Source organism: Scyliorhinus canicula, chromosome 1, assembly GCF_902713615.1.
Source record: "Scyliorhinus canicula chromosome 1, sScyCan1.1, whole genome shotgun sequence".
In the NCBI taxonomy this organism is placed as follows: Eukaryota; Metazoa; Chordata; class Chondrichthyes; order Carcharhiniformes; family Scyliorhinidae; genus Scyliorhinus; species Scyliorhinus canicula.
The window spans coordinates 48831896-48976074 of NC_052146.1; the positions used below are offsets into that span (position 1 = coordinate 48831896).

At 46.9% G+C, this 144179-nt stretch overlaps 1 protein-coding gene across 2 annotated transcripts; it reads right to left on the minus strand.

Moving 5' to 3' along the window:
• Nucleotides 1-319: 319 nt before the first annotated feature.
• LOC119962558 (calcium-binding protein 7) lies at nucleotides 320-96987 on the minus strand. Of its 2 annotated transcripts, none has more exons than XM_038790456.1 (5): nucleotides 96661-96987; nucleotides 95473-95616; nucleotides 27939-28051; nucleotides 4200-4353; nucleotides 320-1255 (listed from the first exon to the last, which is right to left on the minus strand). In XM_038790456.1, the coding sequence occupies exons 1-5, from the start codon at nucleotides 96767-96769 to the stop codon at nucleotides 1128-1130; spliced, it is 648 nt and encodes a 215-aa protein (XP_038646384.1). In that variant the 5' UTR covers nucleotides 96770-96987; the 3' UTR covers nucleotides 320-1127. The 2 variants fall into 2 exon arrangements, with proteins under 2 accessions (XP_038646384.1, XP_038646385.1); XM_038790457.1 differs by lacking the exon at nucleotides 96661-96987 and adding an exon at nucleotides 96015-96228.
• Nucleotides 96988-144179: the final 47192 nt, after the last annotated feature.

A 144179-nucleotide genomic window follows, 5' to 3' on the forward strand; every position in this document is an offset into this window, starting at 1 on the left:
AATAACCCCTCCTAACCTTTTTGGTCACTAAGGGCAATTTGTCATGGCCAATCCACCTAACCTGCACATCTTTGGACTGTGGGAGGAAACCGGAGCACCCGGAGGAAACCCATGCAGACACGGGGAGAACGTGCGGACTCCGCACAGTCACCCAGCGAGGAATTGAACCTGGGACTCTGGCGCTGTGAAGCCACAGTGCTATCCACTTGTGCTACCGTGCTGCCCTGAAACACTTGGAAAATCTGTAATATTGCTGTAAAAACCATTGTATTTGATGCTGATATCCAGTAGTTGGTGCAAGAGTTCTTTCTAGATTTAATTTTGAGAGTAAGTATGGGATAATTACAAAGGTTACACTGATTCCATTTAAAACTCAAATCTGTACAGTTTTGGTTTCCACCTGAAACTGGCCACATTACCCTACATTAGCAATTACATTTTAACAGTGATGTTTGTGCAATGCCAAAATATTAACCACTGTACTTTTATAGTTTGTAGTATCAAATCGTGATATGTTAAGTTGTGTAATGCAAATTAAAGTGCAGAACTTAACTTTTCAACGAACAAAATAGTAACTGTTGACTTTTTGTTGAAAAACAGCCTCGAAATGGGTGGTTATCCATTTGCTTGGTGTCTATGGAAAGTTCAGATTCTGGCCGAAAACAAAAAGACAGCTGGCACCATAACTGCTTTTCTCCGGAGGAAATGAGAATACAATATGCAGAACCCTTCCACTCACCGGTCATTATTTCTCCCCCCCTCTCTTTACACAAACATGTTTGGATTCACTCTGCCAAAATAGGAGCTCCTCCAGTCTTCACATTGTGTCTATGCCTCTGAAAAAGTGTCTGGCATACTGTAGATTTCATCTGCCAGTGGCGCACTTAGTGACATCCTTATGGGTGCTGTTCATCAACATTGGAAAAGTTTCATAAAATGAAAGTGGTCACATTACCGTGCATTTTGAAAATCCATGCATCATCATGCATCTAATTCCATGTATTCTTGTGCAGGCTGGATGTTCCTTCAGGGACTCCAAAATCAATAGGACTACCATGCATTTGGGCTGCTGTCTATCAGTTTCTCGGAATTGTCCAGGTGGAGGCTGATTTGAGGCTGCTGCGCTCTTATTTCATCCCACTTCTCAGCACCTGATTGGCTGCTATGAGCATTACACTGATGATGAAAGCTATAGCGAATGCACAGATGAGACTCTTTCTCACACACGTCTGCTTGATCTGCTGTGTTGAGCATGCTGGAGATAAAAACAAAAAAATTGTTTATTCTCTCAATTCACTTCAAAACAGCCCCCCATCATTTTGCTCGGGGCTATATCTAGTGACCCAGCTGGGGAGTGAATGAAACCTGTCCAGCGGGAGCAAATCAGTTCAATTGTCGGTTGAAAATTGTGACTTTCTGCTTGGAACTCAAAGTGTGTGACAATGTTAGAAATGCAGGTCCCTTTAAGAGTAAACTAGGACTAGCTTCAGAGTGAATTGAGAATAGGGTGACAGTCATCGAAGTTAGTACACAAGAGCTGGGTTGTTCTCCACTAGGGAAGTTGGACAGTGAGAAGATCCAGAAGGGGAGAGTGGAAACCAGTGTGTGTACTGATCTATTGTTTCACAGTAAAACAGTTATGAATCATCATGGGCGGCACGGTAGCACAGTGGTTAGCACTGTTGCTTCATGGCGCCATGGTCCCGGGTTCGATTCCCAGCTTGGGTCACTGTCTGTACGGAGTTTCCTTGTGACTGCGTGGGTTTCCTCCGGGTGCTCCGGTTTCCTCCCACAAGTCCTGAAAGATGTGCTTGTTAGGTGAATTGGAGATTCTGAATCCTCCCTGTGTACCTGAACGGGTGCCAGAGTGTGGCAACTAGGGGCATTTCACAGTAACTTCATTGCAGTGTTAACGTGAACCTAGTTTTGACACTAATAAAGATTATTATTAGAATGTCTTCTGCTGCCTACTTCAGTAAATGGAGATTCACCTGTTTAACAGTATGTTTTAAATGTCTGTTACATGCAAGGACAAATATGTATAGATGTTAACTAATGTATAACGGTACACACAAATTAGCAATTCATATGCAAAAAAATTCAAATGTACTTAAAAGGTTTTAAATTTCAAGTGAAAGGGTAATTCTAGAGTCACTAGTACCCTATCTCCTGAGGGATTATCTCTTGTCCTGGAAACAATAAATGCACCTTCCATACCACAAACTCCACAGAAAAAAAAAAGTAGTGTTTAATTGAAAAAAATCCCATGTAAATCTGTATTACAAATAAAATCTAAGACAGTGAAAAGTTGATCTCTCAGACGTTGAGGATTTGTACCATTAAAAACTGCTCAGGGATAATTTTCAATTTTGTTTTTAGTGTTATAGCGACTCTGTATTCCCTCTTCCCACCATCTTAATGAACCACTTATTTTGATGAATGTAGAAAATTACATTTAATTATGATACCTAGCAAGTTTGAAATTGTTTCAGAAAGTTATTTATGAACCAACTTGCCAAAATTAACAAGCTTGCAAGTATAATTGGATTTAATATTTAAGTGAGAGCAAATGTAACTCAATTCATCCGTTAAATCCACTAATTTTTCTTGATATTCGAAAGGAGACGTCAAGCATTCTGTTAACTTCACTCACATTGTTCTTGGGGGATTCAAAAGAAGTTTCTACTGTCCATTTAGCATCAGTGGAAAATATGGAAAAGATTTCTGCCAATTCCAACCCACAATTAAGAATTCCTATGGTGATCACATTCCCCCCTTGTCTGCATGGGTCTCACCCCCACAACCCAAAAGATGTGCTGGAGGGGGGGGGGGGGGGGGGGGGGGGGGGGGGTGGATTGGCCACGCTAAATTGCCCCTTAATTGGAAAAAAATAATTGGACATTCTAAATTTATTTTGAAAAAAGAAGAATTCCTATGGTGATGGTTCCTACTGTTACTTTTCAAGAACAATCTATTGTTGGGACATGATATTTAATCTTAAAGCTTACTTATTCAGAACGGTGTGGTAATGCAACATCTCAATGCTGTCAACACTGTGCTATAGGCTGGTAAGGAGTGGGCAGAGCCTTGTAGTACTTCACATGCTGACCTCAAATCATGCCTGAGGGTGTGGTGGTAAGCAGGGTGAGACTGTTCATGTTGGGGGAGGACAAATCAGAGTGGGAGTCATTACACTTGTACTCCTGTACAGTTCCTAGCTCCGCTAAGGCAGAGGGGATGTCTATTAGTTAATTATTCCCCTCAACTCCCACTCAACTGGGGGTGGCACGGTAGCACAGCGGTTAGCACTGCTGCTTCACAGCGTCAGGGTCCCGGGTTTGATTCCCGTCTTGGGTCACTGTCTCTGCGGAGTCTGCACGTTCTTCCTGTGTCTGTGTGGGTTTCCTCCGGGTGCTCCGGTTTCATCCCAAAAGTCCCCAAAGACGTGCTGTTAGGTAATTTGGACATTCTGAATTCTCAGGTGCCGGAGTGTGGATTTTCACAATAACTTCATTGCAGTGTTGATGTCAGCTTACTTGTGACAATAAAGATTATCCTTATTATTATAGTGTAGACGACACATACAGGAACCAAGGAAACACAATTTTAAAATGCAGGCAAGGTAGGACTTCTTATTTTCTGTTCTTTATGGAGCAAGTGCTCAATCCAATGGCTTTAATTGATACTCAGAAACATTTGGAAAATATTGCAAATGCTGGAATTTGAAATGAAAGTAAAAAATGCTGCAGATACTTAACAGATCAGGCTGAATCAATGGACAGAGAAGTGGAATTATTGTTTCAGGTTGCTGACCTATTGGCAGAACACATGGTGAAGTGAAAACTCCACTGTGTGCGGGGAACTCTAACTGCTGGGCGTCCCACACCCTACTGACCCCCCCCCCCCCCCCCCCCCCCCCCAGACCCTACTGACCCCCCTCCCCCCCCACACCCTACTGACACCCCTTCCCACTCCTGGTGGGTCAGGTGTTAAAATCTAGACCATTAACTTTGTTTCACGCTCTGCTTCCAGACCTGCTGAGTATTTCAAAAAGAGAAAATGCTGGAGAAATATTCAAACATTTATCATATCTTATCAGAAAGTGTGACATCCATTCAGTTGCACTTGGTGGATTTATGTCTGTTGTAGCGATTTACTGGAAGCCAGAAACAGATTGTGCAGTATTACACTGGACTTACTGTCAATGTCAACAGGACATTCATCTGGGTTTACAACATGGCCTGCTTCTTCTGTCATGATTATATTTTCTATATCCTTCATTGACAAATGTTCACAGAATGCCTCGTAAAGGAGTCTCTTCAGCTCTTCTACTGTCATTCTCTGCATATCGCACTGTGGGACAAACCACATATATAAAGTTGAGAACCCCAGAAATAGTTTAATTACACCTATTAAATTGATAGCAACAACAATTGTAATTTATCTTTTCCAATGGCACCCTGTGGTTTGTTGATTGGCACTTAATTGTAACTTGAATTGCAACCTTTGTTGAGTGTCTTGCCTTTTTCTGCACATCTGGACATTCTGGCCACTGTAATGCTTCTACAATAATCAATAGTATCTGATGGTTAAACTGAATTCATGGGCTGGATTGCCTGTTTCTGAGGCTAAGTGCTGGCGCCAACGGAGAATCTGTGGTGTTCCACGATGAGAAAATCGGCGCGAATCCCTCACCGATTACGGTAAAGGTGAGGGGCTAGCACCGGCGCCGCGATGAACGCGTGGAGAATCGCTGGGTCCCGGGACACACATGTGCAGGGCTGACAAGTTGCAGCAGCGCATGCCCACACCCTCACTGGTCGCACAGGGAAACATTGCGTCGGCCGAGCTGGACCATATACACGTCCACCCCAACTGCACAGCCCACCCCCAGACCACCCCCTATAACTCCCCCCAGCACCAGCAGAAGCCCCCGGGCAGCGGCACGGATCTCAGTCAAGTGTGTCATGGCTGGATACTATCTGCAGCCGGCACGCCAGGCTCACAACCGCTGGGATCACACGTGGCCCGCGCTGTCGGGAACTCGGCCCATCGGAGGCAGAGCATCGCGGGTGGGCCAACTGATGCTGCATCAATGGTGTTGCGGCTGCACGTGGTGCGCATCATGTTGATGCCGATTTGGAGTGGGCGGAGCATTACGAACTGGCGTCAAACTGGCCATTCTCCGCCCAATCGCCGCTCTGGATTTCGACGTCCGGCTACGGAGAATCAGAATCCATATTTTCATTACAGAAGGAACTTTCTTATATCAAAGACCATTATGGTAGGGATCATTATAGCCGTAAAGCACTGTAGCACAAGTGGATAGCACTGTGGCTTCACAGCGCCAGGGTCCCAGGTTCGATTCCCTGCTGGGTCACTGTCTGTGCGGAGTCTGCACATCCTCCCTGTGTCTGCGTGGGCTTCCTCCGGGTGCTCCGGTTTCCTCCCACATTCCAAAGACTTGCAGCTTAGGTGGATTGGCCATGATAAATTGCCCTTAGTGACCAAAAAAAGGTTGGGCGGGATTATTGGGTTGCGGGGATGGGGTGGAAGTGAGGGCTTGGGTGGTGTGGTAAACCACCGTTGCACCTGTATTAGGTGACGTACGGTAGGACCTGGACTACAGGTTCGCCGGTAGTCTCTGCCTGCTGTATAAATATGCGTGTCCTCCAGCTAGCAGCCATTTCGCCAGCTGCTGTGGGAGGCCACACATCTTATAGCAATAAAGCAGGGGTGGGCAAACTTTTCCGTGCAAGGGCCACATTCAGAAATTCACCATTTTAAAGGGCCGCATAGTGTATTAAGTAAAATAATTAATATTTAAAATAGCCAAAATAAAAGGTTTTTAAAGAAAAAAAAGCAATTAATTTTTATTAATTAATATTTTAAAGTAGAAACTTCACATGAAACACATGTTGTGCCGAGCAATGATCACCCTACTCAAGTCAACGTATCCACCCTATACCAGTAACCCAACAGCCCCCCGCCATTAACCTTAAAATTAAAAAAAAAATTTTTAATGACTTGATCTTGGTGGGCCGCATAAAGACCTTCGGCGGGCCGCATGCGGCCCGTGGGCCGTAGTTTGCCCACCCCTGCAATAAAGCCTCTGTTGGATTCAACTATCGTCTTTGTCCAATTGATCGTGCCTCAGCTGGGTCAGTGCAGACTCGATGGGCCCAATGGCCTCCTTCTGCACTGTATGTCCTATGTTCTAAGGCAAGGTTCATACTTTTCATCTGGACAAAACAGTAACTATGATTGGATTAATGTTATTCTTGAACATTGTGCTACATATCTAGAAGTATTTTTTTAGCACCAGAAACAAACACTTGCCCAAATAAGCATCGGAATAATAGGATGTGATATGTTCCATGACTCCTTATATGATGGTTTGATCTCAGCTGAGGGCTGACAGTGAATGAAGATAAAGATCAGTTAAATTCAACACGCCCTTTCCCTCCCTCCCCCACAATTTATGACTGGAGATTGGATTGCTGTGTGCCTTCTAGAGGCTCATTACAGAATAACAGTGGCAGAGAGCTGGCTGCAGTTTGGGAGAGAGAATACTCCAAGGGCAGAACCTTCCCAGGCCATCGGAAGTGTGTTTGAGGGTAAGCGGGCTGAGATAGTCCCTTTTCATAGGGCAGCATTGTCGGCGAGTGGGGAACGCAGTTCATCTGTCAGGTAAGTAATGACAAGCTTGTTAAGAAGCCAATTCTGAGTCCTTTATCCCTCAATTCTGGATTTCCCAGCCAAGGAACCTGTTCCTCAACCTGTCAGTAACTTACCAGAGCTACTAGTGTGAGTGCACAGTGAGAGGAGCTTCTTCAGTGAAATGAATTGTTCCTGGCGTGGCAATTGGCAGGCAGCTGTTTGAAGCACCTCTTCACTCACAGAGGTCAATCACTACTTAACAAATCGTTGCCAACTTCTTGGAAAGTACTTCACTTGTCTAATACCTTCAGCTGCACTGCCCTGCTGCCAGCCTTCAGTACAGCATAGAAGCTGCTCACAATGCTTACCTGTCCACCGCTGCTGGGGGTCAGAAACAGAGGCCATGACACCTCCAGCTCCTCCAGCTGCAGGAACAACACAAACAGCAGCTTCAGCTACCTGCTCCTCAGCCACATGCCCCTCCACTGGACACCACGATCCAGCTGGATGGCGGCGAGACACTCAAAGGATTGTCTCTCTCAACAAGTCTCAGCACCAGCACCTCAGGAGGTTCAGGCTCTCACTGCAGATCATTGTTGACATCTGCAGCCTCCTGGAACAAGACCTCCTTCCCAATGGAGAAGCTGGGAATGCATTGCAGGGACCACCAACAAGATGCCTGTCACTGGAAGGCCAGACCCCCAATCTGGTTTGGTTGTCTGCCTTGTGCCAGGTTGTGCAGTTTATTTTCGGCAAAGAGGAAAAGCAGAGAGGTAGGAGTGTTGGTAATGGCTTGTGCGGAGAGGAAGCAAGAACACCATTTGTGAAGGATGACTGTGAGGTACGGGTGTGAGAGGCTTAAAGGCTGAGGGTCATTGTGAGTATTGGCTCTTCAGATAGGGTTGTGAGTTGCCTGGAGAGACAGAAAGGAGTGCAGTTGCAAGGCTAGTTTATTTGAAAAGTGCTATGCTGGCGAGTCAGAGTGCTATGCTGTGCATCCAGAACTGTTATGACATGCACCCTTCATGCCCTCCAAAGATTCCGAATCCTCCTGGTGTAGACTCCTGTTGGAGGACCACACTCCTGTTGCTATCAGTCACGTCCATCCATGTCTGCTTGGTTGGCATGATTGTCCTCTTCCTCTTGTCCTTAGGGGAACTCATCTCACTGCAGTCCCTCAAATCCAACCACATGACTTCCTGGTAAGACTGACAGAGATGGGTCCGCTGTCTTGCCAAGTCTCCTTTTCATTCTTGTGGTTGCCCCAGCCTCAAAGATCCAAGTGCTGGTGAGCTTTCCTGAAACTTGCTGTGCTCCTTTAAGTAGAAGTCCCCCCTTTAACAGATTAACAGAATGGGCAAACTATTCCACTCACCCCCCCAACCCCCCCCGGCCACCGGGAGCCTGGAGTCACTGTTGGGTGGCCTGTGCTGCTGTGCAGAGATGTGGCTAACAATCCTGAAAAATGGTCGCATAGTTGTGCCTGGGTCTAGGTTGGTAAGATTCTGCTTCCACTCATTCGATCACACTTACACACTTAAACAAGGTCTATTGTTGAATAAACACAAGAGAAATGTGTGTAAAATTTGTTCCAAATATAGCAGGATCAGCTTGTGAGGGTGGAGTGCATGGCCCACTATTGCACATAAAGGTAAACAATGAAACAAAATCTTCATCCGTTCTTTGGCATGCTCTGCCCAGTTTTTTGCCAAAATTAGCACCGGGCCCGATAACAGGCATTATACTTCTGATTAGCACCAATAGAACATCTACTGTTAGCAACCTGGAAGTAGGAAGACAGCAAGTAGGAAAATTATTTCTGCAGCTCTGTCTCCGATTGTCTTTAGATGGGATGCGATCGCTGCTCAGTTTGGCATACATATCTGTGTGGGTGGGTGGGTGGATGGGGGAGATCGCCCATCCAAATTCATCCCCAAAACATTTTGCCTCAAAATCAGGGATAGCCGTGTTCAATTCCTATTCCACTGTGGCATTATTCTTTCCCAAGTATGCAAATCTAGTCTTGTAATGACGTGTATTACTCACATTGGTCAAGATGGGTGTAAGTAGCTGACTGTGAAATTCAAATAAATGAAATATGTTGTGGCAGTCCTTTTTGCTTTGGGCGCAATCATGCCCAGAATATGCTCAAAATTGTGCCGATTAGCCTTGAGTTCAAATTCCTGATGAATTCATTTAGACAATTACAAATGTAAGATCTTCAATGAACAAGTGCAATTGAGCAGTGGAACAGAAAGCAATGGTTTCCTTTTTTTCATGAACAAGTACCTATTGATGTACCCATTGATGTACCCATTGATGTACCCATTGATGTACCCATTGATGTACCCATTGATGTATTGAAGACTGATGACCTAGTGCAGTTTTATCAATCCAGCTTAAAATGGGTTCAGCACCAAAAATAATTTTTTTAACAAGTGCACAAGCCCTACGTCAGTGAATAACCTGATTGTAAAATCACTGGATCGGGCGGCACGGTGGCGCAGTGGTTAGCACTGCAGCCTCACGGCGCCGAGGTCCCATGTTCGATTCCAGCTCTGGGTCACTGTCCGCGTGGAGCTTACACATTCTCCCTGTGTCTGCGTGGGTCTCACCCCCACAACCCAACGCTGTGCAAAATAGCTGGACTGGCCACACTAATTGCCCCTTAATTGAAAAAAAAAATTGGGTACTCTAAATCTATAAAAAAGAAATCACGGGAAAAGACCGCAAAAAGCTACATTGAACCATTTATTAGTTTCATTGGCGTACACTGATCAGCTCCTTGATAAATTAAATATTTTTGATTGAAAACCTTTCAAAGCATGCCAACTAGTGCCCTTGTGCCTAAAATAATTCTGACGTTGAAGGCAGTTGCTGAAATCTGAATTGAATAAAAATCTGGATTTAAAAGTCTAAGCGATGACCATGAAACCATTGCCGATTATTGTAAAGACTAATCTGGTTCACTAATGTCCTTCAGGGAAGGAAATCTGCCGTCCTTACCCGGTCTGGCCTACATGTGACTCCAGACCCACAGAGCGATGTAGTAACTGCCCCCCTCTGAAATGGCCGAACAAGCCACTCAGTTCAAGGGCAATTAGGGATGGGTAACAAATGATGACCCAGCCAGTAACGCCCACATCACAAGAACAAATAACGGATAAAAAAAATGGTTGAGTTTTATGTCCAACAGTTAGAAAGCAGGAACAAATCTGACCTTTTTTGCGAGGCTGTACCCTGAGTACCAAGAATATGTGAAAACCAGTATGACATGGCCTCGGGCAATTTTCAGATGTTTACAGCAACAACCTAAACCAGTTGTTAAACCCCTCTCCATGCTAATAGGAAACATAACAACTTGTGCTGCACCCATTGGTAAACACGCCACAAAATGCACCCAAAAGCGGACTTTAACATCATGCCCACTATTTCTGATAGTTTTTTTTACATTTCCCTAATGTAATGTTGAATATCAGAACGCTACTAATTGTATTATCTTAAATGTGTTAGTCAAGAAATTTTGGTACATGTTTTTCTTGCTGAACCTTTGACTGTCGAAAGAGGCTAATTCATTCATTCTTTGGTGCATTGGCCATCTGTAACATAAAGTAGACTGTAAGATAGTTCAAGTGTGCTAACTTCAGGCACTCAATAACCTGCTACATGTTGGTGACAAATTCCCAGAAGGATCTTTGATAAGAAGTCAGGGTAAAGAGTTTAACGATTGATGTGGTCCTGCTTTAGGCAACATGGGTTGTCAAGTTTATGGGTTTACCGACGACAACATTCCTCCTGTTGATCACAAAATCTTTATCAGAGGTTTTCTGATGAATCACCCAAGATCATAATGGTCACATGACTTGTCACACACTGAATAACTCTCCAGACCTACTTTCATTTGAAACATCCCTTGTTCTTGGGTTTTGACATTTCTATTCCCCGGCAGCTTCATTGATGTTTGTTTAACTTGTGCAAATTGTAAAGAACCCTGAAGAGTTCTACCACTTGGATCATCAAGGGTATTCATTCTCAAGTGGCGCATTGACTGTCGCATTGCAAATGTAGCTGAAGCTTTCTTGTTGTTTATCCTTGTCCTAGCTAAGTACTGCAATTATCCCTGGGTGCTTATTTATTTCAGTTGCTTTGCTGGTGATTACTCAAGTTTTCAGTTTCAGTTTAGTTTCTTGTCTCATTCTCATACTATTGACCCATTTACCAGGAGCAGCTGCGGGGGTGCCTGCGGCTGGTGGTGGGGGAGGGGGGGGGGGGGGGGGGGGGGAAGGGGGTGTGGGAGGGGGTGGGGGGCTTCAAAATGTGTTGCTTAATCGTTGGCGACTTTCAATTAATCACATGCAGTGAACAATCATAGAAGCGCTTACAGGCCAGAGGAATTTACAAGGTGATCTCTGTCCTGGATGAAAGGATACAATCCATATTAATTCAGTGGCCATGGCATGTGTTGTTGACTGTGCAAAGGGTAATTGACCTCAGGCGCATTATTGAAACACACATGGACTGGTGAAAAATAATAAGGAAGTCATTTCCTGGTTGACCTACTCCAGCAGTTTTTCAGTTGCCCGGGATCCATTTTTAGTCTGGTGCCAGTGGCAGAGGCCGTGAGCGCCACCAGTAACACGGAATCAGCCGGCAGTGCCATAAAAAAACTCAGGACGGCCAGGGTGAGTAGGCAGCATTGCGCCCCGGCACCAACCCCCATCCACACGCCCATGACTGCCCCCCCCCCCCCCCCCCGCTCCACCATATGCTGGCACCCATACTGACCGCCATGGGTGGGTGTCCTGGCCACCTACTACCCAGCCCTGGGCTGTCTAACACTCTTGTTTCCTGGGCAGGATTCTCCGGTCACCAAAATTGCATTCAGCAATCAGCCGGTGAATCCCCGTTTCCAACGAAATCGGGGGCGGCGCCGCTTTCGCGATGCTCCAAGGCGGCGTTCTCCAGGAGTACTCACCTCGGTTGGACACTTTAGTGAAGAGGCCCCTAGGACACCCTCTAATGTGGACCACACATCTGCTCCGGTACATTAGATGGAGATCGGAACTCCCGAGGAGGCAGGCGTTGGAGGGTGGGCAGATGCAGTCACAGAGCCAAGGACTACATGAGGGGTTATCGGCGAGCATCCAGCACCTGCAGATGCAGTTGGAGGAGACAAACCGCGTTCTGGCGCAGGAGATGGTACCAACCATGTGTGACATCCAGGCCAACACCGCATGTGTGCATCCATGGTGGAGGCCTTGAAGGCGAGGGTTTCGGACATGGATGAGCATGTTCAAGGCCTGGGGCACTCTGAGAAGGCACTGGCCTAGTCCCAGGACAAGGCTGCCCTCTCACAGGCAGCCATATGCCAGAGCCACCTGGACATTACAGTGGCACTCCTCAGTCTGGCCCAGTCAGAGCAGGCCATGGCTGAGAACATTGGCAACATTGCCCAGGCGCTGGCCGACGTGACGCAGATGTAGAGGGAGATGGCCCAGTCCCAGTTGGAGATGGAGCAGTCACTGGCTGATGTGGCACAGACCCAGAGGTGATGGCACAGTTGCAGCGTGATGTGGCGCAGTCCCAGATGGAGATGGTCCACTTCCTGTGCTCGATGGTCCCGAGGCATGCAGACCCTGGTCGAGACCAGAGCGGGCCTCCAGAAATGGCAGTGTCAGGTGGCTGGAGTGCCTCAAGGGATAGTTCATCTCGCACCCCTGCCCCAGTGAGTAGCCCGAGAGCCATCAGGCACGCAGAGGGAGGGCGAGGTGATGGGGCCTGTGCCGGTGACTCCAATAGGCGAGGTGCTGGAACACGTAGCAGCTCGGATTCCCCAACCCTCTCCCATCCCTGGTGCATCTGTTGGGCACTGGGCAAAACAGGGTGGCACCACCACCAACTGGGACACCCGAACAGCAGCCGGGCCCATCGAGGCCCAATCTGGAGACCCACCGCGACATAGTGTTAGGGCCCGTAAGGCCAGAATGTTAGACACCAGTTGGTGCAGGGCTCAGTGTGCTGGTCTGGGCTGGCCACAGAGCACTGCCACCCCAGGGATTTGATGCCACCGTGTGATAGAATGGCCAGCTCGCATGCAGGGATCACCCAGGTGGACGGTTGGAAGTGCTACTGTGGGCAGGAGTCAGATGTTGTCAAATGATGTGGAACACCAGAACTCATCGCAGAGTGGGTTGTCACCATCCTCCATTCCATGGACCAGACATATTGTTACTGTCAACCCAGGTCTCCCACCCCCGTAGTGCAGCAGATATGTATCAGGGAGTGAGCTCGAGGGGGGAGGTATGTAGGAGGGATGTGTTACCCGTGCCACTGGCCAGTACCTCCCCCAATTGGTGAATTCTGGAGGCATTCGCACCTATTTTCGCGGGGCCATCAGAGCTCACACCAGCATTGCTGGCAGCTACAAAATGGAGGAATCTCTCTTGCGCCAAGGGCATGTGACCTACTCTCTGCTGCCGCCTCTGGAGAGAAGACTCCACCGATTTTTAAAAAGAATCTGCTCCTGGGTCAGTGCGCTGATGTCAGGAGGAGGCCGTCTGCTTCGCTGGGCCTGCGTTCTACTGAGGGTGACACGTGTGTGACGGCCGGCATTCTGAAAGCTGGTCGCGGCCATTGGGCACTTCTTCCCGCGATTGGGAACGCCACGACTGATGGCCCCGTGACAATAACAGGTGAGCATGCCACTTTGATACACTGCAAGGATGCATATTGCTTGGATTCCTGTAAACGTGAAACTCAGATTTTCAATGAAGCAGAATTCTGCTTCCTCAGCCCGTCTCGGATCCGTATGTAGTAAAATAATTGTGTTCGGGCAACCCCTGAAAAATCATTTGCTCGCAGGTGAGAGCTTTGTTGTTGAAAAGGAAATTTAAAAAAAATATTTTTTGTTCCGGGCAAACTTGAGGCTGAATTTTAGTCGGTGCTTAACTGACTGAAATCGGCATGTCTCATCAAAACTGGATGGCAGACTAACTCACAGGAGAATTCAATTTATCTGAAGAGCCGTAAAAAAAGATATATCTGTACCTCCAATCTATTTCTTGTATCCATACTTTCTGCTGTAAACTACTGGTTATGTGCAGCCATTGGAGACATAATGTAGCTGGTGTCGTGTGGCAAACTTGAACTGCTCTCCACATATTACTGTATCCATACATTACTCACCATAGGCTACAATGGCAGCATGACTGGCAGTAGTACCTAACACGCTTGCCCTCGTCATAACGTCATGTAGTGTTTCATTTGTGGGCACAGTGTTTGGACAAACTTTCCATTTGTCTTTGTTCAAGTGAAAATTGAGGACTTAATTCAGGCAACCCTTGCACCTTTAGGTTGTTCCGTGTGTTAGGAGGTTGTTGTAAATACCTGCCATATTTTCAGCAATAAGGCGCTGCAAACCATTCAAAGAATTAAGCGTTAATAAAGAGATGTTAGTTCAAGATTCAGTTGCCTAAATTCTTCAACAGTTTGACAAGATGAGATTAAATCAGTCACCCAGCAGGGTGCTGGCTGGAACCCAACAATTGCCTGGACTTGGCTTGGCAAATCTTCAAAATGGCTCTTTGGTGGGGAGTTGAAATAAATGGATTAAGGATTTATTTTGAGTAATGCGTCTTCTGGGTTTACCAATCAAAGTGTCAGAGTGGGTAGCAAATCTCTTTGTCAAATAGGTGTGACTCCAGCGAATGACTTCCGGTTGCGGCTATGACCAGCTAAGTTGCACATTTGGCAGCTCCTGCGACAAAGGTGTTTAAGGGCCATTTGGAGGGCCCCGACGGTACTGTAAAGACGAATCCCGGTGGGGGAAGGCTCCCTGAGGAGAGTGAGACCAACTTTATGGTCGGTACTCGGAGTGGGGCGACAAAAAAAGCGGCAGCAGCTCCCCGAAAAAAGCGGGGGAAGAGGACCAAAATGGCGGCCGGTGGCGCACTAGAAGATTGGAGAAAATGGGCGGAGGAGCAGCAGGCCGCTCTCCTCCGGTGTTTTACGGAGCTGAAAGTGGAACTCTTAGAGTCTATGAACGCGACGACCACAAGGCTGATGGGGGCCCAGGCGACCCAAGAGGCGTCGATAAGAGAGCTGCAGCAGGAGATGACTGCAAGGGAGGAGGAGGCCACGGTCCTCGTGGGAAAGGTGGAGGTGCACGAGGCACTCCACCTGAAATGGCAGAGCCGCTTTGAGGAGCTGGACACTCGAATGAGGCGGAAGAACTTGAGGATCCTGGGCCTAGCAGAAGGCCTGGAGGGGCCTGATCTCCCGAAATATGTAGCGGAGATGCTGAGCTCCCTGATGGGAGAGGGGGCCGGTCCATCGCCCCTGGAGCTGGAAGAAGCATATCGGGTCATGGCTAGGCGGCCTAGGGCGAACGAGCCCCCGAGGGCGGTGCTGGTGCGATTCCAGCGTTTCTGTGATCGGGAGAAAGTGCTGAGGTGGGCCAAGAGGGAGAAAAGCAGCAAATGGGAGAATTCGACGGTGCGGATATATCAGGACTGGAGTGCGGAGGTGGCAAAGCGGCGGGCCCGGTTTAACCGGACGAAGGCGGTGCTGCACGCAAAGAGGATCAAGTTCGGAATGCTGCAGCCAGCGCGCTTGTGGGTCACCTACAAGGACCAGCACCATTACTTTGAGACCCCAGAGGAGGCATGGACTTTTGTTCGGGAGGAAAAGCTGGACCTGAACTAGAACTTGGGAACGCCGGCGGTCGAGGCCGCCCGAGTACCCTTGACTGATCAAGTGGCCCATGTCTTTCTTAGGCCAGGTCGGAACTTGGTTAAAGTTGATGGATCGTTTGGTTTCTTTGAAACTTGTGTTATGGGGGGTTTCTTTGTTCCTTTTTGTGTGTCTCTTCCCGTTGCCAACTTCCCTTAATTATTGTTGTTGTAGGGGGGGCTTTTTTACTGTTTTTTGATCTGTTCTTTAAGGGTTATGGTTACTGTTCTGTTCGATGGAGGGTGATGGTTAAATGCGTTATTATTGGGTAGTTATTTAGTTATGCAGGCATAGTTATGTATTTATGTATTTATTTGAGATTTGTTATTTATATTGTTATATTGTTAAGTTGGGGAGGCGGGACGGGGGGGGTGCAAGTTGGTTATGCGTGTTTTCTTTTTCTCTTTTTTCTTCCTCTCGTTTTAAGGGGGCTTTTTTATGGGCTTGGATGGGGACGGGGGTGGAATTGAAGATGGCGGGGTAGGGTGTGGCCGGGCGAAAGCGCGGGCTTTCCCCTGTTTCCCGCGCGCGGGATGGAGGAAGGGGGAGGAGAGAAGAGTGGGGTGTGGCCAGCAATGGCGGCTTTTCCCGCGCTGAAGCGGGGTCAGAGAGGGATGGCAAGGGGGGGGGGAGGCCCCTCCCCCCCCACATCGGGAGGAGTCGGAGTGTGGCAGGGGCAGCCGGGTCAGCGAAAACCAGCTGACTCTCGGGAGTACGATGGTGGATACACCGCGGCTAGGAGGGGTCCTAGCCAGGGGGGGGGGGGGGGGGGGGGGGGGAAGGGGGGTTAGGGGGGGATACCGGGTGGCTGCTGGAAAGGCCGAGGACGGGAAGGGAAGAACGGGAGGAGAGAGGGGGAGGGGCCATCGCCATGGGGAACGGGTCAGAAGGGGAGGGTCGACCCGGGGCGAACAGGGGACAGGACATGGCTAATAGACAGGGGAAAGGGACGGGTCGCTCCGCGACCCGGTTGATTACTTGGAACGTGAGGGGGCTGAATGGGCCGGTCAAGAGATCAAGGGTTTTTTCACACCTAAAGGGACTGCAGGCGGATGTGGCAATGTTGCAGGAGACTCACTTGAGAGTAGTAGACCAGGTACGCCTGAGAAGGGGGTGGGTGGGACAGGTGTTCCACTCAGGCTTGGACGCAAAGAACCGGGGGGTGGCGATTTTGGTGGGAAAGAGGGTGTCGTTCGTGGCGGCGCAGGTGGTAGCAGATAAGGAGGGTAGGTACGTGATGGTGAAGGGTAGGCTGCAGGGAGAGAATGTGGTGCTGGTGAATGTGTATGCCCCGAATTGGGATGACGCGGGTTTTATGAGGCGCCTGTTGGGCCTCATTCCGGGTCTGGAGGCAGGGGGCCTGATCATGGGGGGGGACTTCAATACAGTGCTCGACCCTGGGCTGGACAGATCGAGTTCCAGGACGAATAGGAGGCCGGCAGCGGCAGAGGTGCTAAGGGGGTTCATGGGGCAGATGGGGGGGGTAGACCCTTGGAGATTTGGCAGGCCAAGGGCGAGGGAGTATTCTTTTTTCTCCCACGTCCACAGGGTGTACTCCAGAATAGACTTTTTTGTACTGAGCAGGGGGCTGATTTCGAGAGTGCAGGACACGGAGTACTCGGCCATTGCGTTTTCGGACCATGCACCACACTGGGTAGAGGTAGAACTGGGGGAAGCACGGGACCAGCGCCCGTTGTGGCGCCTGGATGTGGGGCTGCTGGCGGACGATGAGGTGTGCGGAAGGGTCCGGAAGGGCATTGAGAGATATCTGGGCACGAACGACACGGGCGAGGTGAAGGTGGGGGTAGTCTGGGAGGCCCTGAAAGCAGTGATCAGAGGAGAGCTGATCTCCATAAGGGCACACAGAGAAAGGAAGGAGAGGCAGGAGAGGGAGAGGCTGGTGGGGGAACTTATAGAAGTGGACAGGAGATATGCGGAGACACCAGAGGAGGGGCTGTTGAGGGGGCGGCGCAGTTTACAGGCCCAGTTTGACCTACTGACCACTAGGAAGGCGGAGACGCAATGGAGAAGGGCACAGGGCGCGGTCTATGAGTACGGGGAAAAGGCGAGCAGGATGCTAGCACACCAGCTGCGCAAGCGAGATGCAGCCAGAGAGATTGGGGGAGTGAGAGAGAAGGGAGGGAACGTAGTGCAGAAGGGGCAAGAGGTGAACGGGGTCTTCAGGGATTTCTACAGGGAATTGTACCGGTCTGAGCCGCCCAGGAGGAGGGGGGAAATGGAGAACTTCCTCGATAGATTGAGGTTCCCAAAGGTCCAGGAGGAACGGGTGGAGGGGCTGGGGGCGCCGATAGAGCTGCAGGAGCTAGTTAAAGGGATAGGCCAGATGCAGGCGGGGAAGGCGCCGGGGCCGGATGGGTTCCCGGTGGAATTTTATAAGAAGTATGTGGACTTGGTGGGTCCAGTGCTGGTGCGAGCCTTCAATGAGGCGCGAGAGGGGGGGGTTCTGCCCCCGACAATGTCACAGGCCCTGATCTCCTTGATCCTGAAGCGGGACAAAGACCCTGTACAGTGCGGGTCCTACAGGCCTATCTCCCTCTTGAATGTAGATGCCAAACTGTTGGCAAAGGTCCTGGCAACCAGAATAGAGGATTGTGTGCCAGGGGTAATCCATGAGGACCAGACGGGGTTCGTAAAGGGACGACAACTTAACACAAATGTCCGGAGACTGTTGAATGTGATTATGATGCCAGCAGTGGAGGGGGAGGCTGAGATTGTGGTAGCACTGGATGCGGAGAAGGTATTCGATAGGGTGGAGTGGGAATACCTGTGGGAGACGCTGGAACGGTTTGGGTTTGGGGAGGGATTTATCAAGTGGGTGAAGCTGCTGTATTCGGCCCCGATGGCGAGTGTGGTTACAAACGGGAGGAGGTCAGAGTATTTTGGGCTCCATCGAGGTACCAGGCAGAGATGCCCCCTATCCCCCTTACTATTTGCATTAGCGATCGAACCGTTGGCGATGGCACTGAGGGGTTCAGGGGGGTGGAGAGGACTGACAAGGGGAGGGGAGGAACATCGGGTATCACTCTATGCGGATGATTTGTTGTTATATGTGGCGGACCCGGAAGGGGGAATGCCGGAGGTAATGGAAATACTAGCGGAGTTTGGGGACTTTTCGGGATATAAATTAAATGTGGGTAAAAGTGAGGTCTTTGTGATACACCCGGGAGATCAGGGGGAGGGAATTGGGCGGCTCCCCTTTAAGAGAGCAGTAAAGAGCTTCAGGTACTTGGGGGTGCAGGTGGCAAGGAACTGGGGGACCCTCCACAAGCTGAACTTTTCAAGGCTGGTGGAGCAGATGGAGGAGGAGTTCAAGAGGTGGGACATGGTACCGCTGTCGCTAGCAGGGAGGGTGCAGTCAGTCAAAATGACGGTCCTCCCGAGGTTCTTGTTTCTGTTCCAGTGCTTGCCCATCTTTCTCCCCAGGGCCTTCTTCAAGAAGGTAACTAGCAGCATTATGGGCTATGTGTGGGCACATGGAACCCCTAGAGTGAGAAGGATTTTCTTGGAACGGAGTAGGGACAGTGGAGGATTAGCGCTACCCAATCTTTCCGGATACTACTGGGCGGCGAACGCATCGATGGTGCGCAAGTGGGTGATGGAGGGGGAGGGGGCAGCTTGGAAACGTATGGAGAGGGCGTCCTGCGGCAATACAAGCCTGGGGGCGCTAGTAACGGCACCATGGCCGCTCCCTCCCACAAGGTATACCACGAGTCCGGTAGTGGCGGCCACCCTTAAAATCTGGGGGCAGTGGAGGCGACACAGGGGGGAAGTGGGGGGTCTGATGGCGGCGCCACTGAGAGGGAACCACAGATTTGTCCCGGGGAACACTGGCGGGGGATTCCAGAGCTGGCACAGGGCGGGCATCAGGCAACTGAGGGACATGTTCATAGAGGGGAGGTTTGCGAGCCTGGGAGAGCTGGAGGAGAAATTTGAGCTCCCCCCGGGGAACACGTTTAGATACCTGCAGGTGAAGGCATTTGCCAGACGACAGGTGGAAGGATTTCCCTTGCTTCCCGATAGAGGGGTGAGTGATAGGGTGCTGTCAGGGGTCTGGGTCGGAGAAGGGAAGGTCTCGGACATCTACAAAATAATGCAGGAGGTGGAGGAGGTATCGATAGAGGAGCTGAAAGACAAGTGGGAAGCGGAGCTGGGAGAGCAGATAGAAGATGGGACATGGGCGGATGCCTTAGAGAGGGTCAATTCGTCGTCGTCGTGCGCAAGGTTGGGCCTCATCCAATTTAAGGTGCTGCACAGAGCCCATATGACGGGGACTAGGATGAGTCGGTTCTTCGGGGGTGAGGACAGGTGTGTTAGGTGTTCGGGAAGCCCTGCGAACCATGTACATATGTTCTGGATGTGCCCGGCACTGGAAGAGTTCTGGGAGGGGGTGGCGGGGACGGTATCGAGAGTGGTGGGAACCAGGGTCAAACCAGGGTGGGGGCTAGCGATTTTTGGGGTTGGGGTGGAGCCAGGAGTACAGGAGGCAGGGGAGGCCGGAATATTGGCCTTTGCGTCCTTGGTAGCTCGGAGAAGGATCTTGATTCAGTGGAGGGACACAAGGCCACCAAGTGTTAACACCTGGTTAAACGACATGGCAAGCTTCATCCAATTGGAAAGAATCAAATTCGCCCTGAGAGGGTCGGTACAGGGGTTCTTCCGGCGGTGGCAGCCCTTCCTTGACTTTCTGGATCAGAGATAGGAACTGGAGGCCGAAACAGCAGCAACCCGGGGAGAAAGGGGGGGGGGGGGGGGGAAGGGAGGGGGGGGGGATAGCAACGAAGGGAGCACGTCAGCGGGGGGTCGCGGGCAATGACTGCCCGAGGCCATCGGCAGAAAGGGAAAAACGGTTTAGTTGCTAGACTGGTAGCGCGGGGGGGGGGGGGGGGGGGGGGGAGGGTGGGGGGGTGCGCGCGGGGGAGGGCGTGGGGAGGATTTTCCAGGGGGGATTTGTTGTGTTATAATTTAAAATGTAGTAGGGGTAAATGTTTGTATCGAAAAATTTCAATAAAAATTATTAAAAAAAAAAAAAAGGTGTGACTCCAGCCACCGGAACACAAAGGTTCAGGCTGACAATCCAGTGCAATTTGGCCCAGATTCCATGACACTATTTCCAAACAAGAGCTGCAGGTTCTCCCCGGTGTTCCGGCCAATATCATTAAAACACCTTAGTTAGCCCACTAATGATGGTGGGACCTTGTTATACTCACTTCGCCTGCTGCATCTCAACAGAAATGATCATCCCGCTTCCATTCAGCGGTCAGTAATTAGTATCTTGAGGATGCCTCACACCATAATGTTGCTAGACTGAGAGGAATTGCTGATTATAAATACCGAATAGGCTACTAGAATGCATACTCTGTAGGAATTGTTTGTTGCTTTCCCTCTCCCAGCACACTCAAAGATACGTATGAGACAGATATTTGGTAAGTCCATTTGTACCATTTTCATTGCATTTCAGAAAAAAAGGACGCGATTTAATGGAAACATTAACACGAGCTTTTCACCATTACTAAATGTTTCGCCGTTTGATTCGGCGGACACGCGCCGAAGCATCTTGCCGCTAACAAGGGGGCTTCTTTTAAATGCTCCCTGCCAGTCAACACACAAGCATGGTAGACCGCAGACCTGCTCCTCGCTTTGGCGATACTGACTTGGCCAGGCTTTTCAAATCCGTCGATGTGAGACAGGGGTTGGAGGACCAGCAGTAGGGTCAGCAATGCTGCCTGGGAGGCAGTGACAGCAGCTGTCAGTGTGAGCAGCATGACCAGGAGGACCGCTGTCTAATGTTGGAAGAAGACCCAATGACGTCCACTGAGCTGCAAGGGTAAGTTACCACCTCTCTCCTGGCATCAGTTCCGCTTGCCACCCCTCAAATTGCCCCCCCTCCCCCCCACAAATCACTGGCTGACACGTTGCACTCTCCCCACATCCTATCCACGTGCTTGTTCCTCAGAACCCCCTGGCACCCACCAGCACAACCCCTTCGTGTCCAGGTGCAGTGCCCACACATGCCACCTGCTATAGACCCCCTGACTCATCAAGCTCACAATGTCCCCTCTTTGTCCCTGCCGGAGAAGATAGCCCATAATAAGAGGGAAAGGGCCAAGATTGTGGGGTGGAGTCCCAGAGATCCAGGTGCTCCCACCCGCTATGTGGAACGGACCCCCAATGCAGACCCTATTCAGAGGATGGGTGTGAGCATGTTGTCAGCAGTAAGGCAGGATTCAGACTTTGGCATAAACTGAGCAGGAGCAGAGCTTTCCTCACAGTGAGGTATCATCACTCTCCTGCCTTGTATATTGAGCCGCTTGCTGACAGTGCTGATGCAGGCCCATCACCCTGGGGTGATGTTACTCAGTTCATTGGAGGGTGGAACAGGGTGGGTGGGAGGGGTGGCGGTGTGGACAGGGGCGAGGAATGGGAGGGGAGAGGGGAATGAGGAAAATGGGGGGAATGAGGGAAATGGGGGGGGGGAAGGTGGAATGGGGGAGGTGGAGGGAGGAGGAGGGGAGATTGGCAGAAAGCAGTGAAATGGGGGTGGGGGATTGGGGAAAGGAGGGAAACAGGGGGCTGGAGGGGGTGATATGGAGATGGGGGGATTGGAGGGAGAAGAAGGGAATGGGAGAGGGAGGAAAATTGAGGTGTGTGAGAAGTCGGATACAGATTTGTCCTATGAGAATATAATGAGAAGGAGGACCTCCCTGGTCCTCCAGGCGGGTCGGATCCTTGTCACCCCCCATCCTCCAGCTCCTCCTGAGGCTCCTCTCCAGGCTTGGCAACCAGCCCCTCCTGGTCTTCCTCTCCCTCAGACAAGGCCGCATGTCCCTCCTCCTCCAGCATGTCGTCCCGCTGCTGTGCCAGGTTTTGAAGGGCACAGCAGGCCAAAGCAAAGTGAGAGACCCACTGGAGGGTGTACTGTAGTGCACTACCAGAGTGGTCCAGGCATTGGACACGTATTTTGAGCAGTCGAATGCACCACTCAATGACAGCACGAGTGACAGCATGGGTCTCATTGAATCAGGTCTCTGCACCAGTCTCACGCCTCCGCACCGGTGTCATCAGACAGGACCTCAGCGGGAACACCTGTTCCCCAAGAGCCAATCCTTCATCCTAGGGTGGTCCTTGAAGATGCTGGGGATCTCCGGGTACCCGAGGGTGTAACTGTCATGCATGCTCCCTGGGTAGCGGGCACACACATGCACACACAGAGACGGTGGTGGCACACCATCTGAACATTCAGTGAGTGGAACCCCCACCCTGTTAATAAAGAACACTCCCTGATGCTCGACGGTGACATGCCTGCCGTCGCTGGCCTCCTGGACCTAGGGCATCCTGGCGATGGTAAAAAATCCTGCAGCCCAGGCATTTTGGTGGGCCTAGTCCAGCTGAAAGGTGATATAGTTGGATGCCCAGTTATACAGGGCATCTGTGACCTCCCGGATGAACCTGTGGGCTGTAACTTGTGAAATGCTGCACAGGGCCTCGCTTGAACCCTGGAATGAGCCGGTTGCATAAAGGTTCATGCCCACGCTGAACTTTACGGACATCACAAACAGGTGTCCTCCTCCTCCATGGGGAGAACATTGCACAGATGCTGCACTACCTTGTTGTTGAGACGGAGTCTCCTGTGGTACATGCTGTCTGTCACCTCATCGCAAGACGCACGACCTGTACACCCTGGGCCGTTGCTGGCCTCCCCCTCTGGGTTCCTCCTCGGCCTGATGGTCAACCAGGTCTTCAGAGAGTGCAACGGCCCCCTGCACAATGGCTATCACGTCCAGCCTGCGTCATCACTCTGCCTTCTCCAGCAACACGATGGCAGCTGCTTCGGCACCGACACTGCCATCCATTTTCGTACGTGTAAGGAACTGGAGAAGGAGATGGACTGACAATCAGTTGGGGCTTCCATCTCAGGACCTCTGGACCCTCAAATCCCCTAAGCCTCCCCCACCCTTACCTGTCTGTCCTTCTCTCAGAGAGCCATTCAGCGAGCCAGTTGTGTTGGCAAACCTTGCTCTGCACACTCACACTTGCCACATCAGGAATGCCTGGACCCCAGGCCCCTGCCGGGAATATTAAGGAGACCATGCCCCGCTGTCCTTCCCTGATCCGCACACTTACCCTTTAGTCATGAGGAGATCCCCAGTTCAGCCTTCAAAGTTTGATTGAAATGCTGTGCACTAATCATCCTCTGATACATGGCACATGTGCCTTGAGAAGCCACAACTAACAAGGCCAATTTCTCATTTGCCTTCAGCTGTGAAGCTAGAGGCTGCTTAATGTCAAAGGGAGTTAAAGTGACTTTCAGCATGGAACCAAGAGTAGAGGGCGCAATTCTCCGCGCTCACGAAAATTCGGAGAATAGCGGGTGGCGTAAATTTTTACGGATACGCTGGTCCGACGCCCTCCCGCTATTTCCCTCCCCCCCACGGCCGCCCCCCGACATGAATCGCTGCTCGCCGTTTTTTTACGGCGAGCAGCTATTCACCCCTGGCCGATGGGCCGATTTCCAAGGCCTTTACGGCCGTTTTTATGAACGTAAAACACACCTGGTCTGACCGTTCGTAAAAACGGCCGTAAAGTCCCGATCTGGGGAACCATGGCACCAATTGGCACGGCAGTACCACGGCCGTGCCAAGGGTGCCATGGGCCCACGATCGGTGGGCACCGATCGCGGGCAGCGGGTACTTAACCCGCGCACTCTTTCTCCCTCCGTCGCCCCGCTGGATCCATTCGCGGGGCGGCTGAGGGGCATACCAGCCCGCGCATGCGCGGGTTTCACGCATATGCGTGATGACGTCATCCGCGCATACGCAGGTTGCAGTCGTCCAATCCGCGCATGTGCGGCTGACGTCATCTGACACGTCAGCCGTCGCTAACTCTGGCTAGCGGACATAACGAAAATCGTTAAGCCCGCGATGCCGGAGTTCACGGCCGCGCGATGCTAGCCCCGACCGGGGAGCTGAATCGGTTCCCGGTCGGGGGGGGGCGGAGGCTGGCGTCAAACGCGCCCGTTTTTGATGCCAGCTTCCCGAGTTTTCGTAACTCAGGAGAATCACGCCCAGAGTTCTGACCTGGAAGTGTTTGGTAGGACAGAAGGCTGCAGCTGTGATTGCCCCTGTTATGGTTCTCCACAAAATTTAAAGATGGCTTGAAGGCCTCCGATACAAAGCCCCTCACCCACCCAGCCCAGGGATGACCCCCATTTTGGTAGGTCTAACATAGAGGGGAAATATACCGTAAATGGCAAAACCCTTAGGAAAGTCAGAGAGATCAGGGTGTGCAGGCCCTGAAGGTGGCAACACAAGTAGACAAGGTAGTCAAACAGCATACGGAATGCTTGCATTCATTGGATGGGGCATCGAGTATAAAAACTGGCAAGTCATGCTCCAGGTGTATTGAACCTTGATAAGGCCGCACTTGAAATATTGCGCTCAGTTCTGGTCGCCACTCTACAAAATTATGAAAGGCATGGATAGAGTGGATGGGCAGACACACTTTCCCAGGATGGAGGGGTCAGTCACCAGGGAGTCTAGGTATAAGGTCTGTGGGGCAACGTTTAGAGGAGATGTGCTAGGCAGGTTTTTACGCAGAGGGTGGTGAGTGCCAGGGGGGGTTGTAGAAGCAGATACATTAGCGGCGTTCAAAAGGCATCTTGACAAACGCATGAATAGGATGGTTAGAGAAGGATACAGCACAAGGAAGTGCTGAGGCTTTTGGCAAAGGTTGTACCATGACCGGTACAGACTTGGAGGGTTGAAGGACCTGTTCTTGTGCTGTATTGTTCTTTTTTCTTAGAATGTTTCAGCTACCTCCCCCCGACCAAGCCCAAACCCCCTGAACACAGGGGCAGCAGCTCCAATGCCCTTGAACTGCATGCCGGTAAAAGGAAATGGCTACTCACCTCCTCACTTCCCCTGAGTTGCCATTGTGCCAGCTTCACATTTAAAAAAAGGAGTACTAAACGTCACCTGCGTGATTTCTCACTGAGCAGTTGGATAATTCCCGGGAGGCCACTACTTCAATCCTGCTAATGAGATGGAAATGAACGGAAATGAGGGTTAATAATATGCTCGCTATTTTTGGGCGAGATCCAGAACTTGTCATCGGGAGCGGGCCGGGTAAATTGCAAACTGGTTCGTGCGTGCGCTCAAATCTTGATTTTGGCCTTTGTCGCTAGTTACCCGGTGCGCCCAGATCCGCATCAGGAGCAACGTGGTGGTTAAATCGCGCCCAAAAAGTAACTCAGCATTTTATTGTGATGTAGTTGCTCACCTGTAAGCTACCAGATGTAAACAACATTGCGACATTAACACTCAGATGCATTTTTTTCCACCCATAAGCAGAGAGCACACATTATTTAAAAGTCGACAATGACTTGTACCTTAAGTGTCTAACCTAGGTCAATCTGAGCATTCAGCAACTTTAACCTGAACTGGACCAATTTTGCTTCAGGATTCATTGTCAAGGGATTTAATTTTCTGTATATGGTGCAAGTGGCTACCTGTTCTTTGTGCTCTCGTCATTTTGTCCATTGACTTTAATGGAAAGGATGCCAATTTCTCCCCATGTATCCAAGATTGCTCCTGGAACTACATCCTTCGAATGTCAGTGCCTTTTCTGATCACTTACTGTTTGTTAAGCAGCAAACGTTACTCATGACTTATATTATTCTCACTTCATTTCTCCCATTTAAATCTGGAGTTGGAGAAGTAGAGGCACTAAGGTTATCCACATGTGGAGTTCTTTTTCCCCGGTAACTGTACAGCTGAATAAAGGAGCCTATCTCTCTGTGCTGAGTGTGATGGAGGAGGAAGGGGAACAGAAATAGCTCAAGGACCTTTGAAGCGATAGGAGATTTTTCAGGATTTGTTACTACCCAATGCATAGCACCAACTATTGAAGGACAGCATGCAAAGTAGCTACATTGTGACAGATATGTGATCTGAGAGCTGTCTCAGCGTGGAGCTACTGTATCGTCCACACTACTGCGGCTTCTGAGCAACAACAAGAGACATCACTTGGAGTAGCAAATATATAATTCACCACTGCTTTACTGCGATAACAGATATCCTCTTCACTTTGTGTCATCATAGATCGAGGTCATCAGTGATGTGCAGCCTTGATTTTACCAGGCACAAGGCACTTCCTCAGTACAATGTGGCATTGATTGCACCGATATTGCTAGCATATTTCTATCGGCACAGCAATCTGTCCTATCAATAGAAAGCACTATTGTTCACTCAATGTTCAGGTGATAGACTCATTTTCTCAGGGTCTCTCTTGACCCACACACCTTGAAGGAATCTATGCTTTGAATTGTGGGGTGTTGTGAGGAGGTGGGAAAAGTTAGAACGCAAAGTTGGACCTTGCGAGAAAGGGGTCAGATTTTTCTGTTTCTCTTGGGAGTGGATTAGCAGGTGGTGACAGTTGATTTTGTGACATGGTGGGGGGAGGGAGAGGGGGGGCCACGTAAAATCTGTTGCCTACCAGATGTTAAGTAGGATGCTCTTTCCAAGGGGCAGCCCAGATTCGATGGGCCAAATGGCCGCCTTCTGCACTGTAAATTCTATGATTCTATGATCCTCCCACATGTGGCCAGAAGCCATGTACACCGGGGTGATAACTGCCTGATGAATTTGAAATCCGGGTGCCAGTTCCCAGCCTGGCGCAAGCGGCCTTAGACACAGGCTGGGGCTACCGCCCCCACAAAATAAAACCCCAACTTGTTCAAAACATGTTAATGACATCTCTGTGGGAATGGTCAAATATGACAAGAAACATCTTGTGATGATTAATGAAGCAGATTAACATTAGCAGATTCCTAAAACAATGATCGCAATATCTACATTGGGGGTGGTGGGTGGGGTGGGATTGGTCTTGTTGTCTGATCTAGAGCAAGTTGGCAGAATCACTGCAGAATCTTGCACGGTGCATGACACTGCCATCGACAGAGGTTAGCTCAGTTGGCTGGGCGGCTGGTTTGCAATGCAGAGCAACGCCAACAGCGCAGGTTTAATTATTGTATCAGCTGAGGCTCTCAACCTTGTCCCTCGCCTGAGGTGTGGTGACAAGCAGGTTAAATCACCACTCGTCATCTCTCTCTCTCAAAAGTGGAGAGCAGCCTCGGGGACTATGGTCTTTCACTTGTGCTCAGGAAAGACAAGTTGCCACAAGGCAGTCCGAGAGAAAAGGTTGAGGGGAAACATAAATCCTCTGTACAACAGCAGCTGAAGTGACATAGATGCAATAACCACTCAAATAATTTCTTCATCTGAGACTTTCATGCTTACTGAGAATGCAGACATCGGTGAATGTTTTCAGTGCAAAAGTTGTTTTATTGCCACAAATGCATGTGCTAAAATATCAGAGGATTGAATTTTGCACAACAGTGCAAGCTCAGGCCAACCGTAGGAAAAAACACATCACAACTCATGGCTTTAAGAACCAATTAAATGCTTGGGCATTTTTCCCAGTTGCACAAAGTTGCTGATATTTATGTTAACATTATTCCCCTAATGCCTTACCTTCCAAAAAACGTTATCAAATTCGGTCCCATGGAACTTTTCTGGAATTGCAGCTGATGACAGTTTGGGTCCTAGTAACGTCACAAACTCTTCAAAGTCCACCTGTCCATCACCTGAAGTCATAATACAAAGTTAGTTTGAATATTCTAACCTGTCTTAACAGCAGCTAATGATAACATAACTTGATTCTCATTACATACTTAAGTACATACACGCCTTCTTCCCATGTTTGCGTAGGTTTTGCTCCCACAACCCAAAGATGTGCATGGTAGGTACATTGGCCACGCTAAATTGCCCCTTAATTGGAAAAAATTAATTGGATACTCTAAATTTATAAAAAGAAACTTAAGTACACAGGAATTAGGAGCAATACTTAGCCATTCGGCCCCTTGAGCCTGCTCCGCCACTCAATAATATCATGGTTGATCTGCACATTCTGCCAATCCCCTGATAACCTTAAAAGGCAGCACAGTAGCAACGTGGTTAGCACAGTTGCTTCACTGCTCCAGGGTCCCAGGTTCGATTCCCGGTTTGGGTCACTGTCTGCATGGGTTTCCTCCGGGTGCTCCCGTTTCCTCCCACAGTCCAAAGATATGCAGGTTAGGTGGATTGGCCATGATAACAAAATTGCCCTTTGTGTCCAAAAAAAGGTTAGATGGGGTTCCGGGGATGGGGTGGAGGCATGGGCTTGAGTGGGGTGCTCTTTCCAAGGGCCGGTGCAGACTCGATAGGCCGAGTGGCCTTCTTCAGCACCGTAAATTCTATGATTCTTTCACTCCCTTGTTAGTCAAGAATCTATGGCTTAAAAATATTCAATGACCCTGCTTCCCCCGCTCTCTGGGGAAGAGAGTTCAAGGGACTCTCAACCAAGAGAGAAAAATAATTCTAATCATCTTTGGATGGAATCCAACGGTCATGTTATGGCCCCCAACTGCACTCCCTTTGGGCAGGGTGGTGCCCTGACGCTGCTGGTGGTACCTGGGTACCCTGGTAGTGTTAGCCCAATATCTTGGCAGTGCCACCTGGATGCCAGTATGGCATTGCCAAGCTGGCATTTTTTGAGTGACGGGGATCGGGCCTGGGGGTACCTAATGCGGGTGTAGGTGGTAAGGGGAGGGCTGGGGACCACCTTATAGGTGAGTTGGGGCTTTGGGGTGTTCAGGGGACAAGTCCTGATCTCTCCCTACACTGAGGAGTTCCGGGGGGCGGAGTTCTTCAGTGCAGAAAGGGGACTAAGTGCGACCTCAGCCACGCAGTCCCCGCTGAGGTCCTCGATCTACCCGAATGGCTGTTCGATAGCGTGGTGAATCACCCAACTAATTGCACTATGGGATTATGTTCCCATTTGGGTAGATCGTGCCCAGCGAGTTTGAAATTTTGAGACAGTGTAAGTAATGTGTTATTAGAATTGATACATGTTTTTTTCTGCTTTCTTACTCTCCTGTAGGACACAGTCAGCACGGTAGCATTGGGCAGCACGGTAGCATTGTGGATAGCACAATTGCTTCACAGCTCCAGGGTCCCAGGTTCGATTCCGGTTTGGGTCACTGTCTGTGCTGAGTCTGCACGTTCTCCCCATGTGTACGTTGGTTTCCTCCGGATGCTCTGGTTTCCTCCCACAGTCCAAAGATGTGCAGGTTAGGTGGATTGGCCATGATAAATTGACCTTAGTGTCCAAAATTGCCCTTCGTGCTGTGTGGGGTTACTGGGTTATGGGGATAGGGTGGAAGTGTTGACCTTGGGTAGGGTGCTCTTTCCAGGAGCTGATGCAGACTCGATGGGCCGAATGGCCTCCTTCTGCACTGTAAATTCTATGGTAAATTCTATGATAAACAGTCAGGCCACGTTCGTTATTTATAATTTTCCACATGTTACTGTTGACACCCTTAAGTTGTGGGAAGATTGTAAATGCCATGGCAGAAAGCGACATGACTGAGGTGGGGAGGACAGCCCTGCAGCACATGGTGCAGAAGGAGACAATCCGACACCACAGGGTGGAAATACACATGGTGCAAAACATGACGCTGGAAAATGTGCTCGCAGAGTCGGGTAACTTCTCTCCCTTCCCAATCTCCCAAAACATCATTGCGTGGGAGAATGGTACTAATGATTTTCCTGTATTGCAGTTTGAAAGGCAGCATCCAAAGGTGCAGCAACAGCAAGGCCAAGCCATCCCCGAAACATTTCTGTAATCCGAAGACAGTCACAGACCTTTATATCCCAAATTATGGCAAAGTAATTCATATGAAACTATTCTCAACATCTGGGGCTTAACTCTGTGTGTAATAACAACACTAACTGCAATGTGAACCTTAAAGGTGTGTAATACCTCTCTACCCTTATTTCACTTACATGTTTAATTGTGACATGGGGTTGAGAACCTGGAACAGCTGTCTGGGTTTTGCATTGTTTAATTTCTGGTTTTTTTTTGCCATTTAAAGTTTAAAATCAATTACTGGCTCCCTAATGTTCTTGATCAACGGTGTAGTCACAATTCCACACAGCTACCCACTTTAAAGACTAAATTCATGTGGGTGGGCCTTCTGGGAGATGAGGAATTCTTTGAGCACAAGAGGACAAATCAGTAATCAACCAACTATTAAGTAGATGACCTCTTTAAAGAGCACTGTTGTTGGCTCTTGTTAATTGTTAGAGCCTCTGGGACAATTTTCTTATGAAGGCCAGGAAACAAGCAGAGGATCCTCATTTTAATATTTCATTGAAGGTTTTTTAAATACATCCAGCGTGCGCTCAGATTCACCCAATCCAATTTGGTAAGTGCCGTCTGAGCAGGCAGACAAATGCACTCTCCATATCGTTCCCGTTGGCACCTATTTTACGCCGGTAAAATAAGCACAGTTACAGACAGGAAGGAGAGAGAAACTGAAATGCCCAAGCCCCCAATTCCCTTCCCTTACTTTGCAGCTATCAGTGGGATTGTTTTAGAGAGGTAGATATCTGTACTTCTAGTTGCATTCTGAGACAGCAGTTGTATGGAGATCCAGCACCTGGCAAAAACGAAACCAAGGTCTGCCATGCAAACGCTACAAAGACACGGTTCAGGGAAATCTGAAGTGGTGCAGCATCAAGCCGAATGAGCTGGAAGGATCAAAGGAAGAAGGAACTCGCTGGAGAGCCCTGACCCGTAGATCTGCTGTCACTTTCAACAAGAGTCCGTGTCAGTGTCTCATTGCTGCCTGTGAGGTGTCATAGAGCAGCATCCATCCATGTCGCAACACAGGAGTTCCAATGCCCCAGCTGTTTCCAGCTCTGTGTCTCCAGACTGGGACTACATAACCATCGGCGTGTTCACGAGTCTGCACATCCATCTTCTTCTTCATACTCAAAGGACAGCCATCATCAATCAATTCAAAGAAACAGTGGCAGACTTTCATGGGTTTAAAAAGAAAGCCGATTACTTATTCACGCACTCGCCCCGGACAAAATAAATGTTATGTAATCACACACCAAATAATGATGCAATTGAAGAATATCGTGCACTTCTACAAGTGTTGAATCAAGAGAATAATTAATGTTCACATGTTTGGCTTCGTTTATTGTAGGAGAACAATCAGCACAGGCCTGGTAAAGAGGAGCCTTTTTCCACTCTTGAATTGTATGTCCAATGGTCCAAAATGGCTGATGCCAGATATTTGGATTGTTGCAGAATTCCCTCAAATACATTAATTATTCTCTTGATTACACCCCTTCAATTTACTGCTGTCCATGTGCTTGTCGCCTAAATGTCCCTAATGACTCTGACTCCACCACCTCTGCTGGCAGTGCAATCCACACACCCACCACTCTCTGTGTAAAGAACCTACCTCTGACATCTCCCCTATACCTTCCTCCAATCACCTTAAACATATGTCCCCTCGTGACAGCCATTTCCACCCTGGGGAAAAGTCTCTGGCTATCCACTCTATCCATGCCTCTCATCACCTTGTACACCTCTATCAAGTCACCTCTCTGACTTCTTCGCTCTAGTGATAAAAGCCCTAGCTCCCTCAACCTTTCTTCATAAAACATGCCCTCCAGTCCAGGCAGCATCCTGGTAAATCTCCTCTGTACCCTCTCCAAAGCATTCACATCCTTCCTATAATGAGGCGACCAGAACTGGACACAATATTCCAAGTGTGGTCTAACTAGGGTTTTATAAAGCTGCAGCAAAACCTCGTGGCTCTTAAACTCAATCCCCCAGTTAATGAAAGCCAACACACCATGTGCTTTCTTAACAACCCCATCAACCTGGGTGGCAACTTTGAGGGACCTATGTACGTGGACCCCAAGATCCCTCTGTTCCTCCACACTTCCAAGAATCCTGCCTTTAACCCTGTATTCAGCATTCAAATTCGACCTTCCAAAATGAATCACTTCACATTTATCAAGGTTGAACTCAATCTGACACTTCCCAGCCCAGCTCTGCATCCTGTCAATGTCCTGTTGTAACCTGCAACAACCCTCAACACTATCTACAACTCCCCCAACGTTCATGTCATCAGCAAACTTACTAACCCACTCTTCCACTTCCTCATCCAAGTCATTTATTAAAACCACAAAGAGCAGAAGCCCCAGAACAGATCCTTGCAGGACACCACTGGCAGACCTCCAGGCGGTATACTTTCCATCCACTACCACTTGCTGTCTTCTTTCGACCAGTCAATTCTGTATGCAGACAGCCAAATTTCCCTGTATCCCATGCCCCCTAACTTTCTGAATGAGCCTACCATGGGCAACCTTATCAAATGCCTTACTGAAATCCATATACACCACATCCACTGCCTGACCTTCATCAATATGTCTCATCACATCCTCAAAGAATTCAATGAGGCTTGTGAGGCATGACCTGCCCCTCACAAAGCCATGCTGACTATCTTTAATCAAGATATGTTTTTCAAAATAATCATAAATCCTATCTCTCATAATCCTTTCCAATATTTTGCTCACCATAGATGTAAGACTGATGGGCCTGTAATTCCCAGGGATTTCCCTATTCCCTTTCTTGAATAGGGGAACAACATTCGCCTCCCTCCAATCATCCGGTACTACTCCAGTGGAGAGTGAGGACGCAAAGATCATCGCCAACGGCTCAGCAATCTCCTCCCTCGCTTCCCATAGTAACCTTGGACATGTCCCGTCAGGCCCAGGGGACTTATCTATCCTGATGCTTTTCAAAATTTCCAGCACATCCTTTCTTAATATCAATCTGTTCGAGTCTATCAACCTGGTTCACACTGTACTCATGAGCAACAAGGTCCTTCTCTCTAGTGAATACTGAAGCAAAATATTCATTTAGGACCTCCCCTACTTCCTCAAGCTCGAGGCACAAGTTCCCTCCATTATCCCTGATCGACCCTACTCTCACTCTGATCATCCTCTTATTTCTCACAGTGTAAGTGTAGAACATAGAACATAGAACAGTACAGCACAGAACAGGCCCTTCGGCCCTCGATGTTGTGCCGAGCAATGATCACCCTACTTAAACCCACGTAACCCGTATACCCGTAACCCAACAATCCCCCCATTAACCTTACACTACGGTCAATTTAGCATGGCCAATCCACCTAACCCGCACATCTTTGGACTGTGGGAGGAAACCGGAGCACCCGGAGGAAACCCACGCACACACGGGGAGGACGTGCAGACTCCACACAGACAGTGACCCAGCCGGGAATCGAACCTGGGACCCTGGAGCTGTGAAGCATTGATGCTAACCACCATGCTACCGTGAGGCCCCTAAACCCTAAAGGAGAACGCCTTGGGGTTTTCCCTAATCCTTACTGTCAGGGCTTTTTCATGCCCCCTTCTAGCTTTCCTCAGTCCATTTTTGAGTTCCTTCCTGGCTACTTTGTAACCCTCTAGAGCCGTGCCAGATCCTTGCTTCCTCAACCTTATGTAAGCTTCCTTCTTCCTCTTTACTAGAAGCTATACTTCTCTTGTCATCCAAGGCTCCTTCACCTTACCATTCCTCCCTTGTCTCAGTGGGACAAAACTATCCAATACTCGCGGCACGTGCTCCTTAAACAACCCCCACATTACTGTCGTGCATTTCCCCAAGAACAATTGTTCCCACTTTATGCTCATGTCTAATGGCAGTATAATTTCCCTTCCCCCAATTAAATACCTTCCATACTGTCTGTTCCTATCCCTCTTCATGACAATGGTAAAGGTCAAGGAGTTGTGGTCACTGTCACTGTCACCAAGAAGGCAAATGGAATTTTGTCCTTCATTGCTGGAGGGATGGAGTTTAAGACTAGGGAGGTTATGCTGCAATTGTATAAGGTGTTAGTGAGGCCACACCTGGAGTATTGTGTTCAGTTTTGGTCTCCTTACTTGAGAAAGGACATACTGGCACTGGAGGGTGTGCAGAGGAGATTCACTAGGTTAATCCCAGAGCTGAAGGGGTTGGATTACGAGGAGAGGTTGAGTAGACTGGGACTGTACTCGTTGGAATTTAGAAGGATGAGGGGGGATCTTATAGAAACATTTAAAATTACGAAGGGAATAGATAGGATAGGTGCGGGCAGGTTGTTTCCACTGGCGGGTGAAAGCAGAACTAGGGGACATAGCCTCAAAATAAGGGGAAGTAGATTTAGGACTGAGTTTAGGAGGAACTTCTTCACCCAAAGGGTTGTGAATCTATGGAATTCCTTGCCCAGTGAAGCAGTTGAGGCTCCTTCATTAAATGTTTTTAAGGTAAAGATAGATAATTTTTTTTAAAGAAAAAAGGGATTAAGGGTTATGGTGTTCTGGCCGGAAAGTGGAGCTGAGGCCACAAAAGATCAGCCATGATCTCATTGAATGACGGAGCAGGCTCAAGGGGCCAGATGGCCTACTCCTGCTCCTAGTTCTTATGTTCTTATTGCCGAGCACCAAGTCCAATATGACCTCCCCCCAGTCAGCCTATCTACATATTGAGTCAGGAATCCTTCCGGTACACACCTGACAAAATCTGCTCCATCCAATCCATTTGCACGAAGGAGGTTCCAGTCAATATTAGGGAAGTTGAAGTCACCCATGACAACAACTCTGTTACTTCTGCACTTTTCCAAGATCTGCCGCTCAATCTGTTCCTCCATCTCTCTGCTGCTATTGGGGTATCGATAGAAAACTCCCAATATAGGGACTGCTCCTTTCTGGTTCCTAGATTCCACCCACACTGACTCAGTAGACAAACCCTCCTCAACTATCTCATTTTCTGCAGCTGCTTGCACTCCCTAATTAACAGTGCCACCCCCCCCCCCCGCCCCTCTTTTACCTCCCTCCCTATTCCTCTGAAAACATCTAAGCCCTGGAACATCTAACAACCATTCCTGCCCCTGTGAAATCCATGTCTCCGTAATGGCCACAAACATCGTAGTTCCAAGTACTGATCCATGTTCTAAGTTCATCTCCCTTATTCCTGACACTCCTTGCATTGAAACAGATGCACTTTAACCCATTCCACTGAGTGCAACTTTGCCCTATCAACTGTCATTCCTTCCTCACAGACTCGCTACATACTATTTCTGCCTGTTCAACAGCTACCCTATCCTCTGATCCATAGCTCTGGTTCCCATCCCCCTACCAAACTAGTTTAAACCCTTCCAAAGAGCTCTAGCAAACCTTCCACCCAGGACATTGGTGCCCCTCCAGTTTTTGTGCAATCTGTCCTTCATGTACGGGTCCCACCTTCCCCAAAAGATGTCCCAATGATCCAAATATCTGAAGCCTTTCCTCCTGCACCAGCCCTGTAGCCGCGTGTTCAGCTGCACTCGCTCTCTGTTCCTTGCCTCACTTGCACGTGGCACTGTTAACAATCCTGAGATCACTACTCTGCTTGTTCTGCTCTTTAGCTTCCAACCTAACTCCCTAAAATCACTTTTTAGATCCTCATTCCTTTTCTTAGCTATGTTATTTGTACCTAAGTGCACCACGACTTCTGGTTGCTCCCCCTCCCCCTTAAGAATCTGTAGACTCGATCCAATACATCCCTGGCCCTGGCACCCAGAAGGCAAGATACCTTCCGGGAGTCTCGTTCACGACCACAGAATCTCCTATCCATTCCCCTAACCATTGAGTCTCCTATCACTATTGCTTTTCTATTCTTCCCCCTTCTCTTCTGAATCACACAGCCAGGCCCAGTGCCAGAGACCTGGCCGCTAGGGCCTTCCCCTGGTAGGCCATCACCCCAACAGCATCCAAAACGGTATACTTGTTTTGAAGGGGAACGGCCATGAGGGATCACTGCACTGCCGGCCCCTTCATTTTCTTTCCCCTTACTGTAAACCAGCTACTCTTTTCCTGCACCTTGTGTGTGGCTACCTCCCTGTAACTCTTCTCTATCACCCCCTCTGCCCCCCGGATGATCCGAAGTTCATCCAGCTCCAGCTCCAGTTCCCTAACGCGGTCTCTGAGGAGCTGGAGTTGGTGCACTTCCCACAGGTGTAGTCAGCGGGGACAACAGTGGTATCCTTCACCACCCACATCTTACAGAAGGAGCATGCAACTGCCCTAGCCTCCATCCCCCCTGATCTTACAGAATATAGCTGCGCTGCGAACCAACCTGCGCTTGGAGGTAGGGATGCTACAACTGCGCCGCAAGACCTCCTATGAGAGATAACAGTGTTAAATGAGAAATATGCCAAAAATTGCAGTGACCAGATTGAAGAAAATAACAGAAATGACAAAGGAGGAATTAAATTTTTAAATGTGAATGTCCGTTGGGCAACTAATAAAGTGAGCAGCAAAAACAAATTGCTACATGGAATTATGGTTAAATTGGATGAGTAAAGACATGACGGAATGCGACCTGAAAAGGAATGAAGCCCTTAAGTGGGGCAATAAATTGCCCCACGTAAACCTCAATTAGCTGCTTGGTGGGAAGGCCTTTCTTTGGCCATGGGGGAGGGTATTAAATTTTGTCCAAGGTCGCTGAAAGAAGCAATGATGAAAATAGCCAGGGCATTAATGCCCATTTTCCAATCCTCATTAGATACCAGAGTAATGCTAGAGAACTGGAGGGTTGGCAACGCTATATGATTATTTTGGAAAGGAACGAGGGGTAAACCAGGAAACTGATGGGGGGGGGGGGGGGGGGGCGGGGGTCCGTCACTGGGGGGGCCTTCAGGATGGCCAGGCTTGCGATCGGGAGCCAACAATCGGCGGGCGCATGGAGGGGGGCCTATATTGTTGGGGCCGGTCCACTGTGTGGGTCCGCCATGTTGTACAGGGCCGCCGCCGCAGGTGGCCGTTGTGTGCATGCGCAGACCCGCGGCCGGAAGTGCAGGGCCCCGTTTCGGCAGCCAGAGTTGCGTGGAGTTGTGGACCAAGGGCAATGTGTCCAAGTTTGCAGATGACACTAAGATGAGCGGTAAAGCGAAAAGTGCAGAGGATACTGGAAGTCTGCAGAGGGATTTGGGTAGGTTAAGTGAATGGGCTAGGGTCTGGCAGATGGAATACAATGTTGACAAATGTGAGGTTATCCATTTTGGTCGGAATAACAGCAAACGGGATTATTATTTAAACAATAAAATATTAAAGCATGCTGCTGTGCAGAGAGACCTGGGTGTGCTAGTGCATGAGTCACAGAAAGTTGGTTTACAGGTGCAACAGGTGATTAAGGCGGCAAATGGAATTTTGTCCTTCATTGCTAGAGGGATGGAGTTTAAGACTAGGGAGGTTATGCTGCAATTGTATAAGGTGTTAGTGAGGCCACATCTGGAGTATTGTGTTCAGTTTTGGTCTCCTTACTTGAGAAAGGATGTACTGGCACTGGAGGGTGTGCAGAGGAGATTCACTCGGTTAATCCCAGAGCTGAAGGGGTTGGATTACGAGGAGAGGTTGAGTAGACTGGGACTGTACTCATTGGAATTTAGAAGGATGGGGGGAGGGGGGGGGGGGGATCTTATAGAAACGTTCAAAATTATGAAGGGAATAGATAGGATAGATGCAGGCAGGTTGTTTCCACTGGCGGGTGAAAGCAGAACTAGGGGGCATAGCCTGAAAATAAGGGGAAGTAGATTTAGGACTGAGTTTAGGAGGAACTTCTTCACCCAAAGGGTTGTGAATCTATGGAATTCCTTGCCCAGTGAAGCAGTTGAGGCTCCTTCATTAAATGTTTTTAAGGTAAAGATAGATAGTTTTTTGAAGAAAAAAGGGATTAAGGGTTATGGTGTTCGGGAAGGAAAGTGGAGCTGAGTCCACAAAAGATCAGCAATGATCTCATTGAATGGCGGAGCAGGCTCGAGGGGGCAGATGGCCTACTCCTGCTCCTAGTTCTTATGTTCTTATGTTCTTATTAACAATGGAGAATCACCCCGGACTTTCTAGGAAAAAGTCCGGAGTGATTCGCACCCGTTTTCTCGCGGGCATGGGAATATAGCCCCATTATTGGAGAATCCCGCCCATGGACTTTTGGAAGACATAATAATAATAATCTTTATTATTGTCACAAGTAGGCTTACATTAACACTTCAATGAAGTTGCTGTGAAAAGCCCCCAGTCGCCACACTCCAGCGCCTGTTCGGGTACACAGAGGGAGAATTCTGAATGTCCAATTCACCTAACAAACACGCCATCGGGGACTTGTGGGAGGAAACCGGAGCACCCGGAGGAAACCCACGCAGACACAGGGAGAATGTGCAGACTCCGCACAGACAGTGACCCAAGCCGGGAATCGAACCTGGGACCCGGGCGCTAACCACTGTGCTGCCATGCCGCCCATATTTAACAAAGACTGAACACTAATAATGAAAATGTAAGCTCAAGTAATTGAGAGAAAAGTTGCAGTATGGATTTTAAAAATTGGCTCAGTGACAGGGGTTTGACAGAAAGGCTGGTGATGATTTGGTGTTCAGACTGTGAGATGGTTTGCAGTGCTGTTCTCCTAAAGGTCAATTTTGGGTCCATTACTCCTTTCAATTTTTTTATAAGCGACCTAGATTTGAGCACAGGGAGTAACATTATAAAGTTCTCAGATGAAATGAAACTTATAAGTGGTAGATAGTGATGGGCACAGTTATAGGATTCAGGTTGTCTGGCAAGATGATAAAATAGACAGATGCATGACAGATGGAACTCAAAGTGGAGAAGTGTGAAGTGATGCATTTTGGGATGATGAATATGAAAAGGCAGCTAGTACACCATAAACTAGCATGATTTGATAAGTGTAAATGAGTCGGAAACTTGGATGTCCATATGCATAAATCATTAAAAAGGCATAACGGCAAATGAATAAGGGGGTTAAAAAATCATATTGGAGTTGTTTAGTGGCTACTGAGGAGCCCAAAATGAGGGGCATAAAAAAACTTATTTTATTGCAAAGCAAAACTATATACGCGATACACTCCAAGTCCCAGCCGGGACTACTCTGCTCGGCTCTCACCTTGGCTGACTTTTATGCTAGAGTCCATTACTCCACTGATGGGTGACATGGTGGCACAGTGCATAGCGCCAGGGACCAGGGTTAAATTCCAACCTTGGGTGACTGTGTACAGTTCACACATTCTTCCCGTGTCTGCGTGGGTTTCCTCTGAGTGCTCCAGCTTCCTCCAACTGTCCAAAGATGTGCAGGTTAGATGGATTAACCATGCTAAATTGTCCGTAAGTGCCTGAAGATAAGGTTGGAGTATGAGGATAGGGGTGGGTTTTGGGCCTAGGTGGGGTGCTCTTTCGGAGGGCCAGTGCAAACTCGATGGGCCGAAAGGCCTCCTTCTGTACTGCAGGGATTCTATAAAATCTGATGGGATCCCGTCCCTCAGTGGGGAAGCTTGTATTCCACGAGGCTCATAGGGAGGCTAATTGGTCCACCCGCATAGGCCTCGTGCGGGTTATAACAGGTTGTAAGTAGAGGCTTAGTATTTAAAGCAAAGGGGTCATTCTGGAACTTTAAAAATCACTAGTTAGGCCTCAGCTGGAGTATTGTGGGCAATGTAAACACCATAGAAAAGGTACATCGGAGTTTACCAAAACTTTCCCAGGGATGACGAACTTCAGTTACAGGGAGAAAGTTTGTAAAATGTTTATGAAAAGGTTAGGATGTTTCTCCTTGGTGCAGAGAAGATTAAGTGGTGATGTAATGGATATTTTCAAGTTGGTGAGTGATCTCAGAGAGAGAAAAACTATTCCCTCTGGCAAGTGGGTTAATAACCATATGTTCAAAATCAGCAGCAAAAGATTTAGAAGGGGAAGAGGAGACTTTGTTTGATGCTCAAGACAGATGTCAGCACCTGGAACACTACCTGAAAATTTGGACAAAGCTGATTCCATAAGGGACTCAAACAGAGGCTTGAGGAGCTTACAAGGTTATGGACAAAAAGTGAAGATGTAGGACTGAGCACAACTAATCTTCAAGGAGCCAGCAGGCACAATGAGCTGAATAGTCTCCTTCTATGCTGTAATATTCTATGCTGAGAAAAGAAGCATTGCAAAGTTAAAAAAGGAATCTTTGCTTTTGTCTATCTTCATGTAAGTTTAAAATCAACCTTCTTTGCAGCGTTTCAGTCCAAATTTCTGGGGTGGGATTCTCCGTTGCCCGACGCCGACTTCGTAATCGGCAATCGGGCGGAGAATCCACTCTGATGCCCAAATCGGGGCTTGCGCCGGTTTGACATCGATCAGCCATGCTCTGTCCCTTCCGAAATGGTATCATTGCATCGCGCGCCACACGCCGTTGCAACAGCGTTGGCACCTCATCGGCAGGCCCTCCATGATGCCCCTCCCCCGATGGGCTGAGTTCCCGACCGCGCGTAACACATGTGGTCTCAGCAGTCAGGAGCCCGGCGTGGCACCTGTGGACTGTGTCCTGCGCCACCACACTCAGCCGGGATCCGTGCCGCTGGCCGAGAGGTCTTCCACGAGGGCTGGGGGGACAGGTGGGGGGTGGCCAGGGGTGGTCTCTGGGGTCACAAATTGAGGGTCGGGCCGCGCATGGCCGGTGCCATGCTGTACGGCGCAACCAGGGTCTCGGCCGTTTTCAGCACGGGAGCCAGGAGTTTCACCCAGCACTCCTGCTAGCCCCTTACCTGTCCCACAATCGGTGAGGAGTTGGCGGCAATTTTTCCGTCGTGGAACTCCCATGGATTCTCCATTCCAGCCGGTACTTAACCTCTGAAACCAGCCCCTGGTATTTCTGGCTTGGTAAACAGCTCTTAACATCCTGATGGCTATATATTCCAGAGAAATTTGATTAATCTATGTTTGCATGTCATTGTTTTTAGAACACAAAATTGTGCATTGATCTCAGACATGTCTGTAAAAGCCAACAGGCGATGGGGTGCTACATGCTCCCCAAGGTTTGAATGTCTGATCATTTTCAACCCACTTGGTGGAATGCAAGTTTGTACATTGTGGTTGCCTGACAGTTGTCCATTGTGTTAATTGGAGTACAGTTCACAGTTTAAAAATAAAACAGCCACAAAAATAAATATTGGGCGGGATTTTTTGGCCATTCACGCTGGTGGGATCTTCTGGAACGTTCTATAGAAAACCCCATTGACAATGGTGGGACCAGAATATCCTATGCCGGCCACTGGTGTGCCACCCTTTGCTGCTCCAGCATACATCGTGGAGGGGGAGGAAAACCCTGCCCTATATCTTATTTGTTAAAAACAAAAGCACATCCTTGTAACAAGATAAAAAGAGCCAAAATGCTTTGGTCGAAGAGGGTCGAAAGAGGGATTTCTGCCCCCAGCTGATGACAGATTTGGGGTGGATCTTGGTTCTCTTGGATTACTACCCTGTTGAAGTTATATCCTACAGTCTAGGTACAGGGGAAGCTTTTAGCTTGGTTCATCCCCCCTACCGTATTAAAACAACAAAGTCATGAGGATTCCAGAAATTACTTCTGAATGGGCACAGCTGAGATTTCTCATAGTACGAATATACAACAAGTGGGCCTACTCAAGTAATAGGTTAAATTGAAATTTTGATTCCACCAGCAAATATGACTACCACCATGTTAAATTTACATTAGAATTTGAGAGCAAATGTCAATAGCCTCTCCCCTAATGCTTTTACTATAGCATTTACTGTGTGCTGTTAAGTCATCATAGAAACCTATCACAAGTTTGCAACTGCATCTTGTTATGACACCCTGGGCTGGTGTGTGGTCAATTCCAGCTCCAAGTGCCCTGGAGTCACACACAAGTGAATTAACCAATAATTCTTTTTAAAACACCTGACGTCTTTGGCCCTTGGCTGCCCAATAATCAGTTACTAGGTTTATAAATGTAAACACAATTACAGTTTATTTATAACAAAAGCTACAATGTAATATGCAGCAAATACAACTCGTTAACTATTAGCTAATACCTAATTCCCACCTCAACTTGCCCCACGCTCGATACACACTCACGCAAGACAGACAAATACAGAGGGGTGGAAAGGGGTAAAAAATATATAAGCGGAGGGAAGAAAGAGTCTTTGTTTCAGATGATGGTCTTTAGCACACTTTTCTTCACAGCCAGCTGACAGATTAATGTCTTTGGTTTGCAGCCTGTAATGATCTTCTCTATAGATTCATTCATTCAGGTTTTCTGTAGTTTAGAAATACATTGCTCACAGCTTTTTCTGGAGTGGCACTTTATTTCTGTTCAGACTTTGCTTTCAGTCTGAGGTTTGTCTTCAGGCCTCTGTAGGTTGAAGAATACAGCGCCCACAGGCTTTCTGGAGAGTCATCCCTCACAGTAGCCTTCTGGAGAGAGTTAGCTGGATACCTTCACCGTGGTGCTAGAGTCAAAACTGAAACCTCGGGCTCTAAAAACATCCCAGTGGAATAGGATTCAATCACCTCCTGTTACCGGGCAGAGCACAGCCCTTTGTGCCAATTCATTGGCCACCAGCCAAATCAATAAAACCTAGTCCCAACCCAAGTCTCTCCTTGGAGCCGGCAGGTGCAGCTTCTCTTTAAATGAGCACAGCCTTCCGGATTCTTTCTGCTTGAATTAAAGATACAAGCTTCTTGCTTTAAAGACAGATGTCCATTAATCATCCAGGGATCAAAAATGCAATGGCAAAAATAAAAGAAAGAGGGCAATCAGGGAATAAACATGGAATGAACAAGAAGGACCCTTACATTCTTAAAACGGCTGACACATCTGCAGTACATATAACAACCATCTTTGGAAATGTGAAGAAGAGTACAAATCTGAATTGCTAATGTACCATTGAGCCTAATAGTAAACGTTCATTACATTAGCTTTCTGTGCAGATAGTTATCAATTTTATTTTAGATGCAAATTGTAAAAAGTAATCATGCAGCTAGTGAATATCGGGATTGGGCCACAGTAACTGACTAATGAGCAATTTACAGAAGTGGGTGGCAACAGAAGTAATTACTGGATACAATTACTCGTGGCCCATTAAAGTAACAGCAAAAGAGCACATGCATACACTCTTCAGGAAGTACAGGTTCAAGTTTAAAGGTTATCTTGAAAGTGATCAAATCCCTGCCAGCTCAATTAAGATGATTTTAATGAATTCTTGATAAATCTATCCAGCAATCTTTGAATATTGTATGTCATTAGGAGGAAGCAACTTCCACGTAACTGTGCGTATTATGAATGAGGCAAACATGACAATCCAAAATGGTCTAAATTGGCCTCTTTCTGAATTGTGCCTATTTTGTTTTCGGTGTTTCAGCTTTACAAATGTGGTGAAATGACCACACCATGGACAAAATGACCTTGAGCATGAGAGGCATGCTGTGGTTTTGTGTCAACTCCTTGATGGTCTAGTGACAGTTACAGTCACTCATGGATTCTTTCCTCTGTCGAACAGCTGCAGTGTATTATTAAAACTTCAGATCACCATTGGGAAGGATTCAGAATGTACCTGAACCTGGATCCCTAGTGTATTATGCAATTAATGAGAACGATGAACAGATGTGAGCAGCAAAAATGCTCTTTGTCGGAACACACACCCCATTGTGGTCGTCTCATTTCTGTTTAAAAATGGAACATGTATTAAACTTTCGTCAGGTGGTATCAGAGTATGATAAACCATGGGCGCAAATCCCATAATGGCAACTAAATCACACCTCTCCCACACCAGTGATAGAATAGGGTGTGAACCTGACTTTTAATACATTTAAATGTTATTACTGGGCTTGACACCATAGTGCCCACGCACAGTACGTTTCCACCTCAGTCGTGATGACCACACTAGGGGTGCGAAGGTGCCTGGAGGCCCCAGGGGTTGAGGGACTGAGGGACAAAGCTCGGCATTGCACCCTGGCAGTGCCCCTAGTAGAGCACCCTGTAATGCCAAGGGAAATGCCAAGGGGCAGTACCAAGGGTGCAGTTCTAAATAGGCTCTGGCAGGGGGGGTTTACCCTACTTCATTGACGTGAGTTACGCATAATTGTGATAGGAGAGGGCATGGAGAGCCCGGATGCCTGTGAGGGTAGCGATGTCCAGATGTTGCAGATATGATGGGGGGAGGGGTGGGTGCCCTGATGCTTGGAAGGGGGGGGGGGGGGGGGGAGTCCGGATCTGCATGGCAAGGGTCCCGAACTCTGAAAGGGGGGCTTAAATTTAACACGGAGATCGGGTAGAATCCCAGCGTTGCTGGTGCGTTTAGGCCCCACCCCTCCAGCTGGTTGTGTGATCTTCGCCAGCACTTTGAAATTGCACTGAGTGCTGTTGAATCAGGTGAGAAAAGGTGTCTGTGAAGCCAGCAAGTTTCACGCAGCTTTTCCCACCTGATTCAACACTCAGCAATTTGGGGAAAATTACACCCAAATAGTCTTTGTTCAGAAAAACCCAGTTGTTAAGATCGTCCAGTAAGAATTGCTCCATTTACTGGTTATTACATGTTCAGTATTCATATAGATTTCCTCTACTAGTAAGATTGTTTCTGCATTCCTGAAGGACAGGTTTATGATTTTGCTGTCCGCCCCCTAAATGCACCTTAACCTGAGCCTGAGGAGTTATAGTACCACTGGAAATGTTTTCAATTTCAGTATCAACTTCTTCTATCCTTCTAATCTTCTAGTTCCTCGCAGCGAGTTTACCAATTCACGTGTTTTTTTAAACCAAGCTCCAGGTACTTGATCCAAAGCCGGGATCAGACGTTGGATTCATGCAGGATGCTCAAACATGGCAAACTGTGGAAATTTTCATGACGTGAAAGTGGGCTGGATTGTAAAGTAGTTGTGTAAAAAGGTAGCTTTCCTTTCAGTCCCCTGTCCATTAATACTGCTTGAGAAAGAAGAAACAGATCGTGTTTCACAAGTATTGCTGGACTGCAAGCAAAGCTGAAGCTTTCACTCGGTTTCAAAGCCACCATACTTGGAGTAACAAATGATTATTAGCTATTAGCTGTTAAGCAACCAAGGAATAGTAGGTGCAAAGGTTGTGACATTCAGTCTTGACCTCCAAGCAGAATCAGACTACATAATGCAACTTCAGAGTCCAAGATTAATCACCAGAAATCTTCGGGGGCGGCACGCCGACATGGTGGTTCGTACTGCTGCCTCACAGTGCCAGTGGCACGGGTTTGATTCCGAACCTCGAAAGACGGTGTGGAGTTTGCACAATCTCCCTGTGTCTGTGTGGGTTTCTTCCGGGTGCTACAATTTGCTTCCACAGTTCAAAGATGTGCAGGTTAGGTGGATTGGCATGTTAAATTCCCCTAGGTGTCCAAAGGGTAGGTGGGGTTAGACCATAAGACATAGGAGCAGAATTAGGCCACTCGGCCCATCGGGTCTGCTCCGTCATTCAATCATGGCTGATATTTTTCTTATCCCCATTCTCCTGCCTTCTCCCCATAAGCCCTGATCCCCTTATTAATCAAGAACCTATCTATCTCTGTCTTAAAGATACTCAGTGGTTTGGCCTCCACAGCCTCCTGTGGCAAAGAGTTCCACAGATTCACCGCCCTCTGGCTCAAGTAATTCCTCCTCATCTCTGTTTTAAAGGATCGTCCCTTTAGTCTGAGTTTGTGTCCTCTGCTTCTAGTTTTTCCTACAAGTGGAAACATCATCTCCATGTCCACTCTATCCAGGCCTCGCAGTATCCTATAAGTTTCAATAAGATCCCCCTTCATCCTTCTAAACTCCAATGATTAGAGACCCAGAGTCCTCATCCGTTCCTCGTATGACAAGCTGTACATACGACAAGATGTCCCAGGAATCATTCTTGTGAACCTTCTCTGGACCCTTTCCAAGGCCAGCACATCCTTCCTTAGATATGGGGCCCAAAACTGTTCACAGTTTCCAAATGGGGTCTGACCAGAGCCTTACATAGCTTCAGAAGTACATCCCTGGTCTTGTATTCTAGCTCTCTCGACATGAATGCTAACATTACATTTGACTTCCTAACTGCCGACTGAACCTGCATGATAACCTTCAGAGAATCATGAACAAGGACTCCCAAGTCCCTTTGTGCTTCTGATTTCCGAAGCATCTCCCCATTTAGAAAATAATCTATTCCTCCATTTCTTCTTCCAAAGTGCGTAACCTCACACTTTTCCACATAGAATTGCCACTCCTTTGCCTACTCTCCTAGCTTGTCCAAGTCCTTCTGCAGCCCACCTGCTTCCTCAATACTGTCCCTCTACAGATCTTTGAATCATCTGCAAACTTAGCAACAGTGCCTTCATTTCCTTCTGCCAGATCATTAATGTACATCGTGAAAAGTTGTGGTCCCAGCACAGACCCCTGAGGCACAGCACTAGTCACCGGCTTCCACCCTGAAAAAGACCCCTTTATCCCCACTCTCTGCCTTCTGCCAGTCAGCCAATCCTCTATCCATGCCAGGATCTTACCCTGAATACCATGGGCTCTTAACTTATTTAACAGTCTCCTATGCGGCACCTTCTCAAAGGTCTTCTGGAAATCTCAATAAATCATGTCCACTGGTTCTCCTTTGTCTAACTTCCTTGTTACTTCCTCAAAGAACTCTAACAGGTTTGTCAGACATGACCCCCCTTGACAAAGCCGTGCTGACTCAGTCCTATTTTATCATGCATTCCAAGTACTCCGCGATTTCATCTCTTTAATAATGGACTCTAAAATCTTACCAATGACCGAAGTCAGGCTAGCCGGCCTATAATTTCCCATCTTCTGCTCCCTCCCTTCTTAAACAGTTGTGTTACCCATTAGCCACCTTCCATCCACTGGGACCCTTCCTGCCTCCAGTGATTCATGAAAGATCACCACCAATGCCTCCACAATTTCCTCAGCTATCTCTTTTAGAACCCTGGAGTGTAGTCCATCTGGTCCTGGTTATTTATCCACCTTCAGACCTTTCAGTTTCCCCAGAACCTTCTTAGTGATGACCACTGCACTCACATCTGCTCCTTAATTCTCCTGGAGCTCTGGCATCGCACAGCTGTCTTCCACCGTGAAGACTGATGCAAAGTAACTATTCACTTCATCTGCTATTTCTTTGTTTCCTATTATTACTTCTCAATCCACATTTTCCAGTAGTCCAATGTCTATTTTTGCCTCTCTCTTACCTTTTATATATTGAAAAAAAAACTCTTCCTATCTTCCTTTATATTACTAGCTAGCTCGCACTCATATTTCATCTTCTCCCCCCTTACTGATTTTTTAGTTGTCCTCTGCTCACTTTTAAAGGCTTCCCAATCCTCTGGCTTCCCACTAATCCTAAACACTTTGTAAGCTTTTTCTTTTGTTTTTATGCTGTCCTTGACTTCCCTCGTCAACCATGGATGCCTTGTCCTCCCCTTAGCATGTTTCCTCCTCCTTGGGATGAATTTCTGTTGTGCCTCCTGAATAACTCTCAAAAACTCCTGCCATTGCTGTTCCACTGTCTTCCCTGCTAGGCTCCCTTTTTCAATCAACTCTGGCCAGCTCCGCCCTCATGTCTTTGTAGTTACCCTTATTTAATTGTAATACCGTTACATCTGATTGCAGTTTTTTCCTCCCAAACTGCAGGGTAAATTTTATCATATTGTGGTCACTGTTCCCTACGGGTTCCTTCAACTTAAATTCCCTAATCAAGTCTGCCTCATTACACATCACCAAATTCAGAATTGCCTCTTCCCCATTATGGTTGTGGGGCTAGCGCGGGAATTGAACCTAGGTAGGGTGCTGTTTCGGAGAGTCAGTGTAGACTTGATGGGCCAAATGGCCTCCTTCTGCACTGTAGTGATTCTATGATTCTAAATACTATTCTTTGTTATTGGATCGCTGCTAATATGCAAAATAAATTAAATGGTGGCTTTGAATATGGTTAAGTAAGCAAATTCATAATTATGATTGCCCACAGTTAAAAAGTCCTATATTACTATAGCATCTTTCATGACCATCCCAAAATGCTTCCTAAGCAATAGAGTACTTTGGAAGTGTACTCACTGTTGTAAAATAGAAAACATGGCAGCCTGTTTGAGCACAGCGACCTCCCACAAACAGCAAAGTGATAATGCTTAGATAATCTGCTTTTGTGATGTCAGCTGAGGTATAAATGTTGGTCAGCGCACCAGATCAATTCGCTTGTTATTCTTCAAAATAGTGCCAAAGGCTATTTTCTCCTGATTTGGTACAGCATATAGGTCCTCAGTTTAACATCTGAAAGATGGCACCTCCAACAGTACAGCACTCCTGCAGTATTGCGCTGGAGTGTCAGCCTTGATTTTTGCACTCAGGTCCTCGAGTAAAATTGATCAAACCTTTTGCTAGTTTGATAAAACACCACACTAGAAGTTAATGGAATTTTGGCAGTACACAGTTATAAACAGCAATGAAACAGAACACCCGGAGGCATTGTTCATCGTGGCCGGGGACTTCAACAAGGCCAACCTCAAGAGTGTACTGCCAAAATTCCACCAGCACATCTCTTGTCCGACAAGGGGGACAACACTCTTGACCTCAGCTATTCAAAAATCAAGGGCGCCTACCTTTCAAACCCTGACCGCATTTTGGAAGATCAGACCATACGATGGTGCTCCTTCTCCCGGCATGCAAGCAGAAACTCAAGTGGGAGAATCCAGCTAAGAAGGTCGTGCAGTGTTGGTCTGAGGAAACAGAAGAGCTCCTATTGGAGACAGTGGACTGGTCCATATTTAAAAACTCAGCGACCAACTTAAATGAGTATGCCACCACCGTCACAGACCTCATCAGCAAATGTGTGGATGCATGCGTGCCAAGGAAAGCAGTACGTACGTTCCCCAATTGGAAACCATGGCTAAATCGAGGGATTGGCTCCCTACTGAAGGACAGGTCCGAGCGTTCAAGTCAGGCGACCCTGACCTATACAAGAAATCCAGGTACGACCTCCGAAAAGCCATCGGGGATGCCAAGAGAGAATATCAGACCAAGCTAGAGTCACAGACTAACGTTACGACTCTTGGCGGTTGTGGCAAGGCCTAAACAACATAATGGGCTACAAAGCGAAGTCGAACAGTATCTCCAGCAGTAGTGCACCCCTCCCCGATGAACTCAATGCATTCTATGCTCGGTTCGAGCAGGAAACCAACCATCCGCTGTCGAGTGCCCCAGCAGCCCATAAACACACCCATACCCACGATCACAGCTTCCGAAGTAAGATCGGCCTTCCTGAAAGTGAACCCTCAGAAAGCGATGGGTCTGGACAGGATCCCTGGTCGTGCACTCAGAGCCTGCGCGGACCAGCTGGCAGATGTGTTCGCGGACATCTTTAACCTGCCCCAACTCCACTCCCAGGTCCCCACCTGCTTCAAGAAGACCACCATCATACTGGTGCCAAAGAAGAACTAGGCAGCGTACTTCAATCACTACTGTCCAGTGGACTACTGTCACTCTGCAACTGGATCCTCAACTTTCTGACCCACAGACTGTAGTGATTGCTGTATATGTTAATACATGATTAGTTAATGTACAGTCAGTACAGGCAGATGATCATTAGATGGCAACACTAATAGGAACTATATAAGGAGATTCCCATTCTTTCTGTAGGTTAGTGTGTGTGTAGTGCAGCTAGAGTAAAGACGTGACAGATCAGAGTGTAGTGTATTTAGTGTAGTCAAAGTATTAAAGTGAAAGAACTCACAAGTATATTATTTTGTTACTCAATAAATAATTTGTCATCAACTGGAAGAATCCACTGTTTATCATCAAGTTAAATACAACTCGGCAAGACAAATGAGTGATATTTATATTACATTTCTGTAATATAACACAGACCACAATCAGTAAGAATAAACAACAACACCTCCTCCCCAATTGTCCTCAATCCCGGGGCCCCGAAGATGCGTACTTAGCCCCCTACTATACTCCCTGTACATACACGATTGCGTGGCAAAATTTGATTCCAACTCCATCTACAAATTTGCTGATGACACAACCATAGTGGGTCTGATCTCAAATAACGATGAGTCAAAATACAGGAGGGAGACAGAGAACCTAGTGGAGTGGTGTAACAACAACAATCTATCCCTCAATGCCAGCAAAACTAAAGGGCTGGTCATTGACTTCAGAAAGCAAATTATTGTACACACCCCTGTCTGCATCAACGGTGCCGAGGTGGCGATGGTTGACAGCTTCAAATTCCATGGGGTGCACATCACCAAAAATCTGTCCTGGTCCACTCATGTTGACGCTACCACCAAGAAAGCACAACAGCACCTTTACTTCCTCAGGAAACTAAGGAAATTCTGCATGTTCACATTAACTCTTACCAATTTTAACAGATGCACTATAGAAAGCATCCTATCGGGCTGCATCACAGCCTGGTATGGCAATTGCTCAGCCCAAGACCGCAAGAAACTTCAGAGAGACGTGAACACAGCCCAGTCCATCACACAAACCTGCCTTCCATCTATTGACTCCATCTGCAGCTCCCGCTGCCTGGGGAAAGCGGGCAGCATAATCAAAGACTCCTCCCACCCGGCTTACTCACTCTTCCAACTTCTTCCATCGAGCAGGAGATACAAAAGCCTGAGAACACGCACGAACAGACTCAAAAACAGCTTCTTCCCCACTGTCACCAGACTCTTAAATGACCCTCTTATAGAACATAGAACAGTACAGCACAGAACAGGCCCTTCGGCCCTCGATGTTGTGCCGAGCAATGATCACCCTACTTAAACCCACGTAACCTGTATACCCGTAACCCAACAATCCCCCCATTAACCTTACACTACGGGCAATTTAGCATGGCCAATCCACCTAACCCGCACATCTTTGGACTGTGGGAGGAAACCGGAGCACCCGGAGGAAACCCACGCACATACAGGGAGGACGTGCAGACTCCACACAGACAGTGACCCAGCCGGGAATCGAACCTGGGACCCTGGAGCTGTGAAGCATTGATGCTAACCACCATGCTACCGTGAGGCCCCCATGGACTGACCTCAGTAATTCTTTCACTTTAATACTTTGACTACACTAAATACACCTCTGTATGCTTCACCGATGCCAGTGTCTATGTATTTACATTGTTGCCCTATTGTGTATTTAAAAATTTTTTTATTTTCATGTACTTAATGATCTGATGGAGCTGCTTGCAGAAAAATATTTTTCACTGTACCTCGGTATACGTGACAATAAACAAATCCAATCTAATCATACCTATAAAGCTGGTCATATGCCATGAGTAAATTCATCGGCATTTTAACCTTCTGCCAATTGCCTCAATTGCCTTTGAAGGAGGCTTCTCTTCAAATGGAACTGGTTCTCTTAAGTGCAAGGGTGCTAACAGACAAGTTTAAAAACTACTTTTCTCCCATTTTTTACGAAACTGACCACTGTCCATCTATATAATTAACATATTGTTCGGTGTAGATTTTTAAAATGCAGTTTCAGTTATAAAATTGTTACGACTCTTGGCGGTTGTGACAAGGCCTAAACAACATAACGGGCTACAAAGCGAAGCCGAGCAATATCTCCAGCAGTAGCGCACCCCTCCCCGATGAACTCAATGCATTCTATGCTCGGTTTGAGCAGGAAACCAACCATCCGCTGTTGAGTGCCCCAGCAACCCAAAACACACCATACCCACCATCACAGCTTCCGAAGTCAGATCGACCTTCCAATAATTCAAATATACAATTGCGGAGTCTGCACATTCTCCCCATGTGTGCGTGGGTTTCCTCCGGGTGCTCTGGTTTCCTCCCACAGACATGGATTTTATTTATTTTTTGTGATAAATGCATTCTCAGGTATTAATAAAACTGCACCAATTTACCTCAACATCAAAGGATACTTTTTAAAGCAAAATTCTGCTATAAAGCACTGAGTTGGATTATGGCAGTTTTTACATTCAGTGATATGTAAACAGGTTTGAGCAGAAACCTGTATTAAAAAAATTCTCAAAACCAGTGCAATTTCAGGCGAAACCTGTATCTGGATCACCAATCACAAAGCAGAAGCATCTATATTGAAAGTAAAATGCATTCTATAAAATAGAGCAAAGTAAATCATTTCATCTTTGCATGACGATAGCAGTTTATAGAGGTGAGGAAATTCTGGGAGTGAAGTTTAAAAACAATTGACTTGATTACCCTCAAAACGGCTTGCTTTTAAAAACATATTCACCCATGGAGTTTGGGCATCACTGGCTACACCAGCATTTATTACTCATCCTTAACTTCAAAGACGTGCGAGTTAGGTGTATTGGTCATGATAAATTGGTCTCAGTGTCCAGGGATGTGTAGGTAAGGTTATGGGATGCAGGGATAGGGCAGGGTTGACGGGGGAGTGGACATGGACATGGGTAGAGTGCTTATTCGAAGGTTCTCCCTCTGCACTGTAGGCATTCTATGATCAAGTTGCACTCGAGAACGTGGAAGTGAGCTACCTTCTGAACCGCTGTGCTGTTAGGGTGAGAGTTCTAGTATTTTGACCCAGTGGGCAGCACGTTAGCATAGTGGTTAGCACAATTGCTTCATAGCTCCAGGGTCCCAGGTTCGATTCCCGGCTTGGGTCACTGTCTGTGCGGAGTCTGCACATTCTCCCCATGTGTGCGTGGGTTTCCTCCGGGTGCTCTGGTTTCCTCCCACAGTCCAAAGATGTGCAGGTTAGGTGGACTGGCCATGCTAAATTGCCCTTAGTGTCCAAAATTGCCCTTAGTGTTGGATGGGTTCCTGGGTTATGGGGATAGGGTGGAGGTGTGGGCTTGGTTAGGATGCTCTTTCCAAGAGCCGGTGCAGACTCGATGGGCCGAATGGCCTCCTTCTGCACTGTAAATTCTATGATTCTATGATTCTAGACAGTGGTGAAATAGCGATGTATTTCCAAATCAGGATACTTTGTATAATGGAGGGATGGTGTTGGTGTTCCCCTGCATTTGTTGCCCTTCTCCTTCTAGATGGTAGCCAACATGGGTTTGGAAGGTGCTGTTTAAGGAGCCTTGATGAGTTCCTGTAGTGCGTCTTGTAGATGGTACACACTGCTGGTACTATGCGCAGTAGCGGCGGGAGTGAATGTTTGTGGAAGGGGTGCCAATCAGACAGGCTGCTTTGTCCTGGATGGTGTTGAGCTTTTTGAGTGTTGTTGGAGCTGCACTCATCCAGGCAAGTGGACCATAGTCCATCTAATTTCTGCTGTGTAGACGGTGGACAGCCTTGGGGAGGTAGGAGGTGAGTTATTTTCAGCAGGATTCCTAGTCTCTGACCTGCTTTTGAAGCCATAGTATTTAAATAATAATTATTATATCCAATAATTCATGACAAACTTTAATAGAGAAATGGATATATATTTGAAAAAGAAAAATTCAAAAGGAAAGTGCAGGGAAGAAGGAGTAAGTGGATAGCTCTTTCAGAGATTTGGATTGGAATGCTGGGCTAAATAGCCTTTAGTACAGTGATCCACTATCCGTTCTACTAACTGGAAGTAAGTGACAGTAAACATTTCAGGATTGTATTGCAATATAGAATCTTGAATATTAAAGCACTGAAGAAGGTTTTCAAATAATCAAGTCTGCTCTGATCTTTCAAAACCCAACCAACTAGTTCTACTGAGTGGCCCTTTGGTCCTGCAATTTTTAAATTTTTAGGTATTTATCCAATTGGTTTTGAAAGCTACTATTCAAATTTTCTTGCACCCACCCTGTTGGTTAGGTGGATTGGCCATCCTAAATTGCCCCTTAGTGTCCAGAGATATGCAGGTGAGGTAATGGGGCTACAGGGATAGAGTGGGACTGGAGGGGTAGAGTGCTCTTTCAGAGTGTCGGTGCAGACTCGATGGGATGAATGGCCTCCTTCTGCATTCTAGGGATTCTGTGGGAAAACCAAGTACATATAATGTAAAAGTCTTTTCTCGTGTGACCTCTTGTTCTTTTGCCAATCATCTTAAATCTGTGTCCTTTATTGACCCTTCAGCCATTAGAAACAGTTTTCCTATACCTACTCTTATTTAAATTTTTAATTATTTTAAACAACATGATCAAACTTCCTCTTATCCTTTTCCTCTCTATCCGGGTAACTGTATTCCTGGGACCATTCTAGTAAACCCCTTCAGTACCCGCTCCAAATTCTCGATATTTTTCTTAACATGTGGTGCCCAGGAATGGACAGAAAACCCCAGCTGGTTGGGTCCCCACCAGCATTTTATATATGTATTAACACATCTTTTCGACTTTTGTACTCTATGCTCCTATTTATAAATTCCAGGATCCCAAATGCTTTATTAAGTGCTCTGTTAACCTGTCCTGCCACCTTCAGAGATTGGGGCACAAACACCCCAGGTGTCTCTGATCTTGCAGTCCTTTAAAATTATGCCATTCAGCTCATCTTGTCTTCCCTCATTCTTCCAACCAGATTGCATCACCTCACATTTTTCTACTTCAAATTTCACCCACCAGGTGAAACAAATGATGTGGTTCTTTATCAATTGCACCTTGAAAGTCCATATACACAACGTCAACTGTATTGATCCCATTCATCCTCTCCGGTTACTCACCAAAAATACTCAAATAACTCAAACAGGATTTGCCCTGATAAAAATGGTGCCATCTCTCCTTTATTTGTCCATGCTTGTCTGAGTGGTTGTAATTTTTTTCTCGGATAATTAATTCCAAAACTTCCTCATGCCTGATGCCTCATGCCTATAGTTGGTTTTATCTTTCCTACGTTTTTTTTGAAAAGAGTGCAACATTTTTCAATCTGCCAAACCCTGGTACCACTCCTGTACTTGAGGCGAGGATTGAAAGATTGTCACCAGCGCATCCCCATCCTAAGATGCATCCCACCTGGAATGAGTAACTTATCCACTTTAAGTACAGCCAGCCCTTCTAGTACCTCCTCTTTATCTATTTTTGAATCAGATCCAGTCCCCAACAGCCTCTTTGTTTACTATAGCTTTGGTAAAGTCCATTTCTTTGCTAAACAGTAATATTACTGCGGGTGATTTTCTTAAATTAGACCAAGGATAACCTTTTGGACATGATTAATGTTTCCTCATAATAATGATATTTAGATTTTTAACAGAAAGTCTGTTTTGTCATTAAGCAAACATAAAATATAGACTAGTTCTCATTGGAACTGAAAAAAATGAATAAAGCCCAATGATAGCAGTTGCCAGTCCAGTTAACAAGGCAACTGTTGTCCATATCCTGGTCTCAGATTTCTGCTGGGTTCCTGGTCTGTTCAAAATAAATCAACTCAATACTTAATTGTAATATAACCAACTACTTCAAAGGGTTTTGTACTCTGTATGTAACCCAATTATATCTGTTCAACTGCAAATAAACTTTAATTACTTCGACAGTATGTGTTGAAATCCATAGTTCGTAAGCTATTGTCAGCATTGACTGTGTTTTCAAAGTTTGTATTTTTTTGAGACCGACTATAATTGGAGGTGAAATGGAAACTTCAGCTAGCTGAAAAGGGAGTTTTCCGGGAAAGCTAAAAGGGAAATAGGAATTGACACGTTTGAAACCAGATAAAAAAGAAACATAGCCGTTGGAGCTCAGATCCCAGTGGCGCAAGCAGGCAGGTTGATGATGGAGACTGGATCCAGAAGTTGTTTCTGTTACTTGGAGTTAACATTGGTGGATGGATGCCATTGAGATGATTGTGTGCAGAGTTGAGGAATCTCTACCAATGTGTGCCATTTTTCTGGAGATCATGCTCACGGAACTAAAGCTGGTGAGTGGTGGTGTCGGCTGGGGATTGTGGTGAAATGTCTGTGAATAAGACTGTATGCAGTTAACAGTGCGACCTCCAACCAGCTGGTGGTGTCAGACCATGGTCACGTGATGTGGCAGACTCACCAGTTGGTAGTCAGGAGTACACAAGGACAGTCACACATTGGATAGTGCCAGAGCAACCTAGTGTGTATAGAATTCTGCATGTTATTCTTCCACATGTTAACTAATAACACATCATTCTAGGTAAGTAATCAGCAGTTCTGTGGGCATCATTGCAACAGCAAGACAACAGAACATAACACGGTACCAGGAGTGTTGAACATTTCAGGAAACAGCAGAAAAGAGAAAGAAAAACCGGCCAAAGAAAGAAACAGAACAAGGAAGTGCTGATTACTTAGTTAGAATGATGAGTTATTAATTAACATGTGGAAGAATAACATGCAGGTCAATAAGAAACATGGTCTCAGTGCGGGCAGCCATTTTAAACGGCCGACCGGTTGCCAGAAATGTGGCAACCGACATGGCCCACGGCAATGTCCAGCATATGGAAAAGTATGCGCCAGGTGCAGCCGAACGAACCACTTTGCAAAATAATGTTTTTCGCGTCCCTCAATGGACCAAATTAGAGCAGTAAATGCAATGGAGGAGATGACTCTGGAAGATCAGTTCGTTATTGAACTAATTTCAGAAAAGGGCCAGAGTGGTCCAACCAAAACGAGTGAAGAAATCCTTCTGAATAGTCATGAGCGCTGTTTGGGCCACACAGCGAGTGGCCAGGCGGTTACTGCGACTTGCAACGAGATGTGCTGGTACACTCACTCGATGAGAAACAAGTGAAAGTCCAGGCGAAAGACGACAAATCCAATGAGGTGCTGGAAGAGCCAAAGGGAATTCCAGGCTTCTGGTTAACAGGCTTCAAGAAGGTGTATAGACTCAGTGGCATGATACAGGATCATGATGAGCCCATATTAAAGCATTTACAAGATGTGAACGTTAAATGTTCAGAGCGTACACAGCCAATAAGCTTCACTCTGGAGTTGACGTTTGAGCCAAATGAGTATTCCACAAAAGAGGTAATTACGAAAGCATACCAGCTGGAGTCGCGGCCTGACGAGTGGGAATTCTCTTTGTGATGAGCCAGAAATCACAGATGCACAGGATGCCAGATCGACTGGAGGAAAGGAACAAATGGCACATTGAAGACCAGTAAAATGAAGCCGAAGCATAACGGTCGGAGCACTCGCAAAACGGTTAAGAAAAATGTACCAAATGACTCATTCTTTAATTTCTTCAGTCCTCCAGAAGCTCCACAGCATGGAATGTTAAATAAATGTTTTGCAGCAAGACTTGTTGCTGACTTTGAAATTGGTCGAATCATGCGTGAACACATAATTCCATGTGCAATGTCGTACTTTACAGGAGAAGTCTTTGCTGATGTCACAGACCTCGAAGATGAGTACCTTGATGAATCCTATGAAGACTATGAAGACAATGAAGTAAACAAAGGTCTGGATGATGAGCCGGAGCTGGACCAATATGAAACGCTAGTAAAGCTGTTTTACGGGAGCCTGTGCAGCGCTACATCGGTGGTCTGGCGGGAATGATGAGTTGATCACAAGGTAAGCAAAACCTGTGTTGGACACCGAGCAGTGCAAAAGCTCTAAGATGGCGCGCGTAGAAATGGAGAGCAAGATAGGAACAGCAGACACCTCAGACGAAACTGATACAGCTCCGAACCAACTGAAAACAGAGAGCCTTATACCAATTCTGGAGTAACTAGCTCCAGGGGAAGCATCGAAGCCTGATGAAGAAGTTCCAATCGTGGACTCCCCGAGACTTGAGGTTATTCCACCGTAGGAGGAGTTCAAATAGCAAATGGCGGCAACCTTTGCAGTTCCACGGCGAGGGATGATACTTATATAATAATCCATGACAAGGATGAACCATGGCCTGCATCCGAAAGCAGCACCACAATGACAGTTGATACTGAATCTGGATGCTGTTCCATGGTGTTGGATGACATGTACATGTCACTATCACACGATGAGGATGAGTCCCCACCTGGGTTATCTGCAAAAGAAGAGGGGTGTATAATAATAATAGTGATCTCGAGTGATGAGGAGCCATTACCTGGGGCTCAAACACAAGATAAAGGGACAGCACCCAACGCTGAGGATGCTAATCCTCACCAGAATGTGAGGCCATCCAGACACCAGAGGGTAATCCATCCCAGATACCAGTGGATGAGGCTCTGCAGCTGGTCATTGAAGGTGTTTTTTTTTTTAATTTAAATTTTAGCGTACCCAATTATTTTTTCCAATTAAGGAGCAATTTAGTGTGGCCAATCCACCTATCCTGCACATCTTTTGGGTTGTGGGGGCGAAATCCACGCAAACACGGGGAGAATGTGCAAACTCCACACGGACAGTGACCCGGGGCCGGGATTCGAACCCGGGTCCTCAGCGCCGTAGGCAACAATGCTAACCACTGTGCCACCGTGCTGCCCGGTCATTAAAGGGGTTGACTTAACTACCACAACACAGTCCATTCAGATGTCTCTGAAGATGAGTGCTACCAGTGTCAACTGAAAGACGGAAAGATGGCGTCAGACCTTGGTCACATGATGGGGCAGACTCATCAGTTGGTAGTAAGGCGTACACAAGGACAGTCGCACATCAGGTACTTGCAGAGCAACGTGGTGTGTGTAGCATTCTGCATATTATCCATCCACGTGTTAACCATTAAATTATCATTCTAAGTAAGTCATCAGCAATTCTCTGAGCATCATTGCAACAGCAAGACAACAGAGCACAACAGGGTCAGAATAAATCTGGGGTTACGGGGAAAGGGCAGGGGAGTGAGCCTAGATAGAGTGCTCTATCAGAGGCTGGAATTCTACTGGAGGAAGTTCAGAGCTTTGAAGGACTTTGTGGCTGAAATTAGTGCCACATATGCTGGATGGACTGCCTATATTTGAGACTTAACTTTGTTTTATCAGCTGTTTAATTTGTAATTTACCGTTTCTATTGAATACTATTGACTTGTTACTTCGTGCTTAATCTATGTTCATTTTGGTTTGATTTTTTGCACTGAAAGTGTTCAAAAGGGAAATCTTCGTCATTGGGTTTTTCCACTGGGGTTGTTTGGGAAGTTCAATTCTCACATTGTTGCTCCCCACAGCGGTTTTGTAACAAAGACACTTGAAACATTTTTTACCTTACTTCATGAAACCATCATTCCCAGTCAGCAGGGACTCTTCGATGTTCTGATGTTGAAACCATAGAGTGAAATACATATCTCTAGCCTTAGCCCTTGAATGATTAGCAAGTGAAAAAGTTGGTGGAACATAATGAATTGATATATCCTGACATGAATGACCCAGAATTTGCTGTAGAAGGGCATTTAGAACCATAGAATTCTTACAGTACAGAAGAAGGCCATTTGGCCCATCGAGTCTGCACCGACCCTCAAAACGAACACCCCATTGATTTCCATGGTGGCCATGAGCTAATAGGTCACACACAAGGTGGCTCCCGCTTGGAGGAGTTAGTTTTGGCCCTCTCTACCTAGTTAGTGGGTGTTTTTTGTGCAAAAAGTGCGAAGTGAGTGGAGGGTGTTGGTTTCTGTCATAATATACACACAAGTATATGATGGTGCACAGACAGGCATTGGTTGACACACAAGATGACCAATGAATACACAGAACACAGCAGCCAATCACCAGACAGGACATGACCACTATAAAGCCAGAGGGCACTAGTTTTCCCGCTCTCTTGGAATCCAGCCTCTGAGACAGTCAGAGCCCGTGAGCAACAACTAGAACATACACCATGTGGTAGTAAGATAGTCTGGTCAGGCTAGCCTCAGGTCTCCAGTCAACTCAGCATTGTGTCAACCCACAGTTAAAGTATGTATGGTAGTTAAGAGTTCAATAAAATAGAGTTGCATTTCTTCAAGTGTTGGAAGCCTTTCTCTCTCACTGCTGCAGTAAACACAGTCCTCGCAGACCCAGCTTACCCAACACATCAGTTTCTTCCCCAGATTGGAATATTGGCGGGTTGTCGCACCCGACAAAAGCCCTATGTCAGAATTTGGAGGACACGCGGCACCAATGGAGAAAATGGCGGAGGAGGAAGAGTCATTGTCGTCTGCCACACTGCCTGTGGAGCAGTTGATGGACTTTATCAAGGCGGACTTTCAGCAACAGCAAAAAGAGAAGCAAGGGATTGAGGGAGCGGTGGCCTCTCTTCGTGGGAGGTCTGTGATGCTTCCAGCACTCCGGTCGACTATGTCTGTAGGAACCAGTGGCAGCTTCTCACAGACCGCGTAGTTCGGTTGGAGCAGCAGTTGGATGCACTTAGGAGCATGCAGGTAGCGTAAAGCATCATAGATAGGAGTTATAGAGATGTGGTCACACCCAAGGTGCAGTCAAACAGATGGTGACTGCTAGGAAGGGCAGGGCAGTCCCCTCTCTAACAAGTATACTGTTTTGGATACTGTTTGGGGGGGATAGCCTATCAGGGGGAAACAGCAGCCAGAAAAGTGGCAACACTACTGGCTCTGTTGCTCAGCAGAGGAGGGCAAAGTGCAGGAGAGCCATAGTTATAGGGGACTTTATAGTAAGGGGCATAAATAGGCACTTCTGTGGACATGAAAGAGACTCCAGTATGATGCCTCCCTGCTTCCAAGGCAAGGATGCCTCTGAACTAACACAGGACATCCTGAAGGGGGAGGGTGAAGAGCCAGAGGACGTAGTACACATAGGTACTAATGACATAGACAGGAAGAGCGATGAGGTCCTGCAGAAGGAGTTCAGGGAGTTAGGCGATAAGCTAAAAAGCAGACCCTCGAGGGTTGTAATCTCAGGATTACTCCCTGTGCTACGTGCCTGTGAGGCTAGAAATAGGAGGATAGTGCAGCTAAATACTTGGCTAAATGGGTGGTGTAGGAGCGAGGGTTTCAGATTTCTGGACCACTGGGATTTATTCCAGGGCAGGTGTGACCTGTACAAGAAGGAGGGGTTGCATCTAAACTGGAGAGTCTCCAATATCCTGACTGGCAGGTTTGCTAGAGTCACTCGGGAGGATTTGAACTTGTATGGCAGGGGAGTGGGAACCAGAGCGTTAGCTTAGAAGGTGTAGAAACTGAAGGGGAAATGGGGAACAAATATAAGAGAACAACATCACCCTGTCTGCTCAAACATAGTGGTTTGAAGTGTATTTGTTTCAACGCCAGAAGTATTGCGTATAAGGCAGATGAATTTAGGGCACTTATTAGTACTTGGAACTGTGAAGTTGTGGCTGTCACAGAAACATGGTTAAAGGAAGGGCAGTATGACAGCAGAATATTGGAGGATATAGATGCTTCAGGAGAGATAGAGGGGGATGTAAAAGGGGTGGGGAAGTAGCATTACTGGTTAAGGAGAATATTACAGCCGTACTGCAGGAGGACACCTCGGAGGGCTCATACAATGAGACAATCTGGGTAGAGCTCGGAAACAAGAAGGGACAATCACAATTTACAGGCCCCCCAACTGCCAGCGAGAGATAGAGGAGCAGATAGGTAGAGAGGTTTTGGATAGGAGCAAAATTAACAGGGTTGTTGTGGTCGGGGATTTTAATTTCCTCTATACTGACTGAGACTCATTGAATACTAGGGGCTTGGAAGGGGCAGAGTTTGTAAGGTGTATCCAGGAAGGCTTCTTGATGCAATATGTAGATAGTCCATCTCGAAAAGGGGCAGTACTGGGTCTGGTATTGGGGAATCAGCCTGAACAGGTGGTTGATGTTTCAGTTGGGGAACATTTTGGAAGTAGTGACCACAATTCCGTAAGTTTTAGGGTACTTTTGGATAGGGATGAGGGTAACGCACGTTAAGGTGCTAAACTGGGGAAAGGCAAATTACGATAACATTAGACAGGAATTTGGATTGGATGCGGCTGTTGGAGGGTAAATCAGCATCGAACATGTGGGAGTCTTTCATGCGACAGTTGATTAGGATTCAGAAGGTCATGAAAGAGAATGAAGGATAAATATGGGAAGTTTAGGGAGCCTTGGATAACGAGGGATATTGTGAACCTCGTCAGAAAAAAAAAAGGAGGCTTTTGTACGGTCTAGAAGTCTGGAGACAGTCGAAACCCTTGAGGAGTAAAAAGAAAGTAGGAAGGTACTTCAGCGGGAAATTAGGAGGGCTAGGAGTGGTCATGAAAAGTCCTTGGCAAGTAGGATTAAGGTGAATCCCAAAGCGTTTTATTCATACGTAAAAAGCAAAAGGGTGGCCATGGAAAGGATTGGACCACTTAAGGGCAGTGGAGGAATCTATGTGTTGAGCCAGAGGAAATGGGCAAGGTACTAAATGAATACTTTGCATCAGTGTTCACCAAAGAGAAGGAATTGGTGGAAGATGATTCTTGGGTAGGGTGTGTGGACAGTCTGGCTCACGTTGACATCGAAAAAGAGGAGGTATTGGGTCTTTTAAAAGACATTAAAGCAGATAAGACTCCTGGACCGGATGGGATTTACCCCAGAATGCTGAGGGAAGCAAGGGAGGAAATCTCTGGCACCTTGACTGACATCTTTGTATCTTCAACGGCTACAGGTGAGATCCCAGAGGACTGGAGAATAGCTAATGTGGTACCGCTGTTTAAGAAAGGTAGCATGGATAAGCCAGGAAACAATAGGCCTCACGTTGGTAGTAGGTAAATTATTGGAGAGAATGCTCAGGGACAGGATTTATACCCATTTGGAAACAGATGGACTCATTAGGGCAGCACGGTAGCACAGTGGTTAGCACAGTTACAGCTCCAGGGTCCGAGGTTCGATTCCCGGCTTGGGTCACTCTCTGTGCGGAGACTGCACGTTCTCCCCGTGTCTGCGTGGGTTTTCTCCGGGTGCTCTGGTTTCCTCCCACAGTCCAAAGATATGCCGGTTTGGCGGATTGGTCATTCTAAATTGCACTTAGTGTTCAAAAAGGATGGGTGGGGTTACTGGATTACGGGGATAGGTTGGAGGTATGAGCTTGGGTAGCGTCCTCTTTCCAAGGGCCGATGCAGACTCAATGGGCCGAATGGCCTCTTTTTACATTGTAAATTCTATGATCTATTGGTTGCCAGCGGGTTAGGGGTGGGGTTCTTGGGGTAGTTATGGGGAGAAAAAGGGGAAAAGCGACAAAGTATTTTAAACGTGTTTATATTTGGTTGTTAGTTGTGTATGATTTTGATTGTGTTGGGAATAAAATAGATTTTTAAAAAAGAGCACATGACTTATCCCCACTTCCCCGCCCTATCTCCACAACCCTATATCCCTACCTAACCTGCCCATCCCTGGTCACTAAGGACATTTTAGCATGGCCAATCCACCTAACCTGCGCACCTTTGGACTATGGGAGGAAAGCGCATCACCCGGAGGAAACACATGCAGACACGGGGAGAACATGCAAACTCCATACAGTAATCTGACACTGGAATTGAACCCTGGTTCCTGGCGCTGTGAGGCAGCAGTGCTAACCATTGTGCCACCCTTGTGGGATACTCCATTCTAGTTACACTTTATCTGTCATCCTGAAAATGTGAGTTGCTAATGGTGCAGTGAGGGTAACAATTCAACAAATTGAGAACGAGATCCCATAGTGAGCACGTTTAGCTGCGTGTTCCCCGGTGCTCACAGCGTCCAGAAACACAAGGCTATACAATGAGACTTGCAATTTGGGCCGCACATAGTCCCGTTTTGTACACTGAGAAGCTCTGCTCACCGGAACTTCCCAGTGTAGCGAGAGATCGGGAAACCATTGTTCAATTTTGTCCCAATCTCCACAGCTCCCAAAGCAACCCCTGACCCCCCACAGCCCAAAAACACTGGGAGGGTCCTCAGCCCTCCCTCCCACTACCCCTCCACCTGCACACACAACAAATGTTAGTCTGGCCCCCTTCAATGCCCATGCCAGCTGGCAGTGCCACCTGGGCACCTTACCAGTTCCAGACTGACACCCTGGTGCCAGGATCAGGGTCTCCAGGCGGCACCAGAAATACCAGGGCACCACACCAATTCTCCCCACAAGTGCAGTTTGTGGAGACCAGTACCAGACAGCACTTCTTGCCCAAGGTCTCCGAGATGAAGGGGATAGATCCCAATACCTCAGCTTCCTTGGGAATCTGCACTTTAAAGTGAGGCTAGCTGACTCGCTTTAATATACAGATTTGCCAAAAGGTGACCCCCTTTGGATTTACATCGTAATGTCTCGCGAGATTGCATTGGAGCGGGGTTCCTGGCTTTTATCAGCCGTGCTGCGCTGCGGCAAGCTGACGTTCAGGCGAAGGGTATCCATTGGATTGTGCCCAGGGTTTCTTGGATCTGAGTGAACAATGCACTGAACTATCTCTCTCCTTAATCAATGACATTTAAATAGAGGAGGCTGGATTAGAGTCCAGTTAGAGAAACATAAATAAAGAGAAAGAAAGAAAGATTAGATTAAAGGTGGGAGAGAAAGGGAAACTGAATAAAAATAAAAATTTAAAAGACTCCAGGAACAATTTTCCACCTGCAGGAATGAGACGCTATAGTTAGTAGCATTACGCAGGAACATATAACTCGTCATTCTAAATATCTTTACATTATTTAGAATCACACCTAACATTTAGTGGTGAGTTTAATTTTCAATTAATGTGCCACCCAGCAATGTGGAAAGTTGGCCAGGAATGTCCTGCCCACAAAAAGCAGCACAAATCCTAGCCAGCCAATTACCGACCCATCAATCAACCATCAGCAAAACGACAGAAGAGGCAGGATTGAGTGTACTATAACAAGTGGCACTCACTCAGCAATAATCTGCTCACTGATACTCAGTTCAGGTTCACTGTCACTGGGTCAAAATCTTGGAAATTCCCTCCTGACAGAACTGTAGGTGGCACAGTGGTTAGCACGGTTCACAGCGCCAGGGTCGCAGGTTCGATTCCCGGCTTGGGTCACTGTCTGTGCGGAGTCTGCACCTTCTCCCAGTGTGTGCGTGGGTTTCCGCCAGGTGCTCAATTTCCTCCCAAAAGTCCAGAAAGATGTGCTGTTAGGTAATTTGGTCATTCTGAATTCTTCCTCTGTGTACCCGAACGGAATGTGGCGCACAGGGGCTTTTCACGGTAACTTCATTGCAGTGCTAATGTAACCCTACTTGTGACAATAATAAAGATTATTATTATTAGGTGTATCTACACTGTATGCACTGGCATGGTTCAAGGTGGTGGCTCACTATCACCGTCAAAGACATTAGTGTTGGGCAATAAGTATAGGCCTACTGGCGAAGCTCACATTCTGTGATTGAATACAAATGCAGCAATTTCTTGAAAATCAAAGGATGGTTGAGGCAAGCTGCTGTTTTTGTGAATTTGAAGGTGGAGAGGCACAAATTAGCTAAATTTTCCGGCTGTTGCAATTCCCTGCTCCCGCCGGCAGTGCACACCCGCCCGTGGGTTTCCTGGTGGCATGGAGTGGCTTCAATGGGAAATCCCGTTGACAAGTGGCAGGAGTATAGAATCCCGTCGCCAGCGAACGGCGCACCGCCGAGTGACATGAGGCTGGGGAACCGGAGAACCCAACTCATTGTCTCGGATATGTGATGATTCACAACTCGCAGGCTCTCTTTTCCTCGATAATATTGGTGCGAATATTAAACTTGCCATTGAATTAGCAGAAATTTCTGGCCCAAACGATGAGGATATCGTTGTACAGTACTTAATGTAGTTATAAAAGAGATAGAAGAAAGAAATCCTGCTATCTTTCCTTCTCAAAATTTCTCAGGTAGAAATCTACTTGTTTGACTGCGGAAGACAAGGTACATCAGCCAGGCGAGCTTTGTCCGTCCTCAGCTAGGTTATAAGATAGAACATAATGTGATAATGAGATTTCCCACCTTGAAGGGAATAAGAAAACCATACAGTTGGCCTACTTAAACAGTGCCTTCTGACAGCTAATCGTGAAGCAGCATTGATTTGTGGAGAATACCGTGCTGCTTAATGCAAATATATGATAGTAAGTGGTCCAAACCATTTAATAGTTGAAAGAGATGGAAGTCTAAAATGACCATGCACAGGATCAAGTGACATGCAGTGGAAGTTAAGCAGAACCATATTGATAAATGGGGAAATGCAGAGCCTGCATTTAATACTAACACGCTTTAACACCAGAAGGTGTAGCTTGAAATACCTATTTCTGTCTAATTGTGCTCCTGGGCAAGGTTATAGACTGTGAAATCATTTTTTAAATTATATATCTTGGTGTTATTCCTTAATGAGAATAAGAATTTGTGAGCATCCTTGCTTACTGAGAATGAACTACGATAATTCTTTTTTAAAAATAAATTTAGAGTACCCAGTTCTTTTTTTTCCAACTAAGGGGCAATTTAGCATGGTCAATCCACCTAGCCTGCACATCTTTGGGATGTGGGGGTGAGACCCACGTGAGTGAAGAGGTGGGTTCCACAAACACATATGTAGACAAAGTCAATGATGCAAGATGATACTTTGAATGCAAGTTTTTGCAGGCAATTAAGTCTTTATAGGTCCAGATGGTGCGACTGGAGAGAGGGATAATCACAGGTTAAAGAGGTGTGAACTTTCATGAGCCAGGACAGTTGGTAGGATTTTGCAAGCCCAGATGGTGGGGGGGGGGGTGAATGTAGTGGGCCGAGTGCTGGGAAGCTCATGGCAGTTTCCACTTGCTACCACACTTAGAAACCTTTCTGGACAATCGCGCCCAGAGTCATATTTTGGGTCAATTGCGCCTATTATGTTTAATCAAGAGGGTGAACTGGGAATAAACTTTCATTGGTAGGCATGTATTATTGGAGCTACTTTGATTTTGGCTCCAAAGAAATGGAGCACAATTCAGCAGACCAAAGTTAAAGTCCGGTTTTGGGTGCGTTTGACACAGAGTTTCGCGATGGTCACATTGGGAAAGTCACGGTCCTTATTCAACGGCACTTAGTGCCAGAAACGAGCCGCCATGAGATGTTCAACACTGATTCACCCAACCCGTGCCTCAGCTGCTCGCCGTTCACAAGGGGGAGCTGCTTTTAAACGCTTCCTCACCACACACTCCCAGTCAACACACAAGCATTTCAGCACGCAGACCTGCTCCTCGCTTTGGGGATGGTGACCTGGCCAGGCTTCTCGACGCTGTGGTTGAGAGGCGGCGAACCCTGTTCCCCCAAGGGGTTTGGAGCACCAGTGGCAGGGAGCGCAATGCCTCCTGGGAGGCAGTGGCAGGGCTGTCAGTGTGGGCAGCATGACAAGGAGGACTGCAATTTTAAAAAAAAACGTTCATTTATAGTCAGAGGCTTTTTCCCCAGGGTAGAGGGGTCAATTACTAGGGGGCCTAGGTTTAAGGTGTGAAGGGCAAGGTTTAGAGGAGATGTGCGAGGCAAGTTTTTTACACAGAGGATAGTGGGTGCCTGGAACTCGCTGCTGGAGGAGGTGGTGGAAGGGCGGACGATAGTGACATTTAAGGGGCAACTTTACAAATACATGAATAGGATGGGAATAGAGGGATACGAACCCTGGAAGTGTGGAAGATTTTAGTTCAGACGGGCAGCATGGTCGTCGCAGGCTTGGAGGGCCGAAGGGCCTGTTCCTGTGCTGTACTTTTCTTTGTTCTTAGTTCTATTACAACTTGTATCAAAGCAGGTTACAGCAAGTAAACACCCCGGGAAACATACTTCCCAACAATCAACAGTACGGTCTGTACAGATTTTTCTCCTTTTTCAACACCCCCCCCCCCCCCCCCCCCCCCGCGACAAATGGCTCCTCAAACACGGTCACAAACATCCCCACCTTTTCTCAAACTCCCCTGCTGAGCCCCTTAACTCATACTTTATCTTGTCTAACCGCAGGAAGTCGTATAGGTAATCCAACCAAGGTGCTACCCCCGGTGGCAATGCCGACCGCCACTCCAGCAAAATTAGTTGCCATGCAATCAGAGAGGCGAAGGCCAAGACATCGGCCTTCCTCCTCTCCATGAGCTCCGGCTTCTCTGAAACCCCAAATATCGCCACCAAAGGATCCACCTCCTCCTCCACTATCCTGGCTAAGACCGCGAACACTCCCGCCCAGAACCTTCCCAATTTTTCGCAACCCCAAAACATGTGCGCGTGATTCGCTGGCCCTCAGCCACACCTCTCACATTCATCTGCTACCCCCTGAAAGAGCCCACTCATTCTCGCCCGAGTCATATGCACCCTGTGCACCACCTTAAACTGTATCAGGCTCATCCTTGCACAAGAGGAGGTCCCGTTTACCCTTCGCAGTGCCTCACTCCGTACTCCCCGATTGATCTCCATTCCCAACTCTGCTTCCCATTTCTCCTTGATCTTCATCACCCGCTCACCTCCCTGCTCCCCCAGCCACTTATATATATCCCCAATTTATCCCTCCCCTTCCACATCCGGAAGCAGCAGTCACTCCAGCAGGGTTTATCCCAGCAACCTAAGGAACCCCTTCCAGACCTTTTATGCAAAGTCCCTAACCTGCAGATACCTGTACTCTCTCCCCCTCGGCAGCTCTACCCTGTCCCTTAGCTCCTCCAGACTGGTGAACCCTTCCTCCAAATACAAATCCCTTACCTTGACCAGCCCCACTTCCCTCCACCTCCTGTATACACTATCCATCACCCTGGCTCAAACCCATGATTCTCACACAGCAGCGTTAGCACCGACATCCCTTCCACTCTAAAATGCCTCCTCAGCTGATTCCATATCTTCACTGTGGACTGCACCACTGGGCTCCCTCGAATACCTACTCAGAGCCATTGGCAATGCTGCCGTCACCATCGCCCTCAAACTAGACCCCTTACAAGCTTCCTCCTCCATCCTAACCCAGTCTACCCCTTCTCCTTCCCACCACCACCGCACCTTGTCCACATTCGCCCCCCAATAATAATGAAGCAAGTTCGGCTCCGCCAACCCTCCCTGCTGCCTCTGCCTCTGTAGCAGGGTCCTCCCCACCCTCGGTACCTTCTCCACCCATAGAAAGTCCGAGATGATCATGTCCACTTTCCGAAAAAAGACCTTTGGTATAAAGATCGGGAGAGCCTGAAAGATACACAAGAACCACGACAGAATATTCATTTTCGCCTCTTGGACCCTCCCCGCCAACGTTAAGTGCAGTGTATCCCACCTTCTGGCCGCATCCACCAGCTTCGTTAAGTTCCACTTAAGGAATGAAATGAAATGAAAATCGCTTATTGTCACAAGTAGGCTTCAATGAAGTTACTGTGAAAAGCCCCTAGTCGCCACATTCCGGCGCCTGTTCGGCGAGGCTGGTACGGGAATTGAACCGTGCTGCTGGCCTGCTTTAAAAGCCAGCTCTTTAGCCCAGTGTGCTAAACCAGCCCCAGAGCCCCGTCCATTCCCTCGCTACCTGAATCCCCAAATACAAACCTATCCCTCACTACCGTAAATGGCATCCCCCCTAAATTATCCCGCTGTGCCAGCTCATTCACCGGGAATATCTCGCTTTTCCCTACATTCAACTTGTACCCCGAGAACCCTCCAAACCTCCCCAACAGGCCCATAATCCATCACATACCCTCCAACGGATCCGAAACATACAGCAAGAGGTCATCGACATAGAGCGACACCCGATGCTCCGTCTGTCCCCTCATTATCCTCTGCCACTCTACCAACCCCCTGAGAGCCATCGGCAATGGCTCTATGGCCAGCACAAACAGCAGCGGCGACAGCGGGCACCCCTGCCTCGTACCCCTGTGTAAGTCAAAGCTCTGTGAGCTCATATCATTCATCCTCATCCTTTCTCTTGGCGCCACATGCAGCAACCGGATCCATGCCACAAATCTCGGCCCAAACCGTGGGGCAGCACGGTAGCATGGTGGTTAGCATAATTGCTTCACAGCTCCAGGGTCCCAGGTTCGATTCCCGGCTGGGTCACTGTCTGTGTGGAGTCTGCACGTCCTCCCCGTGTGTGCGTGGGTTTCCTCTGGGTGCTCCGGTTTCCTCCCACAGTCCAAAGATGTGAGGGTTAGGTGGATTGGCCATGCTACATTGCCCGTAGTGTCCTAAAAAGTAAGGTTGGGGGGGGGGGGGGTTGTTGGGTTAAGGGTATAGGGTGGATACGTGGGTTTGAGTAGGGTGATCATTGCTCGGCACAACATCGAGGGCCGAAGGGCCTGTTCTGTGCTGTACTGTTCTATGTCTATGTCTATAAACCCAAACCTTCCCAAAACCTCGAATAAGTACCGCCACTCCACCTGATCAAATGCTTTCTCCACGTCCATGGACACCACCACCTCCGATACCAGAGCCCCTGATGGATTCATCACCACACTCAACAGCTGTCGTGTATTACTCGTGAGCTGCCTGCTCTTCACGAAGCCTGTTTCACCTTCTGCAACCACCCCCGGGACTCAGTCCCTCATCCTCCCCGCCAACAACTTAGCCAATACTTTCACATCCATGTTCAATAGTAATATGGGTTTATATGACCCACATTCCACTCGATCCTTCCCTTTTTTGGGGATTAGTGTGATTACTGCCTGTGTCATCATCTCCGGCAACTCCCACTACTCCAGTGCTTCATTAAACACCCCAACAGATGTGGTGCCAGGTCCACTGCAAATTCCTTATAAAGTTCCGCCGGGTACCCATCCGGCCCAGGGGCCTTCCCCGACTTCATACCCCTGATACTATCCAGCACCTCCCTCAGTCCCAGGGGCTCCTCCAATGCCTGCCTCTTTGCTTCCTCCACCTGGGGAAATTCCAGCTCATCCAGAAACCACCCCATGTCCCCCTCCTCTCCTCCTGGGTCTGCCTCATAAAGTCCCTGGTAATACTCGCTAAATGCCTCATTTATCTTCCCTGGCTCTGACACCACATCCCCAGCCCCAGTCCGTATCTTCAATATTTCTCTGGATGCAACCTGCGTCCGCAGGTGGTGCGCCAACATGCGGCTCGCCTTCTCCCCATACTCGTATTGCACCCCTCTTGCCCGACGCAGTTGCCCTACCGCCCTCCCCGTTGTCAGCCTGTCAAATTGCCCCTGCAACTTTTTCCTCCTCGCCAATCCCTCCACGGTGGGCATCCTCGAATATTCCCTGCCACCTCCACTATCTCGCTCACTAGCCGGTCATGTTTCCCCGCCTTTCCTTATTCGCACGAACCGTAAATGAAATAATTTCTCCCCGAACCACTCCCTTCAGTGCTTCCCACAAAATGGCCGCCGACACCTCCCCTTTCTGATTCAACTCCACATACTCCTTAATCGCCGCCCGCACCTTATCACAAAAACCTCCATCCGCCAACAACCCTGAGACAAACCTGCACGCCGACCTCTGCTCTCGTCCCGTTCTAAACCGAATATCTAGCCAGTAGGGTGCATGGTCTAAGATAACTACCTCCGCATACTCTGCCCCCTCCACCCCAACCAAAATCTCCCAATTCACTACAAAGTAATCAATCCTCAAATACATCTTATCGACATGTGAAAAGAAGGAATACTCCCTTCCCGCTGGGTTCTGAAAACCCATAGGTCCATCATACCCATCCTCTCCATAACCCCCCCAGCTCCCTTGCCATTCGTACCCTACCCATCGACCTGGGGCTCAACCTATCCACCCTCGGCTCCAGGACACAGTTAAAATCTCCTCCCATGATCAACTGGCACGTGGCCAAATCCGGGATTGCTGCCAGCAACCCCCTCATAAAATCCACATCATCCCAATTTGGGGCATACACATTTACCAACACTACCCCACTCACAATCACATATCTCCCACCCGGATCCCTCACCTCCTTCGCACTCACAAATCCCATTTTTTTGCTCATTAAAATCGCCACACCCCTCGATTTCAAATCAAACCCTGAGTGAAAAACCTGCCCGACCCACCCCTTCCTTAACCTAACCTGGTCCTTCACACGGAGGTGCGTCTCCTGCAGAAAGACAACCCCTGATTTCAAGCTCCTCAGGTGCGCGAACACCCGTGACCATTTCACTGGCCCATTCAGTCCCCGGACGTTCCACGTTACCAACCTTACCGGGGGCTTGCGCCTCCAGTCCCCTCTACCATCTGCCATCTTCCCCACTTAACTCCTGCCCCTTTAATTCCACTCTGTACTTAGCCCATCCCAGATGGCCCCTTTCTCCACCCTTGACCATGTCTTCTCTCACCGTCTGCTACATCGCAGAAATCTCCTCCCTCCTTTTCCCCTTCCCCTTCTTCCCCCCAACTTCCCCTTTCCCCCCCTTCCCCCGGCCACCCTTCTTGGCCTTCTCCCCACCACCTTACTTCCATTGACCAGCATAACCTGCTAGCGTGGCTGCCCATGCTCAAAGGTACCTCCTAATGACCTCCCCCTCCCTTCGCCCCCCCACACTCCTCAGCTCAAGGAAGAAGGCTTCCTGCTGACCTTACCCACTCCCCCACCCAAACATGGACTTCTCCTGAACCCCAGGCAGCCTTCTCCAAAAGCAAGCAAACAAATGTTAAACAGAAACAGGAGGGGGGATAGGAACATCCATCCCCACATAAACTTTTAACCCCGACAACTCCTTACAATCTCAACATTGGACAGCAAACCCCCCCCCCCCCCCAAAAAAAAGGCGAAAATCCCCCAATCCCTACCCCCACTTCAAAAATGCTTCCGACCATTACAAAGTGCCAGCACCCTAGTTCCCAAGCATTGTCCGCTCAGTAGTCCCCCAGTTTATGCTCCTTAATGAAGTCTTTGGCCGCTTCTGGGGTCTCTGGGGTCTCAAAATAATCCTCCCGGTCTCCGAACATCACCCATAATTTTGCCGGGTAGAGCACTCCAAACCTGATCTGCCACCGGTACAGCACCACCTTGGCCTTATTGAAACCTGCCCGCCGCTTTGCCAACTTGGCTCCGATGTCCTGATAAATTCGGACGTTATTTTCCTCCCAGTCACAGATACGCTTCTCCCTGGCCCACGGTAGAAGTTTCTCTTTCTCTATAAATTTATGGAGTCTCACGATCACCGCCCACGGCGGCTCCCCAGCTCTAGGCTTCTGTGTCAGGGATCTCTGTGCTCGGTCCACCTCAGGCACCTTATCTAGCACCTCTTCTGCCACCAGCCCCCCCCCCCACCCCCCCCAGCATCTTCGAGACGTACCTCATGGCACTCACACCTTCCACTCCTTTGGGCAGGCCCACTATTCGCAGGTTCTGCCTTCGCGAGATATTCTGCTGCTCCTCCACCTTTGCCTTCAACACTTTACAGAGGTCTCTTAGGAGCCCCACCTCCACCTCCAGAGCCACCACATGATCACTGTGGTCCGAGATCACTCCTTCAATCTCCCGAATCTGTGACCCCTGCACCTCCAAACACCTCTCCACCATTCCAGAGAACTCTTCAGGGGTGCAACAGCTTCTGCAATGGCCTTTGCATGATCCTCATGCATTTCTTTCCTCTGTTTATGGAATTCCTCCTTGATAAAAACCATCAGTTCCTGCATCTGGGGCTTTCCAGCTTGCCCCTCCCCCGCCTGTCTGTGCAGCACAAGATTGTTTCAACTTTCCAACCAAATCTCTCACTGTTTTCTGCCGGGTCTGGTGAGAAGAAGACATACCACTCCAGGGGTAAACTACTCCTCTAACATTCACCTCCGCCTTTTCATCAAAATTCAACCCAGTTCTGTGTAAAATGAGCTCTTTTCTGTGACTTTAAGCAGAAGCAGCCCTGTATGTGACCATTCACGCCATGGTCACAACGGGAAGTGTCAAGGAGGACTGCAATGTTGGCAGAAGACCAATGACCTCCAACAAGCTGCAAGTTACCACCTCTCTCCTGGCATCAGTCTTGTCTGTGCCCATACATGCTGCCTGCTCTAGAACCCCCCACCTATCAAGTGTGTGGCTCACAATGCCCTCTCTTTGTCCCCGTGGGAGAAGATTACCCGTAATAAGCAGGAAAAGGCCATGAGGGGGCGGCGGAGTCCCAGAGATTTGAGTCCTCACCCCTGATGGGGAACCGGCCTTGGAGATCGCGGGGTTGCCCGAGCAGAGAGCTGTCACCAACAGCAAGGTTAGCCTGCATTAGCGAGTTGAGGACCCACTGTCCCTTCACCCAGATGACCTGTCTCAGGCGAGATGTGCCTTTCAGACAAAATGATCCTTCCCTCTCACTGTCCACATTTCCATTGTCTTGCAGGATCACCTTTGATAAGGCCGGGCTATCCAGAGTCATTCATTGCCCCCTTATCTCCCATGAGAACACCCGGGGGGGAGAGCTCCGAGGAGATCACCGGCAATGGGTCACAGCACCCGCACCTTCCACCACCACAGAGACACAGACCTCGAGGTGACTTTAGTGACAGGCTGCTGAGGCACAATCTGGTGAGCACCACACAGTTGCTGATACACATCGAGAGGAGGCAGGAACATCCAGGAGAGTCAGCAGTCAGCGGTCTTCTGGATCCCAGGGCACAGCTGGGTTCCAGTCAGATGTCTCTGGACAAGGTTTTCCCAGAGCTGATGCAGATGATAGGACACTGTGTGAGATTCAGGAGGGGGTGTCAGTGACACTCCAATGACTGCAAGACAGATTGGAGGGGTCCCAAAGGCAGCAGATGGTGCTGCCAATGCGTGCGCACCAAGGCCAACAATGTGAGGGTGGCGACCGCAGTGGAAAACCTGGAGCACAACGTTTGCATCTTGAGTGGCGGTGTCCAAGTGGTGGTTGGCTCAGACTGTGTGGACCATGGCTGAGGACCTCAACATCATATTCCATTTGGTGAGGGTTGAGTCCCAGATGCAGGTGGACATTGCTGAAGCACTCCACAGCATGGCACTGAGGACCATCACTGAGGCTGCCAACATCATGGTGTAGACAATGGGGAGCCTCTAGGACTGGCAGTGCCAGATGCTTCATAGGCCTCTCGAGCTCACTCCATCAGTCCCTCCATCCTGTGGCGTCCCCCAGGTCCCTACAGGCACCATCAGGGAGGAGGAAGCGCTAGAGGCCAACCTGAGCTCATCCTCCAATACCTCCTGGTTCGCCTCATCTTTCTCCTCAGACGAGGCCGCGAACATGCCCATCCTCCCACCTCCTCCTGCTCCTCCACCTTCTCTACCAGCATGTTGCCCCGCTGCTGTGCCAGATTGTGAAGGTGGTCCCCTGCGAGGACTGCCCACGCATACTCACCTGTCATGCGTGAGGTGAGTAATTCATGCCGGGGGGACTGGCCAAAGATGGACGGCCACTCGGCCCATCGTGTTAATGACCGGCGTGGCGGGAGTCCCGCCGCCACTTGAAAAAGGTCGCCGGGGAATACGGCAGCCGGTGGCGGGATTCGCGCCTCCCCCCCGCCACCACCCCCCCTCCCGGGATTCTCTGACCCGACGGGGGGTCGGAGAATCCCGGCCATGATTGCCCCTGTTATTGGTCTCCACTATATTTAAAGATGGCTTGAAGGCCTGACAGATGCAAAGCCCCTCACCCCCCTCTGGCCCAGTGGGGACCCCTGACCTGGAAGGCTTCAGCCCCTGACCCAGACCCCCCCCCCCCCCCCCCCCCCCCCACCTTCAACCACTGGGGCAGTAGTTCCAATGACCAAGAGCGGCATGCTGGAAAATGGAAATGGCTACTCACCTCCTCACTTCCCCTCAGACGCCCTTGTGCCAGCTTTACGTTTTAGAAAATGAGTTCTAAACGATGACTGCATGACTTCCCATTGGGGAGTCAGGTAATTCCCAGGAGGTCGCTGCATTCGACCTCAATCTTTTTTTTGAAATTTAAAGTGCCCAATTCTTGTTTTCCTAATTAAGGGGCAATTTAGTGTGGCCAATCCACCTACCCTGCACATCTCTAAGTTGTGACACAGACACGGGGAGAATGTGCAAACTCCACATGGACAGTGACCCGGGGCCAGGATCGAACCAGGGTCCTTGGCGCCATGAGGCAGCAGTGCTAACCACTGAGCCATCGTGCCACCTGACTTCAATCTTAATGAGATTGAAATGAATGCAAATTAGCGTCAATAATATCCTCACCATTATTTGGACGAGATCTGGAACTCGCCATCGGGAGTGAGCCAGGTGAATTGTAAAATGGTTTGCTGTCAGCAGGAATCTCTCCTCCTATTCACCCGGGCCCCTTGGATCCACGCTTGGACACAACGCGGTCGCTGAATCACATGCATGGTGTTTCTTTCCCATTGGAAAACTGACAAGTACAATTCAGCATAATATCTGTGAATGCATCACCCTTCTCAAAACAGTTTGGGTATACACCATATCCTATTTTAAAATCTGTCTACTGCTTGGTGAACTTCAGGAGCATCTGCTTGATTCTTTGCAATGAAATCACAATGTTCACTGAGCCTTAAATAGATGAATGTGCTCTCAAACCACTCTCCAGGTGACAACTTTCGGCAGCTTTTGTCTCAAGTCTCCGAGTTTCCTTACTTATTTCAAAGTTCTTGTGGGACATACAAAAGAGGGTGTCGAGAGGGCAAATTTAGAATAAAGGGCCATATTTATTCATCAGCAACAACTTTATCTGGATCGTTATTGATGGGCTTAGAAAAGAGGCACACCTGGCTTGAGAATGACTCTCCTTCCAGCTGCAGCCCCCTCTCCTGGTTGTCACATGCCCTTTTTGCTCAAAACCGACCTCGCAACATGTCTGATCCATGGCATTGAGGAAATCCTCATGCCTTGGAGTTCTGTACAATGAAGGTGAACTTTTCAGAACAAGGACCTGTAGTAAACAGTTGTTCCAAAGTGGGAATTGATGAAACAAGCCATCAGATGATAGAAATGTTTACTTCCTAAAGTCGAACAACATTCTTTGAATTTTATCTTTAGCTGTTTGGGCGAGGCCATATCTGGGATGTGTGCAGTTTTGGTTTCCATATTTAAGAAACAATATACTTGCATTGGAGGTGGTACAGAGAAGTACAGGATCCTGGGATGAGCGGGTTGTCCTATGATGAAAGGCCAAATAAATTGCCCTTATATTCTCCAGTGTTTAGAAGAATAAAAGATGATCACATTGAAACCTACAAAGTTTTGAGGGGTAAATGAAAGCAAAACATCGCAGATGCTGGAAATTTGAAATAAAGACAGAAAATGCTGGAAAGACTCTACGGGTCTAGCAACATCCATGGAGAAAGAATCAGAGTTAGCGCTTTGAGTCAATATGACTTCTGTAGAACTGAAGAGGGATAGAAATGTGATGAGCTGTATAGTCGGAGGGGGGTGATGGGGCAGAATAGAAGATCAGGGATAGGTCGGAGCTAAGGAGAGATGGATAAAGATGTCACAGACATAAGACAAAGGGGGTGATAAAGGTGGCATTAAGGACTGAAGAAGTGCTAATAGTGACATAAAAGGAAGGTAGCAGAATGTGTCAATAGGAGAATAAAGTCAATGCTCAATGGAAGCAAAACTGAAAAACAAGGGACAGATGGCCATGTAGGGGAGGACTGGGGTTATACTGGGACAAACCAAGGAAACTGAAATCAAAAGGGGGTTACAATGGAGGGGAAAGTTCACAGTCCAAAGTTGTTGACACAAAGTTTTTGAACTCAATATTGAGACCAGAAGGCGTAAAGTGCCTGATTGGAAGTTGAGGAGTTGTTCTTCCAGTTCACGTTGGGCACCAATGGAGCATTGTAGCAGGAGAAGGATGTAGGCATGAGAGCAAGATGCTGAGTTGAAATGGTATACGACCCTAAAGTTTAGGGTCATGCTTATGAATAGAGCAATGGTGTTCCACAAAGCGGTCATCCAGTCCGCGTTTAGTCTCCCCAATGTCGAGGAGACCACGTTGGGAGCAGCAAATACAATACATTTCTGAGGGGGCTAGATACAGTAGACACAGATTGTTTCTGCACATTGAGGAACTTAAAACACAGGGGCACAGTCTCCGGATCAGTGGCCAATCATTTAGGACTGCGATGAGGAGGAATTACTTTGCTCAAAGGGTGGTGAATCTTTGGAATTCTCTACCCCGGAGGGTTGAGGAACACCCACCATTGAATACATTTAAGGCTGGGATAGACAGATCTTTGGTCGCGCAGGGAGTTTAGGGATATGGGGAGCAGGCAGGAAAATGGAGCTGAAGTCCACGATGAGTCCTGATCATATTGAATGGGCTTGATGGGCCATGAGGTACGATGCAGAAATATGGGTCTGGATTTTCCGGTCATGCTCGCCCAGGAACCGGAAATTCCTGTTCAAGCTCAATGGATCTTTAAGTGGTCCGTCAGATTTTCAGTCCCACCTGCAATGATTCCAGTTGGGGTTGGGACCGAAACATTTATCCCATGAAATTGAAGGGGTAATAACTTTACTGAAAATATCAGAACGAGTACAAACAACAACACTTTTTTGTGTAAAATTTTAATTATAATCATAATTTAATTTTAATTATTAAAGTTTTTAAAAATTAAAAGCTATTTGAGGATATGCCAGATACATCAAATGTATTGAAGAAATAACATCAACTTAAATACAATGCTGGGTAATGAAATTTCAGCATTCAGTAACTGAGCTGGAAGGGTTCATTTGCTCAAAGTTGGTGAAAATAATAATTGTTTTCACAACCAGAAATGAAGTTAGGAAAAGATCAATTAAAACAGAGAGAAAGCTAATGCTTGTTCCATTAATTTAGGAAGATGGTTGTGGTGGTTGGAGGTCAATCGTCTCAGCTCCAGGACATCACTTTAGGGGTTCCTTAGGGTAGTGTCCGAGGCCCAACCATCTTCAGCTGCTTCAATAACGACCTCCCATCATAAGGTCAGAAGTGGGGATGTTTGCGGATGACTCCACAATGTTGAGCATCATTCTCAACTCCTCAGATAATGAAGCAGTCCATGTCCAAATGCAGCAAGACCGGGACAATATCCAGGCTTGGGCTGACAAGTGGCAAGTTACATTTGTGCCACACAAGTGCCAGGCAATGACCATCTTCTACAAGGAGGATCTAATCACCACCCCTTGACATTCAATGGCAGTACCATCGCTGAATCCCCTACAATCCACATCCTAGGTGTTACCATTGATCAGAAACTGAACTAGACTAGCCAAATTAATACCGTGGCTACCAGGGCAGGTAAAAAGCTAGGAATCTTCCTGCGAGTAACTAATCTCCTGACTCTCCAAAGCCTGTCCACCATTTACAAGGCACAAGTCAGGAGAGTAATGGAATACTCTCCACTTGCCTGGATGAGTGCAGCTTCAATAACACTCAAGGAGCTCGACACCATCCAGGACAAAGCAGTCCGCTTGATTGTTCCCCCTTCCAGAAACATTCAAACCCTCTACCACCGATGAACAGTAGCAGCCGTGTGTACCATCTACAAGGTTCACTGTAGTAACTCACCAAGGTTCCTTCGACAATATCTTCCAAACCCACGACTATTACCATCTAGGACAAGAGCAGCAGATACCTGGGAACCCCACCATTTGGAGGTGCCTCTCCAAGTCACTCATCACCCTGACTTAGAAATATATCGCCGTTCCTTCACTGTGGCTGGGGTAAATTGCTGAAACTCCCTCCCTAACACCACAGTGGGTGTACCTATACCTCAAGGACTGCAGCAGTTCAAGAAAGCAACTCCCCACCACCTTCTGAAGGGCAACTAGGGATGCCCACAACCCATAAAATGAATTAAAAAAATTCCATTCCCTTTTTTAATAAATAAAAAGCTCTCTGATCATTCCAATCGGCTAACCTTAACTGATTCACGTAGAAGGTCCTTGCAAACAAAATTTACCATTATTTGAACTCATTTAAATCATTGTTGTTTATTGTTGTAAAATATTTCAGCATGACAAAAGATCCTGACCTGACCTTTCTCAATGCATCACAATCAACTGTAAAGTTTTAATAGTTCTCAATAGGCAAACATTCCCAACAATAATTTCCTGAACACATTTTCACATATAGGAAGGTTCAGGGTAAATGGTTAAAAAGATAGAAAAACAAGTTTATTATTGCTTTCCATCAATCCTGTTCACCTTGTCTACTCAATCTGTTTTTTCTCTTTAAAGCAAACACAAACGTATCGGATGAAAATGTAGCTATTTGATCCAAATTAATTGAATTGTGAGCTTAGTTACATTAGGATAATACTGCATAATCTTACCAATCTGTGAATGATTCATCATTAACCTTTGAAGCATTTTCTCATCAAGCTATCATATTTTGCCATCCACTCTTTCATTGACAAATCGGATTAAATGCCTGCAAAACTAACACTAAAACACATTAAGATTTGAACAGATTTTTAAAAAAGTTAAATCAACAGATGGGCTGATGGAGTCCTTTATAATTCGGCAATTGCTTTACAATGTTAAATACGTGGAAATGAATGTAAAGGATTAATTTGGCTTCCTGTAATAATGAAATTAAATGAAAATCATTTATTGTCACAAGTAGGCTTCAAATGAAGTTGCTGGGAAAAGCCCCTAGTCATCACATTCCGGCGCCTGTTCAGGGAGGCTGGTACGGGAATTGAACCGTGCTGCTGGCCTGCCTTGGAAAGCTTTCAAAGCCAGCAATTTAGCCCTGTGCTAAACCAGCCCCTGAGTGATTTGTCTGGCAGATCCTAAAAATTGTACACGTTGAAAACACTGGAGCACTGGTTTTGCTAAGGTCACTTCGGTCCTGACCTCATTCCAACCTTGGTTCAAACATGGACAAAAGATCTGAATGGCAGAGGCGAGGTGAAAGTGGCTGCCCTTGACGGCAAGGCAACATTTTCCAAAGTGTGGCATCAACGAGCCCAAGCAAAGCCAGAGTCAATGGGAATCAGGGGGGAAACTCTGTTGGTTGGAGCTGTACTCAGAGGGTTGGTTAGCTCCATTTGCTGGACGGCTAGCTCGTGAACAGTACAGGTTCAATTCCCATACCAGCTGAGGTAATCACCACCAGTCAGCTCTCTCTCAAAAGGTGAGAGCAGCCTATGGTCCTAAGGGACTATGGTGACTTGAACTTTTCACCGACTACAAAGGAATATCGTTGTGGCTGTTGGAGGTCAATCATCCCAGTTCCAGGACATCATTGCAGGAGTGCCCTATATCCAGTCATTTTTAGCTGATTCATTGACCTCTTTTATCCTATTGTTAAACTTTTTCTGGGACTTTTAATTCCATTTATCCCCATAAAAAGTTGCTTCGAGTTGCAACGTTATGGATAGATCACCTCTGCCAGATTGCTGGTCATAATGTACATTATATTATATTTTACATACACCACGCTTTTTCCTCTCTATATGCCTGTTTAGCTCACTTTACTAGACAGCTGGTTCATGATGCAGAGCAAGGCCAGCAGCGTGGGTTCAATTCTTCCATTAGCTGAGGTTAATCAAGAAGGCTCGCACCATCTCAACCTTGCCGCTTGCCTGAGGTGTGATGATCCTCAGATTAGATCACCTCTAGTCAGCTCTCCCCCTCAAAGGGGAAAGCAGCCTCTGGTCATCTGGGATTATTTTTAAAAAAGCACACTCTGCTAAACTGCCTCATACGGCTTCACAACCTTTTCATAGTCATAAACTATTCCACTCCCACTGTTTCAGCAGGACCAGTTTGCATAGTATTTTTGATTCTTTATAAAAATAAATTTAGAGTACCCAATTATTTTTTCCAATTAAGGGGCAATTTAGCATGGCCAATCCACCTACTCTGCACATTTTTGGGTTGTGGGGGCGAGGCCCACGCAGACACGGGGAGAATGTGCAAACTCCACACAGACAGTGACCCAAAGCCGGGATCAAACCCGGGACCTCAGCGCCGCGAGGAAGCTGTGCTAACCACTAGGCCACCGTGCTGCCCTCAGTTCGCATAGTAGAGCAACAAGAACAACTGCCATGTTACAAATTCTCACTCTAACGGAAGGCACCACTACCAATCCCATTGGGTTGAGCACATTGATTGGGAGATTGTAAAGCTAAAGGTCAGCACAGCATATAAGACTATTTTTCCTTCCTTTACATCCACATGCACCACACATCATGGCATCGTTGAGCTTTATTGGGCTCTACTCAACTCTGGTGCTTAAAAATGCCACTGTGTCCAAACTGTAGTCGCTCTGCCAATTTTTCTCGGTCCTCTAATGATTTGGTGTCTGCAGTTGCTCAGCTGGAGACAGGGGAATCTCACTCCTGAAGATGCACTCTCTTTCTCTTCTTCCTTCCTAAGCTCCTGTATGTAGATTGCCCCCCCCCCCCCCCCCCCACACACATGGTCTAAATTGAGAGTTACAGGGACCTTCACAGGATGATTTACTCAGCACAAGCGAGGATGGACAGATGCAACTGAAAAACAATTGCCTAGTTGAAAGGATGGTGCAAGGTATGGTGATCCAGCTAGGAAGCATGCAACGGACGTAGACCATGGCCATGAAGAAAATCCCAGTTTACTGATCAAGCTTGGAGAATTCTAGTATGGGGTTTTGCAATTGTCCTTTTTTGGTATGGGGGAGATTGACTCCCAAGTATGAAAATGAGGTGACATGCACGAGGGCATATATCAGACATGGTGCAATCAGTTACAAGTGTCAGGAAGACCCCATGAAAGTGAGAACAAAATCGTAAGCCTTAAATTACAGCACAATCGGGCAGCACGGTGGCACAGTGGTTAGCATTGCTGCCTACGGCGCTGAGGACCTGAGTTCGAATCCTGGCCCTGGGTCACTGTCCGTGTGGAGTTTGCACATTCTCCCCGTGTCTGCGTGGGTTTCACCCCCACAACCCAAAGATGTGCAGTGTAGGCGGATTGGCCATGTTAAATTGCCCCTTAATTGGAAAAAATAATTGGGTACTCTAAATTTATTTTAAAAAAATAAAAAATTACAGCACAAGTACTATGTGAACAGAGGAGCAACGCATGATATCTAAACACACAGTGGAAATCTGAGGTCGTTAGAAGTATGCAAAAGTTGCTGCAATGCCATTGAGAAATATTTATTGGGGTCAACGTGGAACAGATGTTGGAATCCTAGACAATGAGGCAGTTTGAGTGACCCACTGTTAATCTCTTTGATTGGATAACCTTGAAGGTACAGCACCTGTGAATATTGGAAGATAGCACAGAAGCCTTGGCAGTTAATTATTCAGCTACTGAATTATCAGTACAAATCACACCAATCTCTCCCAATATCACATCAGTCTCTGGCAATAAATAATTGTGCTGAAACAGGTGACAGAGCACCAGGAAGAAGTGTGCTTATTTACTCATCAGGCATCGTTTACAGTCATCGCTCAGCTAAATCAGAGAAATACTGTTCACCATAAAAAATACTATTCGTCATCCTAACCTGAGGTAATTACCAATGCAGCATTCAGTAGTAGCTATGAAAAAGCAGAGGGTGAGGCATCAAGTACTTGTGAGGAATGGTGCTGAATGTTATTTAGCTGTCCAGTATAGGGCAGAAGTTTAGGATGTTTAATGTTCCTCCCGAGTTGTGTGAATAGCTTCAAATAAACACTGCTGTCGGACCATGAGGGTATATGGAGGAGTCACCTTGTTCCTTGTTCATGGAGTTAGTCTGTAGAGCATGGAGTTAATTTACAGATAGGCATTGCCAACTCCCATGAGGGACTTCAGGTAAATTTGCATTCAGTCTGCCGTGAGGCTTCTGCGGTGGAGATCCAAGATCCAAGGAGATCCATAGTAGAAACTGTTCCCATAAATGTTCCCATTGTTGATGATAATCTTTGGGGATTGTAATCCATGGGTAGAAATTTCCCGATCTGCTTCAGAACACCATCAGGCTCAAGTGTGTCCACAATGTGTGGGGCAACATTATTCATTGTCATTTTCCTGGGGGCAGCTGATTAAAGGCCAGAGGATGGGCCCACCACCCAATTAAGGATGTTGGGCAGGTTCTTTAAAAAAAAAAATTTAGAGTACCCAATTTTGTTTCTCCAATTAAGGGGCAATTTAGCGTGGCCAATCCACCTAACCTGCACACCTTTGGGTTGTGGGGGTGAAACCCATGCAGACATGGGGAGAATGTGCAAACTCCACACGTACAGTGACCTAGGGCCGGGATTTGAACCTGGGACCTCGGAGCTGCAGTCCCAGTGCTAACCAGTTGGGCAGGTTCTTAAAGCTAGAGGGCCAGAGGCCTGCCTACGTCAAAGGTGCATCCGGCTACATTCAAAAGTGAGGGAGAAGATGTTTCAAAATGGAGACACCCTCTCACCAACTTTATTTAAACTTTAACCTAAAAAGAAAAATGGATTTTGAATGGGCCACCACTGTTAAGTGGGCACACCTTCTACAAGGCAGCCTGTGGCTGCTGTTGCACCATGCATGGTAGGGAAGACCTCTGGGCCTCCCTGGAGCACTGGTCTCCTCTGGTACATCACTGGAAGGCTGCGTCTAGGCACCTAATCAGGCTCTTGTTGCCTGTAGATCCTGGAGGCCGATGCCTACATTAATTGGCTCTTAATGAGCCGGAATAGGCTACTGTCTGCAGATAGCCGTATTGTTGGATATAGTTAAAAGATCTCATAAGGAGATCTCATTGCCTGCTGGTCTATGCTCAGAGAGAGAAGAAAGCTTTCCTGGTTGTAGCAAGTTGATCTTCATGCCAGAAACAGTCCTGTGCCATCAGGTAACAGTGAAAAGAATATAGGGGTCTCTGTAAACAGTAAACTCACAACCTCAGCATAGGAGATCCCCAATACAGATATAGGTGCTTCAGGGTTAGTCACAATTGGGAAAAAGAGTAGCAAATTGGATTAAAATCTGGTCAGAAGGGAGGGAACAGAGAGGTGTAGTTACATGCTGTTTCTCAGAGTAGGTGTAATTGTTTGCTGCTGTCTCACTGGGTTCAGCTCTGGGATGGCACGGTGTAATCAATCATTTTGATACCAGGCGGGAGGGAATGGTGTCTAACGTTGAAGGCACAATAACTAATTTGGAGGACCAAAGAAAGCCGAATGTGGATGCGGATACATTGGTGAAATGGGCAAAAAAAATGGCTGACTAAATTTAATCCCAGTAAGTGTATATCATCACAAAAAATTTTGAATATGGGAAAGCCAGGTGATATGGAAGTGCAGAGATTTTATGGTTCATCTTCAGTAGACACTATTGAATTACTTCCAGTGGATAAGGCTGTAAAATAGTTAATAGAATACTGGGTTTTAGGGCAAGAGCTATGGAAATGGAAATGTCAAGATGTAATGATCTGTATAAAACGGTAAGACGATACTGCGTACAGCACTGGGCTCCATACTGTAAGAAAGATGTTGACAGCATAAAGAGAACAGAACACAAATTAACCAGGATGCTGTCTGGACATAAGAATGCAGTACACCAATGAACCTTCTCCATAAGATCATAGCTGAACTTCTACATCGCCATTTTCCTGACCCATCCCATATTCCTCGATTCCCAAGTTCTGTCAATATAGGTTTTGAATATACTCGGAGCATTCACAGTCCTCTGGGATAGCGAATCCAAAGGATTCACAACCCTCGCTTCCCCACCCATCATTTCTCCTTATTTCAGTCCTGAATAACCAACCCCTCATCCTGATGCTATGACCCCAGGGACTGGAATTTACTCTCCCCACTGAAGGACTTGATGGGAGTGGGCTTATTAAATCCACTGCCTACATTCACATCCCTGGCCCCATTGCAGTTGTACCAATGGACCAACTGCGGTCTTTGCAATTAATGTCCATTTAAGGACCTAATCCCATTGCTGCCAGTTTAACTGATGGCAGAAGAGGTCCACGACAAAAGACCGGCTTGGTAGGTTTCCCTGTGTGGGCTGGTGGTGGATAGGCAGATCCTTTCTTAATCTGCCCCATGAGCCCATTGACAAGCCGCTTCCAAAGTTGTTATTCCTCCCCAGGTTGATGATCTCCCATATTCTCTAAAACCCAGGTTCCCTGCCCCCCCTTATTTGGACCTGTCAGCTTGGCAGCTGGTGAGAGCCCAGAATACCTCAAATAGTGATCCAATGCTGCAAGCCTTTTTCTAGACATGCTGGAGAGCTCATGGCCTCCAATTGACCTGCAGCTCTCATGAGGCAGGATCTCCTGAATGCAACTGTCGTGACCCATGTATTAATGGTAAATTGACCATTATATGGCTGTGAGGTAAATCGGCGTTGGTCTCAGAAGGCTGCCCCCCCCCCCCCCCCCCCCCCCCACCCCACCCCAACCCGGATCTTTCAGCTGGGATGGGGTGCAGAGTGGAGGGAGGCAGTGCTGAAAGAGGCACCTGGTATATTTTGGGTGCTGGTATCTCTCATTCTTCTAAACTACAGAGACACACTCTACACAGAATTTCCTCATAGGACAGCCCTTTCTTCTCAGAAATTAATTTAGTTGCCCACCTTCGACGGTAAGTATACCCTTTCTTAGCTAAGGAGACAAATTTATGCACAGTATCACGGATGTGGCCTCACCAATGCCCTTTGTAATTACAGCAGGACTTCCTTATTCTTGTACTCTGTCTCCTTTGTAATAAAGACTGACATTCCGATGGGAGGCACGGTGACACAGTAGTTAGCATTGCTGCCTTACAGCAGGGACCTGGGTTCATTTCCGACCTTGGGTGACTGTGTGGCATTTGCACTTTTCCTCCAGGTGCTCCAGTTCCTTCCCAAAATCCAAAGATGTGCCAGTTAGGGTGGATTAGCTATGCTAAATTGTCCCTGAATGTCCAAAAATGTGCAGGTTTGGTGGATTGGTCATGCTAAATATCTCCTAGATGGCCAAAGATGTGCAGGTTAGGTGGGGATAGGGTGGGGAAGTGGGCTTAGGTAGGGTGCTGTACCAGAGGGTCGGTGCAGACTTGATAGGCCAAATGGCCTCCTACTGCACTGCAGGAATTCTATTTGCCTTCCTAATTGCTTGCTGTACCTCTTTGCGAGCTATCAGTGATTTGTATGGAAGGGCACTAAGCTCCCTCTAAATAGCAACATTTACCAAACTTTCATTTTTTGAAAATACTCTTCTTTTATATTCCTCCTACTAAAATGGATAATTTCACACCTCTCTTTAATCCAGTTCCCTAAAAACCCTACAGTGCAGAAGGAGGCATTCGGCCCATTGAGTCTGCAGTGACCCTCCAAAAGAGCACTCTACCTCGTCCCACTCTCCCGCTCTATCCCTGTAACTCCTCCATCTAACCTTCACATCTTTGGACTGTAAGGGGCAATTTAGCACGGCCAATCCACCTAACCTGTACATCTTTGGTCTGTGGAAGGAAACCGGAGCACCCGGAGGAAACCCATGCAGAGAAATTTCAAACTCCACACAGTCACCCAAGGTCAGAATCGAACCTGGGTCCTTGTCACTGTGAGGCAGCAGTGCTAACCACTGTGCCATTCTTTCTCAATTACTTAAACAGTCTATATCCCGATCATGGTCTTTGTGTCTTCCTCACACCTTACTCTCCCAATTAGCATTGCATCATCAGTGAATTTCAAAATATTACACTTGGTTCCTTCATCAAAGTCATTGGTTCAGATTGCAAATAGCTTAGGTCCAAGCATGAATCCTTGCAGCACTTCACTGGATAAATCTGACCATTTTTTAAATGACCTATTTATTCCTACTCTGTTTCTGTCCATTAATCAATCATTGATACATACTAATATATATTACCGTGAGTCCCATGAACCCTCATGTTGTCTTACATCCTCTTGTGTGACACTTTCTGGAAATTTAAATATATTGCATCTACTGGCTCTCCCTTAGTTGCTCTGCTAATTATACTCTCAAAACCTCAAGCAGATTTATCAAACATTTCCCTTTCATGAATCTGTGTTGATTCTGTCCAACCATATTACAATTTTCCAAGCGTTCGGTACCGCTTCTGTAATAATGGATTCTAGCATTTTCCCTATTGCTGACTGTAGTTCCTGTTTTCCCTTTCCTTCATTTATTGAACAGTGGATCTAGTTTGAGAAAATCCAAATCATAGAATCATAAATTTGTACAGAAGAACGATCCAGTTTGTCCACATTCCAGCTCTTTCCCAGGCCACTGTAATTAATTGTCCTTTAAGTATTTATCCATTTCCCTTGGAATACTGCGTGCAGTTCTGGCCGCCACATTACCAGAAGGATGTGGATGCTTTAGAGAGGGTGCAGAGGAGGTTCACCAGGATGTTGCCTGGTATGGAGGGTGCTAGCTATGGAGAAAGGTTGAGTAGATTAGGATTGTTTTCATTGGAAAGACGGAGGTTGAGGGGAAACCTGATTGAGGTCTACAAAATTATGAAAGGTATGGACAGGGTGGATAGCAACAAGCTTTTTCCAAGAGTGGGGGTGTCAATTACAAGGGGTCACGATTTCAAGGTGAGAGAGGAAAAGTTTAAGGGAGATGTGCGTGGAAAGTTTTTTACGCAGAGGGTGGTGGGTGCCTGGAATGCTTTGCCAGCGGAGGTGATAGAGGCGGGTACGATAGCATCATTTAAGATGCATCTGGACAGACATATGAACGGATGGGGAACAGAGAGAAGTAGACCTTGGAAAATAGGCAACAGGTTTAGATAAAGGATCTGGATTGGCGCAGGCTGGGAGGGCCGAAGGGCCTGTTCCTGTGCTGTAATTTTCTTTGTTCTTTGTTATTTTGAAGGCTCCAATTAAACATGTATCCAATATCCCTAAGGGATAGACATTCCATATCTAACTCATGCATTATGAAACATGGTTTTCATGTCACCTGGCTCTTTTTCCAATTTCGTTAAATCTGTGTCCTTCGGTTATAAAGGCTTTACTCATTAGAATACGTTTATCTTAATTTACTTTCTCACTATTTACCCTTAATGATTTTAAACACCTCTATCAAATTTATTCTTCACTTTTTGCCCTATTAGTCCAGACCAGTTTCTCCAGTCGATCAATGTGACTGTAATCCCTGATGCCCGGACCCATTCTAGTAAATGGCCGGAATTCGCCGCACGTTGGTTGGTGGGGGAATTCTCTGGTCAGTGCATCCCTTTTTATTCATATAAGTACAGTTTTGATAAATTGCTGAAGAAAAAATTGAATAATGGAAAATGGGAACATGGTGGACATATTGGATTCGGACAGTTGCTCATGTGAAGGAGAAACACCAACATAAGAACATTAGAACTAGGAGCAGGAGTGGGCAATTTAACCCCTGAGCCCTGCTCCGCCATTCAATATGATCATAGATGATCAGCTCTTGGCTTCAACTCCACGTTCCTGCCCATTCTCCATTACCCTTCAACCCATTACTAATTAAAAATCTGTCTGTTTCCTCCTTAAATTTACTCGATGTCACAGCATCCACCGCACTCTAGGGTAGTGAATCCCACAGATTTATGACCTTTGAGAGAAGCGGACTTGCCAGGTGAAAATGGTCTGTTTCCACATCAATGTAATTCACTGTAAATATTCCAGAAAGACACATTACGCTCATACAGCACAATCAAGGCACAACTCAGTAATGTTAACTCAGTCTGAGGTTTCTGCCTTTCACTAAAATAAAAATATTAGCTCTCCTAATTGCTCAGAGCATCACATTTGAGGACAATTCATTGACATTCGTGATAATTTACTGCAGATGGTGGCTATCTCTCCAGATCATTTTAAACATTTCTGAGTCCCAGCCGCTCTAAAGAATATGAGACCACAGATGTACAACATCTCTATGTCGATGTAAATGGCTCAGCTGTGGTATCGGTAACTGACTTAGCTATTATCTGCTTGCTTCATCTACGGAATCTTTTAGGGACTAATTGTAACCTTAATTGCCTAGTGTAAAATGGACAGGATGGGGTAGGCTGTCTGTTCTACATCCCATCTGATTTTATAGTCTATTACTATGAATCAGGCAGTTGGCTCAATTCCGTCAGTTCCAAAAACTTGACCACAAAAATTAAGGTTGAACAACCAACGCAATACTGAACAAGTGCTACACTGTTGGAGGTGCTGTACTTTGGATCAGATGTCCCATCTGCTCTTGAAGGGGAACATAAAATATCTCAAGGCACTATTTTGAAGATGAGCAGGGAAGTTATCCATGGTGTCCTGGCCAAGATTTATTCATCAAGTCAACATCACAAATGATCACATTACTGTTGTGGGAACTTGCTGTGCATTAATTGATGATTATGTTTCCTACATTATTAAAAATTTGTTCTTGGGATGTGGGCGTCGCTGGCTGGGCCAGGATTTGTTACCCATCCCTAATTGTCCTCGGACTGAATGGCTTGCAAGGCTATTTCAGTGGGTGGCAGTTAAGAATCAACCAATTGCTGTGTGGGTCCCGAGTTACATGTAGGCCAGCCCGGGTAAGGATGGCAGATTTCCTCCCATAAAGGACATTAGTGAATTAGATGGGGTTTTACGACAATTGGCAATGGTTTCATGTCCATCATTTGACTTTTAATTTCAGAGTTTTATTGAATTCAGGTTTCACCATCTGCTGTGGTGTGATTCGGACTCAGGACCCGATAGCCCTGGGTCTGACAATATCACTACGACACTGCCTCCACAAAAATGACTACACTTCAAAAGTACTTCCTTTGCTGTAAAGCACTTTGTGACATGCTGAAGTTCTGAAAAGCATTATATAAATTCAAGTCTCTCTTTTCCACTGAGCAGGTTAGGTTAAAATTGTCCCTGATGTTTTTGGGCTGTAATATTATCCACCAATCACAGCCAAATTTATTGCTGATGGAAAAAAACTCTTGTCGGCTATTTATTTCTGCCACAAACTTGTTGACATTTCAAAATGTTCCTATTTGTTAAACTTATTAATACCAGGTCTGACTGATTAAAATGTCTTATTTTTGATTTAATTATGACCTTTGGCAAGTCTATACCAAGCAAAACTAAAAGCAAAAATGGCTATAATCGTTAATTGAATTTTGAAGAAGCAACCCTCCTCAATGCAGCAGCTCACACAGACCAATCTCCTCCTGTCATTTTCTACCTACATTCACATCTATCTTTTACCTAAAATGAGTAAAGTTAAGCATGCCATCCCTTGCCTACACTGTTCACTCACATAAGTATACAATACCAGGTAGATGAAGCATTGTAAAGAAAAAGACTTATATTTTATATAATATGCCCCGAGGTTTATTTGTAATTCATACGTGCGAGTGGGGCAAAAAGAACAATGTAGGCACACTTTACATATGCACAATACCTTTGAATATGGACCTTCTTGATCAATTGAAATTCAAACAATGCTGGCTATTTTAAAGGTCAAATCATTGATCGATTTCAGGCATTATGTTCAAATCATGCTTAAGACAAATTACCTTCCAGAAGGACTCAATTTTCAAGACTGAAATACCTTTAAAAAAAGCACACTGAAAATGTTGGACAAACTCAGCAGGTCTGCCAACACCTGTGGAGAGAGAAACAGACCTGTAGAAAGGTCATTGAATCGTAGAATCCCTGTAGTGCAGAAGGGGGTCATTCGGCCCACTGAGTCTGCACTGACCCTCCGAAAGAGCACACTACCTCGGCCCAATTCTCCGCCCTATCCCCATAACCCACCAAACCTTTGGACACTAAGGAGCAATAATAGCATTGCCAATCCACCTAACCTACAGACATATTTGGCCTGTGGGAGGAAACCGGAGCACCTGGAGGAAACCCACGCTAACACGGGGAGAACACAGGGGCTGGTTTAACTCACCGGGCTAAATCGCTGGCTTTTAAAGCAGACCAAGCAGGCCAGCAGCACGGTTCGATTCCCGTACCAGCCTCCCCAGACAGGCGCCGGAATGTGGCGACTAGGGAATTTTCACAGTAACTTCATTGAAGCCTACTCGTGACAATAAGCGATTTTCATTTCATTTTCATTTTCACATGCAAACTCCACACAGACGGTGACCCAAGGCTGGAATTGAACCCGGGTCTGGCTGTGAGGCAGCAGTGCTAACTACTCTGCCTGTTTTTATTTCCATCATCCACAGTATTATGCTTTTTTTGAAAAAAAAAGTAGTGGGTACAATTTGGTATTTTTTTTACAGCGACTTGCCAATAGCAGACCAGATGTTAAGACTACTTTGAGCAGCTGTAAGATCATTTAACAAATTCCATTGCAGTTGCCCAGCAGGACATCTTTCAACCAATTACAAGGAGCAGGTGTTGCGCTTGCTATTAAATGTAGCCACTTAATAAATCAATGCGGTATCAGTGCTGGAGGTGGTGGGTTAGAGCCAGTGTCTGAAATGTAAACTCCATCCTGATGTTTCCATGTCTGCCTTTTATGAAGTTGAGAGAGGCTGGGAGTTACGTCTTCGCATCTGGTGAAATGCTCGTAGTATCGCTGGTTGCTCGGTACATTAAGTAGATTATTGTTCAGTCATCAGCGACGTGAATCTCCCGATTTCTTAAATAGACGAAGCAATTTTCATTTAATTGATTCATGATAAATGTGCGTTTTAGGAAGCCTGTCTGGTAAGTTGGAGCAAGTCGCATTTTTAATGTGATGCCATCAAATTTCTAGAATGGAGGTTAAAATAATTTGGGATTGTGCATTTCGCTGAATGATATGAACCGAGCTTCTACATGGCAATTCAGAGTGGATGCTCAATCACTCAATGTATCAGCTTGGCGCCGTGCCAGCACTGTGCATCTGAGTCATGAATGTTCAAGCCTCCGGCCAGGCAGGACTGGAACAAGCTTTGGTGGAGGGAGTGCGATGCAGTTTTGGATAGATTTGTTTAACCGGGAGGCCCCGTGCTGACTATTTGGGTGGGAGTAAAAGATCCGATGACATTCCCCATAGGGTAGAGTTGTATCAGTGTGCAGACAGCACTCATCCCTGCCCTAACCTAACTCCAGCAAGAGCGGGTCAACTAATCATTTCTCTCTTTGGAGGAGTTGGCAGTGTACATTGTGCCCTTACGTAGGCAAATATATTTCACAAATCATTCATTAGCCGAACATCACTTTGGGACATTGTGGGTGTAAAAAGGGTAGCACGGTGGTTGGCACTGCTGCCTCACAGCGACAGGGTCCTGGGTTCAATTCTGGCCATGGGTGACTGTGTGGAGTTTCCTCTGGGTGCTCCAGTTTCCTCCCAGTCGAAAGATGTGCAGATAGGTGGGAATAGGGCGAGGATGTGAGCCTAGGGGGAGTGAGGGTCAGTGAAAACTTGATGGGCTGATTGGCCTCTGCACTGTAGGCATTCTATGAAAAAAGATGCTTTAAATGAAAATGAACTGAAAATTGCTTATTGTCACAAATAGGCTTCAAATGAAGTTACTGTGAACAGCCCCAGTCCTCACATTCCGGCGCCTGTTTGGGGAGGCTGGTATGGGAACGGGTTATCCTATTTAAACATTTAAATCTTCTGAGGGAAACCATTTATATTCAAATGTGGATTTGGTTAAGTTTCTGGATTTGTGACTACCACTATCTCAGTTTGAAAAGGTGCTGTGGATTTCCCCCTCATTGTAGGAGGAACTTCCCTTTTTGTTCCTGTTTTAGATTGGCACAACCTCTTCCTGGCAGTACCCACTCCCAATCCAACTGTTTGATCTCTCCTTCAGTTTGTATATTCCCATTACCCCAGGCAGTGACACTGTGACTCATCAATCACTAATTCTGACTCCAGTTTGATTTCCCCCTCCTCTTTCTGAGGAATGTTCTGGGCTAATTAAAGAACCGCTCGAATCAGTGAATATTACTGTCCTATCACGCCAGCAACCAGTTACCTTGATTTCAAGTTTCGTTTTGAACAATAACCAGAGTTTTTCCCTCCCATACCTCCAGTGGTATGTACCCTTGCCATTTGCAGTAATCTGCCCTGCGATACACACACAGCAGTTTGATGTTGTCCTATCAATCAGTTTGATATAACAGTTAGTTAAATCAATTTTCTTTTAAAACACTAAATAAATACACCAAGTGTCTGAAAAAGACAACGCATTAAAAAAAAAGCAAGTATTTAGTGAAGCACGCAAGAGATGGATTATCCTTTTGAGGAAGAAATTGAGGGTAACATGTCACTTTTGAGGTTCAGAGTTTATTAAGAAATGGCCCAACAGAAGGCTTCCTCGATCAGCAGGACACCGAGATTGATTCACTCCCCAGTAGTCAAAGTCACATCTTCCTATCCAACGCTAATATCCTTGAATTCCCGTCAAACTTGCTTTGACGGGATCCTAATAAACGCTACAATTAATAAGTGTGCGGCGCGGTTGGGCAATTGCCCTGGAACATGATGCGATCCCATCGGGACAATTCCCACTGCTCGAGGCTGTTACATCTCCAGCATTCCCACACTCGGCCCTCCAGAACCTCCTGGATACTCTTGGCTGCAGGAAAGGCGGCGATCAAAAGGGTTGTTCAGCTGGGGCGGGGTTGGGGGGGGGGGGGGGGGGGGTCACACCATCGACACCAGCTCAACACCGGGCGTAGGGAAGCAGTCGCTGGCATCTTAAATTGCAAACAGACTCCGTCTATATTTATATAAAAGCAGCCAATCTTATCGGAACCTACCAGACAACACCATGGATTTAAAGTGACAGTGTGGTGCATTATGTCCCTCCTGAATTACTGTGCAGTTTATTTACTTTGCTAAACACCAAAGTCTTCTGCAGCACTTGAAATTTCAGTTTTTATTTAGTTTTATTTATTTGATAGATGATTATGTGAAATCTGTTGCTTTCACAAGCCCATTCTATTTCTATACATATTCAGGAGCCTTCCCAATATTATATATATATATATATATATTTATAAAATATATACACAGGCATATATATATAATTATGAACATTCCCAAGCCTACACATACATATTTAATATATATATATATATGAACCTTCCCAAGCCCATTCTCTCTCTCTCTCTCTCTCTCTATATATACACATACCTATTTAATATATATATATGAACCTTCCCAAGCCCATTCTCTCTCTCTCTCTATATATATATATATATATATAAATACATATTTAATATATATATATGAACCTTCCAAGCCCATTCTATTTCATACACATATAATATATAGGAATCTTCCCAAGCCCATTGTATATATACACACACACACATATATATATATATCATTGTATAATTATGAACCTTCCCAAGCCCGTTGTGTATATATATATATATACACACACATACATACACACATATACATATAATATATATATGAACCTTCCCAAGCCCATTCTATTTATATATATATATCCTTCCCTAACCCATTCTATTTATATATATCTTTCCCAAGCTCATTCTATACATGTGTATATATATATATATATATGAATGAATCTTTCCAGGCACCCCCTTGGCTCCATATTATGGAATCTCATGTTGAGATGAGTCCAAGGTTTAAGAGGGAGAAACAAAATAAACGACTATGCAATTCAGCAAACAATCCCCCAATGGCTGAAGGTAACAAAGAAGCAGATCCTGGACAAATGATTTCTCCTGAAGTTGATCAACAAAACCACACTAAGCGAATTCTCGAATTTGAAAAAAATCATGGCGCCGATTGGAATATGTTTAGTGAACCACCGTTTATTATCATCCTTGGGAAGAATGTGCTGGGGTGCAAGAAGTTGCACTCTGCCTCCTACCGTCCATATCCAGTCTCTGGATGATCACCTCCAGTTCCACCTCGTTTGGCATATAGCCCAGTGATCGCATTGCCATTCCCAGTTCCTGCTTCGAGATGAACCCGTTCCCATCGCGGTCAAAGACTTTAAACGCCTCCCGGATCTCTGTTGGGAGAAGCGAGGTGGAATGACATTCCGCATTTGAGGTGAATGTATAAATCCGTAGGAACACGGGAGCTCATTAATAACATTGGGGTCCTCTGGAAGTTAAGTCGAACATACAGATCGCCAAATAGCGCCCCTCCTTTTGCATATGATCTGGGATTGACTTGGGAGACTTTATAAAAAAAAACAAGATTCAGGATCAAATCTGCAGCTCTCTAAATCCAGGGGACGGACCGTGACAACATTGTCAAAGAAGCAAGCGATTTCGCGCGCGAATGTAGCCAAATGCCCGTGTATATATCAGCAGCAGACTGTTAATGGGGCTGCTGAAGTGTGACATCGCACCGTTTAAACCTCTTTAAACCCATGAGAAATATTCAATTACTCTTTAAAGTTACCCAGCGTGCAGAAGAGGTGAGGCAGGAATCCAGCAACACGTTCGCACATTGGCACAAGAGATGTTCCTGTTTCAATCTCTGTAGATTATTTGAGAGGGTGATTCATGGCTGAGGTGGGAGAGACGCTGAGTCTTTTAGTGCCACCTCTCCAGCTCAGCCCTGAAGGTAAGACAATAGACGCCCCAACAATAAAAGCAATTACATTGACATGGACAAGGGGAACATTGGCCTCCCACCATTGCCAAGTGAAAACTCCCCCAGCAGACGCGTGCTGAATGTCAATGCTCCAGATCCCAAGCAAACACTACCCCCCTCCTCTTTTCCTTCGCTTTTCCTTCCATCCATCTGTGGATTTGTGGCAATATTGATGGCGTTTATCTGCCCCTATCTAATGCACTCGCCCCATCACTCAGCTGTCTCGAAATGCTTCCGTGTTTCACGCAAGCAAACATTTTCCCCAGTCAGAAATCTCTGCCTCAACTACAAGGGAAGAGACACGGTCTCGCTCAGCAACAGTTTTATTTTTGTCAGGATGTGGCAACGCCGTTAAACGCTGGTTGCTGGTGGAGCACAAAACAAACATGTCACACACGCTCCTGGCAGAGGTAACACGGCCACGGCGTGTATGTAACAAGATAGCACTAACCTTCCAATTCATCCTCAGGTATGTCTACAGGGTCCTGGTTGGTCAGGATATCGGGGATGGTGTAAATTCCCCTGTACATTAAAGTCGCAGTCACCGGGTGCATTGGCATCTTTAATCCCCAGATCAGAACGATTCTTCATGCGGCGAGTTTGAAGGAACCTTGCCTCCCTGTCACTTCCAGTGCTTCAGCGCACGGGAGCCAAGCGAAAGACATGATGGTGTGGCATTTATCTCCGCCAAAGGAGATCCAGCTGCAATCATTCACCCTGCAATCCGAGCAGCTCCGAGCTCCATGCACCCCCTGTCTGACTTGTCCCCCACCCCCCACACTCTCTGACACGTGGCTTCATTCAGATAAATGCTCTCCCACTGCAAGGGGACCGGGCGAGCTGCTTGCAAATCAAATCAGCTCGCAATCGGCATCTCTGCTGCTGTGTCTGACTCTTACTTAATGTATAGTGAGATCCCCGAATTGTGATCCTTACTCTGAGCCCTCATTATCCGCAGCCCTACCCCCCCCCCCCCCCCCCCCCGCCACTTCTCACCAATACCCCAGGATTTCCTAATCATGAATGATTAATTTTCAAGCCCAATTTATTGATGTTCAGATTCATGTCAATCGGATCCCGCGCAAGCACCAAGTCACTGGTGCAATTCAGTGGCTGATGGACATAAAGTCCCTCTGTGTATGGTTTAGGTACAGATCTAATTCTGGCAGAGGAACCCGGTCCCCCTAGACCGAGGAGGAGATGTATCACAGAGACGCCAGGAGGATCAGTTGAAATGTTCTTTCAGCTGAGGCGGAGGCAGAATATTATCAAGAACTGAAGGTACAGGCATTTAACCCCCCCCCCCCCCCCATCTCAAATCAGCCGAACTCGAAGAGGGGCAGTTAATTCTCCCTCCATCCAAATGGGAAGAGATGTTTCGACATGGGAGGCGAGGGACCGACGGAGAAAATTGCTTCCAGCTGGAATGTAAATGTGAGAAACTAGCAACAAAGTGCCGCCCAAGAAAACCGTACTTTTAGACGATTTTTCTTTTAAATTCATTCCCAGTGCTAACTTTTATTTGAGACAACTTCCTGCACTCAATCCTGAAAATGCTTCCCTCCTCTTATGATTCCCCCCCAAAGAACCATAAAATACATTTAAATTTCCAGTTAGCAATTTGAATGAATTGTCCAAGACTTCAAGTTCTAAGACTTTTACTGTAATAAACTAACGATAACATGGAATAAACACTCATACACAATACATACTCTGAACTACAGAAAATACATTTTAATGCTTTAATACAACCAGAAATCTCCCTCCACAGTTACACGTTACCCCATCCCATAAATAGACACTCTTCTCCTGGAAACAGTGTAAAGTGATTCTTTGGTCCTCCCTTTCATAGAACATAGAACATAGAACAGTACAGCACAGAACAGGCCCTTCGGCCCTCAATGTTGTGCCGAGCCATGATCACCCTACTCAAACCCACGTGTCCACCCTATACCCGTAACCCAACAACCCCCCCATTAACCTTACTTTTTTTAGGACACTACGGGCAATTTAGCATGGCCAATCCACCTAACCCGCACATCTTTGGACTGTGGGAGGAAACCGGAGCACCCGGAGGAAACCCACGCACACAGAGGGAGGACGTGCAGACTCCACACAGACAGTGACCCAGCCGGGAATCGAACCTGGGACCCTGGAGCTGTGAAGCATTTATGCTAACCACCATGCTACCCTGCTGCCCCTAAATATGATTTTCCTTTTCCTTTTCCTTTTTCCTTTTCAATTCAGATAATTTCTAATCCCCAAACTGTCGTTCACAGTGAAGGTTACTCTCAAGCTTCCTCCCTCTAGCCAAAGCTAGGTAAATCTTCCAGTCTTGTTTAAATCCTCACAAACTTCATCCTTCAAACCAAGTGTGAGTTTGCACACATATCCTTGAGTGCTAAACCACAGAGACTACAGTCTCTCTCTCTCTGCTCTCTCTTTTAGATTCTTGTAGACTGAACATGTATATGAAGTTCAGTGCTTTTATTTTAGGAAAACCTGTAATTCAATCCTACAATGGCTTCCTACGGATGCTTCCCCTCTCAAAGCCCATATCCAGGGCAATGTGAATCATATGAACTGTGTGTCCAGATAGAAATGCTAATTAGCTATGCTTAAAACATCCAACTATTCTATCTTGAATTTAAAATAGATAGTTTAACGTACAACCATTCACAAAACAGGACATTCCTATCACCTCCCTGGGATTTAGAGACTAACTGTCTATTTACCATGAACATGGCGACCCTGATTCTTGTTTATTGGTGTGTATAGGTTGCAGCTTTTTCTGAGTAAATCAACCTGAGCTCCCCTTTAACAACAAAGCCACTCAGGTTTGCTGTCGGCAGAATTCAGACCAAGTCAAATGGCTCTTGTATAGTCCCAATGGCTCTTGTATAGTCCCAAAACATAGCAACATTTAACTCTTCAGGTTTGTAATAGTTCTCAGATCTTTGAATGATCATCTCCCAATCCCATTATCGCTATGCTGTTTGACACACTTGAAGAGATGGCCTGCCTTTATGTTTTCAGTTTGTAGTTACAGTTCATCCGATGAAAAAAAATCACTTAATCCCTACTCTGGTATCCATGATGTGGTGATGCTGGTTTTGGACTTGGGTGGGTACATTAAGATGTCTTACAACACCAGGTTAAAGTCCAACGGGTTTATTTGGAATCACTAGCTTTTGGAGCGTTGCTCCTTCTTCACTACTCTCCGAAAGCTAGTGATTCCAAATAAACCTGTTGGACTTTAACCTGGTGTTGTAAGATGTAAGATGGTATAATATTCAATTTCTATTGCACTGTGTTTGGAAGCAAAACGCTGTACTAAATGCACCTGCATAATGCTTGATGATAAGCCCAGTCAAAAGGTCCTATTTCAGTGGCCATCTTTAAATTATGAGCCTATATTTTAACAAGAATAGCAATACTTGATTCATACAATTTAATTGGACTGTGATACTTCTACAATTAAATTGTTCCCTAAAGTATTCTAATGAATTCCTGAGAGACTGATCTGTAAAATTGTACTGGTGATTCTTCAACATTGATGGGAACATCGAAGGAACATGGTGTTTTATTTTTAAACAGTTCTATTAGAAAGGGAAAAAAATCACATGGGAAACAAATATAAATTACAAGATAGATAAAGTGTCACTTCAAATTCAAGTTCAAATCAGATAGCCCGATTTCCTGTACAAACAAGGGAGCATAAACGTAGACTTAAACCAGAGATGCTGGACTGAAAAAGAATGGAAATAACCGTAGGAACTTGGAGTAAAATAATAAGGTATTGAGCCATGATTATGAGAATTAAATGAGTGACCAACTCAATTTAAAATTACACTTCTGTCTTCAAATTACAGGGATTGTGGATAGATTTTCAGTTCAGTTCTGCATATATTCTGAACAAAATATTGAGGCACTTTTCAAACTATTTTTAGTCTGACAAACATTTTCTGCAAATTTATTATCAACCACATTTTTAATAGGAAACTATGCCTCTTATCATTATTTGGTTGAATATTTTTAAGTAATCATTGTCAAAGCTGTCACACGTGTCATAATGTTCACTTGCTGAAGAATTACGATGGCAAAACTGTACAAGGAGGGAAGAATAAAGACACATGGGGTTTCAAATACAAAACCTTCAAAATTCAGAGGACAAATTGGTAACGTTGTTTAAGAAAACCAAACAGCATCAAACCATACTGCTAGGTTTAACAAAATGGGCATCAGGTACAAAGGGAAAGTGGTAATGCTAAACCTAAATACACCATTGATGAGAATATGATGTGCCATTTTGGGTAACCTCCCTAAGGAAGAATGTTAAGGCCATGGAGTTGGAGCAGAATCATAATATCACAGCATGGATTTGTTAAAGGAAGGTCTTGCCTCACAAATTTGATCAAATTCTTTGAGGAAGTGGCATGAAGGGTTGATGAAGGGACTGCAGTGGATGTGGTGTACATGGATTTTAGTAAGGCGTTTGACAAAATCCCACATGGCAGATTGGCCAAGAAATTGAAAGTCCATGGGATACAGGGCAATGTGGCAAACTGGATAAAAAGTTGGCTCAGTAACAGGAAACAAAGGTTACTGGTCGAAGGGTGCCCTTTCAGTTGGAGAGTTGTTTCAAGTGGTATTCCACTGGGCTCAGTGTTGGGACTCTTACTGTTTGTGCTATATATTAACGATTTGGACGTGAACGTGGGGAGCACGATTGGGAAATTTGCACAAAAATTAGCCGAGTGGATAAAATTGTTTCTCTTGGTAGATAATTCTAGAACCATGGGACATAGATTTAAGATAAGTGGCAAAAGGTGTAGAGAGGACATGAAGAAGAACTTTTTTATGCAGAGAGTAGTGGGTGTCTGGAATTTACTGCCCAAGTTGGTGGTGGAGGCAGAGACCCTAAACTTGTTTAAGAAGTACGTGGATCTGCACCTTAAGTGCTGTAAGCTTCTAGGTGCAGGAAGATTGGATTAGAAAGGGCACCTGGGTGTCTTTGGACTGGAGTGGACAAGGTGGGCCAAATGGCCTCCTTCTGCTCTATAACTTTTCTATGACTTTATGATTCTAGTCATGAGCCAAGATTATACAGCCCCTTCTGCCCAGCTGGATATTACAGTCCCGTCGAAGTAAACAGGAATTTAAACGGTCTGCCGTATTTGCTTGGTGGTGGGGGGGGGGGGGGGGGGGGGGGGTAGAAGACACACTGTGGCAGGGCTGTAAAACCTTAGCCAGAGAATGACATGGCACAAAATATGCCATTCAGCCCACTGCATGGTGGGTGCCAAGGTAGCACAGTGGTTAGCACTGTTACTTCACAGTGGCAGAGTCCCTGGTTCAATTCCTGGCTTGGGTCACTGTCTGCGTGTCTGCATGGGTTTCCTCCCATTGCTCCGGTTTCCTCCCACAAGTCCTGAAAGATGTGCTGTTCTCCCTCTATGAATTCTCCCTCTGCGTACCCGAACAGACGTCGGAATGTGGCGACTAGGGGCTCTTCACAGTAACTTCATTGCAGCGTTAATGTAAGCCTACTTGTGACAATAAAGATTTAAAAAAAGGTGTGGACATAAGTAGGGTGCTCTTTACAGGGGCCGGTGCAGACCCAATGGGCCGAATGGCCTCCGTCTGCACTGTAAATTCTATGATCTGTGCTTGTTCTTTTTTTTAAAATATTTTTATTCTCCTCCCTTTTCACATTTTCTCCCGAATGTACACCACCAATATCCAACTACTCCCACTCCCCACTCGTTCTGTATACTCCTGCAATTGGGTTCCCTTGCAAGCATTTACCCAATCCTCTTTTGAAAGTTATCAATGAATCTGCGATCACCGCCTTTTCAGGCAATTAGTAACAGCTCACAAAACACTGCATAATAAAAATCCCAAGGTGTCTCTAGTTCTTTCATCAAGCACATTAAGCCAGTGTTTTCCAGTTATCTACCCATCTGTCTTTGGAAAACATTTTCTTATTTATGCTGTCAAAATCATTCATGATTTTGAAAACCCCCATCAAATCTTTTTTCCACATAGTTGAAATCCCTCATCCCGAGTTCCATTTTAGTAAATCTCTCCCATTCAATTTTTTCAGACTTCACATCCTTCCTCAAGTTTGATGCCCAGAATTGAACACAATACTCCAGATGAGACCCAATCATTGTTTTATAAATGTTTATCATAACTTTCTTGCTTTCGTACTCCATGCCTCTATTAATGGAACAATGGATTTCACATGCTTTTTTAACAACCTTCTCAAGTTGTTCTGCCGCATTCAAAGATTTGCATTCATTTGCCATCAGGCCTCTCAGTTCCCACATGCACGTTGAGATTGTATTCATTAGTTTATATTGCCTCTCTTCTCTTCCTGTTAGAATGTATCACTTCATATTTCACTGAAATAAATGTAATCTGCCATGGATTTTCCCATTTCATGGGTTTGCATTTGTGAAATGTGTTACTATCTTTCACTTTGTTTACTACATTTCTGAATTTTATATCACCTGCAGACCATTGAATTAATTCCCTGTGTATCCAAGGTCCAGGTCTTTAATATATGTTATCAAAAAGAGCCCGACGCATCTCTGCCCTACCAGACAACCTTCTGAGGCTGAACCAGATAATTCGCAACCATGGTGTTGCATTTGACCTGGGGATGTGCTTCCAGTCAGCACATTAACACCAAGACCACCTCCTTCTACCTCTGTGTAATTTCCCGACTCTGTCTCAACTCAGTTGCTGCTGAAGCCCTCATCCACACATTTTTACCATCAAGCTTGTCAACTCTCATGCTCTCCTGACTGTCCACCCACCCTCCATCTTCCATAAACCACAGCTCATCCAAATCTTTGCTGCAGGGAATCTTTTTGAATCTTTGCACCAAATCCTATTTGCTGACCATTCCAGTACGCGCTGACCAATATATTTTGAAATGGAATTTCTAGCTTTGTGGAAATATTTTTGTGCATTTTTGCTAAGAATTTAAACTGCTGTTGGAGATGCTTTCCTTATTGTAAAATAATCTGCTGGATTTGTAACTATGGGTGTCATGATTTATTTCTAATTTATAGAATCATAGAATTCCTATAGTGCAGAAGGAGGTAATTCAGCCCATCAAGTCTACACCAACTCTCTAAAAGAGCACCCTACCTAGGTCCACTCCCTGCCCTACCCCAGCAACTCCATAGCCCCCACATAACCTGCACATCTTTGGACACCAAGAAGAAATTTATCATGGCCAATTCACCTAACCCTCACATCTTTGGACTGTGGGAGGAAACCAAAGCACCCAGAGGAAACTCACACAGACACCGGGAGAAAGTGGAAACTCCACACAGACAGTCACCCAAGGCTCGAATTGAATCCGGGTCCTGGTGCTATGAGGCAGCAGTGCTAACCACTGTCCCGCTCCTAATTGAGTTCATTTAATTTGATGAGTAAAACTAGAAGAAGGTAAGCAGCTAACTTTACTCTTATCTTTACAGTTTTTACTCTGATGAAATGATAAATGACAAAATCCGACTGGAGGTTAATGGCCAATTCTTCCTTTTTTTTTTACACGTTTTATACAAAATGAAACAATTTTATTTAAACATTTATGATTATGAATAAAATAGTATAAATGAACATAAAGTACCCTGAAGTAGAGTCTTCAGGTTTCATTTTGTAGCCATCTGGGATGGCCACTTACGACAAAAAACATGGACGTTCGCAAAGCCTAAAGGGAACTGTGGACAATGTAAGATTCAGGCAGGCTCAGAGCCTGAATGTATATTTGTGAGCAAAGAATCCAGATAGCATCGAAACCCCCAACTGATTAGCATTTTGATGGCCCATCTCCGTAAGACAAAGGACTGACAGTCAAGTAACCGATACAATCCCAGACATTTCGGCGCCACTCCCTTTACTCAGGAAGCATCAACAAAAGGGTCAATGACCGCTTAGGACACGCCTAGCCATCAAGGCACCCGCCCCTTTATTGGCTCAGATCGAAGACAGCGATCGAGAACTGTCCAATTAATGTGGTCCAAACCTAAGGACCGCCCAAAAGAGTGCGAAACTCCCCAAGGATAAAGAGAGAGACTGCCACGTGTTCAACCTCTTTTGGACCTGGTGCTCTGGCAACGTCCACCTCCAATTGCAGCACCACAACCAGAAGCAAGTTCAAGTTCAACGCCAGCTACCAGACGGATGAGCCCAGCTGAGCAGCAGTTACTTCTCCAGACCCAGTAGATCCAGATTCGAACAAAGGCCACTGTTCCTCTGACCTAAGTCGTGTGCCTGAAGTTAAGTACAGGTTGTCATAGTTCTTAGGTGTAGTTTAACTAGTAGTGTTTATGTTGCATGATTAATCTTGTGCGTGAATAAAGTACCATTGATCTTGAACTAACTAACTGACGTTTGGCTCTTTGATCGATATCCGGTTGAACCTTGTGGTGGTATCATTTGATGCCTGGCGACTCTGAGCAACATAATATCGAGATCTAAAGAAAGAAGGGCAACCTTATTGATTGCCATATTTATAGCAGGTAAAAAAAAGGTAACAATTTTATGTTACATATTAGGCCACATACCAGCTGAGGCAACAGTAGTGAGGTCATATATCTTATGATATTGACCCTGGGGATTGGTGAGATTGCAAAATAAATTGGCGGGGTTTATGTTGGATTGGCACTGGATAAGTCCATGGACTGTATGTTTCAGTGAGTGGTGGTGGATAAATCTATATTTGGATTCATTCAGCAAGTAAAATTTGAGTTGATCCTGACCTTTCCAAAGACGAATAAAGTTTCTGCCATTTGAAATTCTGGAAATGTGCTTTGAATTGAAATAATGTTGAAGTGGAGTTACAGCTATTTTTCTTTTCTTGGTGTAGAGAAGGACAACAGGGTTAACTGCAAGCAACGCTTGTGATGTGACTGTGGTGGCAGCATTTTACAGCTTCTGTCCAAATTTGCAAGAGATGGACTCCGACATGTATGCTGTTCTCTCTACTCAATTTGCCTTTAATGTCTTTAGACGACTCCATCAGAAGCCTGTGGTAGGATTTCTCCAAGCCAACAAATAGGTCATGTTATTTCGCTAATTCATTATTTATCACAGGATGAATAATACATTTATGAATAATAGAAGTTGATTTGGGGTACATTGCGTACGTATCCAACATAGGTGATGTCTATGAATAAGGACATCTCACCATCAGAAGAAATTGTTCAATTATGAATAAACTAATATGTATGTCAACAATATTGCATTTAATCACAGAAAAAAAACTAATCTAGTGTATGAACTTTAGAGTGGTGATAATAGGAGACTTTAATGATCCCAATATTGAATGGAGCAGTGATTGTGTTAAAGACAGTGCGGGGGCGGGGGGGGGGGGGGGGGGGGGGGGGGGGGCACTGTTCAAAATAGGGAGAGCGATAAGCTTGGCAATTACAGTCATCCCTCCAAAGGTCAATGGTCTTTTGGTTGCCTCTCCAGATTTTCTACTCCAGCCCACAATGATTCTTGCCATGGGACTGACCAGAAAATCTCAGACATGGACTGGCTGGTGGAATGGTTGGACACATGGCAGAGGAAATTCAGTGTACAATACATTGAATACACTGGCAGCTTGGTGGCACGGTAATTAGCACTGCTGCCTCACAGCACCAGGGGCCCGGGTTCAATTCAGGATTTGGGTGGCTGTCTGTGTGGATTTTGCACGTTCTCCCCATGTCTGCGTGGGTTTCCTCCGGGTGCTCCGCTTTCCTCACACAGCCCAAAGATGTGCAGGTTAGGTGGATTGGCCATGATCAATTTGCGGGGTTACAGGGATGGGGCGGAGGAGTGCGGCGAGGTGGAGTGCTCTTTCGGAGGGTTAGTGCATATTTGATGGGCCAAACGGCCTCCATGTGCACTGTAGGGATTCTATGGATCTATGTATTCTATCTATTAATGCCAGCTGATACATTTTTGGACGAACAATAAAGAGAGACAATGCAAGATAATTGGCACAATGTTTAGATGCAGTGCAAGAACCTGTGGGGTATTTGTGCCTAAATCTTTGATGGTGGCAGATCAGGTTTGCAAAGTAGTTAATGAAGCAAGTGGGATCCTGGGCTTTATAAATAGGACCATTGAGTACAAAAGACAATAAATTATGCTAAACGTGACAAAAGCACTAGTTTGGCTGCAGCTGAACTGTTACGTCTGATTCTGCACAACTAAAACAATTATGCATCCCAGCTCCTTCCTTTTAGAAAGGAGTGATGAGAGTGTATATTAGAGGTTTCTTAAAATGTTTGGAATGATGTGGGGTGACACAGATAGATTGGAAAATCTGGGCTCTTCGGTCTAGAGCAGGCAAAGCGAAGTGGATGTTTAATGGATTGAAGAGTTTAGACTGAATCATCAAGAGACAGGGGGAAAAAAAGTGAAATATTTCTACAGGCACATAAATAAAAAAGGAAAATCGGGATGGGAATAGGGCCCCTGAGGGATAGATAGGATAAATTCACAGGCAGTGATAGTGGACGTGTAGAAGTATTAAATAATTTCTTCGTTTTCAGTCTTACCAGGGAGATGGATCAAGCAGACAAGACATCAGAAGATGAGATTAAAAATGGTAAACCACACTTCAAATAAAAAGAGAAGTATTAAATACACTATAGTCAAACTCAAAAAGGATTAAACCCCTGGTCCTGACAAATTTCTTTCCCATATTTTAAAGGAATCTACAGAAAAGGATACCAGAAACACCATTACACATAGTTAATAATTCATCAGGAAAAAAGTGTAGTGCCAGTTAACATGCGGATATCTGATATTCTACATATATTTTGGAAGATAGATGGAACATGCCCAGGAAACCGTAGAGCAATCAGTGGTAGAATAGCAATAGAATCCTATGAAAGGAGAACATTGAAAGTCACTTAGAAACTGAAAATATAATAATGAAAGTGACCATTCTATTCATGGATGAAGACAGTGGGCAGAATGTTCATACAAATTTGACAAAGTATCATTTCCAGCGTGAAAATGAGAGTGATTCCCGCCAGCCACAGCTAGCACGATCCAGATCACAATCTTCCGGCACTTGGAATTTTTCTCCCCTACATGAAAAACACCAACCCTGAAGAGCAAAGCATCTGATTCACTTTAGTCAAGGGGGCTCCGCATTTAAAAGGCTCCACAGCACTCATTCTCATTCATTCACTCACTCTCCGGGAGGATGGCAGCAAGAAGATCAACTTCCAGATTCTTGGAGGGGATCCTCACTCGATTGCTAGATGCCATGAAGGAGAGGCGGGCCACAATCTACCCACATGTTGGCAGGAGGTCCTCCAGCAATGCCACCAATCCTGCCTGGGACATGGTGGCAGCATGGGTCAGTACCAGTAGTATGACCAAGAGGACAGGAGTTAAAGCATAAAAAAGATGAATGACAGCCTATGATCTGCCTCCCTGTCTCCCCTTGGCATTTGACACTTCCGTCACCCCCGCAATGTTACCTTGAACCCAGATGGTGCCACCTGCAGGTTCCCAGCACCCAACCTCCCAGCATCATCATCAAAACCCCCGGAACTCCTCATCCAAACTCTTTCATGCTTAGGAGCAGTGTCCACACATGCTAATTGTCGTTGACATCTGACCTGCCAGGCATCTGGTTCGCAATCCCCTTTTGGTCCCTGCAGGAGAAGATAGTCCATAACTAAGAGAGGGAGAAAACAGGCAGTGGGATGCCCAATTTAAGGATTCTGATATCTTTCCATGGGAGGACCATGGAGTTTGCAGGAGAGGATCAGGCACAGGCCTACACAGAGATCACATTCGTTTCTCAGCTGCGTGAGATGCAAAGACAGAACCGGGAATACCAGGAGGGGTTGTCAGTGACATTCGTGAGACTGCAAGACTGAATGGAGGAGTCCCAAAGCCTTGAGTTGCAAGAGATATTGCCAGTGTTGCATGGCACCGAGGCCAACACTGCAAAGATGGCCTTCACAGTGGAAACCTGGGGGCAAGACATCCGAGTCATGACTCGCAAACTCCAAAGCCAGGTCGAAATTAATGCAGTCCTATCCCCTTACATAGAGTGCATTCATGACATCATGGATGTATTTGTGTGCGGATGACCGGAGATGCCACAAAGATCACCCTTGAGGCCCTGGAATTATCCCATTGTATAAAAGGTTGAGGGTTACCATGAATCTGGGTACCCGCGGGTGCCCGCCCTCCTCCGTGTGGCACCTTGTTTGAAAAGAATGTCCGCACAGGTGTCCGTCACGTTGTCTCCATGAGGGACAACCTGGTGTCCTGTAAACCTCCGTCTCTTAACGCCTTCAAGCCCTGTTTGACCTGAACTGCAGCCGGCCCTTCAGACCTGCCCTGGCACCCCATGGCGCTGGGTTCTATTTGGTGTATGACCTCCAGTAGCTGTTAGAGTCTGTGCTCCTCGAACACAGTTATTTGTAGAATCACCAGATCCACTGGCTCCATCCAGAGGTCTCTCTGCAAGGGATGAGATAGAGAGAGAGACACACAGTCAGATTGGTGTTCCCGCCAGTTGCCTTCAGATCCTCGCGACACTCGTGTCCTCCTGGTCCTGGAAATTGTCATTCCTTCACCTTCTTCAGTGGCCAGTGTTCACTCACATGTTTGTTGTCCTTCCAACTCCATCGCTTGACTGGCCCCTTGCCAGTGAACGTTCAATGCCCTTGCACGTTCATGGTTGCCTGTGGCCTCTCGTCTGGTTGTTTTCTCTCTTAATATATCCATCAGACAGGGTTCAGACAGGCTGTTTCAATGGTCAACCGTCCTTCATGGACAGGGTCAACTGGACGCTATGTATACATTGAGGGCTATTGTTTCCCCTATGGCAGGTGCTGGGTTTATATTAGGCCCTGGGTTCCGACTACAATGCATGCACATTCCCAATCAATCCCCTGCATCCACTCTTTAATTCTTAAGACATGAGTCTTCACCCCCTCCCTAACTTTGAGATTTTTCAGCACACCCATGTCTGCCACGGGATGAATCATTTTTTTAATTGAAACCATCTACCGTGATAAGGCCCTGAGCATTGCTCTAGGTTTGTGGTTTACCAGTTCAGGGGTCTATAACGCAAGGCCACAGCTAACATTGTTAAGGCTTAACTCATGATGGTCAATTAGCTTGACGAGCATGACTGTCAGGAATGTTAGAAGGCATAATAACTCCCTGTAGCTCTGGTAGGCAACCCTAATAGGCACCGTTCATAATCAGGCTGTGTCATCCCGAGATCTCTTTGCTGTCATGCCTTAGCACTTAAGAATCCTGGGCAGTCACTTTTGGGTTTCATCCACCCAACCCCTTAGGCTGACCTCTTCAAGTCATCACACCCTTCCCCCAACCTCATGACCCTGCACCCACAGACGTCCCATACCCCCATGCCACTGATGGCTGTAAACAGAGCGCTCATTTTCACTTCCTGACCACACAGGCAGAGGTCTTATTTAAGGCTGTGCACAGTTAATTAAACAGACAGGCCTCCAGAATAATTTAGGGCTGTGAACACTTTCTAAAACAGACAGGCTGAAGACTTCAAGACAGTACACACCAGCCACGATCCCAGAGGAGGACTCCGACCCACCCCTCTCACCCTGACACCCTGCCACAAAGCACTTGGACAAGTCCTCTCTACAGCTGCCCAGCAGTTACTGTCCCCCTTGTACACCCTGGAACAAGGTGGAGAGAGGTCCTCACTTCCTTCATCTCTCTCTCACGTCATAGTGCCTGGTTCCCATTTTTAAAAAGCAGTAATGATTTACGCCCATGTGAGATGACGCTGGTCAGTGGGATGATTTATTGAGGTCTGAAGATTCGACTATAATCTCATATATGACATGGAAATGCATATAATTAAGGCTCTAGCCCTTCCTGGGTGTGAATGGGATCACGTCATCGGGAAGGGCCCGGGAACATCGCAATGGGAAATCTCATTGGTGCTAAGTTTTTGGCCACTTGCGCAATTTTGCAGCTGTGACGGGATTTACACCTGAACGGACCCGAAATATCACACCCATAATCTCAAATATTTATGACCTCATATCAGACTAGTTCAAGATGGAGTTCACCAATCTCTTGCACCTGTGAAGATCTAGTTGCAGGGTATTTTCTCTCTTCAGTTACCATACACTAAGAGGGTGTTGGTGACCATGGTCCTCCATTCTAATCTTGCTCTGGCAACATGGATCATCTTTGTTGGTGATACATTCTTCCAGTTTGCAAAGCTCTTTAGCAGAATTGTTCTTTGTCTAACTCGATCTCTTTTAACCATTAATCGTTCCCATCAGCTTCAGGAGTTCTAATTCATAATTTCTTATTGTGTCCAAGAAATTCCAACTGTCTCTTCTTGATCTTGGACAGCAGAATTCATTTGACCTCAGTTGGCACGATGGTTAGCACTGCTGTCTCACAGCACCAGCGGTCTGGGTTCAATTCCAGCCTTGGGTCACTGTGTAGAGTTTGTATTTTTTCCAGTGTCTGTGTGGGTGTCCTTTGCGTGCTCCAGTTTCCTCGCAGAGTCCAGGGATGTGCAGGTTAGGTGGGGTTACAGGGATATGATGGGGGAATGAGCCGAGGCATATTGCTCCTTCAGAGGGTCAGTTAAGACTTGATAGGCCAAATGGCCTCCTTTTGTACTAGGAATTCTATGAGACCTGAAAATTCTATGATATTTTACAGGTACCTCTTCATTACCCAAGATATCTTCAATATTCACCTCAAAAAACCACAACCTCACTTTGGTGCATTGTTTCATTGATCATCCAACATTTGCTTTCGTATGTCAGAATTGGAATGATGTTGCATTCCAGAATTCCTAGCTTTGTTTTCTTGTCTAATTTTGAGTTGATTATAATTTATTTCATTTTTTGAACTGCATCTTTGGCCATTCCAATCCTTCTGATTTCTTTGTCACACTTCCTGACTGATGTTTACACACATCCTAGGTAGTAAAATTTGTCAACCTGCATGACCTTTTCATTCTTCACTATGACCTTACATTCCACCATCATTTTCTTTTTGGATACTACTAGACTTTTTTCTTTCTTAAAATTTATGCTCAGTCCTTTATTCTCACTTTCGCTCATTATTCTATCCAAAATCTTTCGTGGTTTCTCTGCAGTCATCAATAATAATGGTGTCATTGGAGTACCTTACATTATTAAAGTTGTAACCTTCAACAAATAATCCAGGAAGGTCTGAAATCGCTCCAGGAATATTTTCATTATACAAATTGATTAAATCTGGGGAGAAAGCACCCCCCTGTCTGACCCCTCTTTTAATCTTCACAACATCGCTTGGATCGTTCTAAACTTTTACAGCTGCAGTTTGTTCCCAATAAAGATTTCTTATCATTCTAAGATCATACCTTCAAGGTCAAGAGCCTCTAACATGCTCATCAGTTCTTCATGTTTCACCTTATCAGATGCCTCACTATAATCAATAGAACACATTGATACATCTTTGTCCCTCTCTATAGCCCTTTCTGATAGCATACATAACATAAAGATAACATTTTTTGTTCCGCTATCTTCTACAAACCCATATTGAAGAGCTGAATTTCCGACTTTACCTTGCTCCTGCCCTATCCATCAGCGCTTGAAGAAGGATCTTAGTAACGTGACTCCTCATACTGCGATGGAGTTCACATTCAATTGCTCTGGGTCTTTTTGGGAAGTGCAGTAAATATTGATTTATTTAAGTCTTCTGGGATTTCTTCCTTACGGTCAGTTTGGCTATTCCTGAGTTTTCTAAACAGGCTATTATAAAAAGGATATATGGAGAGGATGCACAACAGACTTGCAAAGATGAAGACAGAAGTGCAAGGTTATATCCATCAGGGAAGGATGGATGGGCTGGATCTCTGATTAGAGGTTGGTGGGTGGGATGACCTGACAGATGTCTTGAAACTAATGAAAAGTTTGGATAAATAAACACAGAGAGATTGTTTCCTCTTGTGGGGAAAAAGCAAAACTAGAGCATAATGTGGTTGCCAAAATATCAAACAGGGAATTCAGAAGAAACGTCTTCACTCAGGAGTGTGGTGAGGATATGGAAATCGCTATTACAGAGAGTGTTTGAGGTAACTAATATGGAGAGCCGGGAGTGACACTAACTAGATTGCTCTTTGGCAGAACCAGCCAACCCATGATGGACTGAATGGCCTCCTTCTGTACTGTATTATTAGAAGCAAAGAGTCATCATTATTGACAAATCAAGGCACCCTTGATCACTCAGGGGTTTTTATGAATCACAAGGGCCTCTACTCCACTGTACAGCCAATATATAACTATAAAAGGGGGTGTGCAAAGTTCCCAGTCAGCTGCCATGATTCTTTCATCCTGTGGCTGTCCAGCCTCCATGGCTTGCTCTCATCTCAAAGCAGACTTAGAGCATAGAACATACAGTGCAGAAGGAGGCCATTCGGCCCATCGAGTCTGCACCAACCCACAAGCTCTCACTTCCACCCTATCCCTGTAACCCAATAACCCCTCCTAACTTTATTGGACACTAAGGGCAATTTAGCATGGCCAATCCACCTAACCTGCACGTCTTTGGCAGAGGAAACCGGAGCTTCAAGAGAAAACCCATGCAGACACGGGGAGAACGTGCAGACGCTGCACAGACAGTGACCCAGCGGGGAATCAACCTGGGAACCTGGCGCTGTGAAGTCATAGTGCTAACCACTTGAGCTACCACGCCACCCATACTTACTAGCTGGCTGCTTGGATTCAAGGGGTACTCTCTTAAAACATGGCTAATGACTACTGTGGTGAATCTAATCAATCAGGCCTGGGATTGAGCACCACAATGAAAGCCATATGACAATCCGCTATGTTAATGAGCAAGAAATTAGCAGGCTGAAGATGCACTTCCAGTGCTTTGACTGATCTGGAGGCTCCCTTCAAATTTCCCCAGCACATTCTGTACAACTACTCCAGAAGTAGCCTGTTCGTCGATAGTCTCTGAGTCAGAATCTGTGTCTCGTTGAACAGAGCCACCGATGCAGGCTCTTCACTGCTGTGCCTGTCCCTATCGGCTCTAGTTCACTCATGTGAATCACCAGGTGAAAAGCAAACTATTGACCTGACTGGTTCCACTGAAGTGTGAGTATCTGAGCTGGTGCAGATTGAGTGACCTGTTTTGAGGAATCATCATTGTCCTCCTGCATCATGTCCTCGGATATCTGATTATTCTGTAGTAGATTCAAGTGCCGGAATTAGAACCGACAAGGTGAGAGTGTTTGAAGTAATCATTGTGCACATTGCTGATGACATTTGGTCAAGTGAGTAGTATGTCACCTGGTTGTCTTAATTATGTCACCATGTAGCTGAAAAGCCCCCCTCCCTAATGACCAGGCATGCTGAGATTCAACTGATGTCCAGTAGCTCCTTCACTGCAAACATTAATAGTGAGATTGTTGGAAGACCATTTCTGGGTCATTGTCTCTCCCTGGTGTTCTGTGCTCTTTTCCCCTGCAAAGGGGGAAAGAAGACCACAATGCGTGAGAGTAATGGAATACGCAAAATTAAAAAATGGAGAGTATTTTTTGAGGGTCACTGCGAAGGATCACTGTGACATTAGAATTTTTTTAGAACAGTACAGCACAGAACAGGCCCTTCGGCCCTCAATGTTGTGCCGAGCAATGATCACCCTACTCAAGCCCACGTACCCACCCTATACCAATAACCCAACAACCCCCATTAACATTATTTTTTAGGACACTAAGGGCAATTTAGCCTGGCCAATCCACTTAACCCGCACATCTTTGGACTGTGGGAGGAAACCGGAGCACCCGGAGGAAACCCACGCACACACGGGGAGGACGTGCAGACTCCGCACAGACAGTGACCCAGCCGGGAATCGAACCTGGGACTTAAGGGTAAGGATACGTGTCAGTGGTCAATGGCCTGATGGTGATGTCAGGAGGTATGTGGACAGAACGGGACTGGTGCGTCAAAGGTAAGTTGGTGAGAGGAGTGATATGTTGCAGTTAACTTGAGAAGGCAGGTAGATGGGATTGGGGTGTTACACACAGAGACACAAAGAACAAAGAAAAGTACAGCACAGGAACAGGCCCTTTGGCCCTCCATACCTGAGCCGACCATGCTGCCCATCTAAACTAAAATCTTCCACACTTCCGGGGTCCGTATCCCTCTAATCCCATCCTATTCATGTATTTGTCAAGATGTCCCTTAAACGTGACTATCATCCCTGCTTCCACCACCTCCTCCGGCAGCGAGTTCCAGGCACCCACTATCCTCTGGAAAAACATACCTCGTACATCTCCTCTAAACCTTGCCCCTCGCACCTTAAACCTATGCCCTCCAGTAATTGACTGCTCTCCCCTGAGAAAAAGTCTCTGACTATCCACTCTGTCTATGCCCCTCATCATTTTGTAGACCTCTATCAGGTCGCCCCTCAACCTCCTTTGTTCCAGTGAGAACAAACCAAGTTTATTCAACCTCTCCTCATTGCTAATGCCCTCCATATCAGGCTGATAAGTCTCTTCTGCACCCTCTCTAACGCCTCCGCTTCCTTCTGGTAGTGTGGCGACCAGAATTGAACATTACATTCCAAGTGTGGCCTAACTAAGGTTCTATACAGCTGCAACATGACTTGCCAATTGTTAAACTGAATGCCCTGGCCAATGAAGGCAAGCATGCCTTTTGCCTTCTTGACTACCTTCTCCACCTGTGTTGCCCCTTTCAGTGACCTGTGGGCCTGTACACCTAGATCTCGCTGACTGTCAGTACTCTTGAGGGTTCTACCATTCACTGTATATTCCATACCTGTATTAGACCTTCCAAAATGCATTACCTCACATTTGTCCGGATTAAACTCCATCTGTCATCTCGCTGCCCAAGTCTCCAAATGATCTAAATCCTGCTGTATACTCTGACAGTCCTCATCGCTATCCGCAATTCCACCAACCTTTGTGTCATCCGCAAACTTACTAATCAGACCACTTACATTTTCCTCCAAATCATTTATATATACTACGAACAGCAAAGGTCCCAGCACTTATCCCTGCGGAACACCACTAGTCACAGCCCTCCAATCAGAAAAGCACCCTTCCATTGCTACTCTCTGCCTTCTATGACCTAGCCAGTTCTGTATCCACCTTGCCAGCTCACCTCTGATCCCATGTGACTTCACCTTTTGTACGAGTCTGCCATGAGGGACCTTGTCAAAGGCCTCACTGAAGTTCATATAGACAACATCCACTGCCCTACCTGCATCAATCATCTTTGTGACCTCCTCGAAAACCTCGATCAAGTTAGTGAGACATGACCTCCCCTTCACAAAACCATGCTGCCTCTCTCTAATACAATCACTTGCTTCCAAATGGGAGTAGATCCTCTCGAAGAATTCTCTCCTGTAATTTGCCTACCGCTGACGTAAGGCTCACCGGCCTGTAGTTCCCTGGATTATCCTTGCTGCCCTTCTTAAACAAAGGAACAACATTGGCTATTCTCCAGTCCTCTGTGTCATCACCTGAAGACAGTGAGGATCCAAAGATTTCTGTCAAGGCCTCAGCAATTTCCTCTCAGTATTGCCTCCTTCAGTATTCTGGGGTAGATCCCCATTCATTTAGTACCTCACCTATTTCCTCTGGCTCCACACATAGATTCCCTCCCCTGTCTTTCAGTGGGTCAACCCTTTCCCTGGCTACCCTCTTGCTTTTTATGTACGTGTAAAAAGCCTTGGGATTTTCCTCAACCCTATTGGCCAATGTCTATTGTGACTCCTTTTAGCCCTCCTGACTCCTTGCCTACTCCCATTCCTTCCTACTTTTCTTATATTCCACACAGGCTTTGTCTGTTCCCAGCCTTCTAGAGCTGACAAATGCCTCCTTTTTCTTTTTGACGAGGCCTACTCGTTATCCATGGATAGCCAAACTTCCCATATTTATCCTTCTTCCTCACAGGAACATGCCGGTCCTGAATGACTTTCAACTGACATTTGAAAGCCTCCCACATGTCAGATGTTGATTTACCCTCAACCATCCGCCCCTAATCTATGTTCTTCCTTCCCACCTAATATTGTTATAATTAGCCTTTCCCCAATTTAACACATTGATCCTAGGACCACTCTTATCCTTGTCCACCAGCACTTTAAAACTTACTGAATTGTGGTCACTGTTCCCAAATGCTCCCCACTGCTGAAACTTCTACCACCTGGCCGGGCTTATTCCCCAATACCAGGCCCAGTACAGCCCCTTCCCTAGTTGGACTATCTACATATTGTTTTAAGAAGCCCTCCTGGATGCTCCTTACAAACTCTGCCCCGTCTAAGCCCCTAGCACTAAGTGAGTCCCAGTCAATATTGGGGAAGTTAAAGTCTCTCATCAGAACAACCCTGTTGTTTTACTCGTTTCCAAAACCTGTCTACCTATCTGCTCCTCTATTTCCCGCTGGCTGTTGGGAGGCCTGTAGTAAACCCCCAACATTGTGACTGCACCCTTCTTATTCCTGATCTCTACCCATATAGCCTCGCTGCCGTCTGAGGGGTCCTCCTGCAGTACAGCTGTGATATTCTCCCTAGCCAGTAGTGCAGCTCCGCCACCCCTTTTACATTCCCTTCTAACCTGCCTGAAACATCTAAATCCTGGAACGTTTAGCTGCCAATCTTGCCCTTCCCTCAACCAGGTCTCTGTAATGGCAACAACATCATAGTTCCAAGAACTAATCCAAGCTCTAAGTTCATCTGCCTTACCTGTTATACTTCTTGCATTAAAACATGTGCACTTCAGGCCACCAGTCCCGCTGTTTTCAGCAGCATCCCCCTGTCTGCTCTTCCTCAGAGCCACACTGGCCCTCTTCCCTAGTTCTCCCTTAATGTTTTCACCTTCTGACCTATTGCTCCGGTACCCAGCCCCCTGCCATACTAGTTTAAACCCTCCCGTGTGACACTAGCAAACTTTGCAGCCAGGGTATTTATGCCACTCCAGTTTAAATGCAACCCGTCCTTCTTGTACAGGTCACACCCACCCCGGAAGAGTTCCCAGTGGTCCAGATAACTGAAACCCTCCCTCCTACACCAGCTGTTTAGCCACATGTTTAGCTGCTCTATCTTCCTATTTCTAGCCTCACTGGCACGTGCCAGAGGGAGTATTCATAGAATTTACAGTGCAGAAGGAGGCCATTCGGCCCATCGAGTCTGCACCGGCTCTTGGAAAGAGCACCCTACCCAGGCCCATACCTCCACCCTATCCCCATAACCCTAGTAACCCCACCTAACACTAAGGGCAATTTGGACCCTGAGGGCAATTTAGCCTGGCCAATTCACCTAACCTGCACATCTTTGGACTGTGGGAGGAAACCGGAGAACCCAGAGGAAACCCACGCACACACGGGGAGAATGTGCAGACTCCACACAGACAGTGACCCAAGCCGGGATTCAAACCTGGGACCGTGGAGCTGTGAAGCATTTGTGCTAACCACTATGCTACCGTGCTGCCCGCGATTACAACCCTGTCTTTTAACTTTCTGCCTAGCTCCCTGAACTCCTGCTGCAGGATCTCATTCCCCCTTCCTGCCTATGCCATTAGTACCAATATGTACCACGACCTCTGCCTGTTTGTCCTCCCCCTTCAGGATGCCCGCTACCGGTCTGAGACATCCTGGACCCTGGCACCAGGGAGGCAACATACCATCCTGGAGTCTTTCACATCCACAGAAGCGCCTATCTGTGCCCCTGACTATAGAATCCCCTATGACTATTGCTCTTCTGTGCTTTGATCGTCCCTGCTGAACATCAGAGCCAGCCGTGGTGCCACTGCTCTGGCTGCTGCTGTTTTCCCCTGATAGGCTATTCCCCCACAACAGTATCCAAAGGGGCATACCTGTTCGAGAGGGGGACAACCACAGGGGATTCCTGCACTGACTGCCTGCCCCTTCTACTGGTCACCCATTTCTCTGCCTGCACCTTGGGTGTGACAACATTTATATAATTGCTATCTGTGACGCTTTCAGCCACCTGCATGCTCCTAATTGCATCCAACTGCTGCTCCAACCAAACCATGCGGTCTGTGCTGAGCCCCAGTTGGGTACACTTTCTGCAGATGAAGCCATCCGGAATGCTGGAAGCCTCACGGACCTGCCACATCTCACAGTCAGAGCACTGCACCCCTCTAATTGACATTGCATTAATTAATTAGTAAATTACACTAGATTTCTACTGTAAATGTAAACGCTAAATACAGTTCTCTCCGGTCTCTGGCTTAGATACCCCTCTAAATTATGATTAATTAATTAATTATGTTTAATTAGTTTAACAATGTTTAATTTTTAAATTTAGTGCTGATTCCCTACCATCCAATCAGGTCACAGCTTTCCTGTGATGTCACTTTTGAGTCCCCCCCCCCCCCTCCAGTCAGATCACTCAGAATAGCAGAATATCTATCACTTACCTGTTCCCAAGCTGCTCCCTGGCTCTCTCTCTCTCCCGCTCCCAAAAATGAAGGCCGCTGGAACCTGGGGGTAAGATTTTATATCACCTACCTTCCCAGGGTGCTCACTGGTTTTCTCCCTGCTTCCCGGAATGTACACTGGACCTCTCGCCGCTGATTACCAGTTACAAAGCCAAACAATGGAAACAGAACAAAAAGGGAAACATCACCTCCTCCCGCTCCGCGCCGAATTACCACACTGCCCAAATTACCAAGTTCCAATTCCCACTCTGGCTGTGTCTCACTCACTCAGGATGTGTCTCCTTCACGTGCACAAAGCTTACTGAGTGCGCTTTCTTTCTGAGTGTTTTACACAAACTCAGCTACACAGCGTGTAGTTGAATGTGACAGTGTACTTACCCATCCTATCATGACTAGGTCATTACACCCTTTCGCACTGAATCCATGTCCGTGACAACACAGCCCTACCGCTGACCTCTTGAGCAATCCCGGCCAGATCTATTTATTTTCAGTCGCAGGTTCTTTCCTTCCATCAGTGGGCTGAATACCTTCCTGGCAACCCTTACAGACTGCAGCATTACACCAAGCAAGACATCAGTGAAGCGGGGTAATGTAAGGGGGAGGTCATGCACGAGGTGGCTCCCGTTAGAGTACTGTACTTTTTGGCCCTTTTCGTAATACCATGGGTGGTTTTCTCTTGAAAACCCACATAGTTAATGGAATATGGAGCTTGTGTGACTGAAATCCCCAAAAAGCTCAAGGGAAGGAAAGAAGGTGAAAATCAGAAGTTTGTCGATGGAGTCCAAGGCCTCTCAGACTTCATCAGCAAGTAAAATGGCCGAGTCAGTCTCTGGTGCTCTGGCCACTTCACCCATGGCCGAGGTGCTTTCTAGTACCTTGGTGAAAGAATTCGAAACGCATCGATGAATTGTGCCAGAGGACCTCCGGAAATCAATGGAGAGGCCTTGGCCCCACCATTCGAGCAGCTTGCAGGAAAACCAATGAAACTGTAGAAGCCCATGGAGCCATGATCAAAGGTATGGAGCTGGCCCTGTTGAGCCACAGTGGTTGGATTGGCTTGCTGGAATCAGAGCTTTGGTGGTCGAAGCCAACGAATCATTGAAGGCCAAGAAGACTGATCTAGAGAGTAGGTCCAGGAAGCAAAATATCTGAATTGTGGGGCTGCTGGAGGCAATGGAAGACCCAATCCCCACGGAATACCTCGCAGATATGTTCAGTAGGATGGTGGGTGAGGGTGGATTCACATCCCCTCCTGAGTTGGACCTAGCCGATCGTACACTCCGGTCGAGGCCTCACCCTGAGGATCCACTGCGTGTAGTGATAGTGAGGTTTCACAGCTTCAAGGAAATAGAGAGGCTTCTAAGATGGGCCAAGGAACACCGTGACTTTAAGTGGAAACATCACACCATCAGGTTCTATCATGACGTGGGTGCTGAGCTGGCAAAGAAGAGGGCTGTATTTAATAGAGCCAAGGCCTCCCTGTATAAAAGTGGAGCCTGCTTCGATGTGGTCTACCCTACTCGGATTAGAGTATCTTTTTCGAAGGAAAAGACTATTTCTTTAACGCACCGGGAGAGGTGGACTTTTTTGTCAAAAAACTCAAGTTGGGTGTACTGTAATTGAGTTTCTGGTTCTGATGAAAGGCATGTTGAATTGCTGCATTGTTGGGGTTTCATGGTTGTCTTCGTATTTTCTTGATCTTGTTAGAGTTGAATTTTTATACTTCTTGTGTAGGTTTGGGGTTTAGTTCTATCTGTTTGTTCTGAGAATATAGGCAGCTAATCAAACACATATGTTCTGCTTTCGTCCCAAGTTGATAAGTTTTTGGACTTCTTTGTTTCACACCATGTCGGAGATAATCCCTGTAGATTTGGAACCATGTTCACTGTTGGCCATGTTTGGGGTGTTGGATTCCCTGGTGCTTCAGTCTGGGGTGAAGGCAGATGACCTCGGCTTTGCCTTGTTGGTAGTCCAGAGGCGAATTCTGATTGGGTGGAGGTCTCCTTCTTTGCCTAGTGCCTCAGCTTGGTTGGGTGACCGCATGTCTTTCTACCTTTGGAGAAGGTCAAGTTCACCATCAGGGGGTCGGCGGGGGCAACCATTCATTTCCTTTTCAAGGAGTTAGTCACCGTCAGATGTTACGGGGTTCAGTTTAGCTTTTGTGTTAAAGCTAATGGTGTGTTGTGCATTTTGTTGTATCTCTCTTCTGTAGTGTCTTTATGTTTGATTGTTTTGGGTAGTTTTGTTTAATATGGACATTTTTAATAAACATATTTTTAAAAAGTAATTATCTCATGCAAATGTCATCACATCTACGCACACTAATAGTTTGGGAATCCTGTATGTATATACAATGGTCGGATTGAAAAGCCACCGATAGTCTAATTTCCAGATTCCTGTGCACTACTACCTGCCTCTGCCCACCCCCACCTCACCCGCTCCCAGCTCCAGGGTACAATGTTGTTGAAATTTCACCCCCCCCCAGAAGCTCATATTGGTGTTAAATTGTCATAACCTATTGTATTATTGCTGGAAACATATGTGTACTACATTAACTTTGAATGTAATTGCACATTTGAGAAATAAATGTCAGAAAGAACAGTTGCCTTTAGATGAATGGAAATGTGCTTAATATCTGCATATATTAGTGGAGGACATTATTCTCAGACACCAATTTACTCCGGGTGTATTTGAAGCACAGTTAATACATTTCACTCAGGAGGTTTCGACAGAACACCATAGATAAATGATGGGAGAGTCCAAGATCTTTACTGTTCAAAAAGATAGACTAAACATCGACATTTTAGACTGAAGAATAAAAGCTAAATGTGAAATGAATGGCCTTAAAATAAATTAACATATTAAGAAGTGTGCATTTTTTTAGGGTGGCACAGTGGTGCAGTGGTTATCACTGCTGCCTCACAGTGGCGAGGACCTTGGTTTGATCCCGACCCCGGGTCGCAGTCCGTGTGGAGTTTGCACATTCTCCCCATGTTTGCGTGGGTCTCACCCCCACAACGCAAAGATATGCAGGGTAGGTGGATTGAACATGCTAAATTGCCCCTTAATTGGAAAAATTTAAAAACAAAGAAATGTGTATTTTTTAATTGGATTTGCTAGGTTGATACAGAGTTTACCTAGAAATTCCACATTACGATACCATTTTTAAAAAAATGGTTTCAATTCCACTCTTATGGGAGAGGTGAAAAAAAGTGTGCAAGAAGTGAATGCGTGAAAAGTTTGCAGGTCGGAGTTTTTCTATATAATCATATTTGGATTCTGCACAGAGATCCTCGAGGTCTTCATTTCATCCTCAACTTGTCATCGTCCTGAATTACTTTGAGACTGATGGATACCTGAGCCTGTCTAGCAAACCTAATTAAGAAGATGTAAGAGTGGTGGCAATTTCTAAGTATGTTCTGAACTCTGATTACCCCCTTAAGATATCTTCTTTTAAGCAATTATATATTAATCATTATATATTGGCCTAGAATTTGCTGCGGTGCAGCATTTATAGACTTCGCCGTGAAATGAACTGTGGAGGAATTTAATCCTCAAAGCAGAAATGAAAATGTCAGAATATCATGTAATAAAACAGAATTTTTCAATTGGTCACTGCAAAGCAGCAGCCCTGATTGTGTGTTGCATAGCAGTCCTTATTTCCAAAAAGAAAATGAGATAGCAAACAGGATGGAGGGGAGAAAAGAAACAAATAAAGTTGCATTTATGTAGTGCTTTCCGTTATCTCAGTATGTCCCAAGCTGCTTTACAGCCATTGAAGTATTTTTCATCACTGCTGTAATGTAAGAGCCCCACAGCCCTGTATGGATAGCAACTGTGATCTAATGTTGACTCAATTTAATGGGGGGGATAAAATACATTAATGGGCTCCCACCTCAGAATGATATATATTCTTGTCAAAAGGCTTGTTAATATTATAGGTTTGCGCATTATTTTATTGTTGAAAAGAGAGACATTACCAAATGTCTCAAATGTATAATTTTGATATCACAGGTTTTAGGGCAACTGTTTTAAAGGCACATTTCTGTTTTCAAACTTGAACATTGAGCTTAAAGTATGGACAGACAATGCGGCACATTTCTGTGTTTATTCAAACCTTGTCAGACTCTACAACTGGCTACAGAGAGTCCTAATAAATGCAGACTCATCCAAGGATGCCCGTTGAATCTTCCTAAACGTGTTAACAATTCTTTTACTTCTGAGGAAACAGGCGGCCGGAAGGGACTTCAGAGGACCACAATGTAATTTACTTATTTGTCCGGTGAAACAATGACCCCTTGACAATTAACATAGTAACCATTTTACGTTGTGAACTGCATAAAGTCTGGCTGAGAACAACCATTTTGTGTGCAGAACCCTGCAGGAAGAACTCGGATGAGAGATATCATTAGAGGGATTTTCTCTCTGCCACCAGCAATAAAAGAAGAATGCATTACAATATCTTTGTTTTTAATGTTTTTTATTGGATTTTTGCACAGAGTATATTTTGCCGTTATTTACACAGGATATGATATATCTATATATACCTAAGTAGGTATCTGTTCGTGCCGGCGAGGCACTTCCGGAGGGCAATCCTCGAGTGGGTCTGGTGCCGGTGTTGCCCCTCGCTTCTCCCGGTCGGATTTCGGCGGCATTGTCATCTCGTGCACGCTGCTGCTTCATCCGGCCCTCCCGTCCTCCGCCTGTTTTCTCCTTTTTCTCTGTTCCTGTGGATGTCAGGTTGATTCCTGGCTACCTGGCTATTCTTCTCCTTGTTTGTTGGCCACAAACAAGTCCCGGAACAATTGGGTGAATGGCTCCCACATTCTGTGGAAGCCGTCGTCTGACCCTCGGATGGCAAATTTAGATTTTCTCCATTTGGAGAGATTCCCAGAGGTCGGACAGCCAGTCTGCAGCTCTGGGTGGTGCTGCTGACCGCCAGCCGAACAGGATTCTACGGCGGGCGATCAGGGACGCAAAGGCAAAGACGTCCGTTCTCCCCAGGAATAGATCTGGCTGGTCTGAAACCCCGAAGACCGCCACTTTCGGGCATGGCTCCACCCTCACCCCCACCACTTTGGACATTGCCTCGAAGAAGGCTGTCCAGTATCCCGCAAGTCTGGGGCAAGACCAGAACATGTGGGCGTGGTTGGCCGGGCGTCCTTGGCACCGTTCACATCTGCCCTCCACCTCTGGGAAGAACCTACTCATACGGGTTCTTGTTAAGTGGGCTCTATGTACCACTTTTAGTTGGGTCAGGCTGAGCCTTGCACAGGTGGAGGTGGAGTTGACACTATGCAGTACTTCGCTCTAGAGTCCCCATCCTATCTCAATCCCCAGGTCCTCCTCCCACTTCATTCTTGTTGTGTCCAGTATGGTGTCGGCTCCTTCTACCAGTCGGTCATACATGTCGCTACAGTTTCCTCTCTCTAATATGCTTGCGTCAAGTAACTCTTCCAGTAATGCCTGTCCTGGTGGTTGTGGGTAAGCCCTTGTCTCCTTTCATAGGAAGTTTCTGAGCTGCAGGTACCTTAGCGCATTCCCCCTGGCCAACTAGAATTTCTCCATCAGTTCGTCCAGTGTCGCAACACTGCCGTCGGTGTATAGGTCTCTGCCTGTTAGTGTCCCCTCATCCTGTCTCCACCTTTTGAAGGTGGCATTGGTCAGTGCTGGTGTGAGCCTATGGTTGTTGCAGATGGGAGCTTTGTCTGACATTTTGGTCAGGCCAAATTGCTGCCGTAGTTGGTTCCAGGACTAGAGGGTGGCTATTACCACCTGGCTGCTGGAGTGTTTTTTGGGTGGGGATGGGAGTGCCACCGTGGCGAGGGCCCGGAGGGAGGTTCCCATGCAGGAGGCCTCCTCCGCACGCACCTACTCGGCTTCTGGCTCCTGGATCCATCCCCTTACTCGCTCTTTGTCTACTGCTTGGAAAAAGGCCTTGGGGATGTAGATCGGGATGGCTCTGAATAAGAAGAGGTACCTGGGCAGCACGTTCATTTTGATCGTCTGGACTCTCCCCGCGAGGGAGAGTGGGAGTGTGTTCCATCTTTGCAGGTCCTTTTTTACTTCCTCTGTCAGACTGGTGAGGTTCCATTTGTGGATCCCTTTCTAGTCATGGGCTATTTGGATCCCCAGGTAGCGGAATTTTTGTCGGGCTTGTTTAAACGACAGTCCCGTTAGTGCTGCCCACCTACTTGTGGGTGTACTGGGAAGATCTCGCTTTTGCTCATGTTGAGTTTGTAGCCCGAGAAGGCGGCAAACTCTTTCAAGAGCGTGATGATTCCGTCCATGCTGCTTTGTGGGTCCGAGATGTAGAGGAGCAGGTCACCTGCATAGAGTGAGACTCTGTGCTCTCTGCCGCCCCTTCGGATCCCCCTCCAGCTTTTTGCTGCTCTGAGCGCAATTGCTAGTGGCTCGATCGTTAGGGCAAACAGCAGCGGGGACAGTGGGCATCCTTGTCTGGTGCCCCTGTGCAGTTGGATGTGTTGGGAATTGGTGTTGTTGGTCCGTACGCTCGCCATGGGAGCGTTGTATAGGAGGTTTATCACATTCAGTAGGCGCCTGATGTTGGAGGTAACCTGTCTACCTTTGGCAAAACCGGTATGGTCTTCTGCGACCACTTCTGGCACGCAGTCTTCTAGACTTTTGGCTAGAATCTTGGCCAGTATTTTGGCATCTGCTTTCAGCAGTGAGATGGGTCTGTATGACCCACATTCCGTTGGGTCTTTATCTTTCTTAGGTATCAGCGAGATTGAGGCCTGTGCTAGCGTGGGTGGCAGTGTGCCCTTGATCAGCGAGTCTGTGAACATCTCCCGCAGGTGCAGAGCCAGTGCTTTCGCAAATTATTTGTAAAAGTCTGCCGGGAATCCGTCCGGTTCCGGTGCCTTCCCCGCCTGCATGGAGCTTATGCTGTCTGTAATAATCCACAGGAGGCAGGAGTCCCGTCACCACACCAACATTTATTTCCAATAATTATGTACAAGAGCAGCTCCAAACAGTGCTGCTAGCATTCCAGTCAACTTAAGACTGGATCATAAAGCCTACACAGGTGCTTATATGGGCCCCCTCAATGAGCTATCATTGAGGGAGCTCATACTCCAATTGGCCAACCAATAATGCCAATTGGAGGTCATTACACTGTCCATGATATCTCCCGGTGCTAGTGGTGCTTCCAGGCCCTGTTTTCTGCCCTCCCCCACGACTGGTATGTCCAGTCCATCGAGGAACCGTTTCATCCCGGCCTCCCCAGTTGGGGGCTCTGAGGTGTACAGCCCTTGGTAAAAGGCCCTGAATGCCTTGTTGATCTTTTCTGGCTCTGTTTGTAATGCGCCTCTAGTATCCTTGATTTGGGCAATTTCTCTGGTGGCTGCCTACTTTCTCAGCGGGTGTGCCAGCAGGCGGCTGGCTTTGTCTCCATGTTCGTATAGGGTCCCACGTGCCTGTCGGAGTTGAAGCACTGCTTTCCTGGTGGAGAGCAGATTAAAGTTCCTTTGCAACTTTTTCGTCTCCGCCAGGAGCTCTATGGTTGGGGCCTCGGAGTATTTACGGTCTACCTCCAGTATGGAGTCAGTCAGCTGCTGCCTAGCCGCCTTTTCCTCCCTATCTCTTCGCGCTTTGAAAGCGATGATTTCCCCTCAGTACAGCCTTTAGCGCTTCCCAGAACGTGGAGGGTGAGACCTCCCTGTTCTGATTGTTCTCCGTGTATTCTGTTGTGGCCTGCGATATTTTTTCTTTGAAGGCCTTGTCAGCTAGTAGGGCAACGTCCAACCTCCATGTGGGGTGTTGGGCCCTGCCCATTTTCAGCCTCACGTCCTTTAGTGTGGAGCGTGGTCTGATATCACAATTGTGTTGATATCAGACCACGTCTGATATCACAAAGTGTGTGGTCTGATATCACAAAGTGTTCCACTTTGTCTATCCCCGGAAGCACCGTTTTCCCCACCACAAAGAAGTCAATTCTGGTGTATACGTTGTGTATTGGGGAGAAGAAGGAAAACTCCTTCTCCCCTGGGTGGATGAACCTCCAGGGGTCCACCGCTCCCAACTGTTCCATAAAGTGATCGAGTTCCCTTGCCATGTTTGCGGTTTTCCCCATCTTGGGGTTCGATCTGTCAGTCGTTGGGTCCTGTACGCAGTTGAAGTCTCCCCCCCCCCCCCCCCCCCCCCCCCCCCTGCATGATTAGCCCCCCCCCCCCATGATTAGCCGGTGTGTCGCTATGTCAGGGATTTCTGCCATTGTCTTGATGAAGCTCGAGTCGTCCCAGTTGGGTGCGTACACGTAAACTAGTACTACCGGTGCCCCATCCAGGGTCCCGCTAACCATGACACACCATCCCCCTGGGTCTGCAACCGTCTTTGTCGCCCTAAACATTGTCCATTTGCTGACCAGTATTGCTACCCCCTGGCCCTCGTCCCGTAACAGGAATGTTAGGTCTGTTCCACCCAGCCCTTTCTTACCCGCAGTCGGTCCTGCTCTCTCAGGTGCGTCTCTTGAAGGAAGATTATGTCTACCTTCATGTTTCTTAGGTGGTTGAGGGCTCTGGATCTTTTCACTGGGCCGTTGAGTGCCCTTACATTCCAGGTGACTATCTTGGTGGGGGGCTCCTGTCCCCTCGCTCCTGTGGGATTAACCATATTCACCTGGTGGACGCGCCCCTGCCCTCCGGGGTTCTCCCTTTGTTAGGGGTCCGTCCTGGATGGTCGCTGTCACTGCTCTCTCCATGCGGCAGGGCCCCTGCGCTCCAGGGCTTCCCTCCGTCCAGGGGGCCCTTGCCATGGTGGCCTGCTGTGCAGCCGCCATGCAGGTAGACCCCTTCACTTTGGGGTTTCCCTTCGCCCAGAGACCGTACTGGGTGGATGCTTGCAGCGATTCCTTGTTCCGAGCCCTTAGTTGTGGCACTCTGTAGCCCTATTGCTGTTCCTTTTCTAAGCCTTCTTTGTCCTTCCTTCCCTGTGTTCTGCCCCCCCGTGCCCCTCCCCCCACCCCAGTCTCTCTTTTTCCTCCCCGTTCCTCTCCCTCTCTCATATGTCCACGTTGTTGCCCCTTACCAGGGGCCCCTTGTTTCTATCCTCGCTGCTGGTTTTCCAGCACATGTTCTTCGATAAATTTGTTTGCATCGGCAGGGGTGTGAAGAAATACTCTCTTTCTTGGTATGTGACACAGAGTTTTGTTGCGTACAGCATACCAAATCGCACCTTGTTCCTGTGAAGGGCTGCTTTTGCTCTATTGAATTTGGGAATTTCTCTCCCAAAACCCGCTTGGCTTTATGAGTCTACCTGAAAAAGATAAACATGACTAGCCGGCTGCAGAAACCATTGTAGCCTCTCAACCAAACCTCGTGTTTAAACCCCTTCACTGAAGGAATTCAAGCAACAAGTCCACAATGATAATAATAATACTCTTTATTAGTGTCACAAGTAGGCTTACATTAACACTGCAATGAAATTACTGTGAAAATCCCCAGTTGCCACACTCCGTTGCCTTTTCGGGTTCTTGAGGGAGAATTTAGAAATCCAATTCACCTAACAAGCACTGTGCTATCATGCTACCCATATCTTAGAAAGAGCAAACAACGTGTTCTGAGTTGAAGAGACAATTGTCGTAACCAGATAACCCCTCATGCAGTAAAAGAGGGATAGAGAAAATAGGACAAAGACAGCAGACGTCAGAGGTAAATCAAACATCTGATGCAATTTTAATACAGTCTGGGAATTGAAAGTTAAATCGGTTGTGAACAGTTTGCACAGCAGTCAAGATAAAATAATCCTGACGGGTTGGTATTGATGGAACCATCAATTCACCAGACACGTGTTTCCGATATGAATCTAGGCTTTAATCGACCTACTTCAGAGCCAGCCTGTTACCCGTTGATGAACTCTTAGAGAACTCAGGCTGACTCTGGACAAGGGTATTTACACAGCAGCACTAGGGGGAGGAGTCATGGGCAGAGCCAAGGGTGGAGCCCAGTACAAGTTCCTGAGTACTCCCAGAGCTACTCCCCCTAGTGGTTGGAGAATGCTACTGCGCTTACAAAGACAGTGTGAATTATCATATCACATATATTACATTCACTACAGGTATAAAATCCTGGACTGGATTCTCTGTTAAAAGTGGAGCAGAAGCTTTATTTAAAAGAGTTATTTGGAAAGCCCGGTCTGGATTTCGAAATGCAAGCCCCGAGGGGAAAGCACTATTTTTGACAGTAGATTTTAAAGCGTGTTTTGAGAGCTGATTTTGGAAACTCTCACGTGATAATCATCTGGGAGGATTCTGAGGAGAAATCCATGGACACTAACTTGGGTTCAGAGTGGAGTGTGTGTTTGTTTGACTACAGCCATTTAGTGCACTTAAAAGGGACTTTGGGCGTGATTCTCCGCTCCCCAAGCCAGGTGGGAGAATCGCGGGAGGGCCGGGTGACTCACGACATGCCGCCCTGGCACCCACCCCCCGCTCTGATGAATCGCCGCTCGCCGTTTTTCACGGTGACCGGCTATTCTCCGGCCCGGATGGGTTGAGCGGCCTGATGTTCCCGACCGGTTCATGACGGCGGCAACCATACCTGGTCACTGCCGTCGTGAACATGGGCACCAAAGTTCTGTTTCTGGCTTGTGGGGGGCGGAGAGGGGAGTGAGCACCATGACCGTGCTCGGGAGGGGACTGGCCCGCGATCGGTGCCTACCGATCGTCGGGCCGGCGTTTCCAAGAGACGCACTCTTTCCCCTCCGCTGCCCCGCAAGATCAAGCCGCCACGTCTTGCGGGGCAGCGGAGGGGAAGACGGCAACCGTGCATGCGTGGGTTGGAGCCGTCAGCCGTCGTGACATCAGCCGCGCATGCGCGGGTTGGAGCCGGCCAACCTGCGCATGCGCGGCTGACGTCACTTAGGTGCCGCCGTCGCGTCATTCTCGGCGTGCCGCCTTGACGCAAGTGTCAAGGCCCAGCGGCCGAGATTTACGGAGCACCGCTCCTAGCCCCCTGAAAGGGGGGGGGGTGAATAGGGTGCGAGGAGCGGCCTCCGAGGCCGTCGTGAAACTCGGCCGAGTTCACGACGGCCTTCCCGATTCCGCGTGGGAGCGGAGAATTCCGCCCAATTGTAGGTTAAGATGTACTATGTAACCCATGTTAATCTTAAAATCTGTGTGTATTTGTTAAGCTGGGGGGGGGGAGGGTAAAGGAGTATTGTATTATAATCCAATTTTTCATGTTTAATAAATGTTTTTTCCTTCTTGTTAAAATTAATTTTAAAAAGTAAAAGTTAGGTTCTTTTGAGCTCGGGTTCCATTCCAGAATCTTCCATCAATTGGGATCCTAACATTGTGAACAACTGAAAGAACATATTTTTCTCTGTAATATAAATAGTGATTGTTTAAAATTTGGCATTTTTGCATTTGTCTCAATGAGTGCAAGACAAAAAGCTTTGACAACAGGAATCCTTCTTGTTATGAACAGCAGCGAATCAATTTAAACAGCCCTGATTTCACCTCTCACTGCCCATCCATAAAGAGAAAGGTGTTTTAGACTTGCTTCCCCATTTTATTACAGTGGCGTATTTCTCATCAGCTTAGTTTTGGTATAACCAATTATCTATTAATAAACCCTCAGAAAACCTGAGATAGGATGATGTCAGAGGGTTAGTTTATTTGTGTACACTCAAGCTGTGCTGTTTGGTGATGATCTTTGAGGGGTCAGCCTTGCTGGCGCTCCTGGAGAGGAGGAAGGCTGATGTCCTGGCCTTCACCTCTCTTTTATTACACTCCTGTATCCTCTTTTATTACACTTCTTTGTGGGTTTTGATGTACTACTGAGTGTAATATGTGTTACTCAAACCTTGGTTGTCGATGAGGTTTTCTGAATCTCGATGAAGAAGATTCAAACTCGTCCAGTAGTAACAAAAGGTTTATTGAGTAACTATAAAAATAATTGCGTGAGTTCTTTACTTTAACATTGATACCAGTGATTAGGTCAACTAGATCTAACTACAGTAACTATGCTTAACTAAACTAACTATACACTAATCTTATACTCCTGGTCACAGTACACCTGAAAGAGAGAGAGAGAGAGAGAGAGAGGCACAATGTGGTTGTCTTTATACCCCTGTTGATCCGGCCCTCTAATGATCACACATTAATCCCTTATGTACATGCACATAGAGATCACCACAACCTCTTTGATAGCCCATAAGCAAGTCCTACTTGGATGGAGATCGTCGGTGCCACCAAAGGTCTTGGCATGGTTGAGGGACGTGTCAGAGTTTCTCAGAGTGCAAAAGATTAAGTTTGCCATCAGAGGATCGGAGGAAGGGTTCTATTCCAGGTGGAAGACATTAATCACCTTCTTTAAGGCTAGCTATTAGGGGGGGTTTGTTGTGGGGTGGGGGGGGGGGGGGAGGGTAAGTTGGGGGGGAGGCGGGTTGGGGGAGGGGGTGTTAGGTTTATTATTATTATTTTATAAAAAATAACATTGTTTGTATTCTTTTGGATTGTTTTCTAATTTGAAAATGGTTTGGAATAATAATTTTGGAAAAAAGAAGTTTGCGTGCAATGGATACCAAAAATATGGGCACCACGCAATCACAATTTGAGTTCATGATGTGGGCGCGGAGCAGCTGTATTTCTGTAAGTTCTGGCGCCACTTGTCTTTTAATCCTTTATTTGAACCTAATGCATATTCTGTAATGATCTGTTTTTTTTGGGATACACGTCTTGTGCTATGTCCCTGGACGATCCTGCTCAGAGTGTGGTGGTGAAAAGCCAAGTTGAATCAGAGAATCCTTGTTTGATTGGAACAGTCGGAGATGGCTGGGGTGGCGCCTAGTTTGAGTGACCGTTTTGCTGGTGAGTGGGCCAATGCCTTGGCCATGCTGTCTGTATCAGGTTATGACCGCCATTGCCAATGATGTTGTGGATGATTATCTCGGCTCAGTGCTGCAGGCTTTTGGTGCTTATTTTGATGAACCACAAAGTATCCTTGAAGGGAATGTTCAATGGAGAAAATGTTATCTGTTCTTCAAGGCCAGATGCCTGGTGGAGGCACCAACCATTGTTTTTATGTTGTCCTGTCCGCGATGCTCATCGTGAGGGGTTGAAGGTGGTTGGCCATGTCCAGTCGTTCTCCTCAGCCAACGGCTGGATTTCTGGACAGCCGGGCATTGGGGCAACGGCACGGCGGAGGTGAAGACGCTTCGATTGATGGAATTTTGAGAGATCCTGAGTGTTGTTTGACGATCCGGTCATGGCTTTTCCAGGCGACGTAGATGGTGTTATTATTCTGCAGTTCATCAATAATCCAGGGCTTTATTCCCTTGTGATTATGCTGTTGATTTCACGTTGTTGCCCTTTCTCCTGACAAGAGTGTGTGATATTTGAGCACAAGGGTGAGGGTCATTTGTTATCCTGTTTTAGCAAAGACTATACTGAATCGGCAAAGTGATGTGTAATTTGTGCTCAGTCTTATCCTTTTTTATCTGCTGCAATACTTGTACCCCTGAGAAGTGAGTGCATTTTAGACACCCCTTATCTCATTAATAGAAAAGATGAGTGGAGCTATGGCTGGGTGATGGGTGGATGGTTGGTGTGGTGCTGGTGGTAGGGTTAGATTAGTCCTCACTTGGATTGAGGATAGCCCCCAGTTATAACTAATTGCATTGGGTTTTCATTTTGCATTTTTACTGCGGTTCGTTTCAATTTTCAAAATCAGTGTGCGCTGGAGGAATAAAGAGTTATAATTGTAGCTTGGTCCTCTTTTATGTTGAGAATTTTGCGCCTGGGAGCTCTGCCAATTTTATCCTGCGTTGTTTAATGTTTTGGGACTACACTGATCATAATCCAAATTTATAGCTCCTGGTGTTCTCTTTATAGATATGTGGAATGCTGATCATTCTGTACTGTGCCTGAGGTTGTGACTATGCGCCATTGTGTCATGTGTGCAAAACATCTTTCTAGAACTGGGGTTCTTGTGTATTTTCTTTGTCTTTCTCTATTATTGTTATGGTGGGATTTAAGAATGCTTGAATGGTACAGATAAGTCGATCTAAGTTGAAACTTTAAAAAAAATGCTGAGCTGTACCCGTCCTGTGGTTTTGTTGCGTTATTTGTTAAAATGGAAAAACTTCAATAAAAATACTTTTTAAAAAAAAATTTGGCCAATGAATGGAACCTAGACTTTGAAAGACTTCTTTTCCACTTGACAGCACAATTTACTTTCTCTTTGCTGTTGTACTGCATATCAACTTGGTGTGGTAGTCACCACTGTTTGTATAATGTGTATACGAGAGGTAATACGGTACGGGGGTAGGTCCCTACCTGCTGGCTCCGCCCAGTAGGCGGAGTATAAATGTGTGTGCTCACCGAGCTGTGCCATTTCGGCAGCAGCTGCAGGAGGCAACACATCTCTGCGTAATAAAGCCTCGATTACTCTCTACTCTCGTCGTAATTGATAGTGCATCAATTTATTAAGCAGAGATTTTACAGCACTGGACCGCCGCATCAAGCCAGATCGCCTGCAGCTGCACCCTCAAGCAGACAATGCCACGTCGGCCTTTGACCATTGGCTAGCTTGCTTTGAAGCCCACATCGGATCAGCTACAGAACAGCCCACAGAAGCACCGAAACTCCAGATCCTGTACTCAAATGTGAGCTCCGATATTTTTCGTCTTATCCGGGAGGCGCCCAACTACACTGAGGCCATGGCGCTTCTGAAACGCAACTACATCTGGCCGATCAACAAACTCTACGCCAGGCACCTCCTGTCCACGCGGCAACAACTCCCCGGTGAGTCATTAGGCGATTTCTGGCGTGCGCTGCACATCCTGGCAAGGAACTGCGATTGCCAGGCAGTTTCGGCCATGGAACACACATACCTCTTAATCAGGGACACTCACGCAACGTACAGTCGTACATCCCCGACCGCACGGCATACACCCCCGACCGCACGGCGCCCTCATGGACATCGTGGACCCCACCAGCGGCCACCCCCAGCCAACCCCAAGCCTGCGCCGTGCGGCAACCATCCAACCCCAGGGGCCCCAAGTGCTATTGCTGCGGGCAGACAAAGCACCCCCGGCAACGCTGCCCGGCATGGAGCACAACCTGCAAGGCCTGTGGAAAGAAGGGACATTTCGCTGCCGTGTGCCAGGCCCGGTCGATCACCCCTCTACCCAGGCCCATTGTTCCTGCACCCCCAACGTGCGACCCGTGGGCACCGCCATTTTCATCCCCGCAGACCAGGTGCGGCCCATGGGCACCACCATCTCCCTCCCAGCAGAACACATGTGGCCCGTGGGCACCGCCATCTTCCTCCCAGCAGGCCATGTGCGGCCCGTGGGTGCCGCCATCTTTAACGACGCCTGACATGTGCGCCCCATGCGCGCCGTCATCTTTGCTTCCATCTTGGATGGCGCCTCCGGACCCCTGCTCGTCGGGGACTTCATCGGGCCGTTCATCACCTGTCACCGCCGCCGACCAGCCCGGGGCCTACCAACACCAACCACAAATTGCCTCCATCACGCTCGACCAGTCCCGGCCGCACAACCTCACAACCGCGTTGACAATGGTAAAGGCCGATGGGCACAAGACTTCCTGCCTTCTTGACTCCGGGAGCACGGAAAGCTTCATCCACCCCACGACGGTAAGTCGCTGCTCCCTCGCGGTACACCCCGTTAACCAGAGAATCTCCCTGACCTCCGGATCCCATTCCGTGGAAATCCGGGGGTACTGCATCGTCACCCTCACCATCCAGGGTGTCAAGTTCAGCAACTTCCGACTCTACGTCCTCCCCAACCTCTGCGCGGCCCTGTTACTCGGCCTGGACTTCCAGTGCAACCGCCAAAGCCTAACTCTAAAATTCGGCGGACCCTACCACCCTTCACTGTCTGTGGCCTCACGACCCTTAAGGTTGGCCCACCTTCTCTACTTGCAAACCTCAGCCCGGATTGCAAACCCGTCGCCACCAGGAGCAGACGGTACAGCGCCCAGGACAGGACCTTCATCAGGTTGGAGGTCCAGCGGCTGCTGCGGGAAGGTATTATTGAGGCCAGCAACAGCCCCTGGAGAGCCCAAGTGGTAGTGGTAAAGACTGGGGAGAAGCAAGGGATGGTCACTGACTACAGTCAGCCCATCAATCGGTACACACAGCTCAACGCGTACCCCTTCCCACGCATATCTGATGTGGTCAACCAGATTGCACAGTACCGGGTCTTTTCTACAGTGGGCCTGAAATCTGCCTACCACCAGCTCCCCATCCGCAAGGCGGACCGCCAATACACTGCTTTCGAAGCAGATGGCCGCCTCTACCATTTGCTTAGGGTCCCCTTCGGCGTCACTAACGGGGTCTCGGTCTTTCAATGTGAGATGGACCGAATGGTTGACCGGTACGGGCTGCGGGCAACCTTCCCGTACCTAGATAATGTCACCATCTGCGGACACGACCAGCAGCACCACGACGCTAACCTTTTCAAATTTCTCCAAACCGCCAAACTCCTGAACCTCATGTATAACAAGGAGAAGTGCATATTCAGCATCAACCGATTAGCCATCCTTGGCTATGTGGTGCAAAATGGAGTTCTAGGGCTCGACCCCGACCGCATGCGCCCCCTCCTGGAACTCCCACTCCCCCACTGCCCCAAGGCCCTGAAACGACGCCTGGGGTTCTTCTCCGATTATGCCCAGTGGGTCCCTAACTATGCGGACAAGGCCTGCCCACTCATTCAGTCCACAGTTTTTTCCCTGATGGCTGAAGCCCTCCAGGCCTTCAACTGCATCAAGGCCGACATCGCCAAGGCCACGATGCATGTGGTCGACGAGACCCTCCCTTTTCAGGTCGAGAGCGATGCATCGGACGTCGCTCTGGCCGCCGCCCTCAACCAGGCAGGCAGACCCGTGGCATTTATTTCCCGCACTCGCCATGCCTCCAAAATTTGGCATTCATCTGTCGAAAAGGAGGCCCAAGCCATCGTAGAAGCTGTGCGGCATTGGAGGCATTACCTGGCCGGCAGGAGATTCACTCTCCTCACTGACCAACAGTCGGTTACTTTCATGTTCAATAATACGCAGCAGGGCAAGATAAAAAATGATAAAATCTTAAGGTGGAGGATCGAGCTCTCCACCTACAATTATGAGATTTTGTATCGCCCTGGTAAGCTCAACGAGCCCCCCGATGCACTATCCCGAGGTACAAGTGCCAGCGCACAAGTGGACCGACTTCGGGCCCTGCACGATGGTCTCTGTCACCCAGGGGTCACCCGGTTCTTTCACTTCATAAATGCCCGCAATCTGCCCTGCTCCATTGAGGAGGTCAGGGCTATCACCAGAGACTGCCAGGTCTGCGCGGAGTGCAAGCTGCACTTCTACCGGCCAAACCGAGTGCACCTGGTGAAGGCCTCCCGCCCCTTTGAATGTCTTAGCAGGACTTCAAGGGGCCCCTTCCCTCCTCCGACCGAAACACGTACTTCTTGAACGTGGTCGATGAATACTCCAGATTTCCCTTCGCCATCCCATGCCCCGATATGGCATCTGCCACAGTTATCAAAGCCGTCAATAGCATCTTCACCCTGTTCAGTTTCCCCGCTTACATCCACAGCGACCGGGGATCCTCCTTTATGAGTGACAATCTGCGTCAGTTCCTGCTCAGCAAGGGCATAGCCTCTAGCAGGACGACCAGCTACAACCCCCAGGGAAATGGGCAGGGGGAGAGGGAGAACGGGACGGGCTGGAAGGCCGTCCAGCTGGCCCTACAGTCCAGAAATCTCCCGGCCTCCAGCTGGCAGGAAGTCCTCCCCGATGCACTTCACTCCATCCGATCACTACTTTGCACTGCAACTAATGAAACCCCCCATGAACGTCTCCTTGCCTTCCCAAGGAAGTCCAGCTCCGGGGTTTCACTCCCAACGTGGCTGGCAGCTCTGGGACCCATCCTCCTCTGCAACCACGTGCGGCTCCACAAGGCGGACCCATTGGTCGAAAGGGTACAGCTGCTGCATGCGAACCCGCAGTACGCCTACATGATGCACCCCAATAACTGCCAAGACACAGTCTCCCTCAGGGACCTGGCACCAGCTGGCTCCCCACCCTCCCCTCCAATTGCCCCGGCGCCACCCTTCCTCCCCCCAGCGCACCTCACCACAGCCCCCGCTCCAGGACGATCTGTCCTCCCATTGGTTCCACCTGGGGATGAAGATGAGGCTGACACGCTCCCAGAGTCACAGGCGACCAATCCGGCGCCTGCATCACCACCGGGACTGCGGCGCTCACAACGGAGGATCAAGGCACCCGACCGGCTAAATTTGTGAACTTTCCCCAAAATGTACACTTTAAAAATGCTCACATACCTTGTAAATAGTTTTTCCACCACCCCCGCTGGACTCTTTTTTAACAAGGGGTGAATGTGGTAGTCACCACTGTTTGTATAATGTGTATATGAGAGGTAATACGGTAAGGCTCCTGTACTACAGGTATGGGGGTAGATCTCTGCCTGCTGGCTCCGCCCAGTAGACGGAGTATAAATGTGTGTGCTCACCGAGCTGCTGCCATTTTGGCAGCAGCTGTAGGAGGGAACACATCCCTGCTTAATAAAGCCTCGATTACTCTCTACTCTTGTCTCGTTGTAATTGATAGTGCATCACTTGGTCCAGCTCCTTTGGGGGTTATTCCATTCTCTAACGGAGGGCGATATATTGTGAAAGTATAAAAAGCAATAACTCCGTCTTCAAGAGTAACTCCATGATCAAGGGGAGAAGATAGCCCAAACAACATAGATAGGCTTCATTCTAATATTACACCCATAATGTTCTTCAAGGACTCCCAAATTCCATCTCAAGTCAGTCTGAGCTTCGGGGGCACTTTCAAAAGCAACACATTAAGGCAACACGTTCTGCACAGTCTCTAAAATGTAATGATGATGCCTGACTGTTTTGTTTGCAATAATTGAAGTGTTACAGAACCTGAGGGCGATTTGTATCTGCTTTCCTTTCATTCTATTACAACAGAGACAGTTTGAGTTGCCCACTGCAGCATCTCCCACTGTTCCTTCTGATGCAAATCATTCTTCGCTAGAAATAGCTGTTTTCCTTACAGTTTTAATAAACGGTGCCACAAAAGTCAAGACGTCTATATTCATGTTTTTGTTGCTCGCATGTTGTTTGGAACGGTTCAGCATTTTATTTTCCATTCATGAGATTCAAAGAAAAACCACCAAAGCTGAAAATCTTCATTTAAAATAGAATTGTTAATGCCTTTGAGCTGGACTTCCTCCACACTTCATGTGAAACAGTCTTTCATCCTCTTTTCCATCTTAGGTAGAATTTCATTAACCGTGCAATCACAAAAACATTTAACACAACAGGTCCTATTCTGAATGTTTTTGCTCCACGCAAAAAGGTCCTCCAACCCTTAATTTAACCTGTTCAACATATCCTTCTAATCCTTTCTCACGCATGTACCTACCTAGCTTCACAACTTTAAAGAACTCTTTTAGGTCTCCTCTGAGCCTTCTCTTTATAGAAAGCAACACCCCGAGTCAGTTCAATCTTTCTTGCTGGATATCACCTCTCAATTCTGGTATCACACTTGTAAATCCTTTTTGCAACTTCTCTTGTGACTCCATATCCTTGTACTTTCTTTGCACAAGAAAGGATATCCTTACCACAGAGGGAGTACAGCAAAGGTTCACCAGACTGATTCCTGGGATGGCAGGATTGTCATTTGAGGAGAGATTGAGTTGACGAGGCCTGTATCGGATCATAGTATTCCTACAGTGCAGAAGGAGGCCATTTGGCCCATCGAGTCTGCACTGACCCTCTGAAAGAGCACTCTACCTAGGCCCACTCTCCGCTGCCCTATCCCCGTAATCCCACCTAACTATTGGACACTAACGGGGCAATTTAGCCCGGCCAATCCACCTAACCTGCACATCATTGGACTGTGGAAAAACATCTTCCCTCAGAAGGCAATGAACCTATGGAATGTTCGACCAAAGGAGGCTGTGGGGGCCAACTTTTGAATATATTTAAGAGGGAGATAGGTAGATTTCTAGACTCTAAAGGCACCAAAGGATATGGGGCGAGCGGGGAGTAAGGCATTAAGATAGAGGGTCAGCCATGATCATATTGAATGGCGGAGCAGTTTCAAAGGGCCAAATAACTTACTCCTGCTCCTATTTTCGATGTTTCTAACATGGAAATCAGACCTGCACACAGTATTCCAAATGTAATTTGACAAGGTTTTACTCAACCGTAGCATAACCTCCCTGCTTTTTAATTAGATGTTTTTAGAAGTGAACTTCTATTTTTATATCTTAAATGGCCTTGTTAACCTGAAACCAAAAGAGAAAATGCTGGAAAATCTCAGCAGGTCTGGCAGCATCTGAGGAAGAGAATAAAGCTAACGTTTCGAGTCCAGATGACCCTTTGTCAAAGCTAAAAGACATAGAAAGTGGGAGATATTTATACTGTGGAGTGAGAATGAAAGATGAGTCATAGCCACAGAAACCCAAGGAGAAAGAGTGCTAATGGCAGTGCCCAGAGAGAACAAAAGGTGTGAAAGGCCAAACAGTAGAGAAATAAAATCAGACGGTAAGCTGTGACAGATGTAGATGTGGGGAGAGGGGGGGGGGGGGATGGGGGGAGGTGGAGAGGGTGTGGGGGACATGGGTGGGAGGGAGTTAAAGGGGGAAGCAAGGGGGAGAAAAGGTAAGGAAAGTGGTGATAAGATGGGGGGGGGGAATTTTATATGTATAAAGAAAGACAAAATAGAAAGAAATAGTAAAAAACAGTTAAAATGAAATGGAATGAAAACAAATGGATCGAGGTGGGGTACAGCTCATCATCTGAAGTTGTTGAATTCGATGTTGAGACCGGAAGGCTGTAGCGTGTCTAACCGAAAGATGAGATGTTGTTCCTCCAGTTTGCGTTGAGCTTCACTGGAACATTGCAGCAGGCCAAGGACAGACATGTGGGCATGAGTGTTAAACTGGCAAGCAACGGGAAGGTCAGGGTCCTGAATGCGCACAGACCGAAGGTGCTCAGTTAACCTGTGATTTTTGAATCTGCATTCCTTAATCACTTTTCTCCAATATCCCATCCACATTCTTATTTTTCAAGGAATAAATTGACATCCTTCTTCCTCCTGTCAAAATGTCGGATTCAATGTTCCCTTGTTTTTAACTAACTCCCCATGACAGATAGCCTAATATCAAATAGAGATTACCACAGAACTGAAAAGTCATCACCCTGTGGCACTATAGAAAAGTCTATATGAAAGAAAGGCTCAAGGAATACTATCCTGCGGTGATCCAAGACTAAATTATTTTACTTTCTGAGAAATAAGAGGATGATCAGAGTGAGAGTAGGGCTGATCAGGCATAGTGGAGGGAACATGTGCCTAGAGTCTGAAGAGGTGGAGAGGCCCTTAATGAATATTTTGCTTCCGTATTCACGAGAGAGAGGGACTTTGTTGCTCGTGAGAACAGCGTGAACCAGGTTAATAGGCTCGAACAGGTTGATATTAAGAAGGAGGATGTGCTGGAATTTTGAAAAGCATCAGGATAGATAAGTCACCTGGAACAGACGGGATATACCCAAGGTACTACGAGAAGCGAGGGAGGAGATTGCTGCACCGTTGGTGATGACCTTTGTGACCTCACTCTCCACTGGAGTAGTACTGGATGGTTGGAGGAAGGTGAATGTTGTTCCCCTGTTCAAGAAAGGGAATAGGGAAATCCCTGGGAATTACAGACCCATCAGTCTTACGCCTGTGGTGAGCAAAATACTGGAAAGGATTCTGAGAGATAGGATTTATGATTATTTAGAAAAACATAGTTTGGTTAAAGATGGTCAGCATGGCTTTGCGAGGGGCAGGTCGTGCCTCACAAGCCTCGTTGAATTATTTGAGGATGTGGCGAGACACGTTAATGAAGATCGGGCAGTGGATGTGGTGTATATGGATTTCAGTAAGGCATTTGATAAGGTTGCCCATGGTAGGCTCATTCAGAAAGTTAGGGGTCATGGGATACAGGGAAATTTGGCTGACTGGATACAGAATTGGCTGGTCGAAAGAAGACAGCAAGTGGTAGTGGATGGAAAGTATTCCGCCTGGAGGTTGGTGTCCAGTGGTGTCCCACAGGGATTGTTCTGGAACCTCTGCTCTTTGTGGTTTTTATAAATGACTTGGATGAGGAAGTGGAAGGGTGGGTTTGAAAGTATGCCGATAACACGATGGTTGGGGGAGTTGTAGACAGTATCTAGGGCTGTTGCAGGTTACGATAGGACACTGGCAGGATGCAGAGCTGGGCTGAGAAGTGGCAGATGGAGTACAACCTAGATAAATGTGAAGTGATTCATTTTGGAAGGTCGAATTTGAATGCTGAATACAGGATTAATGGCAGGATTCTTGGAAGTGTGGAGGAACAGAGGGATCTTGGGGTCCACGCACATAGGTCCCTCAAACTTACCTCCCGGGTTGATAGGGTTGTTAACATAGATACATAGAAGATAGGAGCAGGAGGAGGCCTTTTGGTCCTTCGAGCCTGCTCCGCCATTTATCACGATCATGGCTGATCATCCAACTCATTGCCTAATCCTGCTTTCTCCCCATAGCCTTTGATCCCATTCTCCACAAGTGCTATATCTAGTCGCCTCTTGAATATATTCAATGTTTTTGCATCAACAACTTCCTATGGTAACAAATTCCACAGGCTCACCACTCTATGGGTGAAGAAATGTCTCCTCATCTCTGTCTGAAATAGTTTACCCTGAATCCTCAGACTGTGACCCCTGGTTCTGTACACACCCATCATTGGTAACATCTTCCCTGCATCTACCCTGTCTAGTCCCATTAGTATTTTATAAGTCTCTATGAGATCCCCCCCTCATTCTTCTGACCTCCAGCGAGAACAATCCCAACCTAATCAACCTCTCCTCATTTGACAGTCCCGCCATCTCTGGAATCAGTCTGGTAAACCTTCGCTGCACTCCCTCGAGAGCAAGAACATCCTTCCTCAGAGAAGGAGATCAAAACTGCACACAATACTCCAGGTGTGGCCTCATCAAGGCTCTGTACAACTGCAGCAACATATCCCTGCTTCTATACTCGAAACCTCTTAAGAAGGCGTATGGTGTGTTGGCTTTCATTAACAGGGGGATTGAGTTGAAGAGCCACGAGGTTTTGTTGCAGCTTTATAAAACCTCGCTAGATCATACTTGGAATATTGTGTCCTGTTCTGGTTGCCTCATTATAGGAAGAATGTGGATGCTTTGGATAGGGTGCAAAGGTGTTTAATTGCTTTGGAAATTATTAGTGAAAGCTTTAAAAATGTTTTGAACACTCTTTCATTAATTATTGTGTGAAGCTACTTTATCATTATTTCTGATATTAGAGATCATATTCAATGTAACAGAATTATATACAAAATGATGAAATCTAGAGGCTTCTGTGCTAATATGCAACTTTGTTTGTGAAGGAATTAGGGTTACATTTTTATAATCATCAGTACAGCCTCTCACTTTTTGTCCCATGCTGCTTGGGATGTTCCCACACATAAAGCAATGGAGGGTTTTCTCTCCTTCCGCTCGCAGCCAGTTTGGTGGAGGGCAGGAGCGGAGAATCTAGCGGGAGCCAAAATGGTCAGAAACCCACCAGTGTGAACTCACGTTGCAATTCTCCCAATGGTGGGTTAATGGCGGGTCGGTCTTCCCACTGACTGGTGGCATGGATACTATTTGTAATCATTTGCATATCATACGTGCTCATTATACGACTGTCCACCAGCTTCCCGCCAGGCCTTTCAATCTCGCATCATGCCAGCAGGAAGCACAGGATGGTCATAGACTACAGTCAGACCATCAACCGGTACATGCAGCTTGGCACGTACCCCTCCCACGTATACCTGACATGGTCAATCAGATTGCGCAGTATCAAGTCTTCTCCACAGTAGATTTGAAGTCCGCCTACTACCAGCTCCCCATCTGCCGGAGGACCGCCCATAGACTGCGTTCAAAGCAGATGGCCGCCTCTATCACTTCCTTAGAGTTCCCTTCGGCGTCACCAATGGGGTCTCGGTCTTCCAGCAAGAATTGGACTGAATGGTTGAACAGTGCGGGCTACGGGCCACCTTCCCGTACCTAGATAATGTCACCATCTGTGGCCACGATCAGCAGGACCACGACGGAAACCTCCAAAAATTCCTCCATACCGCCAAACTCCTTAACCTCACCTACAATAAGGATAAATTAAAAAATTTTTTTTTTAGAGTACCCAATTATTTTTTCCCATGAAGGGGCAATTTAGCATGGCCAATCTACCTATCCTGCAGATCTTTGGGTTGTGGGGGTGAAACCCACGCAGCCATGGGGAGAATGTGCAAACTCCACACGGACAGTGACCCAGGGCCGGGATTTGAACCCGGGTCCTCAGCGCCGTAGGCAGCAATGCTAACCACTGTGCCACCGTGCTGCCTACAATAAGAGAAATGCGTGTTCCGCACCAACCGCTTGGCTATGTAGTGGAAAATGGAGTCCTAGGGCCCAACTCCGACTGCATGCGTCCCCTCCTGGAACTCCCTCTTCCCCACTGCACCAAAGCCCTGAAACGATACCTGGGGTTTTTCTCTGTTTATGCCTAGTGGGTCCCTAATTATACGGACAAGGCCCGCCCACTCATCAAGTCCACAGTTTTTGCCCTGACAGCTGAGGCCCGCCAGGCCTTCAACCACATCAAGGCAGATATCGCCAAGGCCACGATGCACGCAGTCGACGAGACCCTCCCCTTTCAGATGGAGAGCGATGCATTAGATGTAGCTCTGGCCGCCACCCTCAACCAGGCGGGCAGACCCGTGGCTTTCTTTTCCCACACCCTCCATGCCTCTGAAATTCGGCACTCCTCTGTCGAAATGGGGGCCCAAGCCACTGTGGAAGCTGTGCGACATTGGAGGCATTACCTGGCCGGCAGGAGATTCACTCTCCTCGCTGACCAATGGTCGGTTGCCTTCATGTTTAACAATACGCAGTGGGGCAAGATCAAAAACGACATGATCTTGAGGTGGAGGATCGAGCTCTCCACCTATAACTATGAGATCTTGTATCGACCGGGGAAGCTCAATGAGCCCCCAAATGCCCTCTCCATGGTACATGTGCCAGCGGACAAGTGGACCGACTCTGGGCTCTCCACAATGACCTCTGCCACCCGGAGGTCACCCGGTTCTTCCATTTTGTCAAGGCCCGCAACCTGCCCTACTCCATTGAGGAGGTCCGGACCGTAACCAGAGACTGCCAAGTCTGCGCAGAGTGCAAGCCACTCTTCTACTGGCCAGATAGAGCGCACCTGGTGAAGTCCTCTCCCACCCCTTTCAGCGCCTCAGCATGGACTTCAAAGGGCCCCTACCCTCCACCGACCGCAATGTGTACTTCCTCAACGTAATTGATGAGTACTCCCGGTTCCCTTTCGCCATCCCATTCCCTGACATGACTTCTGCCACCGTCATCAAGGCCCTGCACAGAACTTCACCCTGTTC

Coding starts and splice junctions, on each gene's coding strand:
- LOC119962558 (XM_038790456.1), bottom strand. CDS start 96,769: ATGCCAATGCACCCGGTGACTGCGACTTTAATGTACAGGGGAATTTAC. Junction 28,052..95,472: donor CCAGAGACTGGATATGGACG/GTAGGAGGCAGA, acceptor TTATGACTTCAG/GTGATGGACAGGTGGACTTT. Junction 4,354..27,938: donor TTGATAACGTTTTTTGGAAG/GTAAGGCATTAG, acceptor TTTGTCCCACAG/TGCGATATGCAGAGAATGAC.